The following is a 144,179-nucleotide window of genomic DNA, read 5'->3' as shown; positions in this document are numbered from 1 at the left end:
TTTTTTTTTTTTTTTTTTTTTTTGAGAGAGAGAGAGTATGTGCAAGCAGGACAGAGGGGCAGAGAGAGAGAGAGAGAGAGAGAAAGCACCTAAAGCAGGCTCCATGCTCAGTGTAGAGCCCAACTCAGGGCTTGATCCCACAACTCTGGGATCGTGACCTGAGCCAAAATCAAAAGTCAACTGAAATTTTAAATAGGCATATACTATTTTAGTTATTAAAAAAAATCATAATGGGTGTCTGGCTGGCTTAGTCAGAACAGCATGTGACTCTTGATCTCGAGACTGTGAGTTTCAGCCCCATGCAGGGTACAGAGATTACTTAAAAAAATTTTAAAAAGTTAAAATAATTCCCTTGATTTTCTAACATAAACGAGCAAAACATGTCTGCAAAGCCACCTATCTTTACATTACCTTCTTCCTGTCTCATCTAGAATAGGTGGTCCTCCCACCCAAGGCAAATCATTTATAAACTGTATAATGTTTATACACTGTATCATCTCTCTCACTTATAACTTTATCTTCTTCCTCTCTCCTGATTTCCTACAAATGAGCACCAAACAAAGGTTTCAAAGGTTCAAAGGTTCAAAACCTTCCCATTAAAAATACAAGACACAACACTCATCCCATGGTCATTACCTCCTATCCAGCTACCATTCCCTCTCCCATAGGCCCTACACAACCAAACTGAAGAGCTGTCCTCACTCACTGTTTCCATCTCATTACAGAAAACTGCACAATAGGATTTTTAATCTCATTCCCCCAAACGATCATTACCTTTCTCTTCTCCAGGTAAACCACAACCTGAAGGTTAAATCTGAAGAACACTTTTCAGTCCTTATCTTTTTGATCTCCTAACACTGGTGGCCTTTTGCTCTTTCTTAATAAATTCTTGGGGCACCTGGGTGGGTCATTCAGTTGAGCATCTGACTTTGGTTCAGGTCAAGATCTCACAGTTCCTGAGTTTGAGCCCCACATTGGGCTTGCTGCTGTCAGTGCAGAGCCCCTTTTAGATCCTTTGTACCCCCTCTCTCTGCCCCTTCCCCACTCATGTGCGCACATGCATGCTCTGTCTCTCTCTCTCAAAATAAATAAACATTTAAATAGTCTAAGAAAAAAAATTATTTCCCCTTTGAGTTCATGCAATCATTCTCTTCTGACTTTCCTCCTATCTCTGTGTCTGCTCCTTCTTACTCAACCTGTCCCTAAATTGTTTCATTTCTTCTGAATACTGGCCCAAGTCTCTCTTCTCATTCAAGACCACTTCATGGCTCCTAGACATGCATTCACGCATCACAAATTTGTTAAGCATTTATTGTGTAAAAGACATCATTCCCAGGCACTGCTACATTATTCTAAGCACCAATATCATACATTCATTTACACACTGATGCATCCTAATTTACACTTCCAGCTATATCACCCTTCTCCTGAGGTTGAGATTTATATAGTCAGGGGCATACACAAGTTTTCTATCTAAATGAAAAAAATTTAGACACTTCAAACTGAACACCACCAAGTGAATTCATCTCTTGGCTTCCATTTCTCCCAACACCTCCCTCCTCCCTAAGAAAATTTCAAACCTACTTTATTTTCTTGGGATCTTATCTCAAAGCACAATACTAATAACCATTTACCCTGTGACTTAAACAAGAGACAAAAGAACTGTCAATTTTAGCTCTTAAATAACATTCACATCCATAAGCTTTCTCCATCTTGATTAATATAGCCTGGCAAAGAAACCAGCCTCCCAGAGGGATGGAACAGAATCTCTTAACTGATCTCCTTGCTCCAGGTTTCTCCTCTCAAATCTTACCTCTCTATAGTAATTTGTTCACCACTGTAGCGTGAGGAAACTTTCTAAAATGCAAGTCTGGTCACGTTATCCTCCAACTCAAAGGCTTTCAATGGCTTTCCAATGACCTCAGAAAAAAGGTACGATCTTTTAAGTGGCTTAAAGTCCTTCCTGATCTGGCACTTGCTTACCTCCCCAGCTTCAATTCTTTCCTTACATTAACACCAAACTTACTTCATCCCTTCCCAAAGACGCTCAGCCTGGATCCCTCAAATTAACTTAGGCTCCTCTTTAGCCTTTACCTTAAATGTCCCTTTCTCTGGAAAACTTTTCCTGACTCCTCAATTCCATGTAACGTGTACCTCGTATGTACTCTTCTAGCAGGGGATTTGTTAAGGCAGTGAAACTATTCTGTATGATACTATAATGGTGGATATGTCATTATACATTTGTCCAAACCACAGAACGTATAACACCAAGAGTGAACCCTAATGTAAACTACAGGCTTTGAGTAATTATAATTTGTCAAGGTACGTTCATCAATTATAACAAATTTATCACTGTGGTGGGGGATGTTGACAATGGCAGTGCTATGTATGTGTGTTGGGGGGAGAGGTGTATGAGGGGTAAATCTCTTTACCTTCCTATTTTACTGTGAACCTAAAATTTCTCTAAAAAATGAAGTCTTAAAAGAAGATATACACTCTTTAAAATATTGTATCCACATAAAAGAGCTTTAAGGAATTAACAGCAATTAACTAAAGGAGTCTGCATAATTTTCAGCTGTTGACAAGGAAAAGTACAAGCACTTATATCTATTCAAAGTGGAGTTCTTAATTCAATCAACAAACATTTAATGAGTGTCTCCTATGTGCCTGAAACTAGGATAGTCACCAGGGATAAAATGGTGAAGTCAACATATATGTAGTTCTTGTTCTCATAAAGCTTACAGTTTAGAGGTGGCATCACAACAACAGGAATAAAAGAAATACAAATTTGGGCCATGCTACAAAGAAAAAAAGACCTGCTGAAATAAAGTTTATGAGGAAATCAAAAGGGAGAGTTTTAGACAGAAGGGGATTAAGACCTTTAGTAGAAGCCACAATTCAACACTGTCCTTAAGGATGAGAAGGAGCCAGTCTTATCAAGAGCTACAAACAGAGTCTCCAGACAGAGAAACAGCCTATAAAAACAGACTTGGTGGAAGAAGACCAACAAGGCTGGGGATTACAGTTCTCAAGGTGAAGATACAGCAGGAGTCCATCATTCAGGATTTTTATAGATCATTGATACTGCAAGAAACCATTTAAGCATTTAAAGCCATGGAGTGACATTTATACATAAAGGGATTTAGATTTATAAAGGACATTTACATTTTCAAAATGATTAACTCTGAGTGCTATGTGACCTATTCAGTGAAATGAACCTGGACTTACTGCTGTGGTAAAAGCCAATTATTCCTTGCCATAGACGAGGAACTTGAAGCTCAGAGAGGTTATAGTCATTGACTACGTCACACAGTCAAACCCAGCCAGGAGTCCAAAACCTGAGCTCTCTCCCATCTGCCACACTTACCAAAGGACCCTGCCTGCACTCACTCACCCATTGAGCCCCAATGAATCAAAAGTTTACTGGTTCACAACTATCCTCCTGAAACTATTAAAAAAAAACCCAAAAACGTGTAGTGATTTTTAAATATGTCCACAATTTTTTTTTTAACTAGGAAGCCAGCCTAAGTCTCCGTCTCCCTTGAATGAATTAAAATTTCTTCTATTTCCCACACTATGTTCTTCAACACTTGAACATGATATTTATGCCCCCTTTTTGTAGCAGAATTTCTCCATGGGATCTCATTTGTGTGTGTGTGTGTGTGTGTGTGTGTGTGTGTGTGTGTGTGTGTGTGTGTGTTTTAGTGTTTCTTTATTCTTGAGATAGAGAGGGCATGAGCGGAGGTAGAGGCAGAACAGGGGAGGGGCAGAGCGAGAGAGGGACGCAGGTCCAGGCTCTGAGCTGTCAGCATAGAGCCCCGCGTGGGGCTCAAACTCAGGAGCCATGAGATCATGACCTGAGCCGAAGTTGCACGCTTAACCAACTGAGACACCCAGGCACCCCTGAAATAAAATTTAAAAAATTAAAAAACAAAACAAAACTCACTGATGCAGAAATTATAATGCTGAGAAGGACCAGATATCAATATGATTAGTCATGATCACTTCAAAGGTATGTGGTGGTAAAGTGAATAGTGGATATCCCATCTAAAGCACAGATACCTCTCGGCTCCTGCTGACCTCTACCATGTAAGAATACAGAGCCAATGTTACCAGCACTGATTTTACAGGAGTTGTTAGTCACTGAAATTTCAATAAAATCTCATTTTTATATGCTGGCAATTAATTATTTTAGATTTTAAATAATGTCCAAGACATCTGTTTACAACCTCTGATCTAAAGTTGTTCAAGTGAAATACAGCTTTTAAAGTCTTTAGCATAAATAATCTCCATTGACAAAAACAAGGATGGGAACCCACAAAAATAGTACCATGTTTAAACTAAAAAGTATCTGTTCACTCCAGCCCCCCCCCCCCAAAGTCTCCTCATGAAAAGCAGAAGTCTGAAATAATGATGTTTTCTACCAAGAAGTTCAGAATATCATGACTAGTACTATTAACTATATAAATTTATTTCTTATTCAAGGAATATTCCCATTTCTAAATTTCAAATCCGAATGATAACAATTTAAGGTAGACTTCAAAGGAAATGAGCAGCATTCAAAACAAAAGTTTATTCCACATCAGATAACGCAAGCATTTATATGACAGAGGGTTTATAAAGGAAAAAGGCTATGTTATATCATACAAAATTATAAGCCCACAAGCTGCTTCTGATACTGAGCTAGCTTATGGCCACAGACATCACAAATTTCAGTTAAAAGCATCTGGTCTGGGGCCCCTGTGTGGCTCAGTCTGTTAAGTGTTCGACTCTCGTATCGGCTCAGGTCATGATCCCAGGTTGTGAGATCCAGCCTCGCACCCTGCTTGATTTTCTCTCTCCCTCTGTCCCTCTCCCCTGCTCATGCTCTCTCTCTAAAAATTAAAAAAAAAAAAAAAAAAAAAAAAATTTTAAAGCATCTAGTCAAAGACTTAACAATTACCCTAAATAGTAACTGTCTTTCGCTTTCTGAAATCCTTATTCTATAACATGTTTTTCTCACCTCATGGAGCATAAAGGCTTATAACAGGAATGTTCCCACATTCAGCTTTCTCTTTCTCAGTTTTATGCATAAGCTAGCTACAAAAAAATCTGGTTCTTTCTCCCAAAGGTGCCAACAGCTAAGCTGTTTTCATCTCAGGTACATACTATGCTCTCACTTGGTACCTGCAAACTAAGCTTTTTTTTTTTTTTTTTTTTTTTTAATTAAAAAAACTGTTTTAATGTTTATTTATTTTTGAGAGAGAGAGAGAGAGAGAGAGAGAGAGAGAGAGAGAGAGAGAGAAACAGAGCCCGAGCAGGGGAAGGACAGATAGAGAGGGAGACACAAAATCTGAAGCAGGCTCCAGGCTCTGAGCTGTCAGCATAGAGCCCAAAATGGGGCTAGAACTCGCAAACCGTGAGATTATGACCTGAGCTGAAGTTGGACGATTAACCAACTAAGCCACCTAGGCGCCCCACAAACTAAGTTTTAAAACTCAGTTACCCTGAAGTTTAAGACAGGGCTGCACTTTAATCATAGCAGTATGAAAGGCACTACACTATTATCTTCCACTTGCTTTTGTCATGAATGAGTCTCCATTTTCCACTGTTTTTATTGGTAACTTGAAGAGCTGCTGTTGAAAATCTGCTGTAATATTAATACAAATATTAATCAATTTTTATTTAACTTTTGTCCAGTGTCAAATAATTATTTGTTAATCATTGGCTAAACATAAAAGCAATTTCACCCATCTGATTAGAATGTTTAAAGTTATATTTATCCCCCTCTTTCCTTCAAAAGGCCATCACCTGCTTATTCTCTCATTTTATAGCTTACACGGTAGTACAAAAGGAGTAGTTTCCTTCTAGTACTCTTGATATAAAACCACTCTTTCTCAGATTTTATTAATCTCTGCATATACTTTATAGGACATAATGAAAACCTGAGATAGTTCACATCTGTCAGACTGTAGAACAGTGACAACAATAACATCTAAAATTTATTGGGCCCTTTTGTGCCAGGCGCTTTTTAAGTGCCTTAAATATATTAATTCATTAAATTCTTCTACAACCCTAGAAGATAGTAAAAGTTTTACTATCATCCTCATTTCATGCAGGAGGAAACCAAGTAAGGTGTGCCTAAGATTCACAAAACTGGGAAGCAATGGAGCCAGTATACTTGGGAGCCTGACTCAAGAGTCCTTTATGAACACTATACTGATAACTAAAACCTACATGAAGAGAAGCATATGGGTGCCCTATGATAGCATACTCCTGTAGCTAGAGGTTTAAATGAACCCCATCCAACTTCTTAATGGTTAAGATGCATCTCTGACTAGCACAACAAACTCAGAGATTATCACAAGAAAATGTATTCTTTTAGGAAATATGAGTACATCTTCATGTATAAGTATATTCAAGTTTTGTCAAGAAGATGATGTTGAACATGTAAGGTAAAATTTATTACTATGGAGTCCAATGCTTCATAACATGTTAGGTAGAGTAAATTCTGAACACATAAAAGTATCTTAACCATTAGAAGTTGATTAATACAAAATTTAATACAGAATTCTTTTGGTCATTTCAATTTCTGTGATATCTGGAACCATGGCCACTTTTCCCTGTAATCATTCTTTTAAAAAAAAATTTTTTTCTTAATGTTTATTTATTTTTGAGAGAGACAGAGACAGAATGTGAGTGGGTTAGGGGCAGAGAGAGAGGGAGACACAGAATCCGAAGCAGGCTCCAGGCTCTGAGCTGTCAGCACAGAGCCTGATGCGGGGCTCGAATCCACAAACTTTGAGATCATGACCTGAGCCGAAGTTGGACACTCAACCGACTGAGCCACCAAGGCACCCCTCCCTGTAATCATTCTTTTTTTTTTTTTTTTTTAATTTTTTAAAGTTTATTTATTTATTTTGAGAGAGACATAGATAGCATGAGTGGGGGAGGAGCAGAGAGAGAGGGAGAAAGAAATCCCAAGCAGGCTCTGCACTGTCAGCACAGAGCCCGATGCAGGGCTTGAACCCACAAAACTATGAGATCATGATCTGAGCTGAAACCGAGAGTTGGATGCTTAACCACCTGAACCACCCAAGTGCCCCTCCCTGTAATCTTTCTTTACTACTAAATCATAATAAAATAAAGTATTTATTTTAAGGAAAATGGAATATGAATGTTGAACAACATTCAAGTGGTCTTCAATGATATTTTACCTCCACTGGGATATGGCAATAGTGACATTACCCCACTCAGAAGCAGCACTGCGAGCTTCTATTTGAATCCTACAAATATACGTATATGATCAGCTTTAAACTTCACGTATCATTATTTTCAGTAAAGGAAATTGAATCCCAGAAATTAGCAGCAGTTGAAGTGAGGAATTTAAGACTAAGAGACAATTCACATATCTTGGGGTGCCTGAATGGCTCAGTAGGTTGGGCAACTGACTTCAGCTCATGATCTCGCAGCCCATGGGCTCAAGCCCAGCATCAGGCTCTGTGCTGACTGCTCAGAGCCTGAAGCCTGCTATGGATTCTGTGTCTCCCTCTCTCTGTGCCTCCCCCAACTTGCACTGTCTCTCTCAAAAATAAACAAGCATTAAGAAACAATTCACATATCCTGACAGCTGTTAGTACTACAATTAATACTCATATTACAATGGATTACTTCATACCCAGAAAAACTCTATAGTACTAGAATCATAAAAGACTAACCATTTCTATGAAATATTAATAAAAATTAGAAAGAATTAGATTCGGGGTGGCTGGGTGGCTCAGTCGGTTCAGTGCCTGACTTCAGCTCAGGTCATGATCTCACAGTCCGTGGGTTTGAGCCCTGTGTTGGGCTCTATGCTGCTGACAGTGCGGAGCCTGGAGCCTGCTTCAGATGCTGTCTCTGTCTCTCTGCCCCTCCCCACCCCCACCAACTCATACTCTGCCTCTCTCAAAAATAAACATTAAAAAAAAAAAAAGACAGAAAGAAGGAATTAGATGTGTGACTACTTTAAAAGTTTTATTTTTTATTATTTTTTTAAGATTTTATTTTTAAGGGGCACTTGGGTGGCTCAGCCAGTTAAGCATCCAACTCTTGATTTTGGTTTAGGTCATGATCTCACGGTTTTGAGACAAAGCCCTACACTGGGGTCTGTGTTGACAGTGTGGAGCCTGCTTCAGATTCTCTCTCTCCTCTCTCTCTGCCCCTCCCCTGTTCATTCTCTCTCTTTCTCTCTCAAAATAAGTAAAAACTAAAAAAAAAAAACAAAAAACAAAAAACAAAAACAATCATTACAGGACTAGGGAATTCATCTTTATTTTCAGAGATTATACACTCAGGTAAACGTAAGCTAAAACTACCTGGGAAGAAGGAAATAGAGAGATCTTAGCATGTACATCTCAGGAGTAAAATACAAAAGTATGTACCATTTTCTAAGAGTATCTCATTCAAGGAGCTAGAAAGAGGCACTTTCAATTTAAAACTAAGGCAGTGATACTAACAAAGCTACCTGAATTTAATATTTAAAAAAATTTTTTTAACGTTTTATTTATTTTTGAGACAGAGAGAGACAGAGCATGAATGGGGAAGGGTCAGAGAGAGAGGGAGGCAAAGAATCTAAAACAGGCTCCAGACTCTGAGCGGTCAGCACAGAGCCCAAAGCGGGGCTTGAACTCTCGGACTGTGAGATCATGACCTGAGCCAAAGTTGGATGCCCAACCAACTGAGCCACCCAGGTGCCCCATATTTTTTAATAGAAATATTTATGTGGGGTTGCTTGGGTAGCTCAGCCAGTTAAGCCTCTGACTCTTGATTTTGGCTCGGGTCATGATCTCACAGTTCGTGAGATCAAGCCCTGCGTCGGGCTCTGTGCTGACAGCGTGGAGCCTGCTGGCATTCTCTCTCTCTCTTTCTCCTGGTCATTCTCTCTCTCTTAAAAAAAAAAAAAAAAAAAAAAAAAAAAAAATATATATATATATATATATATAAAACATTAAAAAACTGCCTGTAGATACCTGGATAGCTCAGGTGGTTGAGTGTCCCACTCTTGATTTTGGCTCAGGTCATGATCACAGTGTCATGGCACCAAGGCACTCATCAGGCTCCATGCTGACAGTGGAGCCTGCTTAAGATTCTCTCTCTCCCCTCTGCCCCTGCCCCCCAACTCATGCTCTCTCCGTCTCAAACAAACAAACAAACAAACAAACAAACAAAAACCTGCCTGTAAGCTTCTTCAATGTAGGAGCAAATCTTGTTCTCAGTGTAATTCCAGTGCCAATATTGGGCTAAGACAAAAGAGTTTATCAATAAATTTATGATTCATGAATGGGTAACACTACCCTTAATCATATGTCCATTTATCACTATATTAATTGACTGTAGCTATTTTTAAATTTTTTTTTTTCAACGTTTATTTATTTTTGGGACAGAGAGAGACAGAGCATGAACGGGGGAGGGGCAGAGAGAGAGGGAGACACAGAATCGGAAACAGGCTCCAGGCTCTGAGCCATCAGCCCAGAGCCCGACGCGGGGCTCGAACTCACGGACCGCGAGATCGTGACCTGGCTGAAGTCGGACGCTTAACCGACTGCGCCACCCAGGTGCCCCTGACTGTAGCTATTTTTAACCTTTCTGCTTACTAAACTGGTCTGTGGAACTCTAGGGAACTAAGGACTGCTGTCTTAAGTACCTACAGTGTCAAGCACTATGCCCAAACCACAGCAGAGTAAATATTTAACTGAATGATTGTTTTTAATTAACTGAAATTTACCTAACAGGTACTCTCAATTAATTAAATCCTAACCCTCTATTTCACTCATTCTGATTACAAAAACATTATAAAAAACAAAACCACAGTATACACAAAACCCAGAACCCACACTCTACAGACTCTGTCTTTTCTCTTATTTGAGGCCAGGAAGTCTACTGTTATTAGTATAAATTCACCATGCACTCAATCATACATCATTGAATATGCTCAGAAGTGTTACAGAGAGTAAAAGATTTATAACATTCACAGGTTCTATCATCAGAGAAAGAGCCCATTTTATTCCCTATAAAAACAGGGATATCAGTAGTATATTTTTAAATCATAAAAAAAAAATCATCACATACAAATCTAGTATTCCCAAAATACTATAAGCCTCTTACAGGCAAAACCCCTTTTCTTCCTAATCATGCCCCTCAGTACCTTATGCATGATAAATGTTCAAAATAAAACAAGTTTTAGTAAGTTTAAAAATTCTCTGTAATCTTCAATTAAACAGGAGTTAATCCTGTTGCCTAAATCCAGGCATTCTAAACATTTTTTTTATTCTAATGAATTGAATTTTTAAAAATCTGTGTTATAAGAGCTTTGAAAGAAATATATTAAAAGATACTATAAGAGCACTAAAAGCTTTGTAATGTATACACCCCAGGTATCGAAACAGCTAAAACAATAAATGAATCAATGAGCTAATTCTCTTCTTTTACTCCTTTCTCCCATCACAAAACAGGTCATCCCCATAATATAGAAAAACAAAATGAAAATTAGTTTGATAATTAATTTCCCAACAGAAAATGGCTAGTGAAAAAGCAAAGTTCCAGGGCTAGTTTGAATTTGTGATCTATGCTGCATTCAGAAGACTTTTGAAAGTCTTTTTGTTGTTGTTTATTTACTTATTTTGAGAAAGAGAGCATGCACGTGCCAGCAGGGGAAGGGCAGACCAAGAGGGAAAGAGAGACAATTCCCAGCAGGCTCCATGCTGTTAGTGCACAGCCCAATGTGGGTCTCGAACTTATGAACTGTGAGATCATGACCTGAATTGAAATCAAGAATTGGACACTTGGGGCGCCTGGGTGGCTCAGTTGGTTGGGCGTCTGACTCTTGGTTTCAGCTCAGGTCATGATCTCACAGCTTTGTGTGTTCGACCCCCTACACCGGGCTCTGTGTTGGCAGCAAAATAAATAAACTTAAAAAGGAAATTAAAAAAAAAAAAGAGTTGGATGCTTAACTAACAGAGCCCCCCAGGTGCCCTTTGAAAGTCTTCTAAAAATCCTTTTCTGATTGTTGCATGCTTAGTTAAAAAAATTATGTCCCTCACTCATACAGCCACTTTGGAAAACGGCATAGAGGTTCCTCAAAAAACTAAAAATAGAACTACCCTACGACCCAACAATTGCACCACTAGGTATTTATCCAAAGGATACAAAAAAGCTGATTTGAAGGGGCACATGCACCCCAATGTTTATAGCAGCACTATCGACAATACTCAAAGTATGAAAAGAGCCCAAATGTCCATCAACTGACGAATGGATAAAGATGTATCCATTACAATGGAATGTTACTCAGTGATGAAAAAGAATGAAATCTTGTCCTATGCAACAACATGGATGGAACTAGCGTGTATTACGTTAAGCAAAATAAGTCAGAGAAAGATAAGTATCATATGATTTCACTCGTGGAATTTAGGAAAAAAAACCAGATGAACACAGGAAGGGAAGCAAAAATAAGATGAAAACAGAGGAAGGCAAACCATAAGAGACTGTTGAATATATAGAACAAAACTGAGGGTTGCTGGAAGGATACAGGGTGAGGGGGATGGACTAAATGGGTGATGGGCATTAAGGAGGGCACTTGTTGGGATGAGCACTAGGTGTTATATGTAAGTGATGAATCACTAAATTCTACTTCTGTAATCATTATTACACTATATATGTTAACTAATTTGGATTAAAAAAAAATTTTTTTTAATTATATCCCTCAATTACCTCCATATTAAATCAAGAATAGTGCTCATAATGTACTGTATAGGGAATATAGTCAATAATATTACAGTAACTTTGTATGATATAAGTGGTAACTATAATTTCATAATGTATAAAATGTGTAAGGTATAAAATATCAAATCACTATAATGTATATCTAAAATTAGTAAGATATTGTATGTCAATCACATTTCAATTAAAAAAACATGCTTATATGTCACCATAATTGTAACTTAAAACTTCTTGTTATTTACATAGTTTAAAGTAGGCAAAATTATTAATAAGTATTATTCATATAAATGCTACTTTATCTTCTATGTTTTTTAGGGTAAGAGCTAATCTTCAGTTCTTCCTTTACAAAAGCTCTTTCAAAACAAATTATATTTTGAGTAGTTTTTATTCAGGTTTTAAGAAAGACTGCTCCAGTCCTCCTTATGGCCAGTGTCAAAGAGCATGGAGAAGCTGGGTGAGATATGTGTTATAGTCTGTACTTAGAACAAAAAGAACAAGATAGTCTGTACTTGAACAAAAAGATTTGTTCAACTGTGATGCAAGTCATGATATTTTCCTTATTAGTACTGTATCTTAAACTAGGCAGCCATAAACATCTTTAATAGTACACAAGATAACAAACAAAAGAAGACATTAAAATTTTCTTTTCAGGTTTAGTTGATGAAAGACAACTAAAGAATGGCTAATAAATAGGACAAATACTGCAGAAACTGAAAGACCACGACTATGCTCTTCATTCTGAGGGTGTGAAAAAAGTGTTTAAAGAAGTTTAAAGCTTCAAAATCTTGGGCTTAAAAAGCTATTTCTATACAAAATTCTACTGAATAGCTGATCATAACGTATTGCATGCAGTACATATGCCTTAATTCAGACAATGAAAATTTTTTTCAGTATGAAAATAAAAGATTGGCTCAGTTGGTTGAGCGTCCGACTCAGTTTCAGCTCAGGTCATGATCAGAGGATCATGGGATTAAGCCCAACGTTGGGCTCCGTGCTGAGCATGAAGACTGCTTAAGATTGTTTTTCTCTCTCTCCCTCTGCTCCTCTCCCCCACTCACTCTCTCCCTCTTTATTTATTTAAAAAAAAAATTTTTTTTTAACATTTATTCATTTTTGAGAGACAGAGACAGCATGAGCGGGGAAGGGGCAGAGAGAGAGGGAGACACAGAATCCGAAGCAGCTCCAGGCTCTGAGTTGTCAGCACAGAGCCTGACACGGGGCTCGAACTCACAGACCGAGAGATCATGACCTGAGCTGACGTCAGACGCTCAACCGACTGAGCCACCCAGGCGCCCCTCTCCCTCCTTAAAAAAAACTAAAAAGTTTTATTCACACATCATTGAAAGTGTTTAACTGACTCCAGTCCTAAGGAAAGATCATCTAATCAGGGCACCTGGGTGACTCAGTCAGTTAAGCATCTGCCTTCGGCTCAGGTCATGATCTCACAGTTGGTCGGTTTGAGCCCTCTGTCAGCACAGAGCCCACTTTGGATCCTCTGTCTCCCTTTCTCTCTGCCCCTCCCCTGCTTGCGCTCTCCCACTCCCTCAAAAACTAAATAAACATTAAAAAATTAAAAAAGAAAATCATCTAATCAAGTAAGTCAAAAGCTATAATTGGGAGATCATCAACAATTCCTACTATCTGGACTTTCTGGACAAAATTTTCACATATATACTGTACCTGTTATGTATTTGCTTTGTTCTAATTATAGACACACACCGCTATTAGAAAAAAATAATCAGGGGCGCCTGGGTGGCGCAGTCGGTTAAGCGTCCGACTTCAGCCAGGTCACGATCTCACGGTCCGTGAGTTCGAGCCCCGCGTCGGGCTCTGGGCTGATGGCTCAGAGCCTGGAGCCTGTTTCGGATTCTGTGTCTCCCTCTCTCTCTGCCCCTGCCCCGTTCATGTTCTGTCTCTCTCTGTCTCAAAAATAAATAAACGTTGAAAAAAAAAAAAAAAAGAAAAAGAAAAAAATAATCAGAGGCGCCTAGGTGGCTTGGTTGAGCGTCTGACATTGGCTCAGGTCATGATCTCATGGTTCATAGGTCGAGCCCCATGTCAGGCTTTGCGCCGACAGCATGAAGTCTGCTTCGGATTCTCTGTTTCCCTTTCTCTCTGCCCCTCCTCTGCTTGCACACACACACACTCTCTCTCTGTCTCTCTTAAAAATAAACAAACATTAAAAAATTAAGAAAAAATAATCAGAAATCACAGAAAATTACGATACAAAAAGTGAAAAGTGAAACCTCACCACCAAAGAAGACTTCTGGTAAGTTTTTTTTTCCAATCATATACTAACATTTTTGTTTGTCTGGTTTTTACTGTGGTAAAATATACATAAAATGGTATTCAACATCTTGTAAATATACAATTCATTGGCATCAAGTACATTTACAATGTTGTGTTGCCATCATTACTATCTATATCCCAAACTTTTTCATTATCCTTAAAACAAACTTTGATCACACTGAACGGTAACTTCCTCTTTCTCCCTCCCCTCAGCCCCTAGTAACCTCTATTTTACCTTCTGTCTCTATGGATTTGCCTGTTTTAGATACCTCATGTAAGTGGAATCATACAGTATTTGTCCTTTTGCGTCTGACTTATTTCACTAACCACAATGTTTTCAAGGTTCATCTATGCTGAAGCAGGTGTCCGAATTTTCTTCCTCCCAAAGGCTGAATTTTAATATTTCATTTTATGTATATACCACATTTTGTATATTCATTTATCCATCAACAGATGCTTGGTGTCCTTCCACATTTGGGCTACAATGAATAACAGTGTTATGAACATTAATGTACAAATACGTGTTTGCTGATTTCAGTTGTTTTAGATACGTACCTAGGAGTGCAACTGCTAGGTCATAAATATGATAGTCCTGGATTTAACTTTCAAGAAATCACCAAACTATTTTCCACAGCAGCTGTATGATTCTATATTCCCACCAGCAATATAGGTTTCCAATTCTCCATATCCTCAACACCTGTTATTTTTTTTTTAATATAACAGTCATACTAATGGATAAAAATTGTATCTCATTATAGTTTTGATTTGCGTTTCCCTAAAGACTAACAATGTTGAGTATCTTTTCATGTGTTTATTTGTATATCTTCTTTGGAGAAATGCCTATTCAAGTTCTATGCGCATTTTTGAAATGGACTGTTTTTTGTTTTTGTTGAGTTTTAGGTATAATATTCTACATTATTAATCCCTTAGCAGACTTGCAAGACTTAGGACTTGCAAGTTTTTTTTTCCCCACTTTGTAGTTCATCTTTCTACATTCTTAATAGTATCCATTGATGCACAAAGCTCTGAATTTTGATGAAGCCCAATTTATCTAGTTTTTCTTCTATTGCTTGTCCTATTGGTTATTTTATCTATAAAACTATTGCCAAACTATATGTCATGAAGACTTTCCCAAAAGTTTTTTTCTAAGAGTTTTAATAGTTTCAGCTGTCAAGTTTAGGTCTTTGATCCATTTTCAGTTAATTTTTGTGTACAGTGTAAAGGCTCCAACTTCATTCTTTTACATGTGGATCTCTGGTTTTCCCACCATCATTTGTTAAACAGATGGTCCTTTCCCCATTGAATGGTCTCAGTATCCTTCTCAAAAACCAATTAACCACTGAGTCTCTCTCAAATAAACTTAAAAAAAAAATAAAAGCAGGATCACTAGGATCTATGTACATATTGTTAATGGATTTGACTATACAATTGTGGGAGCTGATTAAACATTCAGTAAGGCTCTGAGTCTGTTGCTAGAGCTTGCAGTTCACAGGCATGTACTTGGTAAGACAAGATGGAAAATTTGAAGCCATGAGCACAGGCTAGAACCAACAAAGACAGACTGGGATGCTATCAGTTGCCACCATTTTCAAGCTTGCTGACGTAGGAAAAGCTGCGGGAGAAGCTGGACATGTTTTTTTGTTTTTTTGTTTTTTGTTTTTTAATATTTATTTACTTGGAGAGAGAGAGAGAGAGAGAGGGAGAGGGAGAGAGAGAGAGAACCCAAAGTTGGTTCTGATATTTGCTGATAGAGCAGAACCTGACATGGGGCCCAATCCCACAAACCATGAGATCATGACCTGAGCCAAAACCAGGAATCGGACACTCAACCACCTGAGCCACTCAAGCGCTCCAAAGCTGGCATTCTTTTTTTTTTTTTTTTTTTTTTTTTTCAACTTTTATTTATTTTTTTGGGACAGAGAGAGACAGAGCATGAACGGGGGGAGGGGCAGAGAGAGAGGGAGACACAGAATCAGAAACAGGCTCCAGGCTCTGAGCCATCAGCCCAGAGCCTGACGCGGGGCTCGAACTCACGGACCGCGAGATCGTGACCTGGCTGAAGTCGGACGCCCAACCGACTGCGCCACCCAGGCGCCCCATCCAAAGCTGGCATTCTTAACTCAAGGAGCTAAACATGCATTTGGCCCAGGAGTAGAAGAAGGTGAGGGTAGACTTAAGGGAAGGTGGAGTCATTGAAAGAATGAGCCACTTACACAAACCAACAAAGTGAGCTAGTAGGTAAGTGACAACATATATGAGCTATAATAAAAGCATTTATTATAAGTATAAAACCCAAAATGTTTGCTGCTTCACTTACACCCTCTAGATCTTGCATGAAAATGTCTTTTGTAGCCCACCCTAACACGAAACATATAGGGAAGAGAATTCTGGGAAATGTAGTTTATTCTAGCTAAGCTGATACATTACAAAAGCCATCACACAGGTTTAAAGATATGTATATACACTAAGTAAAATTTTCAGTATTTTACCATTACATTGATTTTCCAGTGCAAAAGAATCATGTGGGGAGCCAGCTAAAACACAGATTTATGAGCACTGCACAAGATTCTAATTAAATGGACCAAGAATTGGGGGCTAGAAATATTTTGTTTTATTTTTGTATTTTTAAAATATTTTTTATCTTTAAGTAATCTTGACACCCAATGTGAGGCCTGAACTCACAACCCTGAGATCAAGAGTCACATGTTCCACTGACTGAGCCAGCCAGGAGCCCCCTGAAATATGTGTTTTTATGCAGAATAGCAGGGGTGCCCAGGGGGCTTAGTCGGTTAAGCATCCAACTTCAGTTCAGGTTATGGTCTCATGATTTCTGGGTTTGAGCCCCACATCGGATCCCGTGTTGATAGTGTGGAGCCTGCTTGGGATTCTCTATCTTTGCCTCTCTTTCTGCCCCTCCTCCACTCACACTATCTCTCTCTTAAAAATAAGTAAACTTATGGGGCGCCTGGGTGGCGCAGTCGGTTGAGTGTCCGACTTCAGCTCAGGTCACGATCTTACAGTACATGAGTTCGAGCCCCGCGTCAGGCTCTGGGCTGATGGCTCAGAGCCTGGAGCCTGTTTCCGATTCTGTGTCTCCCTCTCTCTCTGCCTCTCCCCCGTTCATGCTCTGTCTCTCTCTGTCTCAAAAATAAATAAACGTCAAAAAAAAAAAAAATTAAAAAAAAAAAAGTAAACTTAAAAAATATTTAAAAAATAGAAAGAATAGCAAATGCATGGAATTATTTTACTATGCTTAGAGAACATTGATAACAAATATTAGAATAATGGTTCTCAATCTTAGTTGCATATTTTAAAAAATGTAAGTGCCCTAGCTATCTTCATCTTATCAAATCAGGATATTAAGAGAGGTGTGGATCCTGGTTTTGTGTAGTTTTGTGTTTTACTAGTGCCTGCTGTGCAGCCACAAGTGAAAACTACTGTTTTATAGCAACGAGTGGTTCAAAAAAAAAATACTCAAAGTAAAAAGGATAGGGTCCTAGTAAGTGTATTTAAGATTGGTCCATATTTATTTACCATAGTGCTGTTTCATGAATTAGTGAAGATTGTACTTAATCAAAGTATCCTTCTGCATAGTCACATTTGACTCTAAATGTAAACTAGATTATATTAACTGTAGCAGTTCATGGAGAATGGTGTCTGTAGGCTCACCATACTCTGTCATTTAATCTCCTTCATTAATACCTCTGTGAATTAGTAAAAATAGGTGGTTAGAGCCAGCAGTCTCACTAAATGAAACTTTGTCCTCTTCCAGCCTATTCTTTTATTTATTTTTTTATTTTTTTTTAATGTTTATTTATTTTTGAGACAGAGAGAGACAGAGCATGAACGGGGGAGGGTCAGAGAGAGGGAGACACAGAATCTGAAACAGGCTCCAGGCTCTGAGCTGTCAGCACAGAGCCCGACGCGGGGCTCAAACTCACGGACCGCGAGATCATGACCTGAGCTGAAGTCGGCCGCTTAACCGACTGAGCCACCCAGGCGCCCCAAGTCTATTCTTTTAAAACTAAGAAAATATGTCAAAATTTTTCTGACACAAAATGATCATCTGCTACTGATATTTCAGCTTTTCAGTATTCAGTCAAGTTTTATTTTTTAAAAAAAATATTTACTTATTTACTTTGAGGAAGAGAGAGAGAGGGAGAGAGGATCCCAAGGAGGCCCTGTGCTGTCCACACAGAGCCCGACACAGGGCTTGATCCCACAAACCACAAGATTATAACGCTAGCTGAAATCAAGAGTCAGACACTTAACAGACTGCACCACCCAGGCGCCCCTAAAATTTTATTTATTTATTTTACCTTGTTTGAAACTAGCCCACAACCTATATACCAGACTATAAGCACTGGGAGGCCAGCTTCAGTGTTCTTTTTCCTCCCTCTATGATAACGAAGACCAGCATTCAGATCTAATGAGAAGTTCCAGCTTCAAGTTTGTAGGCTTAACCTTAATTAACAGGTCTGATTTTAATAGCAGTACAAGTGAAAAGGGGAAAATAAGGTTAGTTAGCCTGCCCAGAAATTTATAGATTCACACCTAAAATTTCAGATAATAACTTTCAGAATTGTATTCAACATTATAGGAAATTTCTTAGGCATATCCATATAAATTCTACAACTATTTTAAAAAATGAAATGAAGTATATTGACAGGAAACAAGTCCAAGATGTATTAATTTCTCCTCCCCCCCACAAGTAAACTCTAAAACTTTAGATCTCTGTATTATCCCGTTTCTTTTTTTTTTTTTTTACTTTGAAAACTGTACATTTTAAACAATGTTATATGGTTAATTGGTGTTTTCTTAAATATTTATTTTGAGAGAGAGAAAGAGAGAGAGAGGGCACATATGCCAGAATGGGGAAGGGGCAGAGAGAGAGAGGGAGAGAGAGAATCCCAGAGCACGACATGGGGCTCAATCTCATGAATTGTGAGATCATGACCTTAACTGAAATTGAGTCAGACACTTAACTGACTGAACCACCCAGGTGCCCCTGATCTTGCTTTTAGATTCAACTCTAATACAATGAATCAAGGAAGAACCACAGGCCTAGTTATTTTATCCTCATTCAATCCATTGCAAGCAGTTCATTTCTCATTTCACCATCTTTATTCCTGTATCTTTTTGTTCCAGCCGGACATGAAATAGCAGGAAGACAAAAGGAAGCTTTCCAAACTCAGGTGACCTTCCTAAAGTGTATTTTAACCATGTATTTCTGAATATACAACACAGAATTTTAACACTGTGCTATATACATAGTGCTGGATACATTTCCACAATTGTTTCTTCCTACAAAACAATCAAAATATGAATGGCAAAAGCCCATTTATTCATTAACAAGTATTAATTGACTGCTTTCTATGTACCAGGTATTAAGATACACACTGGCTAAAAACACAAAATACATAGCTTTCAACAGCTTTAAGAGGGGAGCCTGGGTGACTCAGTCAGCTGAGTGTCTGACTTTGGCTCAGGTCACGATCTCACAGTTCATGAGTTCCAGCCCTGTGTGGGGCTCTGTGCTGACAGATCAGAGCCTGGAGCCTACTCTGGATTCTTTATCTCCCTCTCTCTCTCTCTGCCCTTCCCCAACTCCTGCTCTATGTCTCTGTCTCTCTCTCTTAAAAATAAATAAACACTAAAAAAATTTTAATGGCTTTAAGAAATATGAAAGGGGTTCTTACAGATGTGCAAGAGATATTGGCAGTATAAGGAAGTATAGACAAGGAACACCTAACAATTTAGTGGGTAAAAATAGTTCTAAGAAGAATGAGATTTAAATTGTGTGTGTGTGTGGCGGGAGGAGTGGTGTAAGGGTTCCTGAAAAAAAGTTTAAGAGAAAAGGCAGCAGAGGAAAAAAAATACGTACAAAGGAATGGAGTCAACAGAATGTAGTCTCTAATACAGCTGTTCTCACAGCAGGGTCCCTAGGTGAGAAGCATCAACATCACTCAGGAATATGTTAAAAATGGAAATTTTGGGGTTGGGATGAGCACTGGGTGTTATACATAAGTGGACATATCACTAAATTCTACTCCTGAAACCAATACTACACTAGATGTTAACTAACTTGAATCTAAATTTAAAAAAAAGAAAAGGAAGGGAAGGAAGGGAAGGAAGGGAAGGAAGGAAGGAAGGAAGGAAGGAAGGAAGGAAGGAAGGAAGGAAGGAAGGAAGGAAGAAAGAAAGAAAGAAAGAAAGAAAGAAAGAAAGAAAGAAAGAAAGAAAGAAAGAAAGAAAGAAAGAAAGAAAGAAAGAAAGGGAAATTTTGGGGCCCACCCCAGATCCATTACATCATAAACTCTGGAGGTGGGGCCCAGCAATCTGTGCTTTAACAAATCATCTGCGTGGGTCAGTTGGTTCCTCTAGGGGAACCTGGGTGGCTCAATCAGTTAAACATCTGATTTCAGCTGGGATCATGACCCCACTCACGGTTTGTGAGTTTGAGCCTTGCAATGGGCTTTGCGCTGACAGTGTGGAGCCTGCTTGGGATTCTCCCTCTCTCCCTCTATGCCCCTTCCTCACTCGTGCACATGCTTTCTCTCTCTCAAAATAAATAAATAAACTTAACCCCCCCACCACCACAAATCCCCCAAATGACTCTGATATACACTAAACTCTCAGAACTACTGATCTAATCTGATCAAGGAACTGTAATTAATATTAAAACAAAGAAAGCAGACAACTGTCAGAGGTCAAACTGCACAATGCAGTGTATGTTAACATTAAGCCCTGAGAAGTTTGGGTCTCTCTTAATTAACACTGCCAGAAACAACTAGAAAACAGACATTCTTTTCAAACTTTCATGGGATATTTATGAAAGTTAGCTTTGTGCTATGGCCAAGAACGACTAAGATTTATCCAAATTTTGATGCTGCATTTTCATTATTATTGAATTTTAAGTGTTCTTTTAAAAATATTTTTTTAATGTTTTTTATTTTTGAGAGAGAGTGAGACACAGCACGATTGGGGAAGGGGCAAAGAGAGAGGGAGACACAGAATATGAAGCAGGTTCCAGGCTCTGTGACCACACAACCTGACCTGGGGCTCAAACTCACGAACTGTGAGATCATGACCTGAGCTGAAGCTGGATGCTCAACTGACTGAGCCACCCAGGCACCCCAAGTTTTAAATATTCTTAAAACTCCATCATAAATTCTTCTGTAACCCCAGTTATTTACAAGTATATATATATATTTTTTTTCAGACATTTTTTTAAGGTTACTTTTTAAAAAACAGAGGCCCAATTTAGTTTGCACTGTCATCAGAGAAAGTGATCTGAATGTCATATATTCTTTGAAATTTGTTGAGATTTTCAGGGGCACTTTTTAAGGTTAAGTAATTATCTATTACACTATGTGAAATTCTGGATTCCACACAGTAGCAATTCTATGGTACTGATTATTTAAAATTTGAATTCAGCGTGGGGCACCTGGCTGGCTCAGTCGGGTACCCTGCTCTTGATTTTGGCTTAGGTCATGATTTCATGGTTTGTGAGATCAAGTTCTGTGTCAAGCTCCACGTTGGATTTTACGCTCAGTGCTGAGCCTACTTGGGATTCTCTCTCCCTCTCTGCTCCTCCCCCGCTTGCACACACTCTTTCAGAATAAACAAACATTTCAAAAAATTTTTTGAATATTCTATATTCACCCAGTAGTTCAAGCTTGTTTATTGTGTTGTTCAAGTCTTTTATTTCCTTAGTAACTTTTTTGGTTTTATTAAAATCTATTATGATGGGGGGGGGGGGCACGCCTGGGTGGCTTCATCAGTTAAGTGTCTGACTTTGGCTCAGGTCATGATCTCATGGCTCGTGAGTTTGAGTCTGTGTTAGGCTGTGTGCAACAAGCTCAGAGCCTGGAGCCTGCTCTGGATTTTGTGTCTCCATCTCTCTCTCTCTCCCTCAAAAGTAAACATTAAAAAAAATTTTTTTATCTGTATTGGTGGTACATTTGTACATTTATCCTTGTAATTGTTATTTTTAGTTTATGTATGTTGAACGTGTGTTATAGGGTACAAATAAAGTTGTAATCCTAGTATCTTCTGGTAAACAAAGCCTTTATTATATAAAGTGGCAGAGACTGCTGGTGATCTGTACCAATAGTCAATCTCTCTTCTTTCCTCAGTAAATAAAATCCCATTTTGCTCTAGGCAGCAATATGCTTGCCTAAAATACATTTCATAATGGTCTTGCTAAGTGGAACTTCAATGAACCACATTTAGAGATGGCCTAATAGCTTGCATAGGCTCCACACCCATCCCTCATCCTTCCTCCTACATGGGAGTCTGTGAGAATTGGTGCCCAAAGCCGCCATCTTACCATATGGTTAGCCACAAAAGATGGCAGCACTGAAAACACTCAGCGAAGTATCCTGAGACTTTGATGATAAAAATGAAACCTCCATAATCAGCCCTAGAATGTAAATCTCTAGACTCTTTCAAGGGCAGGAGGAAGGGGTAATATACACCTACCTTCTTTAAGTCGCTGTTAGTTTCTGCATCTAACTAACAGCAAAAACCAATTCACATCTGAAACACGGATTCGGTTTAATAGTGCTCCTTTCCCTGAAGTAATTTTATTATATTAATGTAACTACCAATTTCTTTTGGTTCCTATTTTGCCAGGTATAACATTTGCATCCTTTTTATCTTCAACTTTCCTCTGTTGTAATATTTTAATCTCTTAAAAACCTTATGTTGTTGGGGCACCTGGGTGACTCAGTCGGTTAAGCATCTGACTCTTGATTTCTGCTCAGGTCATGACCTCACAGTTGAGGGGTTTGAAGCCCAAGTCGGGCTCCATGTTGATGGTACGGAGGCTGCTGGGTATTCTCTCTCCCTCTCTCAAAACAAACAAACTTTAAAAAATATTGTATATTTTTAAAAAACACACAAGTTCGTTTTAGCTTATGTTTTACATAGAGTCTGACAATCTTTGTCTTTTACCTAGAGCATTTGATCCATTTACATTCATCATGATTAGTGATCTATTTGGCCTTATTTTTACCATATCTTTGTCCCACTCTTGTTTCTTTCTCCTTTTTTTCCATATTATTTGAAACTCCCCTCTCCTATTCCACTTGCCTTCTAGTCAACTTTTACTCTTTCAGGGACTACTCTAGAAATTTTTAAATGCACATATAAAGTTTCAAGCTATATGTCTCTTACCCTTTTCTCATTTGTCTACACGTAGAATTTTGTTTAGATGTTGAATTCATTTTTTATTCCTGCTGTAACAAATTATCACAAACTTTGTGGCCAAAAAACAAAACAAAACAAAACAAAACAAAAAAACCACAGATTTTTTTATCTCACAGTTTTGGAGGTCAGAAGTCCAAATTGGATCTCACCAGGCTAAACTCAAGTTGACAGGGCTGCATTCTTTGTGGAGGCTCCAAGGAAGAATCCATTGTCTTTTTCAACCTCTAGAAACCACCTGTATTCCTTGGCTCACAGCTCCTTCTTCCATTTTCAAAGCAAAGAATGTAGCATCTTCAAATTTCTCTGGCTCTCCCGCCTACTGTTTTTCCTTACAAGGACGCTTGTGATTACAATGGGCTCACCAGATAATCTAGGATCATCTCCCCATCTGAAAATCCTTAATTTAATCACATTTGCAGAGTTCCCCTGCCATTTAAGGTAATGTATTCACAGGTTCTAGGAGTTAGGATATCTCCCTGCATAACATTCCTAATTACTTCTTCAAATCTGTCTTCTACTTCACCAATTCTCTTTTCAATCCAATAGGCTACTAAACCTGCCCTTGAAGTTATCACTTTAATTATTATATTTTTGTTGCTGGATTCTAATTATTTTGGATAATCCTTTGTCATAATTTCACTTCTCCCATTTGCTTTATCAGATACATTAAGCACATTTATTTCTGTATTTAGTATCCAGTAATGACAATACTTGAACTCCCTGTGGGTCCGATTTAGATATTTTGTTTTGCTCATGGTAACCTGTTTCCTCATGTGCTTTGTGTAAGACAGCTCATATTCTCTGGAATATATCTTTGGTAATTCTTTGAAGACTCTGAGAGTTTATTCCTTCAGAAAGAATTTGGATTCATTTCTGTCTTTGCCAGGGCACAATACCAAGCCATAATCACTCAAAACAAGTCTCATCTTAGAGATTTTTTGAAGTCACAGAGGTAGTGGAGTCTCAAATGTCTATGAGGACATGTTTCTAATGATAAACATTCAGGGGAAACTTTTTTCACCCTCTGTTTATATTCAAGGCAAAGAAGGATAAGTTTCTGTCTCTCTTTGCTAGGGTGAGTTTTTTTCTGCTTCTCCCTTTCCTAGTGGGCATATAGCTTTTTGTGGATTCTCATTTTAGGAAGGTGGATCTCTGGCCTGACTTCCTGTAATGCATGGCTTCTATTGTCTCCTGAGTCCCATGTGTACCTCTTAAAAACTGAAAACACTAGTCATCTGGAACTAGTAGATGCCTTCAGCACAGCAGTCATCAAATGCTTCTAAACCTCTCTGAATTTGGGCTTTCTGTGTTTTCTTTTTTCATCTTACTTTTTGCTAGTTCAACCATGACTTTTTAAAGTTTTTAAGGGGGCGCCTGGATGGCTCAGTTGGTTAGGTGTCCGACTTCAGCTCAGGTCATGATCTCACCGTTCGTAGGTTTGAGCCCTGTGTCGGGCTCTGTGCTGTTATCTTGGAGGCTGGAGCTGGCTTCAGATTCTGTGTCTCCCTTTCTCTCTGCCCTCCCCCACTTGTGCTCTGTCTCTGTCTTTCAAAAATAAATAAAAACATCAAAAAAAAAAAAAAGCTTAAAAAATAAATCTATCATTTTTAGGTGTTTAATAGTAGGAAGATTTTATTTGCTTTTAAAGATAGTATCCCTTGGGGAAAAAATAGTCTCCTTTATCATTGGAAATAAAGTAAATGTATACCTCTATTCTAAACTGATAATGTAAGATTATGTTACACCAGTGGTTCTGAAATTATAGCTTTCTTGTGTTATTTCATTTCCTTATTCTTTTTCACTCCTTCGAAGTTCCTTTCTAAGGGGTGTCCTTTATCAAATAATTATAAGGAAGTATTACTTCATAGTCTTTACCATCCATTTCTAAGACCCCTAAAACTTCCCCCGTATCTCTAACTTTTAAAACAGGGCTTTATAGGGGCACTCAGCTGGTTCATTCAGAAAAGCATGCAAGTCTTGATCTTGGGGTTGTGAGCTTGAGCCCCATGCTGGGTGTAGATATTACTTAAATAAAACTTAAAAATTTTTTTAAACATGGCTCTACAGATTATACATATGTATTTATGATATTACAAAATAATAAAAATTAAGTATGGTATACTTACACACATAGTGCAAGTAAGAATGGAAAATAAAAATGATTTCTGTGCTAGAATTGTAAAATTCTCATTTTCTTTTCATTTTTAAGTATTTTCATTACATTACTTATGCAACAAAATGAATACTACCACCATTTTAAACTAACTAGCTCTCCTTTTCTATACTAGGTTAAAAAATTATTCATACAGATATGCTACTTAACTCAACCCTATCAGCCATTCTCTCATGTAACTGTTTTAGAATGTTAGTAAATTTCTATAGGCAGCCAAATGTAAGCAACAGTTACCATATAAAGTTTGTCAAGCTGCATTTTAATTTCAAAGCTATAGAAAGACAACTCACTCTCTGTAGCTGTCAGATCAGCCACAAGTGTATTTTATGGACAAAACCAATGTAGCTCCAACATCACAATCTGCCAATCAGGCTGAAATCACAAACTGGTAAATGACTATTTCAATGCACCTCCTCTGTAAAGAAGTTAGGATGGCTTCATAGCTCAAAGGTGGGGGAAAGCACCAGACTCACAAAAGGGTTCCATGGTAAACAATGGACAGAGAATCTAGGGAAACAGTAACCTTTGATAAGGCCTCAATTTCTTTATTGCTAAAACAACAATGATAACCACTGAAAAACAGCAAAACTGATCAGAAATCGGGGTGATTAGCTGGCTCAGTACAGCATACTACTTTGGGTGTTAGGGTCTTGACTTCAAGCCCCATGTTGGGCATAGAGCCTACTTTAAAAACACACACACACAAACTGATCAGAGAGGTGGGGCAATCCACCAAGAGGGCTCTTCCCCCTTCATTCTGTTCTTCCTGTCAACACGTTCAAAGCAGGTGGAGGTAAGTAGGTAAGGTAAGAAAAATAAGCAGACGAAAGACAACCATAACCTCTTCTCATATCCACACAGAGGGCCAAGAAGTTTCTCCTGTTCTTGTGTCTGCATACCAAACAACAAAATTCTGAAAAGGACTTGAATTTGTTATGGCTTGACAGTTTATATTTATTGCTACTGCAGAAAGACCCAGAAATTTCTCCTCTTTCCTGTGACTCCATACTGAATTCACAAGAATCCATTAAGAATTCTGAGACGACTATCTGCAGTAAGAGTCTCTGACTGGGAAATAAACCCTCAGTTGAAAACCCAGTGAAAATACTAAAAGATAACGTTTGAGAGAAGCAGATGAGGAAATGCCTCCCCAACACCTCAAAGGAGAAAAAAGTGCTGCTAACTCTGTATTCAGTATCATTACACTAAAGTAAGGGACATGCGTATCAGTTTCACTTTGAAACAGTAAAAGCAACGATCAAGAAGAATGTTTCTTTAAAGCCAAGAAAAGCAAAATGGGAAAAGAAACAACTGGCAGGCTCACTATGAAGAAGCAAACAAAAACACCTAAAAATCCTTATTTTAACATTTCTTTGGGAGCCATTAGTTCAACCCTTCTCTAGTAGCTTGTTCAGAACTCAAACATACACACGCCCACAGGATTCCCATGATTCTGGGCCAAATTCAATTATCAAGACAGTGTAGCGAAACAAAATTTTGTACATTTGGCTGCATCAAAGTCCATGTCTAAACCAATGTTTTATAATTCTAGAGCAGAATAAAATCCTGTTACTCCAAAGATAACTCAGTTTCACTTGTCCCCTTTTCCTTTTCTACCACCTGTTAATGATCATAAATCATTTTAATCAGTTACATAAAATCTTAGTCTCAAAAAACTAAAGGACAGTATCTGATTATTCACAAAATTCCTAGGGTAAATGTGAAATTTAAACAGAAAATGAAAAACTTCCTTTAATGAGTTATTACAAGATTAAAATATTAACATATTAATCTTGAGATTTTATCTTCCCCACCTATCACTCACACACCTATCTAACCTTTCTACTCTTTCCCATAATTGGCAGACCTTATCCCATCTTCTAATTTATTCATGTCTCTATCAATCACAATTCTATCTAATCAAGTACTTCATATATACATGTGTGTGTGTGTGTGTGTGTGTGTGTGTATGTCAAACTATGTGCACAGATATAATTATCTTTAAGTATAAGAATCCGTCATTAGTCTAATCATTAGGAAATTATGTCCTGAACACTGTTTATCCTTTTAAACCCAAAAAGTTTAGACTTACATACTTTATACTAAAATACGAGCTACTACAAAAGTAACTTAACCAAGAGTCCTAGACAATTCAAAAAGAAATATGATATAAATACTGGAAAGGAAGAAAAAAAAAAGAGAAGAGATAATAATTTTAGAGCACACGCTCACACATGGGCTCTTAGGCAGCCAAACCATGACATTATGTGAATTTAACCTTTTTGATGACTGAGAACAATCACTATATTCTTCTATGAAAAATTATGTCATCCAGCCCTAATGAAGTCTGTATGGCCAAATGGTGTTACTATACTAAATGGCCCCATGCTACTAAGTTTTGTGTTTTTTAAAAAAAATTTTTAATGTTTATTTTTGAGAGAGGGAGAGAAAGAGTGTGAGCGGGGGAGGGACAGAGAAAAAGAGGGAAACACAGAATCCAAAGTAGGCTCCGGCCATCAGCAAAGAGCCCGATGCAGGGCCTGAACTCATGAACCACAAAATCATGACCCGAGCCAAAGTCACTTAACTGACGACTGAGCCACCCAGAAGCCCCTACTAAGTTTTAAGACTAAATGTTTTTCTTCTTGAATCAAAAGTCACTTCTCCCAGCTGTTGGTGCATTCAGCTCTAGGAGCACCTTTAATTATGCTATGAGCAAACCTGTTAGTAAAGTTAGGTGACTTAGTGAAGTCAGAGGAGCATGCTCCTGTAAGCTTCAAAAGTATACTCTGAAGAAAAGAGCATGAGTTTTAGGATTCATGCTTTTAGAATACATTCTTCCTAGCCCTCACTCAAGTTCTCCACTATCAATGAGAATATATGATACTCCTAGGGAAATAAAACTACAAGAGTTCGTATGGGTATAAAACTGTGATTGGATAGGAGCACCTGGCTGATTCAGTTGGAGCATTTGACTCTTGATCTTGGGGTTGCGAGTTTGAGCCTGAGCAAAAATCAAGAGTCCAACACTCAACTAATTGAGCCACTCAGGTGCCCCCCAAGTTAATACTTCATAACTCAACCTCCCAACAATAAATTTATAAACAATAAATAAATAAATAAATAAATAAATAAATAAATAAATAAATAAATAAAGGCTTATTACAAAATAAGTCATAAAATGTTGGGGGAAAAAACAATAAACAATTAAAACTTAAATTTTTTAACCAAAGAAAAAGAATTCAGGGCACCTGGGTGGCTCAGTTGGTTGAGTGTCCAACTCTTGGTTTCAGCTCAGGTCATGATCCCACGATTCATGAATTTGAGCCCCGCGTTGGGCTCTGCACTGACAGCACACAGCCTGCCTGAGATTATCTCTCCCTCTCTCTCTGTCCCTCCTCCACTCTCTCTGCCTCTCAAAATAAACTTAAAAAAAAAAAAAAAAAAAAAGGAAAAAGAAAAAAAGAAAAGAGAAAGAAAAAGAATTCATTGTCCTAACTTGGCTCACATAAAAACAAATCTCAACGGCCCTGAAATCAGTACTGGTAAGTTTGGCAACTTAGAAAGATTTAAAGTATGTTTAGTAAATGGGCAGCAGTATTTTAATACCAAGGATGTAAACCTTAATCATAGCTGAGTGCATAAAGAGGTTTATGCTGTCAGTACTGTCCTAGCAAGAAGGACACAGCACACCCTTACATACCAAATGATTAAAAATGTTCAGTTTAAGAAAAAAATACTAATACATAACTATTTATACACTAAAAATATCAAATGTTTTTATTTACTATTTATCATACATTAAGTAAAATGTTAAGTCAAGATTTATTTAATTTATATTAAATATACAAATATAGTAATAATGTAGATATATTTCATGAAATACTTGTGTTTAATCATTCTCAATTTTTTTTAAGCTTATTTATTTATTCTGAGAGAGTATGCATATGGATGGAAAGACAGAGAGAGGAGAGAAGAGAATTCCAAGCAGGCTCTGCCCTGTCAGCGTAGAGCCCGATGTGGGGCTTGAACTCACAAACTGTGAGACCATGCATGAGCTGAGCTGAAATCAAGAATTGGACGCTTGGGGCACCTGGGTGGCTCAGTCGGTTAAGCATCCGACTTCGGGTGGGGTCATGATCTCCCAGTTTGTGAGTTCGAACCCTGTGTCAGGCCCTTTGCTGACAGCTCAAAGCCTGGAGCGTTTCAGATTCTGTGTCTCCCTCTCTCTCTGCCGCTCCCCGCTCACACCCTGTCTCTCTCAAAAAATTAATGAACATTAAAAAAAAAAAAAAAGAGCTGGACACTTAACTGACTGAGCCACCCAGGTACCCCCTCAGATATTTCTACAGTAAATACTAAGATCCTACTTTAACCATATTAGTCCTTACCTCCCTCATTCAACAATCATCTTGATCACATGCCCATTTTTTAGATCTTAACGTTTTTATCTTTTATGAGCTCAAAAAGGACTATTATGACATTCTTCATTCGGTAAGTTATACCGAAAATGCTGAATTTAAAAGCAACAATTTGGGTATGTTTTAGCTTGAAGAGTTTTATTTGGTTCTTTCTTGTATCTTGTATCCGTTTCTCTCCTCAGTATTTTCACATTTGCCTTTAAATCCTTCAACTTTTTGGGGCACCTGGATGGCTCAGTCGATAAATCTGACTTTGGCTAAGGTCACGATCTCACAGTTCATGAGTTCAAGCCCCATCTGGGGCTTGCTGCTGTCAGCCTCTTGATGCAGAGCCCGCTTTCGATTCTCTGTCCCCTCAAGCTGCCCCTCCCATGCTTGCTTTCTCTCAAAAATAAATATTTTCTAAAATCAAAAAAAGAATAAACATTTAAAAATCCTAAAAAAAATAAATCCTTCAACTTTTTAATAAATGTTTTTAAAGTCCTTGAGTACTAACTCTATCATCTCAGCATTTCTAGGTCTGTTTCTATTGCCTGACTTTTGTTCTAGTTATAGATTATACTTTCCTGCCTCTGTGCATATCTAATTAGCTATTAGGATATTTAATAATATTCAGGATATTGTTTCCTAGAAGGTCAGAAAAAGGAAGGGGTACCTAGAGTCTCCTAAGGTACTGTAATGCTCTGTTTCTTTACATGAGTGATGGGAATGCAGTGTTAACTTTTAGTCTTTAAACTATACATGACCCTTTATATGTATGTACGTTGTAGTTCTTGAAAACATAACGTAAAAATAAAGCTGGTTACTTTGAAGAGATTCAGTAGGAAATCTAAAAAAGGAGGGGAACAGGAGGGCACCTGGGTGGCTCAGTCGGTTGAGTGTCCGACTTTGGCTCAGGTTGTGATCTCACAGTTCGTGGGTTCGAGCCCCGCATCGGGCTCTGTGCTGACAGCTCAGGGCCTGGAGCCTGCTTCGGATTCTGTGTCTCCTCTCTCTGCTCCTCCCCTGTTCACACTCTGTCTCTCTCTCAAAAATAAATAAAGATTTAAAAAAAAAAAAAAAAAAAAGGAGGGGAACAGGGAAGAACATCACCAAAAATGGCAGAGTAAGGAACTCCAAGTCTTCACCCCTCCACAAAAAAAAAAAAAAAAAAAAAAAAAAGCAACAAATACGCCAGCAAAGGCTATCAGAATCAACTTTTGCAGAACTTCGGAATCTAATCAAAAACTTAAAACAATAAGGGAAGGCTTTATAAAGAAAGAAGCTGCTACATTGTAATAAAAGAGTGTCAGGGTTTTAAATCACCTGCCTCTCATCCTCTACTCCCCAGTTCAGCAGGGCAGTGTGGACGGCAGCTGCGTTCCTGGTGCAGGTTGATAGTCCCAAGGGAGAAATACAAACCTTAGTCTCCCAGAACTGTGATTGAATGTTATGACCTGACTGGCAGCCAGCTTCCTGGAGGACTGGCACAAGGACTTTGCCTTTGCTTTGCCTGACTTGGAGCATTCCCAGAGCAAGCAGCCTGGGTGGGGTAAAGGAAAATAGGGAAGGAAGAGACTGAGAAAGGAGGTATGTGGGGAGAAATGGTCTGTGTAAGCTCTGAGATGTAAAAAGGAATCTAGAAGGATATACCTATGCCCAAGGCTAGACACATGCACAGAAAAGGCCTAAGAAGACCCTAAGCTTTCACTTCTAGCTTACCTTCAGGCTCCACACAAACAGGGAGTAAAGGGTAAGGGAGGGTTGTAAACAGCTTGGTCTAGTGTTGAAGGAATACCCAAACACGGAACCATTTAGTCAAAATTGAGAGTATTATTTTCTTTTTTGGGTTATAGGTATTTAAGGAAATTTGGTCAAAACATTAGTTGACTATTAAGCTAATGAAACATAGACTTCAAGAGCCACACATGACCAAGAATACATACTTTACAAAAATAGAAAATACACGAAACAACAACAAAACAGTTAACACACAACAAGCTGCAACAAAAACCCCCGGAGAGGAGAGGAAATCTGATGTCTAGAGTTGATCCATAATAATAATGAAAATGTCTAGTTTTCAAAAAAAAAATTATGAGGCATACAAACAAAAAATAAAATCGGGCTCATTTGCAGGAAAAAAAGAAATATAGAAAATGTCGCCAAGGAAGCCTGGGCAAAGGAAACCACAAAGAACTAAAGGAAGCCAAGAAAACGGGATCTTACCAAGTAGAAAATATCAATAAAGAAACAGAAATTATAAAAAAGAATCAAATTGAAGGGGAGGGTCAAAAAGAAAACAATCAGGGGCGCCTGGGTGGCGCAGTCGGTTAAGCGTCCGACTTCAGCCAGGTCACGATCTCGCGGTCCGTGAGTTCGAGCCCCGTGTCGGGCTCTGGGCTGATGGCTCAGAGCCTGGAGCCTGTTTCCGATTCTGTGTCTCCCTCTCTCTCTGCCCCTCCCCCGTTCATGCTCTGTCTCTCTCTGTCCCCCAAAAAATAAATAAACGTTGAAAAAAAAAAATTAAAAAAAAAAAAAAAGAAAACAATCAGATTGAAATTCTGGAGCTCAACAGTATAGTTAAGTGAAATAAAAATTAACTGAATGGGGGGGCGCCTGGGTGGCGCAGTCGGTTAAGCGTCCGACTTCAGCCAGGTCACGATCTCACGGTCCGTGAGTTCAAGCCCCGCGTTGGGCTCTGGGCTGATGGCTCAGAGCCTGGAGCCTGTTTCCGATTCTGTGTCTCCCTCTCTCTCTGCCCCTCCCCTGTTCATGCTCTGTCTCTCTCTGTCCCAAAAATAAATAAACGTTGAAAAAAAAAAAATTAACTGAATGGTTCACAGCAGATCTGTGCAGGAAAGAGAAAAAAAAAAAAAAATCAACAAACTTGCAGACAGGTCAATTAAGATTACCCAGTCAAAGGAAGAGGAAATAATGAAGAAAATGAATAGAACCTAACAAACCTGTTGGACCCCGTCCAGTGTACCACCATAACACATGCTAGGAACCCCAGAGCAGGAGGAAATGGGTAGAAAGAATATTTGAAGAACTAATGGCTGTATATTTCCAGAATTTCATAAAAAACCTGAATCTATACATCTAATCAACCAATTCCAAGCAGCATGAACTCAAAAGGATCAACACCAAGACACATTATACTCAAATTGTGAAAATACAAAGGACCTTGAAAACAGGAGGAGAGAAGAAACTCATTACATACAAGGGACTCTCCATAAGATTAATAGCCAATTTCTCATCAGAAATTATAGCAGCCAGAAATCAGTGAGATAACTCATTTCAAGTGTTCAAAGAAACAGCCAAAAATTCTATATCCAGCAAAACTTCTTCAAAAATGAAAGAAAAATTAATAACATTCCCAGAAAAATAGAAGCTAAGAGTAATCATCACTAGCAGATCTGCTCTACATGAAAACAAATTCTGAGAGAGAGGGCACAAGTGAGCAAGGAGCAGAGAGAGAGGGAGAGAGAGAAAGAATCCCACAAGGGGAAGGAGAGGGAGGGAGGGAGAAAGCAGAGCTCATGCTCACCCAAAATGGGGCTCAAGGTCGTCTGAAGTGGGGCTTGAATTCACGAACTATGAGATCATGACCTGAACCAATCAGATGCTTAACTAATTGAGCCACCCAGGCACCCTCCCCCCTTCCTTTTTGAGAGAGAGAGGGCACAAGTGAGTGAGGGGCAGAGAGGGTGAGAGCGCTCTATAAGAAATTTAAAAGGGAGGAGGGAAGATGGCGGCGTAGGAGGACGCTGGGCTCACCGCGCGTCCAGCTGATCACTTAGATTCCACCTACACCTGCCTAAATAACCCAGAAAACCGCCAGAGGATTAGCAGAACTGAGTCGCCGGAGCCAAGCGCAGATGAGAGGCCCAAGGAAGAGGGTAGGAAGGGCGGCAAGGTGGTGCGCGCTCCACGGACTGGCGGGAGGGAGCCGGGGCGGAGGGGCGGCTCGCCGGCCAAGCAGAGCCCCCGAGTCTGGCTGGCAAAAGCGGAGGGGCCTGACGGACTGTGTTCCGACAGCAAGCGCGACTTAGCGTCTGGGAGGTCATAAGTTAACAGCTCTGCTCAGAAAGCGGGAAGGCTGGAGGACAAAGGGAGGGAGAGCTGCTGAGCCCCGGACGACAGAGCTCAGTTTGGTAGGGAACAAAGGCGCTCGCCAGCGCCATCTCCCCCGCCCATCCCCCAGCCAAAATCCCAAAGAGAACCAGTTCCTGCCAGGGAACTTCCTCGCTCCGCGCAAACACCCAACTCTGTGCTTCTGCGGAGGAGCCAAACCTCCGGCAGCAGATCTGACTCCTTCCTGCTGCCACAGGGCCCCTCCTGAAGTGGATCACCTAAGGAGAAGCGAGCTAAGCCTGCCCCTCCTGCCCCTGTGCACCTTGCCTACCCACCCCAGCTAATACGCCAGATCCCCAGCACCACAAGCCTGGCAGTGTGCAAGTAGCCCAGACGGGCCACGCCACCCCACAGTGAATCCCGCCCCTAGGAGAGGGGAAGAGAAGGCACACACCAGTCTGACTGTGGCCCCAGCAGCGGGCCGGGGGCAGACATCAGGTCTGACTGCGACTCCGCCCACCAACTCCAGTTATACACCACAGCACAAGGGAAGTGCCCTGCAGGTCCTCACCATGCCAGGGACTATCCAAAATGACCAAGCGGAAGAATTCCCCTCAGAAGAATCTCCAGGAAATAACAACAGCTAATGAGCTGATCAAAAAGGATTTAAATAATATAACAGAAAGTGAATTTAGAATAATAGTCATAAAATTAATCGCTGGGCTTGAAAACAGTATAGAGGACAGCAGAGAATCTCTTGCTACAGAGATCAAGGGACTAAGGAACAGTCACGAGGAGCTGAAAAACGCTTTAAATGAAATGCAAAACAAAATGGAAACCACCACAGCTCGGATTGAAGAGGCAGAGGAGAGAATAGGTGAACTAGAAGATAAAGTTATGGAAAAAGAGGAAGCTGAGAAAAAGAGAGATAAAAAAATCCAGGAGTATGAGGGGAAAATTAGAGAACTAAGTGATACACTAAAAAGAAATAATATACGCATAATTGGTATCCCAGAGGAGGAAGAGAGAGGGAAAGGTGCTGAAGGGGTACTTGAAGAAATTATAGCTGAGAACTTCCCTGAACTGGGGAAGGAAAAAGGCACTGAAATCCAAGAGGCACAGAGAACTCCCTTCAGACCTAACTTGAATCGATCTTCTGCACGACATATCATAATGAAACTGGCAAAATACAAGGATAAAGAGAAAATTCTGAAAGCAGCAAGGGGTAAACGTGCCCTCACATATAAAGGGAGACCTATAAGACTCGTGACTGATCTCTCTTTTGAAACTTGGCAGGCCAGAAAGAATTGGCACGAGATCTTCAGTGTGCTAGACAGAAAAAATATGCAGCCGAGAATCCTTTATCCAGCAAGTCTGTCATTTAGAATAGAAGGAGAGATAAAGGTCTTCCCAAACAAACAAAAACTGAAGGAATCTGTCACCATTAAACCAGCCCTACAAGAGATCCTAAGGGGGACCCTGTGAGACAAAGTACCAGAGACAACACTACAAGCATAAAACATACAGACATCACAATGACTCTAAACCCGTATCTTTCTATAATAACACTGAATGTAAATGGATTAAATGCGCCAACCAAAAGACACAGGGTATCAGAATGGATAAAAAAACAAGACCCATCTATTTGCTGTCTACAAGAGACTCATTTTAGACCTGAGGACACCTTTAGATTGAGAGTGAGGGGATGGAGAACTATTTATCATGCTACTGGAAGCCAAAAGAAAGCTGGAGTAGCCATACTTATATCAGACAAACTAGACTTTAAATTAAAGGCTGTAACAAGAGATGAAGAAGGACATTATATAATAGTTACAGGGTCTATTCATCAGGAAGAGCTAACAATTATAAATGTCTATGCGCCGAATACCGGAGCCCCCAAATATATAAAACAACTACTCATAAACATAAGCAACCTTATTGATAAGAATGTGGTAATTGCAGGGGACTTTAACACCCCACTTACAGAAATGGATAGATCATCTAGACACACGGTCAGTAAAGAAACAAGGGCCCTGAATGAGACATTGGATCAGATGGACTTGATAGATATATTTAGAACTCTGCATCCCAAAGCAACAGAATATACTTTCTTCTCGAGTGCACATGGAACATTCTCCAAGATAGATCATATACTGGGTCACAAAACAGCCCTTCATAAGTTTACCAGAATCGAAATTATACCATGCATACTTTCAGACCACAATGCTATGAAGCTTGAAATCAACCACAGAAAAAAGTCTGGAAAACCTCCAAAAGCATAGAGGTTAAAGAACACCCTACTAACGAATGAGTGGGTCAACCAGGCAATTAGAGAAGAAATTAAAAAATATATGGAAACAAACGAAAATGAAAATACAACAATCCAAACGCTTTGGGACGCGGCGAAGGCAGTCCTGAGAGGAAAATACATTGCAATCCAGGCCTATCTCAAGAAACAAGAAAAATCCCAAATACAAAATCTAACAGCACACCTAAAGGAAATAGAAGCAGAACAGCAAAGACACCCCAAACCCAGCAGAAGAAGAGAAATAATAAAGATCAGAGCAGAAATAAACAATATAGAGTCTAAAAAAACTGTAGAGCAGATCAACGAAACCAAGAGTTGGTTTTTTGAAAAAATACACAAAATTGACAAACCTCTAGCCAGGCTTCTCAAAAAGAAAAGGGAGATGACCCAAATAGATAAAATCATGAATGAAAATGGAATTCTTACAACCAATCCCTCAGAGATACAAACAATTATCAGGGAATACTATGAAAAATTATATGCCAACAAATTGGACAACCTGGAAGAAATGGACAAATTCCTGAACACCCACACTCTTCCAAAACTCAATCAGGAGGAAATAGAAAGCTTGAACAGACCCATAACCAGCGAAGAAATTGAATCGGTTATCAAAAATCTCCCAACAAATAAGAGTCCAGGCCCAGATGGCTTCCCAGGGGAGTTCTACCAGACGTTTAAAGCAGAGATAATACCTATCCTTCTCAAGCTATTCCAAGAAATAGAAAGGGAAGGAAAACTTCCAGACTCATTCTATGAAGCCAGTATTACTTTGATTCCTAAACCAGACAGAGACCCAGTAAAAAAAGAGAACTACTGGCCAATATCCCTGATGAATATGGATGCAAAAATTCTCAATAAGATACTAGCAAATCTAATTCAACGGCATATAAAAAGAATTATTCACCATGATCAAGTGGGATTCATTCCTGGGATGCAGGGCTGGTTCAACATTCGCAAATCAATCAACGTGATACATCACATTAACAAAAAAAAAGAGAAGAACCATATGATCCTGTCAATCGATGCAGAAAAGGCCTTTGACAAAATCCAGCACCCTTTCTTAATAAAAACCCTTGAGAAAGTCGGGATAGAAGGAACATACTTAAAGATCATAAAAGCCATTTATGAAAAGCCCACAGCTAACATCATCCTCAATGGGGAAAAACTGAGAGCTTTTTCCCTGAGATCAGGAACACGACAGGGATGCCCACTCTCACCGCTGTTGTTTAACATAGTGCTGGACGTTCTAGCATCAGCAATCAGACAACAAAAGGAAATCAAAGGCATCAAAACTGGCAAAGATGAAATCAAGCTTTCGCTTTTTGCAGATGACATGATAAATCAATGTACAGAAATCAGTTGCATTCTTATACACTAACAATGAAGCAACAGAAAGACAAATAAAGAAACTGATCCCATTCACAATTGCACCAAGAAGCATAAAATACCTAGGAATAAATCTAACCAAAGATGTAAAGGATCTGTATGCTGAAAACTATAGAAAGCTTATGAAGGTAACTGAAGAAGATTTAAAGAAATGGAAAGACATTCCCTGCTCATGGATTGGAAAAATAAATATTGTCAAAATGTCAATACTACCCAAAGCTATCTACACATTCAATGCAATCCCAACCAAAATTGCACCAGCATTCTTCTCGAAACTAGAACAAGCAATCCTAAAATTCATATGGAACCACAAAAGGCCCCGAATAGCCAAAGGAATTTTGAAGAAGAAGACCAAAGCAGGAGGCATCACAATCCCAGACTTTAGCCTCTACTACAAAGCTGTCATCATCAAGACAGCATGGTATTGGCACAAAAACAGACACATAGACCAATGGAATAGAATAGAAACCCCAGAACTAGACCCACAAACGTATGGCCAACTCATCTTTGACAAAGCAGGAAAGAACATCCAATGGAAAAAAGACAGCCTCTTTAACAAATGGTGCTGGGAGAACTGGACAGCAACATGCAGAAGGTTGAAACTAGACCACTTTCTCACACCATTCACAAAAATAAACTCAAAATGGATAAAGAACCTGAATGTGAGACAGGAAACCATCAAAACCTTAGAGGAGAAAGCAGGAAAAGACCTCTCTGACCTCAGCCGTAGCAATCTCTTACTCGACACATCCCCAAAGGCAAGGGAATTAAAAGCAAAAGTGAATTACTGGGACCTTATGAAGATAAAAAGCTTCTGCACAGCAAAGGAAACAACCAACAAAACTAAAAGGCAACCAACGGAATGGGAAAAGATATTTGCAAATGACATAACGGACAAAGGGCTAGTATCCAAAATCTATAAAGAGCTCACCAAACTCCACACCCGAAAAACAAATAACCCAGTGAAGAAATGGGCAGAAAACATGAATAGACACTTCTCTAAAGAAGACATCCGGATGGCCAACAGGCACATGAAAAGATGTTCAGCGTCGCTCCTCATCAGGGAAATACAAATCAAAACCACACTCAGGTATCACCTCACACCAGTCAGAGTGGCCAAAATGAACAAATCAGGAGAGTATAGATGCTGGAGAGGATGTGGAGAAACGGGAACCCTCTTGCACTGTTGGTGGGAATGCAAATTGGTGCAGCCGCTCTGGAAAGCAGTGTGGAGGTTCCTCAGAAAATTAAAAATAGACCTACCCTATGACCCAGCAATAGCACTGCTAGGAATTTATCCAAGGGATACAGGAGTACTGATGCATAGGGGCACTTGTACCCCAATGTTCCTAGCAGCACTCTCAACAATAGCCAAATTATGGAAAGAGCCTAAATGTCCATCAATTGATGAATGAATAAAGAAATTGTGGTTTATATACACAATGGAATACTACGTGGCAATGAGAAAAAATGAAATATGGCCTTTTGTAGCAACGTGGATGGAACTGGAGAGTGTGATGCTAAGTGAAATAAGCCATACAGAGAAAGACAGATACCATATGGTTTCACTCTTATGTGGATCCTGAGAAACTTAACAGGAACCCATGGGGGAGGGGGAGGAAAAAAGAAAAAAAGAGGTTACAGTGGGAGAGAGCCAAAGCATAAGAGACTGTTAAAAACTGAGAACAAACTGAGGGTTGATGGGGGGTGGGAGGGAGGAGAGGGTGGGTGATGGGTATTGAGGAGGGCATCTTTTGGGATGAGCACTGGGTGTTGTATGGAAACCAATTTGACAATAAATTTCATATAAAAAAAAAAAAAGAACATGCAAAAAAAAAAAAAAAAGAAATTTAAAAGAGGGTTCTTTAAGGCTGAAGTGAAAAAGTACTAGATAGTAACAATCATACAAAGAAATAAAGAACAAAAATAAGGATAGCTACACAAGTTCATATACAAACTACTATTATTGCATCACTGGTTTTTAACTCTTTTTTGGTTTACATGATTTGAAAGAAAAATGCCTGAAGTAATATGTTTTTATAACTAAACATCTATTTAACGGAAACACAGTGTATAAAGATGTAATTCTAACACTAACAAAATGGGGGGGGGAGGTGGGCAGAGCTAAATAGGAGTTTTTGCGTACTGCTAAAACTAAGCTGAGATGTAAATTCAAACCTGACATCATAAGACTGAGATACTAGTTGCAATCCTTAGAGTAACATCAAGAAAACAACTTTTAAATATACAAAAAAAGAAGGAGGAGGAGGAGGAGGAGGAGGAGAGAATAAAGCAGTACGCTACACAAAACAGTAACTAATTGCAAATGAAAGCAGTGATAAAGGACCTAAGAAACAAAAAAATATATATAAAACAGAAAATAGCTAAATAGCAGAAATAAGTTCAATATAGCAAAAACTCCCTCCTTTAAGTTCCTTTAAAAGTAAATGGATTAAATTCTTCATTTAAAAGAAAGATTAGTCTAATGGATTAAGAACAATCCAACTAAATGCTGTTTACAAGTCACCGGTTTATATCAAAAGACAAAATAGTTTAAAAGTAAAAGGATGAAAACAGATAGACCTATCAATTATAAACATAAACACACCAAACAATAGTTACAAAATATATGAAGCAAAAACTGACAGAATTAAAGGGAGAAATTGACAATACTACCTTAACAATTAAGAGACTTCCACTCCATTATCAACAATAGATAGAACAATGAGACAGAAGATAAATAAGGACATAGAGTATTTGTACAATACTATAAACCAATTAGCCCTAACATATACAGAACATTCCATTTGATAAAGCAGAATACATATTTTTCTCAAATGTACATGGAACATTCTCCAGGAGAGATAATATGTTAGGATACAAAACAAGTTTCAATAAATTTTAAAAGACTGAAAGCATACAAAATATCATTTATGATAAAAGAATGAAACTAGGTATCAATTAACAAAAGAAAAACTGGAAAATTCACAAATAGTAAAAACTGAGTAACATCATCTTAAACAACAAATGGTTCAAAGAAGAAATCACAAGGAAAATTAGAAAATACACAAATTAAAACAAAACACAACACACCAAAACTTATGAAATATAGTGAAAGGAGTGTTAAGAGCCTAGGTTATAGATATAAATGCCTGCATTAGGGACGCCTGGGTGGCTCAGTTGGTTAGGCAACCGACTTCATATCAGGTCATGATCTCGCAGTTTGTGAGTTTGAGCCCCGCATCGGGCTTTGTGCTGACAGCTCAGAGCCTGGAGCCTGCTTCAGATTCTGTGTCTCCCCCTCTCTCTACCCCTTCCCTGCTCACGCTCTGTGTCTGTCTCTCAATAATGAATAAACATTAAAAAAATTTTTTTAAATGCCTGCATTAAACAAGATGATCCCAAATTGACATCCTAAGTTTATACCTCAAAGAACTAGAAAAAGAACAAGCTAACTCCAAAGCTAACAGTAGAAAAGACATCAAAAGGTTAGAGGGGAGATAAAACAGAAAATGAAACAATAAAATCAACATAATCAGAAGCTAATTCTTCGAAAAGATCAGCAACTTGACAAATTTTTAGTTAACGTGACCAAGAAAAAAAGACTTGAATTACTAACTTCAGAGATGAAAATGGGGACCATTCTACAGACCTTAAAAATGGAAAGGGTTATAAAAGAAAACTATGAAAAATTGTACACCAATAAGTCAGATAACCTAGATGAAATGGATATGGTCCTATAAACATGCAAAGTACCAAAACATTCCAGAAGAAATAGAATATTTGAACGACCTGCGACAAGTAAAGACTGAATCACCAGTCAAAACTTCCCACCCAGAAAAGTCCAGGACTACATGACCTCACTGGTAAATTCTACCAAACATTAAAAAAATAATTAACAATCCTTCTAAAGCTCTCTCAAAATCCAGAATAGAATTATTTCCTAACTCATTCTGTGAAGCCAGGATTACCTTGATACCAAAACCAGGTAAAAACATTCCAAGAAAATTACAGACAAATACAATGTAAAAATGCTCAACAAAATACTAGCAAACATAATCCAACAGCATATTAAGAGGATTACACATATGACAAACAGCTTTATTCCAGGTGGGTCAACTAGAAAAATCAATCAATATAATACACCCATTAAGGAGAAAAACCATATGATCATCTCTGTTGATAAAAAAAAAAAAAAATGCATTTCACAAAATCCTACCATGATAAAAACACTCAAACTAGGAATAGAAAAAAACTTCTTCAACATAAGAAAAAAATGTTATGAAAACCACAGAGTTAGCATACTCAATGGTGAAAGACTGAAAGCTTTGCCCCTGAGATAAGGAACAAGAGCAGAATGCTCTCATTTGCCACTCCTATTCAATGTTGGAATGGAAGTTCTAGCCAGAGCAGTTAGGCAAAAAAAATAATAATATCATTAAAAAAAATTTTTTAAAGGAAGGAAAAAGCCATTCAATTTGGAAAGAGTAAAACTATCTATTACAGATGACAAGTCCTATATAAGAAAACCTAAAGAATATATACACAAAAATTATTAGAGGTAATAAACAAATTCAGCACAAAAGTCAGTTCTACTTCTGTATACTAGCAATGAAATAAAAAATGAAAAACTTGAAAACGAAATAAAGAAAACAATTCTGGGACATGTGGGTGGCTCAGTCAGTTAAGCATCCAGCTCTTGATTTCGGCTTCAATCATGACCTCCTGGTTCAGGAGATTGAGTCCCGAGCTTGGGATTCTCTCCCTCTCTCTCTGCCCCTCCACTACTTGCACTCTCTCTCTAAAAATAAATAAATAAACATTTATTTAAAAAAAGAAAATAATTCCATTTATTATGGCATCAAAAAAATATATACCTAGCAATAAATGTCTAAGAAGGTATAAGCATTGTACACTGAAAACTGGAAAAAACTGAAGGAAATGAAAGAAGACCAACATAAATGGAAAGATACCTTGTCCAGACATTGGAAGACTTAATATTGTTAGGGCAATACAACTCAAACAATGGACAGAGTCAATGCAATCCCTGCCAAAATCTCAATGGCCTTTTTTTCAGAAATAGAAGAGCTGTTTCTAAAATTCATATAAAGCTTGCCCGTTTTTGCTGACATGTGAAGATCATGGAGCCGTGGTTCTCTTCCTTACAACAAGAAAACTGAAAGACAAGACCTCTTCTTAGATCCACCAGAGAAATGAGGTCACAGGATAAATCACTGTCCTGAAAACTGGAGAGAAAGGAGTACAGGGAGAAACAAAACCTAGGAGCAGAAACCCATGCTGGAGATATTATTTCTTTTCACAAACCATACATACAAAGACAAAATAGGATGAATATCTAAACTGGTCAAGGCAAAAAACCACTAACCTAGAATTCTCTATCAGTGAAATTATCCTTCAACAGTAGAGGAGAAATAAAGGCTTTCTCAAACAACAACAGAGGGAATGTGTCACCAGCAGACCTGCCTTGCAAGAAATAACAAAAAAAGTTCTTCAGAAAGAAAATGACATAGATAAAAAACTTGGATCTAGGAGCATCTGGGTGGTTCAGGTGATTAAATGTCTCTCTTTTTTTTATTTTTTAAAAAATGTTTATTTTATTTATTTTATTTATTTTTTTTGAGAGAGACAGAGTGAGAGCTGAGGAGGGGCAGAGAGAGAAGGAGACACAGAATCTGAAGCAGGTTCCAGGCACTGAGCTATCAGCACAGAGCCCGACAAGGGGCTTGAACTCCTGAACCATGAGATCATGACCTGAGCTGATGTTGAATGCTTAACCAACTGAGCCACCCAGGCACCCCTAAAAGTCTGACTCTTGATTTCAGCTCAGGTCATGATACCAGGGTTGTGGATCGAGCCCCGCAACAGGCTCTGGACTGCACATGGAGCAGGCTTAAGGTTCTCTCCCCTCCCCCACCCCTCTCCTCCACTAGCACTTTCCCTCTCAAAATCAAAAACAAGAAACAAAACTTAAATCTACGAAAAGACCATTAGAGAAGGAATAAATGAAAGTAATTTTTTTTTCTTTTAATAGATCTAACAGGTAAGTATTGGTTCAAAATACCAATAGCAACAATTTATTAGGTGACTACAGCTTGGATAAGTAATCACAAAAATGTTATGAGAGACAGGAAGGACGAATTGGGACAACTGTTATAAGACACCAACACAAACCATAAAGCAATATAGTGTTATTTGGAAGTAGACTTAGATTAGTTATAAACGTATAAGGCAAACTATACGGCAACCACTAAAAACATTTAAAAATTCATATGCAATTGCAAGGAACAACAAATAGCCAAAACACAATCTTGGAAAATCTTGAAAAACAAAATCAGACTTCTACTTTCTGAAATGATTTTAAAGTCACCACAAGACACATATATAGATCAACAAAATAAGAGTCCAGAAACAAGCCTATTCATCTATGACCAACAGATTTTCAAGAAGAATATGCCAAGGGCATTCACTGGGGAAAGACCAAACAGTACTAGGACAACTGGATACCCACATGCAAAAGAATAAAGCTGAACCTTAACCTCATACTGTAAAACTCGAAATAGATCAAAGATCTAATTATATGAGCTAAAAGTATCACACTCTTAGAAGATAGACAAATGGAGGCGCCTGAGTGGCTCAGTCAGTTAAGCATCTGACTTCAGTTCAGTTCATGATCTTATAGACTGAGCTCTGCATCAGGCTCTCTGCTGTCGGCACAGAACCCGCTTCGCATCCTCTGTCCCCTTTTCTCTCTGCCTTTCCCCCACTCGCTCCCCTCTCTCTAAAATAAAGAAAAAGAAAAAGAAAAAGAAAAAGAAAAAGAAAAAGAAAAAGAAAAAGAAAAAAAAAAAAAGAAAATTCATTAAAAAAAAAAGTGGGGCACCTGGATGGCTGAGTCAGTTGAGCAAGTAATTCTTGATTTCTGCTCAGGTCATGACCCAGAGTTATGGGGATAAAGCCCAATACAGGCTTCGCGCTGAGTGTGGAGCCTGCTTAAAATTCTTCTCTCCCTCTGCCCCTCTCCCCCACTCATACTCTCTCTCTTCTCTAAAATTAAAAAAAAAAAAAAAAACGGGAATGAAAACTGGTGCAGCCACTCTGGAAAACAGTATGGAGGTTCCTCAAAAAACTAAAAATAGAACTACCTTACAACCCAGCAATTGCACTACTAGGCATTTATCCATGGGATACAGGTGTGCTGTTTCGAAGGGACACATGCACCCCCATGTTTATAGCAGCACTACCAACAATAGTCAAAGTATGCAAAGAGCCCAAATGTCCATCAACGGATGAATGGATAAAGAAGATGCGGTATATATATACAATGGAGTATTACTCGGCAATCAAAAAGAATGAAATCTTGCCATTTGCATCTACGTGGATGGAACTAGAGGGTATTATGCTAAGTGAAATTAGAGAAAAACAGAAATCATATAAATTCACACATATGAGGACTTTAAGAGACAACACAGATGAACATAAGGGAAGGAAAACAAAAATAATATAAAAACAGGGAGGGGGACAAAACAGAAGAGACTCATAAATATGGAGAACAAACTGAGGGTTACTGGAGGGGTTGTGGGAGGGGGGATGGGCTAAATGGGTAAGGGGCATTAAGGAATCTACTCCTGAAGTCAATGTTGCACTATATGCTAACTAAATTGGATGTAAATTAAAAAAATAAATAAATAAAGTTAAAAATAAATAAATAAAAACAATAAAATAAAAAAATAATAAATAAAAATTTTTTTAAAAAGGTACCAAGTAACAGATTTGATGATAACATAGAAAAATGAAAACCCTAGGGGCACCCGGGTGTCTCAGTCAGTTAAGCTGATTTCGGCTCAGGTCAGGTCATGATGTCATGGTCATGAGATTGAATCCCCAGTCAGGTTCCATGTGGAGCTCTGCACTGGGCTACACGCTGGGCATGCTAGGCTCCATGGTTAAGATTCTGTCCCTCTCCATTCCTCCCTCCCCCTCTCCAAATTAAAAACCCTTGAACATTGCTGGTGAGAATCTAAAATGCTGCAGCCACTGTGAACAACAGTTGGCAGTTCCTCAAAAGCAAAATGTAGGGGCCCGTGGCTGGCTCAGTCAGTAAAGCATCTTGAACTCAAGGTAGTGAGTTCAAGCCTCATGATGGGTGCAGAGATTACAAAAATAAGTAAGTAAATAAGCTTAAAAAAAAAAAAAAGGTTTAAAAAAAAAGTTAAATGTAAAATTACCACATGACCCAGCAATTCCATTCCTAGTTACATAACCAAAAGAATTGAAAACCAATACTCAAACAAAAACTTCTACATGAATGTTCATAGGAACACTATTGACAATAATTAAAAGATGGAAACAACTAAAAACATCTATGAACTGACGAACGGACAAATGGGGTAAATCCATACAGAATATTTTTCAGCCATAAAAAAAAAATGAAGTACTGATACATACTACAACATGGATGGACTTAGAAATCGTTACGCTAAGTCAAAGAAGCAGAAACATTTTATATGATTTCATGTTACAAAATAACCACAATAGGTAAATCCAAAGAGAAAGAAAGCAGATTAGTGTTTTCCAGCGGGTATGGAGAAAGAGGAACAGGGAGGAACTGCTTAATAGGTTTGGGGTTTTCCTTTGGGGATGATGAAAATGTGTTGGAACTAGATAAAGGTTATGGTTGCAAAACACCATGAATGTACCAAATGCCACCAAACTATACACTTTAAAATGGTTACTTTTACAAAAATGAACTACTGGGACCTCATCAAAATAAAAAGCTTCTGCACAGCAAAGGAAACAATCAGCAAAACTAAAAGGCAACCGAGGGAATGGAAGAAGATTTTTGCAAACATCGTATCAGATAAAGGGTTAGTATCCAAAATCTATAAAGAACTTATCAAACTCAACACCCAAAAAACAAATAATTCAGTGAAGAAATGGGCAAAAGACATGAATAGGCACTTCTCCAAAGAAGATATCCAGATGTCAACCAACACATGAAAAAATGCTCAATATCACTCATCATCAGGGAAATACAAATCAAAACCAAAAGGAGATACCACCTCACACCTGTCAGAATGGCTAACATTAACAACTCAGGCAACAACAGATGTTGACGAGGATGCAGAGAAAGAGGATCTCTTTGCAGTGTTGGTGGGAATGCAAGCTGGTGCAGCCACTCTGGAAGACAGGATGGAGGTTCCTCAAAAAACTAAAAACAGAACTACCCTAAGACCCAGCAATTGCACTACTAGGCATTTATCCATGGGATACAGGTGTGCTGTTTCAAAGGGACACATGCACCCCCATGTTAGCAGCACTATCAACAACAGCCAAAGTATGGAAAGAGTCCAAATGTCCATCGATGGTTGAATAGATAAATAAGATGTGGTGTATATATACAATGGAGTATTACTCGGCAATCAAAAAGAATGAAATCTTGCCATTTGCAACCACATGGATGGAACTAGAGGGTATTATGCTAAGCAAAATTAGAGAAAGACAAATATATGACTTCACTCATATGAGGACTTTAAGAGACAAAACAGATAAACATAAGGGAAGGGAAGCAAATATCAAAGCAGGGAGGGGAACAAAACATAAGAGACTTAACTATGGAGAACAAACAGAGGGTTACTGGAAGGGTTGTGGGAGGGGGGATGGGCTAAATGGGCAAGGAGCATTAAGTAATCTAATCCTGAAATCATTATTGCACTATATGCTAACTAACTTGGATGTAAATTAAAAAAATAAATTAAATTAAAAATAAATAAATAAAATGACTACTTTTACGTCACATGAATTTTACCTCAATAAGTAAAGTAAGAGGGTACTGAAACTAATAACATCTTATGAAAACAATTACCCAAACATGTCAAGTTTTTGTACTATTTCTTACTTATCAACTAAAAATAAAACTGAAATATTTCTTTTAAAAAAAATTTTTTTTTAATGTTTATTTATTTTTGAGAGAGACAGAGACAAAATGTGAGTGGGTTAGGGGCAGAGAGACAGGGAGACACAGAATCCGAAGCAGGCTCCAGGCACTGAGCTGTCAGCACAGAGCCCGACGTGGGCTCAAACTCGTGAGCTGTAAGATCATGACCTGAGCCTAAGTCAGACGCTCAACCGACTGAGCCACCCAGGTGCCCCTATGTCTTTTTTTTTAAGTTGTTTTTTTTTTTCCATAATCTCTACCATGGGGCTCAAACTCACGAGCCCAAGATCAAGAGCTGCACACTCTTCCAAATGAACCAGCCAGGCACCCCAACACTAAGATATTTCTTTTTTTTTTTTTTTTTTTTAAAGTATACTTCACACCCAGCATGGGGCCCAAAAAGGGCTTCAACTCACGACCCTGAGATTAAAACCTGAGTGAGGGGCGCGTGGGTGGCTCAGTTGGTTAAACATCCAATTTCAGGTCAGGTCATGAATTCGAGGTTCATGCCTGCTTGTGGTTCTCTCTCTCTCTCTCTCTCTCTCTCTCTCTCTCTCTGTCCCTCCCCCACTCAGTCTGTTCTCTTAAAATAAATAAATAAACTTAAAAAAAAAAAAAAAGATGCTCCTGACTTTTTTCTAAATCACAATATTTCTCTGGAGACAAGAGTAGTATTATATATAGGGGGCGCCTGGGTGGCTCAGTCAGTTGAGCATCCGACTTCGGCTCAGGTCATGATCTCACAGTTCCGTGAGTTCGAGCCCCGCGTCGGGCTCTGTGCTGACAGCTTGAGGCCTGGAGCCTGCTTTGGATTCTGTGTCCCCCTCTCTGCTCCTCCCCTGCTCACACTCGGTCTCTCTCTCTCAAAAATAAATAAGGATTAAAAAAAAATTTTTTTTAAAGAGTATTATAGAAAGCCTCTCAAACCTAATTTATTCACAGACTTATTTACTATAAAATCTAAAAGATTAAAAAAATTTTTTTTTAATGTTTATTTATTTTCGAGAGAGAAAGAACAAGCAGGGGAGGGGTAGGGAAAGAGGGAGACACAGAATACGAAGCAGGCTCCAGGCTCCAAGCTGTCAGCACACAGAGCCCTCTCTAGGCAGGGCTTGGACCCACGAACCATGAGATCATGACCTGAGCCAAAGTCAGAAGCTTAACCGACTGAGCCACCCAGGTGCCCGTAAAAGCTATTTTTTAAAAGCTGGATGAGGTGGCTAATTTAGACACCATGAGCAAAAAGTTCAAACAAAACCTGAAAACTCAGCTATCCCAAATTACTTCAAATTTTATACCTATAAAGCACAATACAAAAATTTCCTTTAGTTATTTTTCACAATCACTTTTACAAAATAGTTTCAAGTTTTCTGACTTGCCGTGTTACCCAGTGTAAGCACTATTTCCCTTCTGACAGGGACTTCCCCTTTGCTATCTGACATTTAGGATTAAAAGTTTTCTGAGTCAATCTTCTCCTTTATTTCTTGGTCTCCAGATATTACTAGTTGTTTCTTCAAAAGAGGCTTTAGAGGTTAGAGATACTTGAACTTGGCATCCTGTGTCTACCACTTACCAACAATGTGAATTTCGGAGCTAGCTACTTTCTTGGCCTCATTGCCCAATCTGTAAAATTGTAGTAATAGCCACACAGCAGTGGTTTGTTGTGAGAAAAAGGAGACAATGTGTCCAAAGCAGTTAGCATACTGCCCATTACATAAACAGTCAAACTGTCATCACTGTTATGACTATTCTGTGTTCTCACCAAAAATTCGCTAGAACAGGCCCTGCCTGATTGTATCATTAGATTATGTCTGTACCTCCTCAGCTGGCTTTCTTCATTCATATCTTTTAGTATCCCAAAGGATTCTGCACATCACCATCAGATTTGCCTTCAGACATACAAACGCATGCTGTTACTCCCCCAGCCTAAAAAACCTTCACTGGGTGCCTACTTATTGCCAACATCAAATCTAACTTCCTCTGCCTGCCTTTAATTACCCTCTATTAACAACTGTTCTCAAACTTTTGTGTACATCTGGAATGTTTGTTAAAATAGATTGGTAGACCCCACCCCTACAGTTTCCAATTCAGTAAGTCTAGAGCAGGTCACAAAATTTGCATTCATAATAAATGTTCAGGTGATGCTAATGGTGCTGGTTGAGGAACCACACTTTGAGAAGTCCTGCTCTTACATATGACCCCATTCTGCCTCCTTAAGCTTATTTTCTCCTACTCCCTAACTGGCCCACACAGCTTTGGATTAGTCTTTTCACAGGCTGCACCCAATTCCCCCTCCCTGCTTAGCTCTACTGCCTGAAAACACTTTCCTGCTTACCCAAATCGTATCTATCTTTTAAACCTGTGGTTCCCAGCACTGCCTGCACGTTACAATCACCTGGGAAAGCTTTTTCACAAACTATGGACTCACCACCCCTGAGATTCTGATTCAACTGATTCTGGGAAAATTTTCCCCAAGTGATTCTAAACAGCTGCCAGAGCCAAGATCCACTACTTTACCTTCAATCTGATTTCCATTAGAATTATGAACTGAATGTTCTTCCCTCCTAATTCCTACAGTATTCCCAGATTATACCAGGTTTGCACCTAATTACTTATCACATTGTATTACTCTCAACCTTCCATTTTAAGTCTTGTTTTTCCAAATAAATATTATCTTCAATTTCTATAGTCCTAAAGCACAAGTATGGTGAATACACAGTAGGAACTCTGTGGTTACTTCTTCATTGATTATGGATTCAAATTAGAAGTCAGAGCTTTAAACTATTTCTAATTTATCCCAATTAGGAAACTATGCTCTCTCTCTTTCTCTCTTTAAGGGGAGGGAGAAAGAAGAGTAACACTTTAATTTTTTTAACTTTATTTATTTTGAGAGAGACAGAGACAGCGTGAGTGGGGGAGGGGCAGAGAGAGGGAGAGAGAAATGATCGCAAGCAGGCTCTGTGCTGCCAGCACTAAGCCCAACATGGGGCCCGAACTCACAAAACTCTGAGATCATGACCTGAGTCGGACCAAGAGTCGGACTCTGAACCAACTAAGCCACCCAGGCACCCACCTCTTTTCTTTTTTTTTAAACACCGTTTTGCAATAAGCTTATTTTGTTATGGTGATCATTTAACTCTTTCTTTCCCCAATAACTAAATTGGAAAGAAAAATACTAATGTATCAAATGCTGTGGAGAATAAAATGATTAATAGCATCATAAATGGCTTCACAATTGCTTCCTTACAGCAAATAGCCTTTTTTGAATTCATTAAAGACTGTTTCAAAACAGTTAAAGAGAATCAAAGCACACATATTTAAAGATGCTGAAGCTCTGAATAGTTCTATGATTTGTTTTCTCAACAGATGTGCATCCTTCAAGCCCTGAATTTACCAGATGCATATTAAATTAATCCATACTTTTAGTTTTACATAACACTCCACTCTAGCTTTATACAGTACCACATACGGCAGAATTCCACTGTTGCTTTATGACATTAAATATTAACAAATTATCTCCACTGTGCAAAAAAAAAATACAGTAAGATTCATTTTAATGCAGCCGAACGTGTGCTTACTAAATACAAGCTATAATATCTTTGTTATTTTTTAATTGGTCGATTTCTATCTAAAATGTGAAAAACGACAAATTTGCTCTTAACTAAAGATCCAGTGACACCCGGTACTTTAAGAAATACACACTCAACATTTCAGAAATTAACTAGGAATTCAACCAAAATCTTGAATTCACTACTGTAGTATAGAATTTCTAGAAAATGTACTTCTTATAAAATCATAATTTCTTCATTCACTAAAATGAATGAACTTGTATATTATAAAAAAAGATGACTGGACTGGGAGTCTGGAGATACGTGTTCCAGTCTGACTCTTTGTAGCTAGATCATCTTGAGTGAGTCACTTAGTCTCCCTGCACTTCAGTAATCTTCACTAAAAAGTGAAAGGGTCTAACTAGACCATCTCTATGTTTTCTTTTAGCTTTATGATCCCATAATCTATGAAAGTCAAGAAACACAAGCATTAACCAGATGGATCCTATTAAAAACAAAGTGAGCTTACACCCTGATTGATTTGGAGAGCATCTATCTCTACAAAGTGTAAGTGCTTTCACACAGATTGTCCCTTGGGTCTATTATTAATTAACTAGGTGAAAAAGCAAATTAAAACCTACCAAATATGGAGTTTTTAAACAGTTTTTACATCATACCTCAGGTAACCAGAATATCTGAAGGTCAAAATACCAATTAAGATTAAGATGCTTTGGATAATGTAAGGTGTCCTCTAAGTCCAGGAAAGGATAGTTAATAAAGCGAACTGAAAGCAAATTCTAGTTAACAAATACAACTTAGAGGGCACTTGGGTGGCTCAGCCAGTTAAGCATCTGACTCTTGATTTTGGCTCAGGTCATGATCTCAGGATTTGTGAGATTGAGTCCCATGTCAAGTTCTGGGTTGACAGCAAGGAGCCTGCTTGGGATTCTCTCTGCCAGTCTCCCGTTCACACACATGGTCACTTGCTAGCTAGCTCTCTCTCGCTCTCACTCTCTCTCAAAATAAATAAACATTAAAAAAACAAAAAGCAAAAAACAGGTGCCCGGGTGGGTCAGTCAGTTAAGCGTCAGACTTCAACTCAGGTCATGATCTCACAGTTCATGAGATTGAACCCTGCATTGGACTCTGCACTGACAGAGTAGGGTCTGCTTGGGATTCTCTCTTAGTTCTCTGTCCTTGCCCCCCACCCCATACGTGTGTGTATGTGCTCTCTCAAAATAAAAAAAAAAAAAAAAAAAAAAAAAAAAACAGATTTTTAGGGTGGTAAAAACTCTTCTATATAAAACTGTGGATACATATTATTATGAGGTTGTTAAAACCCACAGAACTATATGACACAAAGAGTAAACCTTAACGAAACTACAGTTAATAATATGTTATCAATATTGGTACATTAATTGTAACTAATGTACCACACTAACAAGAGATGTTAATAATAGAGGAAATGGAGGGAGTGCAGTTTTGTGGATAAGGAGAGATATGGAACTCTATCTGCTCAATTATTCCGTAAATCTAAAACTGTGAAAAAAATATTTGAATAAAAAAAACTGGGCATCCACATCTCAAACAGTAGACATCACTACTTTAGGCTACAGAAATTTGAGAAAAATTAAAGAAATTAATGTGAAATAAAATCTAATTTAAATCAATTTATATAAATTAAAAAAATTAATTTTAATCTCCTTGCCTTTTTCCTGGCATTGTTATATCCCTGCTCACTATCACTTACATGAGAGAGTGACCTCTAGGAAATGGAGAAAAAAATCCAGCTAGGAAGCTGTTTCACCACAGGTATGGTTAGCAATTTGGGATGAAGAATTAAAATGAGATCCAGTGATTATCATGGGTGCACGTGTGCACACGCACACACATTTTCACGTGACTCATTAATACCAGAAGACAAAACGTATTTATAAGCTTATTAAGAGGAACATAAATGCATGGTATTTATTCAGAGGCCCGTAGTCCTCAACACCCCTTTTTCTAGGTTAGAAAATGTAAGCCAAAGGGGCACCTGGGTGGCAGTCAGTTAAGCGTCTGATTGTTGATAATGGCTCAGGTCATGATCTTGTGGGTCACGGGATTAAGCCCCACATCTGGCTCCATGCTCAGTACAGAACTTGGGATTTTCTCTCTCCCTCTCTCTCTGTCCCTCCTTTGCTCCTGTTCTCTCTCACTCTCAATATAAGTAAACTTAAAAAAAAAAAAAAGAAGTGTAATCTATAGAAATCAATGTGGGTCCAATGCTATTGTTCCTTGGAAAATTTACCTGTTATTTTGATGAAGCCATCAAACCACGTTGTTTTGACAGGCTTACCCGGCACCTAGAGGTGTTGGTAGTACCAAGTCCTCTTGGATGGCAAAGGCAATGGCTACCTGTTCACTCAGTTTCTCTGGCCAAGGCAAAATCCAAGAGAATATCCCTTTCCCCAATATGTCTATGCCTCCATTGTGATGGGTTAGCAATTATTGAAGAACAATTCCCATCCCTGACACCCCAGCCCTTGCCATAACTACACTGCACACTTGGAGCTTCTGGTGAGGAACAGACTAAAAGATACAGGGGCAGTCCATCAGTGCTCCTACAATACCACAATATTCCTGCTGCAGATAAAACATGGCTCTCTTCTATCCAGATTGGTCTCTCTTCAGGCCATTTCTAAGATACTACACTGGTACTACTTTATAGTTTCTCAAAGATGCTTGGGTATTTCTGGTCCATGCCAGGTGCCAAGTACTATAACCTAAACAAGTTATGGTCTTTTCCAGCTCAGTAAACCCAAAAGCCTATCCTCAGGATTTATTAAGATCCAAACTGAAAAATGGCAAGTATGCGCCCTATGAAGTGTATGGTGCCATTCAGATGAAAACAATAGCAGCTGGTGTATGGTAAGGCCAAACTCCCTGCTGAAAGCCTAAGTTTAAACAGACTTATCACTAAAATGAAAAAATCCTCAGCAGAAACTTCTCTTCTGTAAGTGGCAACATCAAGGACTAAAAAATATTTATTCTGTATCTCCATTACCCAATTTTTTTAAAGCAACTTCCACCAACAAGTATTTCTGACAAAAATGGTTTATTAAGTCAATGATGACCAAGATACAAGAAGCTACTTAATAGTCAGGTAGTTTAAATTACTTTTAACCATTGTCTGTGATCTTTTTGTGTAACTCAATATAAACATGCAAGTTCTATTAGTTATATGTTCATTGATATAGCTGAAATTATATAACCTAAATCTACTGAGGATTTTTAGTTTTGAAAAATAATCTGTTGAATTCAAAGCCATAAAACATGAAGGGGTGAGGGAATAAGGAATCTGAAACAGATGGCATCTGATTTTTTTTTTCCTGAGTCCATCTTGAACACAATCCCAATAATGTCAAAATCCAATTTAGCTCTCCAAATAAGTAATCCACATACTTAAAATGGTAATTCTGAAGTAAATTCACTTTTTCCCCCTCCCAGCGTCTCAAAGCTTCTATCTTAGGCAGAAATGAGTAGAGATAAGAAAGATGTTAAAAAGAGAAAAACTATCATTCCACAAATTCTACAGTTCTTTCATGAAAATCTACTTCCACTTATCTAAAGCCATTGAAGCAGTTTCTACCAAGACTGGCGATATTAAAGTTTGTCTACGATATCAGCTGTTTTTTTCTTTATACAGTGATTATTTATCCTTATTAGAGAACAAATCATATCTGCAGAAAGTAATATACTTTAAAATAGGAACAAGCTCTGGAAGAATATTCATTTGGTTTGAGTAAAGCACTGCTTGGCATTTTTAAAACATTTCCACGGTAACTCTTTCACTACTAATTTGGCAGCACTGATAAAATTAACTGTACTTTGTTCCTTACATGATTCTCGTATGTGGTATATAAACCTTCCCAATCTTTCCTCAAACTTTTTGAGGTCATCCAAGAGATGTATACTGAAAAGGGTTTAGTCATTTTTAGATTTCCTGACAAGCAAATTTCCTAAAGGACAACTGCAAAGATCCTTGGAATGGCCACATACTTTGAGTAGAAAAGCTCACTGAGAAGTGTCCTAATGGTCGGTATATATCCAGCCATTTTTCAATTTGACCAACATTTATTTGGTGCCTGTTATGTAACTGCAATGGCAGATAAAATTTAAGATAGTATTTCTACTTCAAAGAGCATGCAATATAGTTAGAGAGTTGGGTTTTTTTTAATGTTTATTTATTTTTGAGATCATGACCTGAGCCGACATCAAGAGATGGGTGCTTAACCAACTAAGCCACCCAATGCTCCACAGAGTTCAGAGTTTTATTTAAAAAAAAAAAAAAAAAAAAAAGTTGAACTCTGTGAACAGAGACACGGGAAAGAAATTTATTTGAAAATTTCTCTTAAAATATGTAAAACCTATAAACCACTCTAAAAAGTGATCATGAATTACAAACTTTATACCCACTTTCCACACATAAAAAATCTTATTAAAGCAAATGATTTGACTTATACTGAGTATAAAGTACATTTAAAAATTATTAACTACAGCTTACATTACAAAGCAAAATATATTATTTGGTAATCTGATATAATGGGTTACGTGTAACTGTATCATTTTAAATCTATAAAATGATCAACATAAAGACAGTTTCTGAGATTTAGTTCTATATTCTCATCATGAAGGCTTTAAAGGCAGAAATTCATTCCATTTCCACTTGTTTTACAGAATTACACATAAGAATTCTATAAGTACTGCTAATAGTTTAAGTCTAATTAAGATGAGTCATGCTACTGATGTTGATGTTAATCTTAAAATCACAACTATTTTCTAGTTTATGCCCCAATTTTAATTCTCTGCAGAGACATATGAACTTAATCAAAATATCTATGTGTTGTACGTATGGAAGTGATGAATTACTATATTGTTCACCTGAAACTAATATAATACTGTATGTTAACTAACTGGAATAAAAAACTTTAAAAACATTTATATACATTATTTTTTCTTAACGTTTATTTGTTTCAGAGAGAGAGTGAGCGAGCAGTGGGAGGGCAGAGAAAGAGGGAGACACAGAATCTGAAGCAGGCTCCAGGCTCTGAAGTATCAGCACAGAGTCCGACACAAGGCTCTAACTCATGAACCAAGAGATCATGACCTGAGCCGAAGAGGGCAGCTTAACCGACTGAGGCACCCAGCCTCCCCTGTACATTACTCTTTAAATATCTTTCTATCAATCTACACTAGACACATTACAAATCTGAGAAAAATCTGAGAGAAACAATATTGCTCACTTCAGTAAGTGCATATACTGTCCTTTATTTAGAGTTTAAAGAAACATCTGATCATTGAATTTCCTGCTACTTATGATCGATTTCTAGAAGCCATTGAAAGCCCTGTTGTATACATATGCTTTTGCAATATTATTCATTCACTTCCTGTCTCAAACCTCATTCCACAAAATTGGGCTACCTTGATGTGTGAGATTAATGATAATAACTGATCTTTCAGTTAGAAGGTGCTTCCATTTGAAGTGAACTGTTCTTTAAATACAACACACACACACACACACACACACACACACACACACACTCTTAAAATACTGGTAAATTTTTTTACTCATTCTGCTTACGAAGAAACTAAATCTCTGGTAGGTCCCATGACTTGCCCAAGGTCAACAACTAGCCAGTGGCATAGTCTGGGTTCAATCCCAGATTTACCTATCTCAAAGCCAATACTTCCACTTGACCACAATTATCTCCTTAAAAGATTAAGAGACAGGCTCAAAAGCAGAGGATCTAGTCTCTGAACGTTTACCTATCTATTCTGGGACATCTATTACCATAGTACCTACAATTCAGTCGCTAATTGAAATATAAATGAAGAGCGTCTTTCTGCTTCATTTAAACTAGAACAGGCTTACAGGCAGATAAGAAACAGATTGGAAAAAGAGGCTTGCCTCAACATGTCTCGCCTAGACCTCTATATCTATATAGTTCCCCCAACCTATTTTTTACAAACATGCATATCTACCAAACAAGGCTATACCCAACTAGCCTGTAGTTTGGTGCTTTTCCGTACTGCACTTTTCTAAGACAATTTATACCAGATTCAATATCGAGCTGGGATACCTGGTTAAATATGCCATTCTGGCACTTTCCAAACATTTGAAGTATCATTTAGGGGCAACGAACCCAGTTCCACCCTCTCATATAGGCTGTGATGTTTGCCCACTTGGGGGTACCGCTCCGATAAGGACTCTGGGGCGAGAGAGCAGTAAAGGAAGAAGTGGAGGAAGCACACGGAAGTTGGGTGGAGAGAGGTCTCCTTACCCACTCTTCTGCCCTAGCTCAGCCAAGGGCGGCTCCCCGCGGTGCCCAGCCGACTAACAACCCCCCACAACCCTGAAAGCCGTGCTCCGTTTCAGGAGGGTAGGCAAGGGAAGCAAGGAATTGCCCTAACCACTCTGACGAGGTCCATGCTCCCCTTTTAGCCCGAGGATGCTCCCCCTTTCAGAGCGAATCCTCCAGGGGGCAAACTCCCGGTCCACTCCGGCCGAACTCTGCATCCGAGGGGGCGCCTCCTCCACAACCTCGAGCTGGCCACCCGACACTCTCTGCCAGCGGGGTCCCCCAAACCCTCCATTCCACCCCCGCTAGCCGCCACACACACGCCGGCCTGCGCCCCACCCAGGATCTCCGCCGGCCCCCTCCCCAACCCGGAGAAGGGCCCCCCCACCAGCCCCTACAGACACGCACACCCTCAGGCTCCTGCCTCCCGGACCCCATCAAACCCGGAGTGAGTACCTGGTCCGGCGGTACTCAGAGGCGCAGAAGGGGCGGGCGCGGTCCCCTCCCGGAGGCTCCGAGTGCTTCTCTACCCACCCGCAGCGGTGGCTCCTCTCTTTCCCAGGAGCGGGAGGGAGGAGAGGTGCGGGAGGGGAGGGGGAAAGCGAGGAGCCGAGGGGCTATAGAAGCCGAGCCGGAACCACTAGTGCTGGCCCCACCCTCGGCCGGGCGCAGAGTACCCTGGCGCTCCCGATAGGACGAACTTAAAGCAGGCAGTGAGAAATGGACACCATCACTTCCGGGTTATCCAGGCTACGGCCCCTCCCTAGCAACCGCGTGGGGTTGCTAAGCGGAAGTACCTTCAAAGACAACCACCCCCATTTCTTTTGGGACTACCAGAAGGTAGCTAGGAGCGGGTGCTCATCTTTGGCGACACCCTTTTACCTTTTGCTCCTGGTCTTAGACGAGACACACTCTTAGCTACCAGAGACACGCAGCCCAACTTGCTTTTCCCTTCAGCTGCGGCACCCCCCGCCAATCTCCAGCCACTGTATACACCTGCTCCCTCCCGCCCTGAGTCCCAGGCCGACCTATTGGCTCTTCCTAAGGCTCTGGTCTGGTCCCTTGTAGGAGTTATTTTCTGGCGATTTAGCAAGTATCTCCCTCTTGTGGATTTTCAGTTATGTTTCAACTGGGTTTTAAAAAATCTACAATGCTACGAAAGCTTTTTCAGGCACTTGGTTCTCCTGTGACAGCCTCTGAAACCGAATGGTGAGAAAAGTTTTGTCTTCACCTCTCTTCTGTGAGGATTGCACACGTTTGTGTACGATCTGGAAATAACCTCGCTTAAATGGAGAAAAAACAACGATTGGCTATCAATCGAGTAGAATAATTCTGATCCTTAAAAATGAGAAAAGGTCAGGGGCGCCTGGGTGGCGCAGTCGGTTAAGCGTCCGACTTCAGCCAGGTCACGATCTCGCGGTCCGTGAGTTCGAGCCCCGCGTCGGGCTCTGGGCTGATGGCTCAGAGCCTGGAGCCTGTTTCCGATTCTGTGTCTCCCTCTCTCTCTGCCCCTCCCCCGTTCACGCTCTGTCTCTCTCTGTCCCAAAAATAAATAAACGTTGAAAAAAAAAAATTTAAAGAAAAAAATGAGAAAAGGTCAAAAGAAGCCAGTAATCAAACTGGGGAAGGAGGAAGACGTTTAATCCTCCACTCAAAATAAACTTTCATACCTACACTGTGGAGAAGGAAAATGTTAGGAGACCTCATTTATTCTTCTGTCAGGGTGATCTGGGTTTTGAAAGTATTTGAGGAAACTATGGGCTATCATGAAACCCAATATGATTAATCATATCTTTAGAAAATTGACCCGTAACAGGGGTGTGTTGAGGTGGTTTAGTGGGTTAAGCATCTGACTTCCGCTCAGGTCGTGACCTCACAGTTTGAGTTCCAGACCCATGTAGAGCTCTGTGCTGACAGCTCAGATCCTGGAGCCTGCTTCAGATTCTGTGTCTCCCTCTCCCTCTGCATCTCCACCGCCTGCACTCTGTCTCTTTCTCTCTCTCCAAAGTAAAATAAACATTTAAAAAAATAAAAAGAAAATAAAAAAGAAAAATGACCCATATCAGTGGTAGTTAAATATTCAGAGAAATGTAGTTGAGCATTCAGAAAAAAATTAGTACAAATCTTGGATGGACTTTCTTATCTTGAATATGTCTGCTTAAAACAGTAAAGCTTGGGGGCACCTGGGTGGCTCAGTTGGTTAGGCATCCGACTCTTGATATCGGTTCAGGTCATGATCTCAAGGTTGGTGAGTTCAAGTCTTGCACGGCGCAGAGCCTACTTGGGATTCTGTCTCTCCCTCTCTCTGCCCCTCCCCTGCTCTCTCTCTCTCTGAAAATAAATAAATAAACTTAAAAAAACAAAAAAAAGGCAGTAAAGCTTGAGTAGCTCCTGAATCTGTTCTCTATTCCATGGCCGTGAATGTGCTTGCAACTGCTGGCCTCATTTTATTGGTCATGATAGCCTCTTAGTCACCAATATTAAACTGTTGTTCACCTCATCTGAGGCAGAGGAAATGAACTTTGGTAACTTAAAAGAGAGCAGGTCTGTTGGTTTCCTGTACACATGAGATGGCATTAAATTGATTTACCCTAGACAGTTCAGCAAAAGCTTTAGGAAATCACTTGAGAATCGAAAGTCAGTAGTAGGTGGTTTACCCTTGCCATGGACATGCAAATATGTGAGAGTATACACACACAAAATTTTCAAGTGGAATCTGAATACACCCAGTAACTAACAGTTGCTTTTAAAGGAGTGCCTGGTTGGCTCAGTCAGTAGAACATGCAAGTTCAAGTCCCACGTTGGGTATGGAGATTACTTAAAAAAATAAAAATTAAAAAATCAAAAAACATAAACAAACCTGGCTGTAGGTGGGTGACAAGTTTTAAACCTGTTACCATGACAAAATAGATGATAGTATTTCAATTGCCAACAGAATAAAAAATTTAATTAGAAAAACAAATAAAACTATTGAGCCCAATGAGCAATGATTTATCTAAAACTATGGTGGACTTAGATGTCTCTAAACCTTAAAACATGATTATGGTAAATGTGCTCTATAGAAAGAAATACTTTATTGGGTAGTTAAGATTAAACGTGGTAGTATAGAAATGCAGGTTCTTGTGCATCATTCATTTTTCCCACTGCCTGAGGAAATGAGTTATTAAAGCATTCATTTAAATCCTCTCTTCCTACAGTTCTATTTTACAATTCAGCTGCTTTTGTATAGGTGTATGAATAACTCGTTTAACTACTAACTGGTCATATGACTTCTATAATTCTATCATTTTCAGCATAGTCATTGCTTGGAGACCTCTAAAGTTGTGCAGCAAAATCCACACCTAAAACTAGCTATGTGGGTTTAACTACATTTTTAGGATTTTGTGAGCAGTACTGGAAGAGTTTTCTTAATATGAACCATAACTAAGACAGTTCTCTCAGATCTGGACTAGATGTCAAATAGCCTTCAAAGTCAGAACAGTTCTTTCATCCTGTAGATCAATATGGGACCTCTGGTCTTTTCCCCCAATCTCTTGAAGGCTTTTTTCATTTTTTTTTTGTCCCTTGTAATCGTTTAAGAAAATTAGGGTATCATGGGCTCCTTGGTGGTGCAGTTGATTAAGCGTTGGGCTCTTGGTTTTGGCTCAGGTCATGATTTCACTGTTTTGAGTTTGAGCCCCACATCGGGCTCCATGATGGCAGTGTGGACCCTGCTTGGGATTCTCTCTCTTTCTCTCTCTCAAAAATAAATTAACTTAAAAAAATTAGGATCTCTAACATTTATTTTTTAAAAACCTGGGGAGACTAGCTGGCTGTCAGAAGAGCATGCAACTCTTAATCTCCGGGTCATGAGTTTGAACTCCACAGTAGTATAGAGATTATTTTAAAAATAAGTAAAGAATTTTTTTAAATGATTAAAAAAAAAAAACTAACACTCAGGGGTGCCTGGATGGTTCAGTTGGTTAAGCGGCCAACTTCGGCTCAGGCCATGATCTCACAGCTGGTGAGTTCAAGCCCCACATTGGGCTCTGTGCTGATAGCTCAGAGCCTGGAGCCTGCTTCAGATTCTGTGTCTCCCCCTCTCTCTGACCATTCCTGGCTCATACTCTCTCTCTCTCAAAAACAAATAAACATTAAAAAAAAACCCACTAACACTGTTACTCAATAATTAATATTTAAGTATTCCTAAGGTAAATTAATATTTAAATATCCTAGAGTTCACTGGCATCTCCAAATATAAACGATACCAAAACTAGAGTGTAACAGTTAGTGAATACTTGGGATCAGCCAGAAGAAATGTAGCCCAATTTACTACTTAAATGTCTAAGCAATATATAACACAAAAGACATAGCTCCTAACACAAGGACTCACTTAAGATACATGTGATATAAACAATAGAATGTTTAGCCTTAGGAAGAGAAGGCTAAAGGCTAAAGATGTAATAGCTATCTTGAAATACCTAAAGGTTGTAATGTGGAAGGAGTAAGTTGTTATGAGTTATTTCAAGGACAGAACCAAGTATAAGAGGAGGGGAATTAGAGAAATGCTAATTTTTAACTCGTAACATTTTTCATAATTAGAGTTTCCAACTAATAAAACAGTTCACCTAATGAACAGCTGTAACTGGCTTTAGTTGAACAAGATGAGTTCTTGTTCAGTGAAGTTTTGATTCAGTAAGGATCTCTTCCACCTCCATATGCTATCCTCAAAGGTAAAAAGAACCATTATAACAATTTTGGTTGGACCAAGGCCCAGCTGAACATTCGATTTTTCCGAAAGTGAATTAGCATGACATATTCTAAGTACAGTGAAATCTGTAAGCAGTGTATATATATATATATGGAAACGTTAATTTAGGCTTTGTTTTCTGCTTTTTAAAAAAATAAGCATTTGTCCATAAATAACTCTTTGAGCACACTGTACAACTCTCACTACAGTATTGCTCTTCCTTTGTGAAATTAGATAAATACAAAATACATATGATCCTCACAATGTTCAAAAATCCCAGAAAAGTAGTTTTAATCACTGTTTGGCAAAGATATTTACACTAGTATTAATAATTTTAACAAACCATGGGGCGCCTGGGTGGCTCAGTCAGTTGGGCAGCTGACTACAGCTCAGGTCATGATCTCACGGTCTGTGAGTTCGAGCCCTGCATCTGGCTCTGTCCTGAGTGCTCAGAGCCTGGAGCCTGCTTCAGATTCTGTGTCTCCCTCTTTCTCTGCCTCTTCCCTGCTTGTTCTCTGTCTGTCTCTCTGTCTCTCTGTCTCTCTCTCAAGAATAATAAACAATAAAAAAAAAATTAACAATAAATAAATAAATAAATAAATAAATAATATAACATAATTTTAACAAACCAGAGGAAAACCAGATTAACTTTGTGAAGGGTATGAAATTACAAACTTAAGTTTAATTATCTTTTTAATGTATAAATTTTATTTTTTGATTCAATTTTCAATGGAAACAGGGAGTCTGTACTTCCCTTATGTTTAGAAGAGGCTAAGTTGCCAATATTTCACAAAAGTTTTGACAATGAAACAGATTACATGGAATCTTTGCCTAATTAAAGTGAGACATCATCATATGTTGTATATTTGGAAAGACTAGGTACTTTAGGTCAAATTTTTTTAGAAACAATTACATATCAGTATTAGACTTCATTGCATACAGCACCATAAAGTTTCTCTCTCCATCAGTGAAAACTAGCAAATCAGATTTCAGATCCATCAAAACTTGACTTTGATAGAGTTGGTTTGAGCTACTCCTTAATAAGAAAACTAATTATCAAGGAAGTACTAAGGATAAAAACTTGGCTCTCAATTTGGTAACATTCTGTTTAATATCCATCTCTAAAAGACAAAGCAAAAAAATATAATCTACAATCATCAAAACTTAGTTTGGAAGTTGATAAAAATCAGATCAATGCACTGATTTGTATTTGGAAGGAAAAACAAAGAACTATCTAGTAGGAGGTAATCTTAGGAAGCACACAAATGGATAATCTATTGTGAAAATAAGTATTCATTTATTAAAAACAAACTTCAGAAGAACATACTTGTTAAAACATGGTAAACTTAGACAACAGAATATCAGGAAGCAAAAAGTGTGATAAGGAAGCAAGAATATCAGTTACTAAGTTATATTATACCCACCTCTTTAATTATACCCCTGGTTATCTTAAAATATATAATGGTAGCTCTAAGGACTCTAGACATATCTCTGGATTTATGGCATGATTTGCCTTTTATGTTTTATTGATTTCCAACTTGAAAAGTACAGGCCCAAAAGGTTGTATTTTATGATACTGAATCAAATGCATTTCTAGGAAAATTTCTCTCTTTTAATGTAGTCTATGAAATCTTCCTGTCTAATTCTAAAATTCTTATTTTATCTGCTTTGTTGTTGTTAGAAACTTTATCAACTGTTTAAATTCTCAGGCCATATTGCTCTTAAGGAGAAGATACATAGCCATCCAAATTTCTTCAACATTGCATCTTTGGCCCTCTTTCTTAAAAAGGGTTAGGTTCAGTTTAATTAATACTGAATTTTTTTAATGTGCAAAAATCTAACTCTGCTTCTTAAAGCAAATAAAAGGAACAAAAATACGGCACCATTCTAATAATCAAACGCCAATAAAAATGGCAGCAGTACAAAGATCTAAGAAAATCTCAAATACAGCAGATTTGTAATTAGAACACCATTCAATGATTAATTTTTAGCAAGAACAAGAAGCTTAATAACAGGTAAAAGAAACCAAATACTGCGTTATATTGAATACCAAGGTAAGTAACCAATAACAAATCTTACAAATTCTCCAATATCATAATTACTTGCTTTTGAGTAACTCTATATAAGCCTCATTTTTTAAATTAAATGCCTATTCAACAAAGCTAATTGGAACAAATACATTTATCCAAATTTACATCCTAGAATAATAAACAGGAGACATTAGTCAAGGATGAATTAAGAGAGTTCTATTCTTTTTCATCATCTGTGTGATCAGGTGGCAAAGGACGTGCTCTGTGAAAAGAATAGAGAACTCAGTCACCTGAATATCAACTGCTAAAAAAAAAAAGTTATCAACCTATATAAATCATGAAGCTTAATAGTGCAATGGGTCTCATCAAGTGAATAGAAATGAGAGAAAATTAAACTCCATTAGTTGACCAACACCTAAAAATTCCAAGTACCAGAGCAACAAAATCTTTATTTTACTTGTTAATTTGTCAGATGAGTGTTTCTCCTTTAGGATATATTGCTATTTTTATTAAAAATGGAATCTCTAATTCTATAGCATCTTCTTTCAACAGGTTAAGTGGATTAATAAACAGTATAATCAATCCTTCATACAGTAAGGACTGTGTGATAATAAAAAAGCAAAAAAATTAACCAATCCATTTGAGCAGAGAAAACATACCAAGTTGTCATATTTAACTGTATGTCCTTTTGAACCATATAAACATATTACCTAATTGGAAAAAATCTCAAAATTGGTTAAGTTTGCATATGGTAGTTGCAGCTTTTGAAAAATAATTTACATTACCCCAAAGCCATTTTGTACTCATTACACTTTTTATAGAGGAAAGTCAATTAAAAACTTAACCATAATTCAGAATTTTTTTTGAGCTGATGAAGACCTGTGAGATCTATTCTGAAATAAGCAGTTTTCACATTAGATCCCATAAGCCTAAATGGTCATAGAGCTAGGTAGTAAAAGAAGGAAGCTAAAACAAAGGTATTCTAACTTGGTATGAGACTATCTTTGACTTACCTACTATTAGATTACCAAGAGGTCTTCATTGTGTTTTCCTGGAAGTAAATCATGTTAACAAATGAACACGATCATAAGCCAAGCACACTTTTGGCAAGGACCTGCTGTACTTTATGTATCATAGTTCTTTCTATGCAAGGTGTTAAGTAGATAGTTTTTCTTGATTCTGAATTCCCCCCCATGCAACTGAAAGGAGTTTTACCCTGCCTCTGTGAGAAAAATAAAGCCGTAGGAGTAGCCATGTTTCAGATTATAAATTAGGGAGTTTATAGCAGAATTCCTTCTGATAAACTGATAATTTATTATCTACTATCAAAAGTAAATCTATTGATTTACTATCAATAAAGAGATACAACTTTCTTCAACAAACAAATCTAAGCAAGGGGCCTAAAGGAATAATATAAACCTCTATTACTTAGTTTTATGTCACAAATTTTATTACACCACGGATCAAAATTCTTTATGAGAATATATGTGTAATTTTTCTCCATATAATTGAAAGCCTATAATATAGGTTTTATTGTTATGATGATCAATGTAGTCATATTTGGCTACATTGCCAAATATTTTGTTTCCTTAGTAGAAGTCACAAATAATTCAAGAGGGTTGTAATATATTCTGGACCTAATATTGACTATTAGCCTGTCATATCAGAATGAGAAAGAACAAGATACCAAACAGTGACAGGGAACTGGAATAAACTTACAGGATCATGAAAGTAAGTCTATTAAAATCCAAAATTTAGTTACTGATCTAGAGTTTGACATTCCTTTTAAATATCTCATAACAGGGGAGCCTGGCTGGCTCAGTCAGAAGAGCATACAACTCATGACTTCAGGGTTGTTAAGTTTGAACCCCATTTTGGGTGTAAAGATTGCCAAAAAGGTGTGCCTGGTTGGTTCAGTCCATGGAGCATTGATGAGTCAGCCCGTGACTCTCGATCTCAGGATTATAGGTTTGAGCCCCACATTGAGTGTAGAGATTACTTAAAAAAAAAAAAAAATCTAGGGTGCCTGGAGGATTAGTCAGTTAAGCATCCAACTCTTGATCTCAACTCAGGTAAGGATATCATGGTTCATGATAAGCCCTGCATTGAGCCCCATGGAGCCTACTTGGGATTTTTCTCTTTTCCTCTCTCTCTCTCTGCCCCTTTCCCACTTGTACTAAATAAATAAATAAATAAATAAATAAATAAATAAATAGAGATGGTTTAACTTGATTTAACACTACTTTTTTTTTTTTTTAAATGTTTATTTATTTCTGAGACAGAGAGAGACAGACAGAGCATGAGTGGGGGAGGGACAGAGAGAGGGAGACAGAATCAGAAGCAGGCTCCAGGCTCTGAGCTGTCAGCACAGAGCCCAATGCAGGGCTCGAACTGACAAACTGTGAGATCATGACCTGAGCCAAAGTCGGTCGCTCAACCGACTGAGCCACCCAGGCGCCCCGATTTAACACTTCTTAAGCCTATTATGGCCATATTGGATACTGTAACATTTAAGCATCAGTGTGTGAAAACGTGAACCAAAAATTTCATGGAGTGTCTATTTCTTTAAAAAAAATTTTTTTTAATGTTTATTCATTTTTGAGAGACAAAGACAGAGCTTGAGCAAGGGAGGAGCAGAGAGAGGAAGACACAGAATCCAAAGCAGGCTAAAGCCTCTGAGCTGTCAGCACAGAGCCAGACATGGGGCTCAAACTCACGAACCGTGAGATCATGACCTGAGTTGAAGTCAGAGCCAGCCAGGTGCCCCTGGTCACATCATTAATTTTCAATGTTTGTCTCTCTTCAGTCTTGTATGTGAAACTCCCAGCAGATTTAATATTAGCATTTGTTATCTGGTGAAATCCTTCAGATGCTCTGTAAGTCAGTCCAATTGGGGACTCACGTAATAAAGAGTGGAATTAGTAGATCTGATGAAGACCTGTGTTTTCCTTGTCACATTGGACTTCTAGTCGCCATATGGATTGGGCTTTAGAATATGCAATGGTGAACAATAGAGTTCTTTGGCCTGGGTCTAAGAGTAGAAATATAGAAAAGCAAGCAAGACCACAAGGAAAATGGCTGCTAACTGCAGGGCACAGGTGGACATTGTGGGCTCAGAGGACCTAGTATACTAGTTAAAGGAATGCATGAATAAATCTGTGTCAGTAGAACAGTGCCAGAAGCAGCAGTCCCAGACTGAGCATGGCCACCATTCTCTTGCCCACGTTGGTCACTGTGCCCTGGGTCAGACTTGCTGCTTGGTGTGCTGGAGAATCACAGGCTCCTGGCTGGTACAGGAGAGAGAGCTAGCAGGGTCGTAAATTGAGGGCCATAATGACAGTGATATGGCACCATGTGGCCACCCATGCTCACCATTCCCCATACCTCCAGTCAAATAATTTGTGTTTGAACCACAACTTTTCCAAATTGCTTAAAGAGCCTGGATCCTATTATTTATAAGTCTATTTTTTACAAAGCAGCTTTCCTTGGCCTTTTTTTTTTTCAAGTAGCATTATTTTTGTCCCAATTCTTAGAAGTATGTTTGTTGTTGAAAGTTGGTAGCAATGAATGAGTAGGAGGAGAGGTTTTTACCCAGAAATAATCGCTATTGATACTTGGTATGTTTTTACAGCATAAAAATTGTACTTTTGAGTGCTGAATTTTTGCTTAACCTCTGTCATGAGCATATTCCTGACATTAAAGGCTTCAAAAGCATGATTTAAAAATCTTCTTTAAAAAGCGTGTACACTCAACTTTGTATGCATGCAGTTTTATTCCCACCTTGTTTTATTTTTAAAGTATTTTTATGTATTTTTAGAGAAGTTGGAAAGAAAATACACCATGGTGTTAGTTGTGATTTTCTAAGTGATGAAAATTTCTGGATTTTCTAACCTTTCTACATTGGTTATTTATTTCTTGTAGAGGCTGAACTAGTAGTTTTCTGAGGTGTGGACATAATAGAATTGATGCTAGATAAGCCAACATAGAAATTTCTTTTTTGAAAAAAGATTATAAAAAATAGACAGTAAAAATTAAAGAATAAAGACAGGAAGTTCACGGTTAATAATATAGCACTTATCATCTGATTGGGAACTGATCCTCTTTGGGTGACTGAAAGGAGTAAAAATAATACCTTTCACTGATGTTTGAAATTCGGGAGTGACTTAGAATAAGAGAGTAGTACAAGTTTGAAAAAACCTCTGGTTTGTGTTTTCTTATCTGTTCAGGGAGAAACTTCAAAGTTACTCAATTTCCACTTGTCTTTTATTTTCAAGAATATAAGTATTTTCAGGCACCTGGGTGACTCAGTTGGTTAAGCATCCAACTTCCGCTCAGGTCATGATCTCACAGTTTATGGGTTTGAGCCCTGAGTTCGGCTCTGTGCTAACAGCTCAGAGCCTGGAGCCTGTTTCAGTTTCCGTTGTCTCCCTCGCTCCCTGCCCCTCCCCCACTCGCACTCTGTCTCTCTCTCTCTCTCTCTCTCAAAAATAAATAAAACATTAAAAAAATTTTTTAAAGAATATAAGTATTTTCTTTATATTCCAGAATGTGAAACTTACTTTCTTTTTGCTTTTCCTAAGCCACTGCTTCCTGCCTCTTCAGGAATTCGATTCTCTTTGTCAGAATCTTTAGGGGACAGCCCAAAGAATTCTCCGATTCCTTTTTGCCACTTGGGAGTTGGGCGCACACAAACTGGATTCCCTCCGGCATACTTATTTTCAACTATAAAATATAAACAGATGGAAGTAAGTAAGAACTAAGGATACAACTGCCATTCCTTAAAGGGAAACAATTCTTTAACATCAAATCTAAAGAGTATATGGTATTACATTCATCTTAAAATAATTAGAAAATGTGAGATGACGAATAACTATTCAAATAGTCTTATCCATTGTCATATTAAAACATGACACATTTTTCCTAATATGAGGTAGCACAGTGTAGTGTAAACCACCAAAATTTTACTTAACAAAGTCATTTAGTTAAAGCACCTGTGAAAGGCAAAACAAATATACAGCAGTGTGAAAGTTTCCACAAAATTAGGTTTCACTTTTCAAAGCTCTTGGTTCCTTTTCAGTTCATAAGGTAAATCCAAGTCCTGATTTTTTTTTTTTTAATTTTTTTTTCAACGTTTATTTATTTTTGGGACAGAGAGAGACAGAGCATGAACGGGGGAGGGGCAGAGAGAGAGGGAGACACAGAATCGGAAACAGGCTCCAGGCTCTGAGCCATCAGCCCAGAGCCTGATGCGGGGCTCGAACTCACGGACCGCGAGATCGTGACCTGGTTGAAGTCGGACGCTTAACCAACTGCGCCACCCAGGTGCCCCAGTCCTGATTTTTTTAAAGTAAGTTCTACGTCCAATCTAGGGCTTGAACTTATGACTGTGATATAGTCACATGCTCTACCAACTGAGCCAACCAGATGCCCCGATTCCTGATTATTTTAAAACAGTAATATAGAGGAAAAATTTCTGCCTCCTAATGAAGTAATGGTTAGAATAGCAAGATGAGCAAATTACTGAGTCACTACATAGATCTTTTGCTTTAAACACATTTGTCACAAACTCTACCTGTTGAAGAAAACAAAAAGGGAACCTGGGTGGCTCAGTTGATTAAGAGTCTGACTCTTGATTTCAGCTCAGGTCATGATCTCCAGGTTTGAGTCTGATCCCTGGGTCTGGCTCTGTGCTGACGGTTTGGAGCCTGCTTGGGATTCTCCCTCTCCCTCTCTCTCTGCCCCTCCTCTGCTTTCTCTCCCTCAAAAATAAATAAATAAACTTAAAAAAAAAAATAGAGATCTTTAAAATGCCTTAAGGGGTGCATTTGGCTAACATAAGTTCATTAAGGGCCTATTCAGTTGACTCTGGCGATACACCAGTGGACCAGACAATGGGATGTAGCCCTAACTGGAATTTAATGGTACAGGGTATGGAATATTCTCAATAAATTCATCACCTTTATACTTTTGACCTACAGCTCCTTTATATCTAAAGAGAGCAAATTAGTACACACATGCATATATTTTTTGGTAAGTTGTTTCTAATTTGGAACATGGGGAAGTTTAAGTTAACTTAAGAACCCATGAAGTTCTTCACAGTGCTTTCTTGTATGTTCTTAACTAGGCCTTGTGGAATTAATCTTCCTAACTGCTCAACTTCCTAGGAAAGGAATGAGGCACCAGATGGCACAGTATTTTCTCAACCTCTCCTTGCACAGAAGGAGTAGTGTGAAGCTATTTCATCGGGCCAAGTTTTCCCTCCTAATGTCCCAAAGGCGGTATCAGGAGCTGCACAGTTGGAAAACACACACACACAGACATCATGCCAAAAAACAAACAAAAAAACATGCAGAAATGAAAACAAAAACGTTTACGCTAAGCAGACAACTTGATTAGCACGGTCAACTACTAGATTAATTCTTAATCTAGTAAAAGAGAGCTTAAATAGCCTCCTACAAGAAAAGGACATCTGTCAGTATTAAAAATAAAAACGCTAAACTAGAAAAGAAAAACAGGTTTGAAGATAAATCGTGTCCATCCCTAACCCTGATGCCTGAGATTCTTTTCCTTGTGACCCCCACCTTTACCCCAACCTGTCAGGCAGCCAAAGCCCCCTCACTGTATCAGAGGGCAAGAAAGAAACTCGAGTGTGAGAATCTCAGGAAAATAAATTCCAAGGTGGGTCAAGGGGCTTGCAGGTCAGAACTGCGGTGCCCGGCCTGATCCTCTTTGGAGAAGCTTCCTCCAGGGGTTGCAGGGGAGCTTTTTACCTTTCCTCGACGAAAGTGATGCGGAATTACTGGCAGAAGTGGAGGAACCAAGCACCTTCCTGGGGGCTCGAGAAGCCACCACTGTGGAGAGGAAAGGAGGCATTCAAAACAGGGCTGTAAGGTTCCGACACCGAGTCTCAGTGCCACGTTCTCACCACGGTCCCCGACCCCGCCACCTGGTGAGGAGAGCCCCGCGATGCAGTACAGCAGGCCAACCATCCCCTGGCCGTGCTGCTCCTCCCTCTTGGTAAAGGGGCCAGGCCGCTGCTTCCTGAACGGCTGGACCATTTGGCTCAAAGGGCGGTGGGGAGCCCTGGCCTCTCCCGCTCGCAGAGGGGCTGCCGGGAGAACCCCCTGCCCCCCACTGCCTTGCTCAACCTCCTCACCTTTTCTGTAGGTGCCTGGGACACTGTCCGCTTTAGTCCGCACCATATTCAAACGCGAGGAGAGGGGAGCAATCAATGACTTCCCAACCGAGGGTGTTTAACTGGACAAGGACCCGAAAACGAATCTCCCGCCACAGTTTATATTGGTCTCTTTCCCGCGCGCTCCACGGACTCTCCCGGGAAGCCGCTCCCATTGGTTCCGCGCCGTACCCCCGCAACCAATCGCCAGTGTCCAGCGATGACAGCAACGAGGCTTGGCTCAGTACCGTCCCGTCCATCAACTTTGCAGAAGCTTGTGATTCGTTCCCGCCCCAAGTGGGAGGTGCCAAGGTGCTTTTTCGGGGCGCCCCAAGAGTGAGTACTAAGATTCTGAGTAAGGGAAATGGACCTGCTTAGAAAAGAAGACCCAGGAAAGGCAGAGAATTACATTTCTTCAAAAGATACCACAGGGTGAAATCCATGTAATTGACTCCAGGAAGAGAAACTTGAAATGAAGCGGATTTTTTAATGAAAATCAAAATAAAGAACTTAAAAAAAAAAACCAAAAAAACCCGCAGACGAACTCTTTCTGCCGGGTCCATAACAAAACAATTCTATGGAATTTTAGAAAAGGAAGGTATTTATGAGGCTTTTCTACGTTTTTAGTCCGTATGGTAACTTGTAACTAAAGAAAAAAAAAAACTGAGTAAATTGTATATATATACACACATAAAAAAGAACAAATTAATGAAACGTCTTCCCAAGATCCACATGGTCTCAGAGTTCCTTAAAAATATGCCAAATGTGCTAAGGGTACATCCCTGGCATACAGTGATTATAAATCTAGAATAGGAACTCAACACTATTTTCTATCCCTATGCCTATCTTCTAATTACAATACCCCTGGGGAGTGATTTTCACTCTCTGAAAACCATGCATAAAACATGATCAGATGAGCTTGCCTTGGGATGTATTTTGTTAAATGCTCACTTGAAAGGCAATCCTAAGTGTATGCACGGCATTAATTCTCTCCAATAAATTATGCTTGAACTTTCAGAAAATAGGCTAGTCAGTACTTCAACAGAATCAACAACCACTTTGTGTTTTAGAATTAAAGAATCTTAAAAGATCTAGACAACAGGTGAAATTATATATTACAATTACATTAATCACATTATAATTCAATTAATTAACTAATTATAATAGCAGGAAATGTATTGGAAATAACCTGTAGCTTTGTCTAAAAACCTTGGAGTCTAAGACTACATTAGAATTCCTACCAGAAAAATCAACAAGCCTCAGGGTATTCCTTTCTTCTTTGTCATCACACACCTCTCAATACATAATCGTTCTTGAATGCACATTATTTCTTTTTCAGTTAAAGTGGCTTCTACAAAGGCCTGAATTACTTAATTCAAACTCATTTCCTAGGTCCCTGCAGAGATTAGAACAGCATAGAGAATCTGCTGGTCTTTCTCATAGTTCAGATGCCAAGTAAGTGGCCAGAAATAATTGCAAATATACCTTTGCACACATGAGCAGTTTATTACCATAGCTATGTTTATATGTTTGTCTTTTAATAATAGGGAAGAAAACGTATTAAGGTAAAAAATTAGGAAACAAGCAGTGATCTCTAGCAGATATTCTTTTAAAAAATATTTAAAAAAAAATTTTTTTTTTTCAACGTTTTATTTATTTTTGGGACAGAGAGAGACAGAGCATGAACGGGGGAGGGGCAGAGAGAGAGGGAGACACAGAATCGGAAACAGGCTCCAGGCTCTGAGCCATCAGCCCAGAGCCCGACGCGGGGCTCGAACTCACGGACCACGAGATCGTGACCTGGCTGAAGTCGGACGCTTAACCGACTGCGCCACCCAGGCGCCCCTTAAAAAATATTTTTAACATTTATTTTTGAAAGAGACACACACAGAGTGTGATCAGGGGAGGGGCAGAGAGAGGGAGACACAGACAGAATCCACAGCAGGCCCCAGGCTCTGAGCTGTCAGCACAGAGCCCAAGGCAGGGTTCAAACTCACCAACTGTGAGATCATGACCTGAGCTGAAGTTGGAAGCCACACAGGCCCCCCGCAAAAGTTTTTAATTTAAATGTTTACTTTGAGGAAAGCTTCTCCTTTGATGTTTGCTTTTCCTTTATTTAAATAAAATACAGAGAACTACGTGGTGTGAACTTGAAAATGTCAAAGGCCTAGGGCATTAAGAAAAGTTGTAGTACATTTGTATGAAATATCTGCCTAAACTTATACAAAAAAAATATCTTTTAAGTCATGTAAAATAGGTGTGCTTGCTTTGCTCAGGCAGAATGGAGGCACCTGGGTGGCTCAGTTGGTTAAGTATCTAACTTCAATTCAGGTCATGATCTCAGTATTTGTGAGTTCAAGCCCCTCTTTGGGCTCTGTGCTTACAGCTCTAAGCCTGGAGCCTACTTTGGATTCTCTCTTTCTCTCTCTCTCTCTCTCTCTCTCTCTCTCTCTCTCTACCCCTTCCCCACTTGTGCTCTCTCTCAAAAACAAATAAACATTAAAAATTTTTTTTACATAAATGATAATCACTGTAAATAGCATTGCATTATATGACACATATTACAAACCAGAGATTGCAATAATTAACATATGCTTTAAATAAAAAGAATACCTTTATTCTTAAAAAAAATTTTTTTTAATGTTTATTTATTTTTGAGAGAGAGGGATAGAGCATGAGTGGGATGGAAGAGAGAGAGGGAGGGACAGAATCCAAAGCAGGCTCCAGGCTCTGGGTTGTCAGCACAGAGTGGGACGCAGGGCTGGAACTCATGACCTGAGCCAAAGTCAGATGCTTCACCAACTGAGTGACCCACTTAGCTGCCCCATATTCTTTAAAAAATTTTCAAAGTTTTATTTATTTTTTGAAAGACAGGGGCGCCTGGGTGGCGCAGTCGGGTAAGCGTCCGACTTCAGCCAGGTCACGATCTCGTGGTCCGTGAGTTCGAGCCCCGCGTCGGGCTCTGGGCTGATGGCTCAGAGCCTGGAGCCTGTTTCCGATTCTGTGTCTCCCTCTCTCTCTGCCCCTCCCCCGTTCATGCTCTGTCTCTCTCTGTCTCAAAAAAAAAAAAAAAAAAAAAATGTGGAAAGAGAGAGCATGAGCAGGGGAGGGGCACAGAGGGAGAGGAGGACAGAGGATCCAAAGAGGGCTCTGTGCTGACATGCTGACATCAGCAACCCCAAGGCAGGGCTTGAACTCACAAAGTGGGAGATCACGACCTGAGCTGAAGTTGGACACTCAACCAATTGAGTCACCCAGGTGCCTCCAGAATACCTTTATTCTTTTTTTTTTTTTTTCAACGTTTATTTATTTTTGGGACAGAGAGAGACAGAGCATGAATGGGGGAGGGGCAGAGAGAGAGGGAAACACAGAATCGGAAACAGGCTCCAGGCTCTGAGCCATCAGCCCAGAGCCCGACGCGGGGCTCGAACTCACGGACCGCGAGATGGTGACCTGGCTGAAGTCGGACGCTTAACCGACTGCGCCACCCAGGCGCCCCCAGAATACCTTTATTCTTGAGGACCTAATAATTTCATCATAATTTATATGATGTGCTAAGCCCTATTGTAAAAAAAAAATCCTATCATAGTCTCTGTCTTCAAGAAATTAACATTTAAAATGTTTGTTAGGGGTGCCTGGGTGGCTCAGTCGGTTAAGCGTCCCGACTTCGGCTCAGGTCATGATCTCACGGTCTGTGAGTTCAAGCCCTGCGTCGGGCTCTGTGCTGACAGCTCAGAGCCTGGAGCCTGTTTCGGATTCTGTGTCTCCCTCTCTCTCTGCCCCTCCCCTGTTCATGCTCTGTCTCTCTCTGTCTCAAAAATAAATAAACGTTAAAAAATAAAATAAAATGTTTGTTAATTAACTAATTTAGAGAGCATGTGTGCAAGTGCAAGCAGGGAAGGGGCAGACAGAGAGGGAAAAAGAATTCTAAGCAGGCTTCTTGCTGTCAGTGCAGAGTCGGATGTGGTGCTTGACCTCAGGAACCCTGAGATCATGACCTGAGCAGAAATCAAGAGTCGGACCTGACTGAGCCACTAGGCACCCCAAGAGGTTAACATTTAAATTATGGGAACTGAACAGATATAGAAAATGTAGAAGATTTTTATGAAGAAACAAAATTTGTATCCACTGTTAATAAATATTCAGAGAATTTGGTTTTTTTTAAGCTAGAAAATCATATATTTTCCATTAATAACAAAGACAATCTATACCCAATGTACATCAATACACTTATATGATTTCGATCATTTATATCAGTGGAAACATTAGCACAAAAAGGTGAAGCAGGAACCAATTAATGTAATTGTTCAGTCTAGATGGCCTAATGGGAATGAAGAACCTATGAATGTAAAACAAAGTCAGCCAATTAAATTTATTAATGGGGGCGCCTGATGGGCTCAGTCAGTGGAGCACAACTCTTGATATCAGGGTTTTGAGTTACAGCCCCACATTGGGTGTACAGATTACTTACAAAATAAAATATTTTAAAAAATATATTGATGAAATATATCAGAGGACGTTAAAGCTCTCCAGTATAGTCTGGCTAAATTTTCATCAGTCCATCGTCTCAGTGGAGTAGAGAGTACTGACACACATGCAAGTTTGGTCTTCTTGGGTTGAAATACCTTTGACTCTTTAAAAATCACTGCAGCGTGGGCAAATAGGTTAAATAGGTGATGGGGATTAAGGAATGCATTTGTCCTGAAAAATTTAACAGAAGACCATGGGGGAGGGGAAGGGGGAAAAAAAAGTTAGGGAGGGAGCCAGACCATAAAAGACTCTTAAAAACTGGGAATAAACTGAGGGCTGATAAGGGGTGGAGGGAGGGGAAAGTGGGTGCTGGGCACTGAGGAGGGCACCTGTTGGGATGAGCACTGGGTGTTGTATAGAAACCAATTTGACAACAAATTTCATATTAAATAAATTTAAAAAAAGGAATGCACTTGTGATGAGCACCAGGTGTTAGACGGAAGTGTTAAATCACTATATTGTACATCAGAAACTAGTATAACTGTATGTTAACTGTAATTAAACACAAAACTTAAAAAGAGAAGTCATTGTTGGCCAAAAAAAGTATTACATAAATTAAAAAAAAAAAATCACTCAGAATTTATGTCAAAGTTCTTTAAAGACAAATCATAACACCTGTTATATTACAAGTTTTTCCTTCTGGAGCTTCCTGACTTGTTTTGGCCCTCCTGGAAAAGACCTGGCTCAAAAAAATTAAATAGAAAAAGGTTCTTGCAGCGTGAACCTAGTATTAGACCATACAGAGTATTAATAAAACCACGACCACCAAAGCAAATCCCTGAAGCAGTTATTCTAGCTTGCAAGTGCTATTTTAAATGTTTTACATAAACTAGAGCAATTTTTTTTTTTTAAGTTAGTTTATTTTGAGAGAGAGAGAGGGCGTGAGCGCGCAAGAGTGCATGCAAGCAGGGGAGAGTCAGAGAGAGAATCCCAAGCAGGTCCCGACCTGCCAGAGAAGAGCCCTAGAGCCGGCTGAATCGCAGGAACTCGGAGATCGAGAAGGAATCAAGAGTCCCATGCTTAACCCACTAAACCTTACCCAGGGGCCTCAAAACCAAAACAAGTTAAAAGCTGGCCTCTCAGATTACAGTTTTGATTTATCTTTTCCTCGACTATAGTTTTTATAGGTAATTACACTGTCTTCTCAACCGAATTCCTGATTCTCAAATCCTACATCTTACCATGCAGAAAAATCAGGCGCAGATTAGCTCTGGTTCCAGCATAAACACAGCAGGAAGTGGGAAGGAGGAGGCGGCACAGGTGGGAGGGATCTGTGCTGGGGCGGTACAACCGCGAGGGGCGGTGCAGGCTGGCGGAACCCGCGCGAACGAGGTTGGTGTTGCGAAGGGGACTAGTTCAGTGCAGGACTTAGGGCTGTTGGAGCCCAGCTGGTTCCGGCTGGGAAAAATGGCGGTGGCTGGGGCGGCGTCCCGGGAGCAGCTGGTGGGCTGGTGTACCCAGCAGTTAAGGAAAACTTTCGGCCTGGATGTCAGCGAGGAGATCATGCAGTGAGACTGGTTGGGGGTCTGAGGCGGGAAGGACCTCTGGGATGTGCACTGGCTGAACGGGGAAGAGGGGAAGACTAAAAAGTTGATGAGAGTGAAGAAATATAGAAGGGCTGCTGTGGGACTCTAGGCGCCGAATTTGACCTCCGGCTTTACACTGCAGCTTCTGGGACAGGGTGTCAGGCTCCACAATCGGTCGGTGGGGCCTTTTTTCTTAGGAAAACTCCAGATCTCTGATAACTAAACCTGTAAGACTGTCCCTGGAGCCAATTTCCTGATAGATTCTGCAGAGAAGGGCCAAGCCAAATTATCTTTGCAAAAATTCCTTACTCTGAGCATTTGAGTTTGCCCGATCTGCGTGGTGTTTAATATTAAATAGGACCTGGACTTTAAATGGAGGCGGCTGAAGTAAGGTGCAAATAGCTCCTGACTGAGGAGTCCCAGGTTCTATTTTCTGTTGTCATTTACCACTTTTGGAATCTTGGGCAACTTTTTTTTTTTTTTTTTAAATATTGGGCTACCTAATTTTCCTCTCTGTACCTTAATTTCCTCATGTGTAAACTGAATACTGAGCAAAGTTTATCTTTAATACTTTGATTCCTATAAAATGGAGATCGTGACATAATTTAGTATTTTTTCTTTCAATTGATTTAACATATTTGTTGCTCTGCTGCATAACATGCTGTGGCCATAAAGGCTCTTGAGACCATTGGGTTCCGCGTGGTTGAGGAGTGCTGACTGGGGGAAATGTAGGGTGTTGTGGGAGCACGGAGTAAAGGATTCCCACTAAGATTTGAGAAACTTGAAAGGTTTACTTCAAGGAATCACTTTCACCTGAAAACTAAAGGGTGGGTAGGTGGAAGTGCAGTGTTCAGGCAGAGGGGGAAACTTCTTTAATAGTTGGGCTTGATCAAGGAACCTGAAAGTTTTTTGTTTTTTTGTTTTTTTTAAGTTTATTTATTTATTTTGAGAGAGAGGGAAGGAGGAGCAAAAAGAGAGGGAGAGAGACAATTTGTGCTGGCTCGGTGCTGTCAGCACAGCCACTTCTTGGCTACCAATAATATAATACTATTTGAACTCATTTCACTTACTAGGTTTTTATAGTTATTGCACAACAGGCTATGATGCCATGTTGAAAGCATTTTTGTGTACATTTGCTGTGTCTTGCCTGGCATTTTACTGAGAATTACTCAGGTATACTATACTAGTGTGTTAACTTGAACAATTTGGCATGAATGGCCTGAATTTTTACAGACAGCACAGAACTGTTAACTTCCTAATCAGTGATTCACTTATGGAACATTAAGATTTGTACACAGGTTTAGCAAAATAAACTGTTCTACAATCTGCATTAGCTCATGTTTTGGATGATTCTGTTTTGAAAGATGTGTTATATAACACATTTAGATGTATGTTGTTCCTTATTTTACTTTGTTAAATAGTTAAAATGACGTTTATTCAAATGTTACTGGAACTCCATAAATCCTTCCCTGGTAATTTGAATACCAGAGTTAAATGATCCCCTGAGGTTTCTTGCCGTCCTTTTGTAAGAACTCAATAGCAATTAATCTTTTGATGGGATGCTAACTTTGGGGATTAAACTGTAAAAGTCCTGAAAAACAGTGGTCTTTTCTTTTTTAATCTATGATGGATTAGAAGATGCTCTTAATGATGCCCAATGGCACAGGTTTATTCACCTATAGATCATAGCACTGCAAATGCACCCACCACATTAAGAAAATAACCTAGTACATATGCTACTGGTGATGGCAAAATCTCATGATTTTTTTTTAATGATACAGCATTATTATAATTTTTCTTATATCCCATACCAGTATATCTGAATTACAATTTATTCAGATCTTATAATGCTTTCATGGTCTGATATCTTAATTTACAAGTTATTTTTTAAAATTCTTTTCTAATGGTGTAACATATTCACTGTAGAAATCTTAAAAAATCAGAAAAAAGATAAAGAAGGAAACCAAAATTAACCATAATACCACAATCCAGAGATTATCATTGTTTCACTCTTCGTGTTTTTTTTTCTTATGCATATTGTAATACATTTTCAAAACATAGGGGAAAAAAGAAAAGAAAAATAAACTCTTGTTAATTGACCATAGTGGTAATTATTTGGGGGTATAAGCTCTGGCCTTTTTTCTACACATGTGTATGTGTATACACATTGCTTTTATAGCAAATGGAATCATATGCTCTGCACTCTATCCTATTATTTCATTTACCATTATAAGAGGGCATTTTCTCAGAATACTAATTATTCAAAACTTTCACATTTAGTGGTAGCATATTACATTTTTGAAAGTCCAAAAACTTGAATTCATTAGTCCCTTTTCCATCAATAGATGTTTTTTTTTTTTTAATTTTTTTTTTTAACGTTTTTTTATTTTTGAGACAGAGAGAGACAGAGCATGAACGGGGGAGGGTCTGAGAGAAGGAGACACAGAATCGGAAACAGGCTCCAGGCTCTGAGCTGTCAGCACAGAGCCCGACGTAGGGCTCGAACACACGGACCGCGAGATCATGACCTGAGCTGAAGTCGGAGGCTTAACCGACTGCGCCACCCAGGTGCCCCATCAATAGATGTTTTAAATAGCTTCTAGTTTTTCATTAATTCAAACAGTGAGGCATTTAACTTTTGCATAAAATTTCCTGTCTGTTATGTCTTATAAAGTCTTATAAATGGAATTACCGGATTATTTTTAAGGCACTTCAAATATATTGGCCTGTCAATTTTTAAACAAGTTGTACTGACTTGAACTGTTACCCCATTTCACTTTTAGGAACCTTTATAACATTTCCTTAAAATAGATCTGCTCATTACGATGTGATACCAATCTTGATATATAATTTTTGAGAATATTAAATCAACAACTGTTTAGATTGTTCAATGTACTCATATTTTTAGCAAAAGAAATTTTAGGTTTTATAATATAGAGATTAAGTGATTTGTATTCCTTGGAAAATATGACTGCAGATATGTAGTTATAGGAAGTATTCCTATGTTAAGGACAGCTCCACAAGCCTATCTTCAAAACAGTAATTTAATTCTTCCAATAAGAGGGTTACATAAAGGTTTTATTATGAACAAGGTGTGGTCAGGATCTTTGTCTAATCAAACTTATATCCCTAGCACCTAGCATAGAATTTGGCTTAAAGTAAACGCTTCAGTAGCTCAGTCGGTTGAGCATCTGACTTCGGCTCAGGTCGTGATCTCACAGTTCATGGGTTTGAGCCCTGTGTCGGGCTCTGTGATGACAGCCTAGAGCCTGCTTTGGGGATTCTGTGTCTCCCTCTCTCTCTGCCCCTCCCCAACTTACTGTGTGTGTGTGTGTGTGTGTGTGTCCCCCGCAAAATAAATAAAACATTAAAAAAAATCGTAAACACTTTAATGGATTAATGAATAGTTTGTACTACATCTGTTTATGTTGTGATTATTGAAAGACATAGTATAAGCAGTCTTGTTTCAACAACTTCTATTTTTGCTTCCTGAGGTATGTTTTGTCAATTGAGAGTGCTGAAGAGATACGAGAATATGTCACTGACCTCCTTCAGGGAAATGAGGACAAAAAAGGTCAATTCATAGAGGAGCTTATAACCAAATGGCAAAAGAATGATCAGGAGTTGAGTTCTGATGCTCTGCAGCAGTCCTTCAAAAAAGATGGTAAGTGGGGCGCCTGGGTGGCTCAGTTGGTTGAACGTCTGACTTCAGCTCGGGCATGATCTCATGGTTCCTGAGGTCAAGCCCTGCATTGGGTTCTGTGGTGACAGCTCAGAGCCTGGAGCTGCTTCAGATTCTGTGTCTCCCTCTCTCTCTGCCCCTCCCCTGCTTTCAGTCTGTCTGTCTCTCTCTCAAAAATAAATAAACATTAAAAAAAAAATTTAGAGAAAAAGATGGTAAGTTAATATAATTAAGTAATGGGCTGGTTTATAGAACCTCATATTTTCTGTAACTGCTATTTCCTCACAGCTAACTTAAGTAGAATCATATGTATCCGTATTTTTCAGTTCTACTCAAACTGGAATCAATACTGTTTTGTTGAGACTTTTTCAACTTAGAAAATATCCCAAGAATACCTGCTTGCAGATAAAAATGTGGTTTCAGAATAGTTTGAAAAATTTATCCATGTTTTAAAAAAACAATTTTCAGGAGTACCTGGGTGTCTCAGTCAGTTAAGCATCCGACTTCCATTTAGGTCATGATCTCACAGTTCCTGAGTTCGAACCCTGCATCAGGCTCTGTGCTGACAGCTCAGAGTCTGGAGCCTGCTTTGGATTCTGTCTCCTCTCTGTCTGCCCCTCCCCCACTCACTCTCTGTGTCTCTCTCAAAACAAATAAACATTGGGAAAAAATTTTTTAAAGATTTTAGTTATCTGTATACTTGGATGAAAGTAAATGTTGACCAACTTTAGTATGAATAGCATTTAGAAGTAACTATTTAGTTAAAAGATATGAAAGATAAACACCAAACTAAATAATCTAAGTCATTATTATTATATAATCTAAAATATATCAGATTTTAGGGTCACCTGGGTGGCTCAGCCAGTTAAATATCTGACTCTTGGCTTTGGCTCAGGTCACGATCTCATGGTTTGTGAGATTGAGCCCCATGTTAGGCTCTGCACTGACAGCATGGAGCCTGCTTGGAATTTTATCTCTTCTTCCCTCTCTCCCCTTCCCCCCCCTCCCTTTCTCTCTCTCTGCCCGTCCCTCCCTCCCTCTCTTCTCTCTCAAATAAGTAAATAAACTTTAAAAATAAAATAAAGTAGCAGATTTTAATTTACTTTCTTAATCCCAGCCAGTAGTCTTTACCACTGACTATCTTGAAAATTATGGTTTATATTTAATTCTGGTTTGAGAAGAAAAGCTAATGTAAAAACCTTCCTGACTGCATATTTTCACTCTAAATATTCAGCATCACCTTCTGTTTATTACCTATCAGTTCACCAATGAATCCCATTATTATCAATCTATATACGTATATGTATAATTTTTTTTTTCTTTTAAAGAAATGTTGGATGGGCAGAGATCAGGAGACCAGCTAAAGAGGAGTAGGAGGAAAGGCAGAAATAGACAGGAAGTTCCTGCATTTGCTGAACCTGACACAACCACAGAGGTCAAAACACCTTTTGATTTGGCCAAGGTGAGTGCTTATAGAATGAATCATTTCCTAGCTGTATGAAAAAGAGGAAGTGACTGATACATTTCAGAGAGCAAAGTGTGCAAATTGTTCTAGAGTGGCAATTATTCAACAAATGCATGAATTTTATGGAGAAAAAGTGATAATGATGATACATTACTTTCTATATGGTAGATTTTTTTGGCAGCCTGATTTTTTAAAAAAAATTTTTTTAAATATTTATTTATTTTTGGGAGACAGAGAGACAGAGTGCATGCGGGGAAGGGGCAGAGAGAGAGGGAGACAGAGAATCTGAAGCAGGTTCCAGGCTCCAAGCTGTCAGCACAGAGCCTGATGTGGGGCTTGAACCCATGAAGTGTGGGATCATGACCTGGGCCGCAGCTGGATGCCTACCCGACTGAGCCACCCAGGTGCCCCTGGCATCCTGATTAAATAATTATTATAAGGACATCTTGGTTATAAATGAGATTGAGAAAGATACATATATACATATGTATATTTATCTTACACATATATACTTATATATATATATATCTTACACATATATATATAATATATATAATGGAAAATATTTGATGAAGTGCACCAGGGCTTCATTTTCAGCATTTTGTGTGTGTGGGTTTTTAATAAAAAAATGCACAATTATAGCTGTTATTAGAAGAGTGTTCCTACTTTGAGCCATCTGCCCTTGCGCCATTGTCATCATCATTTAGTGTTTAGAGTTTTTTTCGTATTCTCTCATGGCTCTCAAAATAGCCCTGTGAGGTAAGCAGAAATATTTATAATCAGGGAAATTTGAGAAACTAAATTTCCCAACATAAGGGAATAGTTAATTATGCTGAGATGGCAGATAGGTGATCAAAAAATTCTGAGTGTGATGACCATGCAATAAAACATGGAAAAGTGTTTGCAAAATAATGTTAAGTTCAAGGGGAAAAAAAAAAGAGAGACTTAATCCTTTTCCCAAGTGGAATAAAATGAGCAAAGAAGCCTTGTAAGCAAAAGAAAACCACAAATGACCAATAAACATTAAAAGATGTTTAACTTTACCAGTTTGTCACCCTAATTGCCTGGGACTTTATCAGTTTTAGCACTGTAAGTCCAGTATTCTGGGATTTTCCTAAGTCCTAAGCAAACCGTGGTAGTTTGTGTATTAATGTGTATTGATTGTATTGATCACTAGTAATCAATAAACACATATTAAATCCCTGAGGTATTGCCTATAATTAAAAAAATTTTTTTTAGTGTTTATTTTTGTGAAAGAGAGCACAAGTGGGGGAGGGGCAGAGAGAAAGGGAGACACAGAATCCAATCCAGGCTCTGAGCTGGGCACAGAGCCCATTGTGAGGATCAGACTTAGGAACCATGAGATCATGACCCGAGCCCAAGTCATATACTCAACCCAATGAGCTACCCAGGCGCCCCGCCTATAATTTTAAATTGCTAAAGATTTTAAAAATAGAATACTCAGTGATGGTGAAGTTGTATTAAAACAAGAGCCCCTGTACACTACTGGTGGCAATGTTAATTGGTTTAAACTCTTTGGGGAACAGTTTGGTAGCATACATCAAGAACCAGAAATGTTCCTATCTTAATGACTTAATATGACCCAGAAATTTAACATAAGAAAGTAATCAGAATTGCACACAAAAGAACTATTGAAAATGTGAACTGATCTGTTTAGCAGTAAGAGAAAGACTAAAATTATACTTCCCTCATTTGATGGAATATCATTCAACTAATAAAATTGTTTACCAGAATGTATCATTTGGGAAAACATTTGTCATAAAATATTGAGTGACAAATGTGTGAACGAAATATGTAGGTTTGATTTTTTTGTGTTTAAAAAAATTTTTTTTAATGTTTACTTATTTTAGAGAGAGAGACAGAGAGAGCCAGCATGAGTGGCAGAAGGGCAGAGAGAGAGGGAGAATCTGAACCAGGCTCCAGGCTTCATTCGGCTCAGGTCGTGATCTCATGGTTAGTGGGTTTGAGCCCCACATTGGGTTCTGTGCTGACAGCTTGGAGCCTGAAGTCTGCTTCAAATTCTGTGTCTCCCTCTCTCTCTGCCCCTCTCCTTCTCCTGCTCTCTCTCTCAAAAATAAATAAAACATTAAAAAAAGGTCTTTTTAAGTTTTTTTTTAATTGATTTTTTGCCTTTAAAAAATACTTGGAGTGCCTGGGTGGCTTAGTTGAGTAATCAACTCTTGATTTCAGCTTAGGTCGTGATCTCACAGTTGGTGGGATCAAGCTCTGAGTCCAGCTGCAAGCTGAGGGTGGAGCCTGCTTGGGATTCTCTCTTTCTGTCTCCCTCTTCACCTTTCCTGCTCATGCATGTGCTCTCTCTCACAAAAAAACAAAAAAAACTTACTCTATACACACACAAACATTTTCACATGCACACACATAGAAAGACTGAAGGAAAATGTTAAAAATGGTGTTTCTTCAGGTGTTATGACAATAAATGTTTTAATTTTTCCTCTTTATACTCTATTTTCCTCTTTATACTATATTTTCTATTTTTTTTTACTTTTTTACAATGAACAAGAATAGCCTTCCTAAAAACCAGCTTAATTGAGGTGTAATTAAATACATATGTAATTGTACATATTTAAGATATACAATTTGATAAGTTTTTTAACCATCTTAGTTTTTTAAATGTATACTTTAGTAGTGCTAAAAGTATTTTCATATTGTGCAATAGATCTCCAGAACTTTTTCATCTTGTAAAGCTGAAACTCTGTACCAGTTAAATAGCTCTCCATTTCTCTTGCTGCCAGTCCCTGTCAACTACCATTCTACTTCCTGTTTCTGTGAATTTGCTTTACGTCTAAATGGAATCAAGCAGTATTTGTCTTTTTGTGCCTGGCTTATTTCATTTAACATAATGTTCTCAAGGCTCGTTTATGTTGTAGCATATGACAGAATTTCCTTTTTTTTTTTTTTTTAATTTTTTTAATGTTTATTTAGTTTTGAGAGAGAGAATGTATGAGCAGGGGAGGAGCAGAGAGAGGGATACAGAGAATACAAAACAGGCTCCATGCTGTCAGCAGAGAGCCTGACATGGGGCTCGAACTTGTGAACTGTGAGATCATGATCTGAGCCAAAGTCGGGTGCTTAACCGACTGTGCCACCCAAGTACCCCAGTTCATAACATTTTTTATATTTGCTTCAGGTCTTTTCTTTTTCCTTTTTTTTTTTAAAGTTTATTTATTTATTTATTTTGAGAGAGAGAGAGAGAGAGCAAGCGAGCATCTGTGCAGGGGAGGGGCAGATAGAGAAGGAAAGAGAATCCCAAGCAGGCTCCGTGCTGTCAGTGCAGAGCCCAACTAGGAGCTTGAACTCAAAATCCATGAGATATGACTGGGCTGAAATCAAGGATCGAATGCTTAACCAACTGGGCCACCCAGGGGCCCCAGGTCTTTTCTTTAAGAATGAATGAATGAATGAATGAATGAATGAATGAATGAATGAGGGGTGCCTGGCTTGCTCAGTCAGTAGAGCATGCAGCTCTTGATCTCAGGGTTGTGAGTTCGAGCCCCATTTTGGGCATAGAGATTACATAAAATAAATAAAATAAATGGACGCTTACTAAGAATGTTGAAATTCTCTTTGTTCTTTCTACCCAGTGGTTCTTGATTTTGCCCCCCAGGAAATGTGTCTGGCAGCATTTTGGCTGGCACAGCATGGGGCAAAGGGGTACTACTGCCATCTAGTGAGTAGAAGCCAACGATACTGTTAAACATCCTACTTACCATAGGGCATCCTCCACAAAAAAGAAACAGTAGTGCTTAGGTTGAGAAACTAATACACAGTTCTGTTTCCTCCTGCCCTACAGATGATTACTATCTTGAATTTGGTGCGAATCTTAAAATCAGTAGTCTATTTTTTCGTATATAGGAATATATTAACAGCATATAGTATAATATACTATAGTATAGTATAGTATAGTACATTTTTAAAATGTAAGTAAATAGACGGGGCACCTACATGGCTCAGTTGGCTAAGCCTCCGACCTGATTTTGGCTCAGGTCATGATCTTGGGTTCGTGAGATCAAGCCCCGCTTTGGGCTCTGTGCTGAAAGCCCAGAGCCTGCTTGGGATTTTCTCTCTCCCTCTCTCTCTGCCCCTCCCTTGCTTATGCTCTCTTTGTCTCTCTCAAAATAAATAAATAAACATTAAAAAAAGATAACCATAGTCCATACCTGGATGGCTGCACTATGGAATATTTAAAAAAAAAAAAAAAAAAAAAGTAGGCTAATAACATAATGTCATTTTGCAGATGCTTTTTAAAAACTTTTTGAGAGCAATCTGTGGTATACATAGATTTGGTTTGTTTCTCTTAACTCAAGATTCCACTGATTCAGTTTCTCCATTAAGTCATAAGTGCACTTTTATCTTGTTTATAATAGTTTGCTGTTGTGAAAACTGCAGTGAATATTCTTGTATGTATTTCCTTCAGGTACATTTGAGAATTGTTACTATTTACCTGTTACTAGAATTACTGGGTTATGGGCTTTGTTAATTTTTCTTTTATTGAAACTACCAATTTTTAAAATTATTTTTAAAAGTTTTTTAAAAATACTTATTTATTTATTTTTGAATTTTTTTAATGTTTGTTTATTCTTGAGAGAGAGAGCAGGGGAGGGACAGAGAGAAAGGGAGACACAGAATCTGAAGCAGGCTCCAGGCTCTGAGCTGTCAACACAGAGCCCGATGCGGGGATCAAACTCACGAACCATGAGATCATGACCTGAGCTGAAGTCAGACGCTTAACCAACTCAGCCACCCAAGCGCCCCTAGTGTTTATTTTTGAGAGAGAGAGAGAGAGAGAGAGAGAGAGAGAGAGAGAGGGAGAAAAAGGTACCATGAGTGGGGGAGAGCAGAGAGAGAGAGAGAGAGTGAGACACAGAATCTGAAATAGGCTCCAGGCTCTGAGCTGTCAGCACAGAGCCCAATGTGGGGCTTGAACTCTGAATGACGAGATCATGACCTGAGCTGAAGTCTGATGCTTAACTGACTGAGCCACCCAGGTGCTCCCAGTTAATTTCTAAAGTAGTTGTAACAATTTCATCCTCCTATCAAGGTAAGCAATTTCTCTTTTCTCCTTCTTTGCCAGTGTTTAATATTGTGAGGCCTTTAAAGTTTTGCCCTTTTTTAAATTTTTGTTTTTATTTATTTATTTTTTAAGTAATTGGTATACCCAAAGTGAGGCTTGATCTTGAAACTCCGAGATCATGAGTCACATACTCTATTGACTGAGGTGTTGACTAGCCAGGTGCCCCAAGTTTTGCCCATTTTAAGTATAATAAATAGTATTTAATTTTGCTTTGCACACACGTGAATTCTAAATAGAGACTCTGTCATTTGAATAGTTTGTTGATTTGTTTTTGATTTCCATTTTTTTTGGCCTTTTGGATTGTCATGAACTACTTATTCATATTCTTGATCTGCTTTTCTGCTGAGTTGATGGTCTTTTTCAAATTGTTTTATGGGAGTTCTTTATTCTATATATTACTTTAATACATAGATTTTTTTTTTAATTTGTTTATTTATTTTGAGAGAGAGAGAACGAACGAATCTCAAGCAGGCTCCTCACTGTCAGCACAGAGCCCGACTCGGGGCTTGATCTCACCAACTGTGAGATCATGACCTGAGCTGAGATCAAGAATCAGGCACTTAACCAACTGAGTCACCAAGATGCCCCTTATGTACTATTTTTTTATTATATGTGTTGTAGATATCTGCTGGTCTGTGTTTTTTGTTTGTGGTATCTTTTGACTCACAGGAATTTTTAAATTTATTGTAGTCAAATATATTGATCTTTTTCTTTGTTTTATGCTTTTTATAGCTTATTTAAGCTTTAAGGCATTTTCCCACCCTGAAGTGAAAAATATATTCTCCTAAATTTTCCTCTAATAGTTTAAAAGTTACAATTTTCACATTTAGGTTTGTAATCCATCTGAACATTATTTTGAGTAATTTTTTGTATTACTCTTATCAGCAAAATACTTGTTTTTAAAGTAGAAGTATTGGGTTGCCTGGGTGGCTCAGTTGGTTAAGCGTCCGACTTCGGCTCAGGTCATGATCTCACGGTCCGTGAGTTCGAGCCCCGTGTCGGGCTCTGTGCTGACAGCTTAGAACCTGGAGCCTGTTTTGGATTCTGTGTCTCCCTCTTTCTCTGACCCTCCCTGTTCATGCTCTCTATCTCTCTGTCTCAAAAATAAATAAATGTTAAAAAAAAATTAAAAAAAAATAAAGTAGAAGTATTACATAGACGTGTGTAAATATATATTTTATAAGTGGTGACTGCAAGTGTATAGAATCTTAATGTAAAAGTAAAATTCAGACCATAAAGAGAATATTTTCTGGTCAGAGTTATCAAATAATGGATAATAATTTTTTTTTCTTTTAAGTAAGCTCTGTGCCTAATGTGCTGCTTGAACTTACAACCCCAAGACCAAAAGTCACATGTTGAGCCAAACAGGTGCCCCACGTAATGGATAAAAATTTTAAAGTCTTATTTTGTTCTTTTAAAAATAGTCATGAAATAATAGCATACAATACATTAATGAACTTTTAATAAATTAATTTTTAACATCCAGGAGAGAAAGTTGTTGAAAACAACATGAAAACCATTATCTATGTTTTCTCCTTTGAGTCAGTTTCCTCAGGATGCTTTTTCACAAATTCCAGTTCAGTTTTTAAAAATTTTGAAGTTGTTGATAAATATTTTTTAAAACATTTTTTAACGTTTATTTTTGAAAGAGAGAGACAGAGCGTGAACAGGGGTGGGGCAGAGGGAGAGGGAGACACAGAATCTGAAGCAGGCTCCAGGTTCCAAGCTGTCAGTACAGAGCCCATCGGGGGCTTGAACTCAGGAATCATCACCCGCAAGATCATGACCCGAACCAAAGTCAGACGCTCAACCAACTGAGGCACCCCATTAAATATTTTAACATTTTATATTGCAATCTTTTTAAGTGTTTCTTTTTTATAATCATTTAATCGTTTAATCCATTTAGCCCTATGTTGCTTTAGTCTGTTTGGTCAACTTACTCATTTACCAATCCACATTAAAGAAGCTTGCTTTGACTATGCAATGTTTCTACAGCTACAACCTAGCTTTTTAGTTAAGTAAATGCCAATCTTAGTTTAACAAAGTATTTCAGTGTTTTTACTAATGGATCATAATGAATAAGGTACCTTGATGCTTGTTGTTATATAGGTTTCAAAAGGTAAAATAAAAACCATGGTTCACTCATAACTTCCCAGGCTTGGGTAGGGAAAGATCTTCAATTTAATAATGACTTAACTTTTGATTTCATATCTCTTAATGCTTTAAGAGCAGTTTATCCCTCAACAACCTGTTTCTGAGTCTGTATTTAATTCTTAAGTATTTTCTACTCATTAAGCAAACTTGGAAAATGATTTTGAAAAAATGGTTTATCTCTTACACAGGAATTTCTTGTTAGAGCTCCAGTGTATACTGAATTAGTGAGTACTGAACCATTACACATAGGAGAAATACAGGATTAGGTTTCTGTGAGCATCTGGTCACAATTTTATCAAACATTCAATACATAACCTTATTTTATGTGTGTTTCTGTTTAAAGACACTTTAATATATCTTGTTGATTTATTAACATTGAACTCAGAGCCAACAGCACTATAACTTACGCCTGAAGAAAGCTTATCTAACACATCTATTATATAAGGTACAGCCTTCTTGTGCTTAGGAATACTAGACAACATGTAAGCAGTATGCATGGGACCATTTTAAATGTTAGGATCACCAAGAAAAAGCACAAAAATGCAAAAAAAGTGATAGTAAATAGACTGAAAATAAGACACTTGTTTACAGCGTGACAGCTGAAACAAGAAGGCAGATCATTCCTTCGCTCAGCCTTAGCGGGAAATCTATACATTTAGAGGCTCAGATTTTTTGCCACCCTGCTCATGTCCACAAATGGTTGTAAAAGCACCTGGAGTATTGATTTGGGGGTTACAAATAGATTTTAGTTAGTAGGCAAATTCATAGACCTGGAATCATGAGTAATGATCAAGCTGTGTACTGACAGTTCCACTTTTGGTCCTGTAGGTAAATCTATCTCTATGTTCTATATGCAGTTCATTTGGTTATTTAGAAAATTCAGAAAATTGTTATGCATGTCTACTGTATGTCAAGAACTGATTTAGGCATTATACATTATAGCAGTAAATAAAACACTCTAGGTTTCTATGCTCTCCTAGAGGTTACATCTTAGTGGTTCAAAGGAAACATAGAAAAGACAGTTGGAAAAAAAAATTAATTATAGATTATAAAAACTGCCATGAAAGAAATAAAAAGGGCAATGTGATAGGCAGTAGTTGGTAGGAAGGGAGCTAGTTTAGGTAGAGTATTCAGGGAAAGCCTTTCAGAGGGAGTGAAATTATAGCTCAGAACTGAACAATGAAAAGGAGCCCTGGGGCGCCTGGGTGGCTCCATCGGTTAAGCGGCCGACTTCAGCTCAGATCATGATCTTGCGGTCCGTGAGTTCGAGCCCCGTGTCAGGCTCTGTGCTGACAGCTCAGAGCCTGGAGCCTGTTTCAGATTCTGTGTCTCCCTCTCTCTGACCCTCCTCTGTTCATGCTCTGTCTCTCCCAGTCTCAAAAATAAATAAAACGTTAAAAAAAAAAATTAGATAAAAGAAAAGGAGGCAGCATATAAAGAGATGGGCTAGGAACCATGCAGATTGAGTGAATGACAAGTGTAAAGGAGAGATGGAGACAGGTGTTTAGCAATTATCAGAAGCCTGTGTGGCTGGAGCATAGTGAACAGGGGAAGAGTGATATGTAGAAGAGATTGGAGAGCACCTGGAGGCCATATGTAAAGTTTTATAGGGCATTATAAGTAGCTTGGATTTTATTCTAAGCACAGTGGGAAGGCAGTGCATAGTTTTAAGCAGTGCAGTGATAGGCTATGAATTTTCTTACTTGTCCTGTTCTTCCTTTTTCTCCTGTATTTCTCAATATGTATTCATTGCCCATTATGTATATGGGAACTCATCAAAGCACAGCCCTCAAATACCTTATGTTAATGTTACTGGATAATTTAATGGGAGTCAAATACAAGTTTCTGCTTAGAGATTTTAATCTTCTCACCATGATCACTGACAGCCAAAAATATAATTGACTAGTTTGAAAAATGGCAGCCTGCTAGATTAGATAAAATCTTTAGCACTCTCTTAGATTTTAATTTTTACCTAAGTTGACTTCTATGGTATTATCTCTATATCTCAACTTCTGGCTTTGGGTATCTCAACTTCTAGCATGTCATAGCAAAGAATTGTTCTTTTCCTTGTAGTAATTTTCCCATCCACTAAAACTCTTGAAGATGTTTCTTCCCTGAAAAGGGAAAGCAAGAGGCATCTATATAAATAAGTGTTTGAATGTTTATGTCCCCCCCACCCAAATTTATATGTTGAAATGCTAGTGCGATTATATTAGGAAGTAGGGCCTTTGGGAGGTTCTTATGTCATGAAGGTAGAATCCTCATGAATAGAATTAGTGTTCTTGTAAAAGAGATCCCACAGAGCTTCCTTGCCCCTTTTGCTGTGTTAGGATACAGTGATCTAGAAGAAATCATTTCTGTGACCTGGATGAGGGCCCTCACCCAACCATGCTGGCACTCTGATCTTGGACTTCCAGCCTCTAGAACTGTGAGAAATAAATTTCTGTTGTTTATAAACTACCCAGTCTGTTATGTTTTGTTATAGCAGCTTGAATGGACTAAGATGCTGATAAATAAAGTTTTCTATTTAAACTTTTAATTTTACAACATATAGACAGAAGTGAACAGATGTATTTTCACAAACTGACCGAATCTTTATAGCCAGAAACAAAACATCACCCTTCCTCTAAAAGACCCCCATTTTGTCCCAAAAAATGATGTCCCTCCCCGGGGAAAACACCTTCCTGACTTCTAACACCATAGATTAGTTTTGCCTGCTTATGAATTTTGCATAAATGGGGCTATATAGTGTGTATTCTTTTGTTTGTGGCTTCTTTCAATCAACATGGTTTATGGGAATTAGCAATATTGTTTTGTATAGCTATACTTTTTCATTCTCATAGCTACCGACAATTCTATTAAGTGAATACATCAATCTGTTGAACATTTGGATAGTTTCCAGTTCCATTGCTGCAATGACATTCTTGTACATGTCTTCTGGTGAACATATTTACACATTTCTGTTGAGTATATATCCAAGAACTGAATTGCTGAGTCACAAGATATGCATATGTTCAGCTTTGGTAGATACCAGTTTACACTCCCACTGACAGTGTATGAAAGCTTTAATTGTTCTTGTATCCTTACCAGCACTCTTCTGTATTTTCTTTTTCAGTTTAGCCATTCTGGTTGGTATTGAATTTTGGTTTTCTTTTGCATTACCTTGATGAGTAATGAAGGGTAGCTTAAGTACCTTTTCCTGTGTCTGGTGGCCAGTTGGATATCTTCTTGAATGAAGTTCCTGTTTAGATAGTTTGCCCATTTTTCTATTGTGTCATGTGTCTTTTTCTTATTGAGTCTTTTTTTTTTTATTTTTCTTATTTTAAACCTGTATCATCTGCTTTTAGAGACATTTTTGTTTTTATGATCTCCACTTTAAGCATGCTTATATATGTCCCGTAAACAGCTTTTACTGCTAGATTTACCTTCTACCAGCTATAATAGGGGACTGAAAGCTACTAGCAAAAAAGGCAAGGTATATCAGGTAGCTTTTCTAGAATATAACCTTTCTTCAGACCCTTGATTATAACCCTTAGTTTGTGTTTCTCTCACTACCTTCTGTCATGGTTCCTAGGTAGTATATAAGTTGTCATTGAACAGAACTGAGGTTTTTCTTTTCTTGACTATTTTCATTGTCATTAATTTTTTTTATGTTATTTCTGATATCTTTGTACAATTAGGCACAGGAGAACAGCAGCTCCTTAAAGAAGAAGACAAAGTTTGTCAGTTTATACACAAAAGAGGGACAGGACAGGCTTGCAGTCCTGATTCCTGGTCGCCATCCTTGTGATTGCCTGGGCCAGAAGCACAAGCTGATCAATAACTGTCTGATCTGTGGGCGCATTGTCTGTGAACAAGAAGGTTCTGGCCCCTGCTTTTTCTGTGGCACTCTGGTAAATTGTTTCTTTTATATTTTATTTTACTATCTTTTGGTTGAGTACATAGGGACATTCACATCCTTAGTGATTTCTTTTTTCTTAGGAAATTTCTTCCCTCAAATGTCCAGTAAACTCTAGTAGCAGGAATTCGATTAATCAAGAAACCAAGGTTATATCTTAGTACTGAGGACTGTTAGTGAGAAGAGTTTTGAGTATATATATTGTTGAAGGCCCCAAGTCTTGTACTATAACATAATCCTCAGGTTATTATAGCTTCTATTTCCAGGACAACTCATCTCCATCTTCGTTGTCTGAGAGAATGATCTCAAGAGTGTGGTAGTAATGACTGTCTTACAAACACCCTAATGAGTTGTCTGCAAAGCTTATTCTGCCAGTTGAGCTGGTTGGCAGAAGCAATGGCATTTGATGTTGGTAAAGGCATCCATTTTATATATTGCCTTCTTTTCCCTTCTCTGGTGCCTTTATACAGTACACTCAAAAACTAAGCTGAAAAAAAAATAAGCTAGTAGTGGATGACCTGAAAAATGTAGTATCTACAACAAAAAATATAAAATGAAAAAATACATTCTTAAGTCAGCAGTAAATATCCTCTGATATGGGGCTTTCTGTAGAAAAACACCCTATAGCTGCTAGTGGGAACTTTGTGCCACTGCAGCAACCTGTAGGCAATTTCCATGTTTTCTGATAAATCTTTTGAATCCTTAAATTCAAGAAAGAGTAACGTAAAGCAGATTGGCCTTTGAAGTCTTGTAGTTTTATAAACTCAGTATGAAATTGGTTTGAAAGTAACTCCTTTTTTGCCTCCCTTATAATTGCAGTCATTTCGTAATAAATAGAACTTTTTCTTTGCTTAATATATTTATTATTTTATAAGTAGGTAGTATTCAAAGACAAATGAAATATGTATAGTATAAAAGACTAGTTTTCACTGGTGGCACTGTAATTTGCTTTTTCTGGTTCTTTCTAATAAGACATCTGTTTATAATTTCTTTTGTAAGACTTGGATTAAATGATTAGAACTGGAAGTCTTTTTTCTTTTTTTTTTTCTTTTTTTTCTTTTTTTTTTTTTTTTTCCAACATTTATTTTATTTTTGGGACAGAGAGAGACAGAGCATGAACGGGGGAGGGGCAGAGAGAGAGGGAGACACGGAATCAGAAACAGGCTCCAGGCTCTGAGCCATCAGCCCAGAGCCTGACGCGGGGCTCGAACTCCCGGACCGCGAGATCGTGACCTGGCTGAAGTCCGACGCTTAACCGACTGCGCCACCCAGGCGCCCCTGGAAGTCTTTTTTAAAAAAAAAGTATTATATTTTTTCCCCAATATTCAATGATGGCAAATCTTTGTCCTTTGAAAGTAGGTTAGATTTTTTTTCTTTTTTTTTTTCTTTTTTTTTTAGCTATCAAATCATTTAGGGACACTTCCAATGAGATCAGTTTTTTCTATGGTTCACGTAAGAAGGGAAAAATCGAAAGAGACCAAGGCAAACTCATTTGGATATGTATATTTTTGTTAGGTTTAGATAACAAAAAGCAGCAATGGTCTCATTTTATTGCCATATCTCGTGTAATTTGAGGTTACTTTTTAGATATATTAAGACAAAATTAATGTAACTATTGGATCACGTGTCTTGTTCTTGTTACTTTATAGGTATGTACTCGTGAAGAACAGGATATTTTACAGCGTGACTCAAACAAAAGCCAGAAATTGCTGAAGAAGCTAATGTCAGGTAGGCAACAATGTTCTGATTGGATCACCATGGTGATGAATACATTTTGTTGTGTCTGTGATTGTTTTTCTTGTATACTGGTATGCAAGATGCAGTTTATTTACTCATTTACCCTACAGGTGTTTAAAAAAATTTTTTTTTATATTATTTTTTTTTGAGAGAGAGAGAGAGAGAAGTGGATAAGGGGCAAAGAAAGAGGGAAAGAAAGAATCACAAGCAGTTTCCATGCTGTCAGAGTAGAGCCTGATGTGGGGCTCGATCCTAGGATCTACGAGATCATGACCTGAGCCAAAATCAAGAGAAGGATGGTTAATTGACTGAAGCACCCAGGTGCTTCTCTCAGCATTTATTTTATATTTTTTAAAAATGTTTATTTATTTATTTTGTGCAAGAGAGAAAGCGTGCACATGAACAAGGGAGGGGCAGAGAAAGGGAGAAAAAGAACCCAAGCAGGCTCCATGCTGTCAGCACAGAGCTCAATGCAGGGCTCAGTCTCTTGAAACGTGTGATTACGACCTGAGCTGAAAGCAAGAGTCAGAGGCTTAACCAGCTAAGCCACCCAGGCACCCCTACAAGCTTTTATTTATTTAAAAAGTGTTGGGGCGCCTGGGTGGCTCACTTGGTTAAGCGACCGACTTTGGCTCAGGTCATGATCTCGCAGTTTGTGAGTTCGAGCCCCACGTCGGGCCCTGTGCTGACAGCTCAGAGCCTGAAGCCTGCTTTGGATTCTGTGTCTCCCTCTCTCTCTGCCCCTCCCCCACTCATGCTCTGTCTCTCTCACTCTCAAAAATGAATAAATGTTAAAAAATTTTTTTTAAGTGTTAAAGCCACATAACATTGAGTAAAAAACTAATAATAATATTGGATTATAACTGAGATAATAAAATTAATGTCCTGAATTAAATGAATAAGTTAATAAATAGGGGAGAAGTGTTAGCTTTTTCTTATAGAAAAATTCCAATTAATAATGTGAAGGAATGAGGGTTGTAGAAAATCGCCATTTAGAATACCACAGCAGTAGTAATTGCTACAGGCAAGATCCACCAATGGATGCTAAAACTGGGATGAAAAGTTAAAGAATAGCAGATTTGCAAAGTCATGAAAAACCAGGAAAGACTGAAGATTGTCACAGATTAGACGATAACTGAGGAGTCATGACAAGTAACTGTAATGTAGGATCCTGAATTGGATCCCAGAACAGGAAAATAACATTAATGGAAAAAATGTTGGAATCCAAATGAAGACTGTAATTTAATTGATAGTATTATAGTAAGCTATATTACAAAGCTGTAGTCATCAAGACAGTATGATACTGGCACAAAAACAGACACATAGATAGAAAACCCAGAAATGGACCCACAACTATATGGTCAACTAATCTTTGACAAAGCAGGAAAGAATATCCTGTGGAACAAAGACAATCTCTTTAACAAATGGTGTTGTGAAAACTGGATGGCGACCTGCAAATGAATGAAATTGGACCACTTTCTTACACTATACACAAAAATAAATTCAAAATGGATGAAATTCCTAAATGTGAGACAGGAAACCATCAAAATCCTACAGAAGAACACAGGCAACAACCTCTTTGACCTCTGCCAGAGTGACTTCTTACTACACACCTCGCCAAAGGCAAGGGAAATAAAAGCAAACATGAACTACGGGGACTTCATCAAGATAAAAAGCTTCTGCACAGTGAAGGAAACAACAAAACTAAAAGGCAACCCACGGAATGGGAGAAGATACTTGGAAATGACTTCTGATAAAAGGTTAGTATCCAAAATCTATAAAGAACTTCTAAAGCCCAGCACTCAAAAAACATCACCCAGTTAAGAAATGGGCAGAAGACACGAATAGACACTTTTTCAAAGAAGACATCCAGATGGCTAATAGACACATGAAAAGATGCTCAACATCATTCATCATCAGGGAAATACAAATCAAAACCACAGTGAGATACCACCTCACACCTGTCAGAATGGCTAAAATTACCAACACAAGAAACAATAGCTGTTGACAAGGATGCAGAAAAAGGGGAACCCTCTTGCACTGTTGGTGGGAATGCAACTGGTGCAGCCACCCAGATGTTCATCGACTGATGAATGGATAAAGATGTGGTATACATATACAATGGAATATTACTCAGCCATCAGAAAAGAATGAAATCTTGCCATTTGCAACAACGCAGATGCTAAGGGAGGTAAGTCAATGAGAGAAAGACAAATACTCTATGATTTCACTCATGTGGAATTTAAGAAACAAACCAGATGAATATATGGGAAACAGGGGGAAAGAGGTGATAGGGAAACAAACCACAAGAGATTCTTAACTGTTGGGGAACAAACTCTGGGTTGATGGGGAGAGGTGGGTGGGAGATGGGCTAGATGGGTGATGGGTACTAAGGAGGGCACTTATTGTGATGAGCACTGGGTTTGTAGGTAAGTGATGAATCACTGAATTCACCTGAAACCAATATTGCATGGTATGTTAACTAAAATTTAAATTAAAAAAAAGGATATGATTGTTAATTTCTTTTGATAATTGTACTATGGTTATGTGAGATAAGGTATTAGCATTAAGGGAAACTGACAGAAAGTTATACAGAACTTTTTTTTTTTTTGCCACTCTTTTCTAAGTCTTTTTTTAATAATTTTTTTTTTTTTTTTTTTTTTTTTTTTTAGTTTATGTTTTGAGAGAGTGCAGGGAAGAGGCAGAGAGAGAATCCTGAGCAGGCACCCTACTGTCAGTGCAGAGCCTGATGCAGGGCTCAAACTCAAAACCTGTGAGATCATGACCTGAGCTGAAACCAAGAGTCAGACACTCAACCAACTGAGCTACCCAGATGCCCTTTTCTATGTCTTTTATAGTTGAAAAACACTTAATAAAAATTGTTAAGGACACGGGTGCCTGGCTGGCTCAGGCAGTGGAGCATGCAACTCTTGATCTTAGGGTTGTGAGTTCGAGCCCCACTCTGGGCACCTGAGTGGGTCAGTCAGTTAAAAGTCGAGCTTTCGATTTTGGCTCAGGTCATGATCTCATAGCTCTAGCCCTGCCCTGAGCTCTTTGCTCTTAGCACAGAGCCTGACTCAGATCCTCTGTCCCCTTCTCTCTCTGCCTCCCCCCTGTTCACATTCTCTCTCTCAAAAATAAATGAACATTTTAAAACAATAAAATTTTGGGGGGGCACCTGGGTGGCTCAGTTGGTTAAGCGTCCAACTTTAGCTTAGGGTAGCACAGTTGGTTAAGCATCCAACTTCAGCTCAGGTCATGATCTCACAGTTTGTGACTTGGAACCCCAAATTGGGCTCTCTCTTGTCAGTGCAGAGCCTGCTTGGGATCATCTGTCTCCCTCTGTCTCTGCCCCTCCCCCGCTCTTGCACACACTCTATTTCTCTCTCAAGAATACATAAACATTTGGGGCTCCTAGGTGGCTCAGTTAGTTAAGCATCCAACTTTGGCTCAGGTTGTGACCTGCCCGTGGGTTCAAGCCCCACATCAGGCTCTGTGCTGACAGCTTGGAGCCTGGATCCTTCTTGGGATTCTGTGTCTCCCTCTCTTTCTGCCCCTCCCCTGCTTACGTTCTGTCTCTCAAAAATAAATAAAACATTAAACAAACATTAAAAAGGTCTTAAAAATATTTAAGGGCATTAAGAATCAAAAAAAATTTTTTTTTAATATTTATTTTTGAGAGAGAAAGACAGAGCATGAGTGGGGGAGGGGCAGATAGAGAGGGAGACGCAGAACCCCAAGCAGGCTCCAGGCTCCCAGCTGTCAGCACAGACCGATGTGGGGCTCGAACCCACGAGCCATGAGATCATGACCTGAGCCAAAGTCAGATACTCAACCAACTCAGCCACCCAGACGCCCCTGAAAAAAATTTTTTTGGATGTTTATTTATTTATTTTGAGAGAAATAACAAGCAGGGGAGGGGCAGAGAAAGAGGGAGACAGAGAATCCCAAGCAGGCTTTGCACCAACAACGTGAGCACAATTCAGAGTTTGATCTCATGAACCATGAGATGGTGACCCAAGCTGAAATCAAGAGTTGGTTGCTTAGCTGCCTGAGCCACCCAGGCGCCCCAGGACATTTTTAAAAGGAAAAACAATGTATCCATTACTTTCCACTAATGCAAATTTTTGTTTTTGCTTTAGTTCATAGTTTGTTTGTTTGTTTGTTTTCATTAAAAATTGGTTGGGGGGGCCCCTGGGTGGCTCAGTCGGTTAAGCCTCTGACTTCGGCTCAGGTCATGATCTCACGGTCTGTGGGTTCGTGCCCCGCATCGGGCTCTGTGCTGACAGCTCAGAGCCTGGAGTCTGTTTCAGATTCTGTGTCTCCCTCTTTCTCTGACCCTCCCCTGTTCATGCTCTCTCTGTCTCAAAAATAAATCAATGTTTAAAAAAAATAATAAAAAATAAAAATTGGTTGGTATTAGTGATCATAGTGTGTATAGGATTTTGTTTTCCTGTTTTTCTTTTGTTTTCATTTTTCTCTATTAGTATTTTATAATTTCTATATTGCTATATATTCTTCACATTTATTGATTTTAGTGGCCCAAAATAGTCTATTAACTTGATTTATTGTAATTTGATCACCTACTTCCAGTTACTGAAAATTTTGACTCTTCAAAAATTATAAATATTACAGTCACCTTTGTTAATGTATCTTTCAATTTATTGCTTTGGGAAAAATTCCCAAGAATGGGATTATTGAGTCAAAGATTATTTTTGGTTTTTTTTTTGGTTTTTTTTTGTTTTAAATTAATCTCTACACCCAGCATGGGGCTTGAATTCACAACCCTGAGATCAAGGGTTGCATGTTCCACCAACTGAGCCAACTAGGCGCCCAAAGAAGATGAGTTTTATTTATTTACTTTTTATTTTTTTAAGAATATTATTTTTTTTTAAACTGAAGTATAGTTGATACACAATGTTATATTAGTTTCAGGTATACATAGCTTAGTGATCGGCGATTGTACATGTTATACTATGCTCACCACCACAAATGTAGCTACCATCTGTCACCATATGATGCTATGAAAATACCATTGAGTAGATTCTGTATGTTGTACTTTTCTTCCTTAATCAGTCTGTGACCAGAAGCCTGTACCTCCCACTCCCATTCATACCTTTTTGCCTGTCTCTCAATCCATCTCCCCTCTGGCAGCCACCAGTTTGTTCTCTGCATTTAGGGGTCTGTTTCTGCTTTTTGTTTTTTTTTTTAGATTCCACATATAAGTGAAATCATATGGTATTTGTCTTTAATATGATCATTTTTGACACTTAAAATGTATTTGCCACATTACTTTACCAAAATATTGTATCAGTCTACAACAGCATAATGACTAAAATCTGTCACTATTGAATTTTGACATTTCAAATATTTTTATTTTTGTAGTTAATTATTTTATTGAAGAGGTTGAACATTATCTTCATATTTATTCAGTTAGAATTTCTTTAAGGTCATTATTATGAGAAAAGGTAGTTATAAATGCCTTTTTTAAAAAAATATTTTAAAATGTTTATTTTTAAGAGAGAGAGAGACAGAGTGTGAGTGGGGTGGGGCAGAGAGAGAAGGAGACAGAATCCAAAGCAGGTTCCAGGCTTCAAGCTGTCAGCAGAGAGCCTGATGCAGGGCTTGAACTCATGAATCACAAGATCGTGACCAGAGCCAGAGTCAGAAGCCTAACCAACTGAGCCACCCAGGTGCCCCCTAAGTGTTTTTCTTATGTTCAGAACACAAGAATCTCTGTTTCTCTCTCTCTTTAGTCTTTTTTTAAAATGTTTATTTGTTTGTTAGAAAGCATGTACGTGTGCGAACAGGGAAGGGGTAGAGAGAGGGATACAGAGGATCCGAAGTAGGCTCTGAGCTGTCAGCACAGAGCCGAATGGGGCTCGAACCCACAAACTGTGAGATCATGACCCGAGCCAAAGTTTGATGCTTAACCACCTGTCCCTCATGCGCCCCTTTCGTTTTAATCTTTTTTTTTTTTTTTTAATTTTTTTTTTTTCAACGTTTATTTTTTATTTTTGGGACAGAGAGAGACAGAGCGTGAACGGGGGAGGGGCAGAGAGAGAGGGAGACACAGAATCAGAAACAGGCTCCAGGCTCTGAGCCATCAGCCCAGAGCCCGACGCGGGGCTCGAACTCCCGGACCGCGAGATCGTGACCTGGCTGAAGTCGGACGCTTAACCGACTGCGCCACCCAGGCGCCCCTCGTTTTAATCTTAAGAGAGAGTTTTGATAGGAATTTGAACAGGCCTGGAGTTTGAAATAAGCATAAGGTCAGCCTTAATTATAGCCTCGTTGTTTTCCTAATGCATCTTAGATCTTGGCTTTATCATAATTCATGGCTCTCTTTTCTGTGATATATAGGTTTATGGTTTGCTGTCATGTAGGAGATTACACATGGGCTGAGGAATGAATGTTGGCTTTAGAGTTAGACCTAAGTTTAAATGTTGTTTCCACCTTTTAATTTCTGAGTGACTCAGTAAGTATATTATTGTCTCTAAACTTTAGTTTCTTTTTTTATAAAACAAAGATAATATAAACTGTCTTACACAGTTATTGGGAGAATTAAATAATATATGTTAAGTACCTTAGCATCTAATAAGTTTTCAGTATTAAAAAAAAATTTTTTTTAATGCTTATTTTTGAGAAAGAGAGAGATCAAGCACAACCGGGGGAGGGGCAGAGAAAGGGAGACACAGAGTCTGAAGCATTCTCCAGGTTTTGAGCTGTCAGCACAGAGCCTGATGCAGGGCTCAAACCCACGAAATGTGAGGTCATGATCTGAGCCAAAGTTGAACGCTTAACTGACTGAGCCACCCAGGCGCTCTTCAGTATTCATTTCTGTCCCTTTCCTGTAATTTCTACTCTTTTTCCTTCCATTGTCTATTTTTTAATTTTGCTATGTCTAAGTATGTTTATTTTTTTAAAGTTTATTTATTTTGAGATCGCGAATGGGGAAAAGGCAGAGAGAGGGAGAGAGAGAGAATCCCAAGCACGCTCTGCACTGTCAGCACAGATCCCCACATGTGTCTCAAACTCATAAACCATGAAATCATGACCTGAGCCCAAATCGAGGGTCAGATGGTTAACCGACTGAGATGCCCAGGCACCCCTGAAAGTATGTTTAAAGGTTGTAGTCACCCCTACTTAATGAATCTTTTCCTTTACATGGCATTTTTATATTGTTTAACAGTTTGGTACCCTTAGTGATCCAAATTTCCACATGGGAAGGAGTGGATCTTAGTGTTTCCTGAAAACCAATCTTGTGTGAAGCCCTGCTTGGTGCTTAATAAGTAAAGCCTAGCCTGTGTTATTTGTTTTTCATTGAAATGAAGGCTGTCAGCCATTTAGAACAGAGCCAGATCTTCTGATATTTTGTTCTTTGCTGCACAGTGATACAACTAATTTATATTACAGTCTGATACCATTTGGTTTCCTTATTGAATTTCAGGGACGGAGAATTCTGGAAAGGTGGACATCTCTACCAAGGACCTTCTTCCTCATCAAGAATTGCGAATTAAGTCTGGTCTGGAGAAGGCTATTAAGCATAAGGACAAACTGTTAGAATTTGACAGAACTAGGTATGTGGTTAGAATAACAAATGCTAAGAAATAGAGTGGTCTACATATCCTGGCCATTAAAACATTATTCTGGAACTTGATACCTTTTTACAGTGAAGTATGAAAGATTCACAGCAAAAGAAGAGCTCTGCTACATAGGAGGCCTACATCTTGCTTTTGAATTCATGTTTGAGTAAGATAGGTTCCCATAAAGAGCATCTTACCCTGCAACATTTTTAAATTTTTGCCAGATGCTAGTACTAGTATACCGCCAGAAAGTTGATTTGGGTTGACAGAATTCCCCAGTTGTTTTCCTTGCAGCCATTCATTCCATCAGTCACCATATGTTAGAGTACCTACCATGTGCAAACGACTGTGCTGGGCTCTGGAAGATCTATAAGAAATTGCTTCTGAAAGAGCATAGGTAGTGGCATATCCTGGGAAGGCCTGGTTTACCCTTCCCTTTCCCGTTAACACTAAATTTGTTTTCTGATTTAATGATCAGTGTATTAAAATGTCCCTAAATTTAGGGCGGATAAGGTGGCTCAGTCAGTTGAGTGTCCAACTCTTGATATCGGCTCAGGTCTTGATCTCAGGGTCATGAGTTCGAGCCCTGTGTTGGGCTCTGCCAGACGTGGAGCCTACGTTAAAAAAAAAAAAAAGTTCCTAAATAGGCTTTTACACTCCTACACTTTTGTCATTTAGCCCATTGACTTCTCTGTAGGAGACAGTTTTATCAATTTATTAGTTCATTTTTTCTTTCTCTTTCACCTTTTTCTTCTTTTAGACAAAATATGTATTGAAAGCCAGTTAGTGGTAAAAAATGTTTAAATAGGACTTATACATTCATTTCTCAAATGGCCATGTGGGAATCTGTGAGGGTCCTTGGACCCTGAATCTCCTGTGTATTGTAACTGACCTAGGAGTCTATTCCTGGCATTATAAGTTTTTGGTTAGACATACTTCCTCCTTCCAAACCCTTTGCTGTAAATCTGAGATACAACTTTGAAAGCTTTTTTTTTTTTTTTAACGTTTATTTATTTTGAGACAGAGAGAGACAGAGCATGAACGGGGGAGGGTCAGAGAGAGAGGGAGACACAGAATCTGAAACAGGCTCCGGGCTCTGAGCAGTCAGCACAGAGCCCGACGCGGGACTCAAACTCACAGACAGTGAGATCGTGACCTGAGCCGAAGTCGGACGCCTAACCAACTGAGCCACCCAGGTGCCCCATAAAGCTTTTTTTTTTTAAGTTTATTTATTTTTGAGATAGAGCAGGGGAGGGGCAGAGAGAGAAGGAGGGAGAGAATCCCAAGAAGGCTCCATGTTGTCAGCGCAGAGCGTGACACTGGGCTCAAACTCAAGAACCGTGAGCTCATGACATGAGCCAAAATCCAGTCAGATACTGAATTGACTGAGCCACCCTGGTGCCTTGAAAGCTATTTTTCTTTTTAATTTTTTTTTTTTTAATTTACACCCAAATTAGTTACCATATAGTACGACAATGATTTCAGGAGTAGATTCCTTAATGCCCCTTACCCATTTAGCCCATCCCCCCCCCCCAAAACCCCTCCAGTAACCCTCTGTTTGTTCTCCATAGTTAAGAGTCTCTTATGTTTTGTTCCCCTCTCTGTTTTTATATTATTTTTGTTTCCCTTCCCTTATGTTCATCTGTTTTGTCTCTTAAAGTCCTCATATGAATGAAGTCATATGATACTTGTCTTTCTCTGACTAATGAAAGCTATTTCTGAAGTAAGCCCATCACAAGGTTTGTAACTCCTATTCACTCAATATTTATTATTATTATTATTTTAATGTTTATTTTTGAGAGAGAGAGGGAGAGAGACCATGTGTGTGTGAGTTGAGGAGGAGCAGAAAGGGGAGCCAGAGGACCTGAAATGGGCTCCACGTTGACAGCAGAGAGCCCAGTGTGGGGCTCGAACTCACAAACTGAGATCATGACCTGAGCCAAAGTTGGATGCTCAATCGACTGAGCCACCCAAGCACCCCTACTCTTAATCTTTTAAGTATCACTTCTAGCCCTACTCAATAAAACTGTCATTAGAAATAGAATTAGCAATGGAGTACATTTCTTGGTAAATAGAAACTAGAAAAGGGTCTGTCTCCACAGATATTGCTCCTTTTCTTGTGTGTTCCAGGATACTAGTTTCATTATTTAGGTTCACATATAGGACAGGTTTCTCCTGAGCTCTCTGAAACTTCCCACTCTCAGTCTACTTTAAAACTTGTATAATTCCAGCCATGTCCTGAAAAACTGAAATCAGTATATGAATCTGATTTCAGTATTTCCCTATGCCTTTGTATATCACTAATTTGTAATAATTAGGCACGGAGTCAATTGTGACTGGATTTGTGCATTTGGAGTAGTCAGTTAACTTCTGTGAGCCCCACCCCAAGTTCATTATCTGTAGAATGAGAGAATTGGGTCATTAAAATTCCTTCTAGTTCTCAGTTTCTTTGTTGATATGATCTTAGAAATAGGTCTGATTGACATATCTTAGAATTTGATCCAGTGTTTTAGTGAGGGACAAGTGATAAGATGGGGGAGGGGGGGCAAGGGGTACTGACATATAGTAGTGGTAGGGTTGTAGGATGTCCTAAGAGTAAGCCATGGGCCTTAAACTGTCCAGAATAGAACTCTTTAAGTTTCTAAGGGAAAGGCAGCAGTTGGGACTAGCAGGAATCGACTGGACCCCAGTTGTTGAGGGACTAGGATAGTGAGTAAGCTGCCAAGACATGAACTCAGATGCAGCAAAACCAGGTGATAACCCAGTTATGGCTGGACTAGTGAGAAAGAGTTAGAAGAACAATGGGTTGTGAGGCTGTGTCTTTTTCTGCCTGAAGGTGAGATTAGTTTTATGAGCTGAGCTAGGCCTGCTGTGGGGATAAGGTACATGCTGAAGCTGGGGACCAAGCAGAGCTTGACCTTATTATGGAACTTTTTCGGGCATCTGTGTTTGAGATACTTTTCAGGATAGCAGAGAGTAAACTGCCTTAAACAGTTTTCCAGTAATCAAGTCCCTGTTTTGTCAACAGGTAACCCAATTGACATGTGTTCTCTTTATCTCCTTAGCATTCGAAGGACGCAAGTCATTGATGATGAGTCAGATTACTTTGCCAGTGATTCTAACCAGTGGTTGTCTAAAATTGAGCGGGAGACCCTGCAAAAACGAGAGGAGGAGCTGAGAGAATTTCGACATATGTCTCGGCTCTCTAAGAAAATCACCATTGACTTTGCAGGCAGGAAGATCGTGGAAGATGAAAATCCTCTAGCAGAGTATCACAGCAAGTAAGTGGGCAGCACCAGAAAGGGTCTGGGAGGGGGCATTTTGTCTAAAAAGGATTTGCCCCCTCTCATGGATCTGTTATTTTTGTTGATTTTAAAAATAATACATTCATTTGGAATAGAAAAATGTAAGAGTGGCTAAGAAAATTTTGAAAATGAACAGTGAGGGTAACTTTCCCAGATAATTACTATAGTTTGATAAAAAACTTTTTAAACAATGAGGTGCCATTTGGTCATGGGAATGTAAAGGAATCCAGAACAAAACCTGCATTGTATGTGTTTGTGTGTATACATGTGTAAATTAGTAATTAAAGCAGGTAGCATTTCTAAATAATAAGGAAAGGGTTAAATACATGCTGGGATGATTGGCCACCAGCTTGGAAAAAATTGACATTCGATCTCTGTTTCATACCATACTGTGATAATAAGTTTGGCTAAATGGTTAAATGTAAAAGAGGTAAAAGGATCAGAAATAAATAAAGAAATGCAGGAGAATATAGATACAGTCTTGGTGTAATAAAGTTGTTTTTTTTTTTTTTAAGTTTGTTTATTTTTAGAGAGAGCATGAGTGCGTGTGTGGGCACAGGGAAATGGCAAAGAAAGGGAGAGACAGAGAATCCCAAGCAGGCCCTGTGCTGTCAGCACAGAACCCGACTCAGGGAGTCAGGGCTCCATCCCATGAACCATGAGACCATAACCTGACCTGAGATCAAGAGTCCAACACTTAGCTGTGTGAGCCACCCAGGCGTCCCATAGCTGTTTCTAAGCAAAATACACAACCCAGAAGACAAAAAGACGAGATGTCAAAAAAATGTTTTAATGTTACTTATTTTTTTGAGAGATAAAGAGTGTGCGTGGGGGAGGGGCAGAGAGAGAGGGAGGACACAGAATCCGAAGCAGGCTCCAGGCTCCGAGCTGTCACCACAGAGCCCTATGTGAGGCTCTACTGCACAACTGTGAGATCATGACCTAAGCTGAAGTCGGAAGCTCAACCAATTTAGCCACCCAGGTACCCCTAAGACGAGATATTTTAAATAAAGTAAAAAAATGCTACCAAGCTGAGAGAATATTTTAAACATTTTTAAGTCAAAAGAGGAAGATCTATAGTATGTAAAGACCTGCAAATTAAAAGAAACATACCAAACAATCCAGTAGAAAGACGAGCGAAGCCTAAGGACCATTTATAGGTGAAGAAATACAAATGACCAATAGAAATTAAAAAAAAAATTTTTTTTAAATGTTTCTTTATTTTTGAGAGAGAGAGAGACATAGTATAAGCAGGGGAGGGACAGAGAGAGAGGAAGACACAGAATCCAAAGGAGGCTCCAAGCTGTCAGCACAGAGCCTGATGCGGGGCTTGAGCTCACAGACCATGAGATCACGACCTGAGCTGAAGTCAGACACTTAACCGACTGAGCCACCCAGGCCTCCCGGCCAATAGAAATTTTTAAAAAAATGTTCAACTACTGGGGCGCCTGGGTGGCTCAGTCGGTTGAGTGTCCGACTTCAGCTCAGGTCACGATCTCACAGCTTGTGAGTTCGAGCCATGTGTCAGGCTCTGTGCTGACACCTCGGAGCCTGGAGCCTGCTTCAGATTCTGTGTCTCCCTCTCTCTCTGCCCCTCCCCACTCGCATTCTGTCTCTCTCTCAAAAATAAATAAACATTAAAAAAAAATTTTTTTTTTAAAGTTCAACTAGGGGCATATGGCTGGCTCAGTCAGAAGAGCATGTGACTCTTGATCTTGGGGTTCTGGGCTCAAGTCCCATCTTGGGTGTACAGATTACTTAAATAAAACTTTAAGCAATAAATAAATAAAATGTTCAACTAGTTATAAGGGAAATGGAGATTTTAAAACAATGTATCATTAAATTGGCTGAAATAAAAAATACATATATACAAAATACTACATGCATAGTCTGTGAGTATAGGAAAATGAATATGCTCTCTTACTGTGGATGGGACTATTAAAATGGTACAGCCTCAATGCCAAGAGTAAATCCTAATGTAAATTATGGATTTGGGGTGACAATGTGTCAGTGTAGGTTGATTAATTTTAACAAATGTACTACTGAAGTGAGGAATGACTGATAATGGGAAGGTATGGATGTGTGGAGTCAGGGAGCATATGAGAAATGTGTGAACCTTCTGTTCAGTTTTGCTGTGAACCTAAAACTGCTCTAAGAAATAAAGTCTCATGAAAAATTCCCATCATGGCCAATTTCAAGTTACCAACATGAAGTCACTGAACATAGAGTTCAGAGACATGTGTATTGGCTCCAGCATAGCACTGAAAAGAAAGCACAGGATCTTCCTGTTTTTTGTTTTGGAAATGGTGTCTGTCTGCCTGTATGTCTGTCTCTCTCTTTCTCTTTCTCTTCCTCCCTCCCTCTCCACCCCCCTTTCTATTTCTTTCTCTCTCTTCCTCTCTCCCTTTCCCTCTCCACCCCCTTTCTCTCTCTCTCTCTCCCTCACTGTCTCCCCCTCCATCCCCATCCCCTTCCCCTTCTCTTTCATTCTCTCCCTTCCCCTCATTCTCTCTCCCTCTCTCTTCCTCCTTCCCTCTTTGTCTCCCTCCCTCCCCATCCCTCCTTTCTCTTCTCATCCTCTCCCCACCCCTCTTTCTCTCTCGTTCTCTCCCCCCTCCCCCCCACCCCCCCACAATTGGATATTGGTAAACATAGTAATGCTTTCCACAAGGTTCACTTTTGGCCTTCTCTTTCGGATCTGCCAAATCCATTGTAGAATTTTCCTAAACAAAGGTTGTTCTCTCCATAAAAGAAATTCTACCACTAGCTTCAAAATAATTATTTGTTCTTACCTATTATGTATGTGATATGTAAACATAAAGAAAAAAAAGTAAAATTATTTTTTGGTGATGGGTTTAGGAATTTTTCTTTTTTTTCCCATTAATTTGTATTTTCCAGTTATAAATTGCCTTTATAATAATAAGTTATTTTTATGTTCAATAGAAAGTACATACAGCCCTTTAGAAGTTAAATTGGACAGTATCTCAAATTGTATCTTAAATTATGCATACTTTTTGACTTACCAGCTATAACCAGGTAGTAAGATACTAGTTTCTTCATCCCCTTCTCAACACTTAAAAAAAATATTTGCTCTTCTCACATATGAAAAATTGTATTTATTTTGTGAAAATTTTTATTTATATTTCTCTGTTTTGGTTGTATGCTGGTAAGTCTGAACATTCTAAAAATGTACTGATTAGCTACTTGTATTGCTTCTTGTATAGGTTCTAGAGTTGTAGGTACATTTACCATTTATTATATTTCAAAATTATTTCCTTCTTCAGATCCCACTGTCCCCACCCTATTTTATTTAGACTCCCCTCTTCCCTCAAAATTCTTGGTTTTTTTCTTCTTTCTTTCTTTCTCTCTCTCTTTTTTAGCTTTATACCTGTTGTGTTTCTGCTTTTTCCTTGGTTTGGAAATCTCTCCCACAATCTTTGCCTTTGAAATATCTACCTACTTGGTACAACACATGGGATTATAATAATAATCATTGTAATAACTCTCTCATAGTAGCACTACATCCTTCCATGTTTTGTTCATCATCTTCATAGCTATCTTAAACCTGCCATTTAGATTCAAAGCTTCTTGAAGGCAAGAACCATGTTTTCCATACCTTATTTAAGTCGCCTTGTGTATAAAAGATTCCTAACAAATATCTTTGGTCTTTTCTACTGGTAAAATCCTTTCATTATGTTGTGCCTCAGAATTATCATTATCCATAAACATTTGTCAAGCATCTGGCAGGGACATGGAGTATAGCAGTAGGTAATGTAGAGGTACTGGATAGGATAAGATACAGTTCCTCTAAGATCTGTGGTCTCCTACTGCCCTAGGATTAGTTCTACAGTCTTTAAATGGAAATCATCACATTCTTTTGTAAATTTAGAGCCAAAATAAATAGCAAACCATGGGCACAGGATAACATGGGATGTATGTGCTGTTTGTTTTTTAAAATATTTTTCAATATGTATTCATTTTTGAGAGAGAGAGAGACAGAGCATGAGTGGGGAGGGACAGAGAGGGAGACAAAGAATCCAAAACAGGCTCCAGGCTCTGAGCTGTCAGCACAGAGCCCAATGTGGGTATCGAACCCACAAACCGTGAGATCATGACCTGATCTCAACCTGAAGTTGGACCCTTAACCGACTGAGCCACCCAGGCACCCTGATGACTATTTAAATAGTAGGTGCTATAGGACTTCAGAGAAAGGAGTAAGCACTTTTGTGCTGGGCCAGTAGAGGACCTTACTACAACTTCTGGACCTTGAAACAAGGATAGAATCTAGGTCAGCCTGGAGGAGTGGAGAGGGCCTCCGGAGTGTGCAGAGGAGTAATGGAATGTGTTGAGTAAATAGGCTGCTATAGGATAAATACTCTGCTGTAGGTCAGACTATTTCTAGGCAGCTGTTCTAATCTTGGCATTTTTAGTAATCCTGTTAAACAGATGAATGATTGTAGTGTGCCCTACCTATTTTCTTAGTGTTCTGGAACTTTTACTAATTCATATTCCTTAGGGTTCTTGGAGTGAAGAGAAGGAAGTTGGTGATGGGGAGTAGGAAAGTTCATCCATGGACCCCTCTTTGAATTTCAAATTTTCTCATTGTTGAAGGATTTTATGTTGTGGTAAGTAAGGATATTCTGAGCATAGAACTTTACCAATTATTTCATCCTTTGGTTTGTCATCACAGACTAGATGAGACAATACAGGCAATTGCCAATGGAACCTTGAACCAACCACTCACCAAATTGGATAGATCTTCTGACGAGCCTTTGGGAGTTCTGGTGAATCCGAACCTGTACCAGTCCCCTCCCCAGGTTAGTGGACCTTTGCTGTAACTGGTAATGAGAGAAGTTTGGGCCCCGATATTTCTCCTTTCAAGTGTACCTCTTTCATAGGCTTTAGATATCAGTGTGCTTTTTCAACACACCCACTGACCTTATTTTCTGTCCCCAGTTTTTTCCATTTTTTTGCAATACTTCTTACAAGTTGGCCTGTATTATCTTCTGAGTATTTCCCAAGAGAGGGTTTTGTTAAGTAAGAGATTGAGACAATAATCCCATGGTTCTTTTGTTGATATTCTTTCTCTACCTTTTATAGAATATGGGTAGTCCCATAGAGTGGTGTTTTAAATTAATATGTTCATTGTTGTCATTCATTTTTCCATCATATCATTGAGCATCTATTATGTGCAATCATAATAGTAAGTGACAAACTGTATGTTGCTTCTGTCCTCAAAGAACTCATAGACTACTAGGGAGAAAAAAATCACATAAGCAGTTCTAATACAAATAGAGATATAAATAAAGTATGGTGGAAACCCAGAGAAGGGAAGTACCACTTCCAGTTGAGAATAAAAGAAGGTTTAATAGGGAAGCTACATTCATTAAAAGGAAATATCCAAGAAAATGGGTGTTTGGGGATGGTGGGGAAAAAAACATTCCAAGCAGACTGAACTGTAGGAATAAAGCATGGGTACACGAAAGCATGGCCTGTATATTTTAAAAAAAATGAATGTAGGCTGCATAGATAGTGGTTATCAAAGGGATTATCCTGAGAAACAGACTAAGGTTAGGTAGGTAGAACCAAATCACTAAAATGTTTAAATGTTTAGAAATTTTTCATATTTTTATTTTGTATATAAATGTGTGCCATAGAAGGTTCTTCCGCAAAGAGATATAATCAGAGCAGTGCTTTAAACAGCCTAACTGTAGGTACTTGTTCAGCACTTTACATATGCCAGCTTCTTTGCCAGGTGCTAGAAAATTAAAAGGTAAAGGCCCAGCTCCTATCCTTAAAGACTTAGTGGGGAAACATGTTTGAATACAAATAATTTGAATTCCTTAAGATAGTTGCATATAATACTATTTGTTAATTCTACTTCAATTAAAAAAAAGTGCAATGATAGACACCTGTTGTGCATAGAGTAGGACTTTAGGAAAGTGTTCATAAACACTCCAGGAGTCACAAAAGAAATAGTGTTTGAGAGAAGACTTACAGGATGAATAACAATTTTCAATGAGACAAATCTAGGGAGGAAATTCCAGGAAATTCATGTACAAAGGTTCAGCAGTTTAGGAGTATTGTAGGTTTGGTAGAACCAGAGGTAATTAAGTATTGTTAGAAGCTAAGATGAAAAAAAAAGTTGAGATGGACTAGTGGGTGTATTAGTTTCCTAGGGCAACCATAACAAAGTATCACAACTAGTTAGCTTAAGACAACAGCAATTTATTCTTTCACAGTTCCTTAACACCAAAATCAAGACGTTGGCAGGCCCACACATTCCCCGCAAAGGCTCTATAGGAGAATGCTTCCTTGCCTATTTGAGCTTCTCCTGGCCCCAAGCATCCCTTGGTTTATAGCGGGATCATTGAAATGTCTGCCTTCATCTTCACATGGTCTTCTTCCCTGTTTTTGTCTCTCTATGTGTTCTTTTTTTTTTCATAAGGACAGCAGTCATTGGATTTGGGGTCCACCCTAACCCAGTATGACCTAATCTTAATTTGATTACATCTGCAAAACTATTTCCACATAAGGTCACTTTCACGGGTTCTGGGTAGATGTAAATTTTAGGGGGGGATACTACTCAACCCAGAACAGTAGGCAACATCTTACCATGAAAGGCCTTATGTCTCATGCTAAGAAGTTTGGTTTTACTTCAAAGTAGGCAAAGAGAAGTCCTTAAAGGATTTTAGTTGAAGATTGGCATGACTTCCATGCCTGTATAGAGATTCGAGGGAGGAGTAAGACTAAAGCAGGGAATTTGCTAAGAAGGTTATTGCAGTAGTATATTGGGGAGCTGCTGAGGGCCCAGGTTAGTGTAGTAACACTAGTAGGACAGTAGAAAGTTACTTAAAGGCTAAAAATGTAGATGAGACCAGTTAGCAGGCTCTGTAATAATATTAGTGAAAGATAAGAGGTTAATTTGAGAAAGTGGATGTGGGAATAGAGAAACAGGTAATATAAACTATAACTGTAGTAGAGATAAAACAGTGAATGTGGACCTCAGAATTGTTCAAGTACCAACATGTTTATGAAATCACTTATTTCCCCTGTAATGGATGAGTCCTTCCTCTATATTCCCAGTTAAGGGCTTCTATCCCCAGGTATTTACTTAATTCTGCTTTATATTTTGGTTAGCTATTTATGTGTTTTTCTTCTACTAGGATCATAAGTGCCTTGAAAGAAAGAACTGTACCCTTTTTATACTTGATGTGCTTTTTACATGGTCAAGTACTGAATAAATGTTTGTGTTTTTTTTAAGATATGAAGCAGTTGATTAGAGTCATAAAATTATATTACATTAAGATTCTTAAAGATCAATTTAGTCCAACCCCATCATTTTATAATTGAGAAAACTGAAACCTTTAGAGGTTAAATGATTTCTTAGAGTGTCTAAACTACCACTCTAGTTTTTTCCCCCTATAAATTATCAAACAAGTCAAAAAATTAAGACAACTAACCAAAAACTTCATCTTAATAAAGACCTTTTTTTTTTTTTTTTTTTTTTTAAATTTTGAAGACTTTCAGTCTTCTTGTTCTGGAACAAACATGAATCTTTGTCATTCTGTGACAGAACTGCCAGGACACATCAGTTTTCTATATTACCACTGTCCTATAATTTTCTCTTCTCTTCATGTAATGGGGGGCTTGTTTCAGTAATTCTCCATCCTTTCTGTAAGAGACAGGTTGTTCCTTTCAGGGTAAGAGAGTATGTCTTGCATCCAACAATCATAACTACTGCCCCTGATAGCATCTGATTGGCTTTATCACGGTCCCAGCATGTGACTCTGCCTTTAAGCACATGAAAGGTGTGTGGACCAAAATTTGGAACCTTCATTTAATGCAATTATGTTGGGAAATTGTCCAGAATCCATTATGGATCATTAATAAGTTTATAGTAGAAGTAATTATAGACCTTATACCTGGTATGCTTGTTGTAATTTTGCTGGAATTAGGAATCTATGTATGGAGATTTCAGCATTCTAATTATCTTTTAAGATAGGACCTTGTTATCATATCTACAACTCCTTCTGAATTTATACCTACACCTTTTATGTCCTTGTTTCAAACAAAGGTGGGATAAACTTTAAGAAAATGTGCCCAGTATGATTTCCTCATTGTTAGCATTCATCTCATTTTGTATACCTACCCCAGGTTCTTCCCTTGTCAGACAGAACTGTATGTTTGGTTTCTTTTTTGTGTAGTGGATAGACCAGACAGGTGCAGCCTCACAGAAGAAGGCTTTCCATTCAGGAGGATCGGAACTAGAATTGAACTCCTATCGGCACCAGTTGCGAATCCAGGACCAAGAATTTCAGGAAGGCTTTGATGGTGGCTGGTGCCTCTCTATGCATCAACCCTGGGCTTCTCTGCTTGTCAGAGGGATCAAAAGGTAAGGACGGAAATGAATCTTGCCAGTGGAAGATTTTACAGTGACATAAACTTGATTTAGAATTGTGGATTAGAATTCATATTCTCCAATATAGTGACAATTTATAATACTCTTCAGCACATAGAACTTTAAGCAGTATATTCATGTTACTGATTTGGTAGTAGTGATTTTACTGAATAGCTTAAAAAAAACCTGAGGTTAGAAAGGCTAAGGATCCTAGTCATAAAAAAAGAATAAAATACCAGTTTTTCCATCTTCAGAAGGAAGTCTCTTGACAAAACTTCTCTTGGCTTTGCCTTTGGAATATAGTATTCAGTAACATTAATGGTTTGATCTTATTTGAAATGCAGTTTTTATGGCTATTTATTAATTTTTTTAAGACAACAGCCCAACTGTGTTTTTATTTCATATATCTATGTACTAATCTGACTAATCATATGAAAAACTACTTGTCTAGAAAAATGGGGGATTTAAGAGTTAAGTCACTTTATTACAAGGTTGAGTGGTTGTACCTATTCATGGTGGTTAGAACTTAATGTTCTATGGTTTCATGTTTCTTCTCAATTCAATTTTATTTTATTTTTTAATTTTTTTATTAAAAAAATTTTTTTTTAAGGTTTGTTAATTTTTGAGAAAGACAGAGTGTGAACCAGGGAGGGACAGAGAGAGAGAGGGAGACACAGAATCTGAAGCAGGCTCCAGCCTCTGAGCTTCAGTGCAGGACCCTATCCCACAAACTGTGAGATCATAACCTGAGCTGAAGTCAGACACTTAACTGACTGAGACACCCAGGTGCCCCTATTTTATTTTAAGTTTTTTATTTATTTTTGAGAGAGCTCAAGCGGGGGAGGGGCAGAGAGAAGGACAGAGGATCTGAAGCAGGCTCCGCACTGACAGCAGCAAGCCGGATGTGGGGCTTGAACTCATGAACCATGAGATCATGACCTGAGCTAAAGTTGGACGTTCAACCAACTAAGCCACCCAGGTGCCCCGCTTTTCAATTCAATTTTAAAAAATATTTTTTTTCAGTGCATCTGGCTGGCTCAGTTGGTAGAGCATGTGACTCTTGATCTTGGGGTTGTAAGTTAGAGCCCCACGTTGGGTATAAAGTTACTTAAAAATAAAATCTTTAAAAAAAAAAATAGTTTGCTTTTATAAATATAAATAGAAAATTGGAAAATACGGTGAAGTAGCTAGAAAGAGAAAGATCGCCTATAATCCCACCACTTAGAAACACCTACTTTTAGAATTTTAGAGGGCTTATTTATATTTATTTTCCTGTGCTGTTATATAGTGAGGTAATAAAATATATTTAGTATTTTACTTCTTTCACTTATCATTACAACATACTCGCTTTCCCTTTTTTTCCAGTTTTATTACAATGTAATTAACAAATAACATTGTATTAGTTTAAGTTATACAACATAATGATTTGATATATGTATATATTTTTAAATGGCTGCCTCAGTAAGTTTAGTTAATATCCTTTACCTCACATAGTCACAAATTTTTTGTTTCTTGTTGTGAGAACTTTTAATATCTATTCTCTTAGCAGCTTTTAAATATACAGCACAGTATTGTTAACTATAGTCACCGTGCTGTACATTACTTCCCCAGGACTTACTTATCTAATACCTCAAAGTTTTGACTATTTTTACCCATTTACCTCTGGCAACCACCACTTTTTTCTCTCTATGAGTTTGTTTTTTTTCAGAGTCTGCATATAAGTGAGATCATACAGTATTTGTCTTTTTTGTCTGATTTGGCACAATGCCATCAAGATCTGTTGTAAATAAAATGGCAGGATTTCCTTTATTTTTATGGCTGAATAATATTCCATTATGTATATATACCACATTTTCTTAATCCATTCATCCATCAGTGGGCATTTGGTTGTTTCCACATCTTGGCTATTATAAATAATATTGCAGTGAATTTGAGGATGCAGATATCTTTTGTTCCTTTTTATTTTATCTATTAGAATTTACTATGCCTGACAGTGTCCTAACTCATAACAGTAGTAATATACTTAAATAAATTTTTGCAGTTCTAAAAGCAGCAGTAGCTCTATAAAATAGATAAGGCCAGTATTATTACAGTCTTGCACAAATGAGGACACTTACGTAAGGGCACTTTATAGATAAAGTAGCTTTCTCTGAATTAAAAGCTAGTTAGTGGCAGAGATGGAACTTGAGCTCAAGTTTTTAGTGTTTTTTTCCAGTCTTACTGTGTAAGTTTCAGTCATTTGTCTTCTGAAAGAAAATTTTTTATTGGCATTTAGTATCAATCATTTCTACTTTGGTGTATTCATTATTAGCTGTGATTTCCTTCTTTCATTACGGTGCATTGTCATTTTTCTCCCTTCTTGAAGGTTAGGTCTTCTTGCTTTGGTTTGTAATTGCTTTTTAGTTCATGTGTGTAATGCCATTAGAACAAATGCATGTGAATCTGCTTCTGCTCCAGGGCAACTAGACCCTCAGGTATCTGTTCTTACTCAGTTTTCTACAATTTGGGTGTCTTTTCCCTCTTCCAAAGCAGAAAACTAAACAGCTCGCTTTCTGCTGAGAGAATCAGAATGTTTACATTTCTCTCCTGTTTTGGATCTATATTCTTCAGATTTTGTTACTGAAAAGAACAGATGAGCAACATCCAGCTCACAATCGCTAATCCCACAGAAATAAAATGAATGATTCTGCCACATTTGTGAGACCATTTTCCCAATAACCCTTCAGATTATTTGGTGTGGAGGGAAGAACGATACTGATTAGTTCTTCATTTTTTGATCACCTGCTATGTATGTGCCTGGCACTATTTCAGTTCATCTATATTGGAAAATGAAGGATATGAGAAATTCCCTATTTCCCATTGTAAGAATAGTGTAATAGGAGTATATTATCAAGGTATTTTATTTGATTGGAACTAAAAGAGAAACTTCCTTTTTTTTTCTTTTTACTTATTTATTTTTTGAGTATAGTTGACACACAATGTTACATTAGTTGCAGGTAGACAGCTTAGTGATTTGACAAGTTTATATACATTATGCTGTGTTCACCATAAGTATAGCTACCATCTGTCCCGTTACATTGCTATTATAATATTTTATTCATTATGCTGTGCTTTTTATTACCGTGACTTAACTCATTCTATAACTGGAGTCCTGTATCTCCCTTTCTCCTTCACTCATTTTGCCCAACCTCCCATCCCCCAGGAATATCTTTTTATAACCCTTGGAGAGTAATTAAGTTCTCTTGGATGCATTGTTATTCCATCTAAAGATTCTTTCAAACTAGTCAAATTGTTTAATTGTTTACAAAGAACATAATCCTTTATAAAATACTTAGAAAATATAAATGAATATGGTTGCAATTTAAAGAGTGAAGATGATAAACATTTTTATTTACTTAAATTCTATAAAGTGACAACTATAAAAGTACTATTCTTAGAGATTTGTGTGTTGGTGAAGATTTTTCTGTTAGGTTAGAAAACGATTAACAAATCTTCCAAGAAAAAGTTAGCCCGTGACTCAAAGAACATCAAGGATTTCCTTTGTGTGGAACAGTTTGGATGCCTTAAAAGTGTAAGATTTAAATGGTGGAAGTCACAAGGCTAGTGAAAGATACAAGTCTGACTTACAGAGATGGAGTTAAAAATAGGACCTGAAAGAGATCATTGTCTTTATTCTGATGATAGGAAAAGCTAGAGAACAGGGTTCATACTCCATATAAGGGTATTGTGTTATAATTATGTTTTTCACACAAAATACCCCTCTGTGTGAGATATCTTCTATAGATCTCTTGGTTTAGCTGGGTGATTTGCTATATTAGATGAGATCCTGTGGGACACTAGAATTTAGATCCTTTCTACTAAATTTGTAATTTTTTTAAGGGTGGAGGGCAGAAGTTGGTACACTCCTCACAGAGGACGTCTTTGGATAGCAGCCACAGCCAAAAGACCCTCCCCTCAAGAAGTCTCAGAACTCCAGACTACATATCGTCTTCTTCGTGGGAAAGGTGACAGACATATATTCTCCATTCAGTATTACTTGATGGAAAGGAAAGAAGTTCATCTTCTTTTACCCCCTTCCTCCTCTTTTTTTTTTGGGGGGGGGGGGGTGGAGAGGGAAGTAGATGAGAGGGACTTTAATCTTTGTGTACGTTTGTTTGTTTAGCGGCAAACCTGGGCGAATGTTCAAAGCATTCATTCATCAAACAGTGCAAATAAAAATATCAGTTCCCAGGGCGTATGGCTGGCTCAGTCAGTTAAGCATCTGACTCTTGATTTCAGCTCAGGTCATGATCTCACCGTTCGTGGGTTCAGCCCCCACGTCGGACTCTGCTCTGGCAGCGACTAGCCTGCTTGGCATTCTTTCTGTCTCTCCCTTTCTCTCTGCCCTCCATTGCTCACACCTGCTGTCTCCTCTCTTTCAAAATAAATAAATAAACATTAAAAAATATGCCTATCAGTTCCCAAGACCAGAAATCAACCAACTAGTTTTAATTTAATATAAGAAAATTTTCTTTTTTAAAAAATTTTTAACTGTGAGAGTGTAATGACTTTTATAAACTCTGGGATCTTTAGATTGGGAAGAACAACCACAATAAGAATTTTTTGAGGGGACTGACCCAAATAAACATCTGCTATGGGATTTGGACAGGTCAGAGTTGGTTGACTTAACCATTATATTTTGGGAATTACCCCCAGGCACACCATATTTGGATCCAAAAAAACTGTTTCTCTTAGATGTCTTGTTTTTCTTCCTCTTATCTAACTCATACACTTGTTTTGAAGGTAGAATGAGAGGATGATTATAGAACTACCTTTAAAAGTTTTAAGGAAACCAAAACTTGAGGAATCAAAGGTGCTTGTTTCCTTAAAAGCACAATGTTTTGACTGATATGACTAGCTTGTTTTAAATTTATGTTCTGTCATTCTTTTTTTCTCTCTCTCTCTCTCTCTCCCCCCGTGTTCTGTCATTCTTAAATGTTTTACTACACTTTTTGGTTTTTCTCTTCACAGCTGTAGCTTGTTTCCAAAACCCATCACCACCAAACTCCAGGTTAATCCAATTGAGTATAGGTGGAATGATTTTTTTGGAGTGAAGTTGTAGGGTCCTTGAACTTTTTTTGGAGTGAAGTTGTAGGGTTCTTGAACTTTGATGGTGTAAGGGTAATTTTTTTTATAGCTTAGAATGTAGATAGTGGACTATGCCAGACACTCACTAAATTTGTTGCTAAAATGCAAACACTTGTGCTAAATAAAAACCTCATTGTTTTTCTGTGTCTATAGTAGGTAATAGAGATAGTGATTTGTTCAGAATTGGAAACAGATTTGTGAGTTTCAGGGGAACAAAAAGGAGATATAGCTGATGCTTCTCTTATTCTTGATTCAGATGTGGAATTTCCCAACGACTATCCATCAGGTTGTCTTCTGGGCTGTGTGGACCTCATTGACTGCTTGTCCCAGAAGCAGTTTAAGGAACAGGTAGGTAAAGTATACTTCTCTTGGACACAGGCTTAGTTTGCCACCATAGTTGACTTGTAAATCCTTCAATACAGAATATCGTGCTGATAGTAAGGTGATAGCAACTGAATTTAGACATGTGAGGATAATCTTTTCATAGGGAAATACTGGACAGATACAAGACCAGTGCAGAAACAGAAAAACTAGTGATTGTTCTGGTTTCTAATACATGTACATTTCTGCATAAAAAGCTATTTCCCCAGTCAAGCTAACAAATAAAGGGTCCTCACCTTTCATAAAACTTTGCTGCTTTTGGTAAAGATACCCTCCATTGTCCTTTGAATTATTTCAATTAGGTGGTAAGGATGATAGGATTTGTTATTATTGTGGAAGATTTGGTTCAAGCCAGAGAATTCATGATAGGCAAGTAAGTTTGAATTCTGATTTCTGATTGCCTGGACTGTGCCATATTTGGGGAGTGTATATGCGAGGGAGTATGTGCACACATGTGTATGTATGTATTTTTATTTCTTTTGATCGTTGAAGGTTGAACTGACATAACTAGATTTCATTTTTGAGCAGCAGAGGGAGCCGAAAGACTTTAGCTTCATTGGAGAACGCCTGAAATTTTAGAGCTGTATGTTTAGACTCAGACTAGCAGAATCCAAAATGGCAAAGTGTATCCTTGAAGCCTGTAGAGTCTTACCTAACAGTATGGTTTTCCTGTACTTTCAACAATTGCTTTAGGCAACCACTGTACTTAGGAAAATGTTTTTCAGCTTAATTTTTCTCAGTAAACTCTTTGTTTTCCAGATCTATTTGCCTTTTGATAACATTATTACTGTTGTAAAAACTCCTTTTAGGGAGCCTGGGTGGGTCAATCAGTTGAGCGTCTGACTCTTGATTTTGGCTTAGGTCATGATCTCACAGTTTGTGGGCTTGAGCCCCACATCAGGCTCTGCTTTGACGGGGTTCTGCGCTGGCAGTGTGGATCCTGCTTGGGATTTCTTTCCTGTCTCTGCCCCTCTCCTGCTTGTGAGCTCATGCAAGCGCACACGCTCTCTCTCTCTCTCTCTCTCTCTCTCTCTCTCTCTCTTTCTAAATAAGTAAATAAATAAATAACTTAAAAAACCAACCTGATCCTATCTATCTTACCCTCTCTACCCTTTCCTCACAGATTTTAGCCAGTAATTATCCCTCTAGTTTTCTTTCATTTTCTTGTGGATTGCCTCCTTAGCTCTTCTCTGATTACTTTATGTATAGGAGTACAATGCATGCATTTTGGCATGGATTTGACCCCTAGCCTTTTGTTCTGAACCTTACTACCTAATTCAGACCTAGGCAAAATCATGGACATGTGGAGACCCTTTTTTCCACACCGTTGTACCTGTGCTTCCATGGGCCTTTTGCCCATTTCCCCAGTATCTTCTTTCCTCTCTTTTTCTCCCTTTTTTTTTTCAGTCTAGAAGTAACAGTTATAAAAATTGCTTACATTGGTGTAGGCCTTATAGTTTTAAAGACTGTCACAGGCATTAATAGCTTAGGATGAGTTAATATGTTATCAGTATATTTTCTTCATAGGATGTCTGCATTCTTAAAGGGAAATCAGGGTACCTGGTGGCTCAGTTGGTTGAGCGTCCAGCTCTTGGTTTGAGCTCAGGTCATGATTTCATGGTTCATGGGTTCAGGCCCCATGTTGGGATTCTCTCTCTGCTGCTCCCTTGCTTGCACGTGTGCACACATGCTTGCTCTCTCTCTCTCTTTCTCTTAAAATAAATAAACCTATTTTTAAAAGTTAAAAAAAATTTCAAAAGGGGAATCTGGAGCATCTGGTATGTGGGTGGTGGGGTTTGGCAAAGGGCCTTCCTTTATTTTTTTATTTGTCCATCAAGCAAACCACCATCTGATACAAGGTCAAATGATTTCAATCACTAGACAGCCAGTCTTCTTCCTTCCACAAAATGTGTAGAGAAGGGTAGGAAACAGTAATCCTAGTCTGTGGAGTACAGCAAGCTTATGGGAGTTAGAAATCTAATTGACAAATCTTTTTTGGTTTCTCATGGATACTTCTCTTTCAGGTCAGCATGATACTCCTCCTTGAGCTTAGATTCTGTCTTTTATCCTGAGGATGCTGAGGGCAGCACATAGAAGTGTAGGAATCCTTCCATATGTTCCCAGCTGGAGGTCCTGGCAACTCTCCTTATGAATTTCTCTGGTATATGTCATTAGAATATCTCCAAATGCCAGAAGCCAGTAGGCTTCATCAAATAGGAATCCCTTACTCATTTTCCCTATGGTCAGCTTTTTTGGTGCTTTTCCCCACTGTTTCTTTTCTTTGGGGGTAGCTCATGAATGTATGCAGAATTGATATTAGTCTTATTTGGGGATTATTTATTAGATAAAGATCTTTTAAAAGTTGTAGCTTTGGTATTTGGCTGCCTTTCGGAAAATGTCTCAAGCGTCTTTGGTAATCTACCTGTCTTTGTGTGAGCTGTGGTTCTGTGATGTTAGTAATGTGATTGCCTAGTCTGTTTTACAAACCTTACTCTCATTACTGTAAGAATGAGTTGAAAGTTTAGGAATAATAGCCCTAGACTAGCATTTCCCAAACTCTTCCATGTATAGGTGTTCTCTGGGGAAATAAAAACAGGGGGAGGTGGTTCTGAATGGACACATACATTTGGAAAATGTATTTGTATCAGACAAATGTGTTTGTTTACTGTAGACCTTCTCAGAGACCTTAATATGCTAGTGTGCATTATGACTCTCTGATACAACTGTCTGTTACGTCTAATGGACACAACATACAGTGTCAAACTTTTCGACCATAAATCCCCTCCCCCTACCTCATACACACTACCTACTTTCATACTGCAGAACTGGTATCTTGTATATACAGCTAAGAAAGTGCTAGCCTAAGTATGTTTGGTTTTCTTTTATTGTCATAGGTCATCTCACTGAGGGAGAATCATACAGGAAACAATTTCTTGACCTATGTCTTCTTTCTGCACCTTTACACTCATTTTTCATTACCCAGCTGAATGACATTTTCTTTGAAAACCAATGTAGATCTAGTAGTTTTTATTTCAACTGAAACTAATCTCATGTGTGACTTGGACCACATTTTACTTCTCCATCTTGTTCCTTTTTCCTTCCCCAAAGAAACTCAGTAACTTACTTCCTGACCTCACATTCTTGGCCTTTCTTTGATAAGTTAAAATATACTAAGCCCTCACTATTTTTGGCATAATGTGATCATTTAGTCTCTTTAAAAAAAAGTTTTATTAGAGGTTGTTTAAAATCAAGTACACTATACTCTAAGTGATTTTTTAAAATATGTGCTTAAAATGCTTTGCCCTGAGCTAAGAACTCGTCTTCCTTTTATCTTCTAAGAGTAGTATGGCTGGCATGGCCAATTTGTGCCAGAAGAAAATCCCACTAGACCCTCAGCCCTCTGAGTAATGGCAGGGAATCAACCTAGACAAGACAAGAATGATGCAGCAAAGGCTGTGGGCTCAACTCAGGAGAGAAAGGTAGATGAGAGCCATCTAGTTACAACTTCTCCTGTATTCCCCTGGAAGGAGCCCATGCAGTTTGCCAGCACTTTATCTGCCAGCAGCAGATGTAAGCTCTCAAAAACAGCAGGGAGGATGTTGACTGCAACAATGCATCAAGGCTGTGGTTTGTAACCTCAATAGTAAGGCAGTTAAAACTCTTTTTTTTTTTTTAACAAAGACATTTTGATTGCCAAATCCATAACCATTAGCAGCTGTGGTTTGAACAGTTCTCTAGACCTAACAAGTTTTCAAACAGAAAGTTGAGTTGGTGGCTTTTGTTTCTACTTGTCTATGTTGTATTTGGGCTATTTATATCTCTGCCTTCAATAGAAAATCTGATTTGTCTGAAATCTCCAAGGTCATTGATTATTCCATTTCTTCTGACTAAATCCATTCCTCTCCTGCCAGTTTACTGACCCTTCAGTCCGTTTGATCGTATGGCTTTTATAATAGCCAAGACCCTATCTTTAAAGAGTTATGCTGAAGCAGTTCTGCTGGGTGCCTATATAACTGACATTAGCAATAGAATTGAAGTCTTCATTGGGGTAGAGAGTATTATTTGGTCCTTCTCCTATAAGGGTATCCAAGCAATACAGATCATCAGGAAGGTTTGCAAAAATCATGTGTGGAAATCATCAGCTTCTATCATCAATCAATGGATTGTCTGTAGGTCTGAGAGGTGAGAAATTAGAGAATGAAGGAAGTGATAGTTAGTATTCAACCCAGATAACAGCCTTGAAAAATGCAGTATCCCCAAATTTTCTTTTTCTTTTTCTTTTTCTTTTTTTTTGAAAGTTCTGTGCCCAGCATGGGGCTTGAACTCACAACCCCAAGATCAAAAGTCACATTCTTTACTGGCTGAGCCAGCCAGGCACCCCCACAAACTCTTTCTTTTTTTCTTTCTTTCTTTGTATGTATGTATGTATGTATGTATGTATGTATGTATATTTATTCATTATTGAGAGACAGACACAGAGCTCGAGCATGGGAGGGGCACAGAGAAGGGGAGACAAAGAATCCAAAGCAGGCTCCAGGCTCCGAGCTGCCAGCACAGAGCTCGATGCGGGGCTTGAACTCACAAACGGCAAGATCATGACCTGAGCCGAAGTTGGACGTCCAACCAAGTGAGCCACCCATGTGCCCCTACTTTCTTTTAAAATATGTGAAAATGTCCTCTGTCATACTGAGAAAACCTGCATATTTATAGACCTAAAATGTGGATTTCTAAGGGATCATGAGGGCTGTGTCAGAGACCCAACAAAGAGGGGAACTGTGTGTCTGCCACAACTAGCCTAACCCTAGGCTGTTCTTTAAAAGTACAGCTTACTTGAGTGAAACAGGGAACATATTTTCAGAATTCTCATGAAGACTAGAATATTTACTGGAATTTCTAGGTCAGAGCAGACTATCTTTAAAGTTGTTTTGTAATCTGGGTGTCAAATGCCTACTTGCTGAGTTGAACACAACCATGTATATTTTTTTATATTCCAGAAAGCATTTTGCTTTCCTTTGTACTTATCCCGAAAAGAGGAGGGGAACGTTAACCCTTGTTTATACATTTATGTAAATTCTTTAATGTTTTTACCTTTTCATCTGAAAACAAACCTATAACTCTTAAGGTTTTCTTAAGTATTTATCAGTAAATATTTGAGTGCCTACCATAAATCAGACATTGTTTTAGACACTACAAGAAACAAAAAGATGAATTAGCCATGGGGTCTGTCCTCAGGGTGTTTAAAAGACTACTAGATAGGTAAAATATGTATGTAAACAAAGAAAAACAAAATAAAAAGCAAGGATAACTGTCTTGAAAAGTAGAGTGTCTCTGAGGAATTTAAAGGACAGAAAAGTTGCTTCTAGCTAGAAGGGACCCCAAAAGACTTTATTAAGAATATGGCTTTTTGGGCTGCCTGGGTGGCTCAATCAGTTAAGTATCTGACTCTAGATTTTGGGTAAGGTCATGATCTCTGTTAATGATGATTAACTCCGTCATGATCTGAGTTTAAGCCTTCTTTGTCAGCTCAGAGCCTGCTTGGAATTCTCTCTCCCTCTCTTTCTGCCCCTTTCTCATACTCTATCACACTTTCTCAACATAAATAAATAAATTAAAAAAAAAAAAGAATATGGTTTTTGAATTAGCCTTGAAAGGTAATAATAATAAAATCTATCACTTTGTGATCAGCTGTTATATACAAGGCCTATTATGTATGTTATTTTCTTATCCTCACAACCACTTCAAGCAAAGTATCGTTGTCCCTCTTTTAAAGAGAAGAGAATTCAAGACAGAGAGTTAAAGTAATTTGCATAGTGTCAGTCAGTAAATGGTAGAATTGGGATTGCTGTTCAGGTCTTCCTACTTAGTTGATAAGAAAAGCATATTCCAAGGAGGAGGAGGAGTGTGAGGTGGGAAGTTAGGGGCCTGTCCAGAGAATAATAGCAAACCAGTTTGTTGAGAGACGAGTATGGGAGAAGAAGAGGAAGAAGCAGCAAACAAGAATGGAAAGGTATGTTGCGGTCAGATGGTAGATAGCTTTGAATGATAGGCTTCAGAGGTAAGACTTTGATCTGTAGTCAGTTGTGGAATGGAGCCGGGGTGTTTGGAACGTGATCAGGGCCTCCATTTAGGAAAATGGATCTGACTGCAAGGTGGAAGATTAATTGCAGAGAAGAGCCTGAAGGTGGGGAGACTAATGAGATGGCAGTTGTCATTCCAGGGTCAAGATATTTTCAAAGGTCTGTTCTAGGATAATGCCAGTGAAATTAGACAAGAGGGGAATAGATGTAAGAGGTTTTATGTAAATAGAATCAATCACTTAATGTGACACCTTCATGTTACCTGTAAGTAAACCGAGGCTTAGAGAGAAAGTGGTCTGCTTGATCTAGAAGGAATCTGCTGTAGCCTTGGTATCTTCTTGCAATCTGTTCAAGGCTTCTTAATTTTTCACCTAGTCTACTGTATGAACCAGGTAGCAAATTATCTAAGATTTTATTGCTTGGAATGTTATACAATCATACATTCAGTAAGTATTGACTGACCATCTGTCATGTGCCAGGAACTGCGCTAAAGACTAAGGATCCAGGGGCACCTGGGTGGCTCAGTTGGTTGAGCGTCCGACTTCGGCTCAGGTCATGTTCTCATGTTCATGATTCAAGCCCCGCGTTGGGCTCTGTGCTGACAGCTCAGAGCCCGGAGCCTGCTTCCCATTCTGTGTCTTCCTCTCTCTGGCCCTCCCCCACTCACGCTCTGTCTCACTCTCTCTGTCAAGGGTAAGTAAACATTAAAAAAAAAAAAAAAAAAAAAGACTAAGGATCCAGAGTTTTAACAGATAACTTCATCTTTCTGGATCTTTCAGTCTACTAGAAGAGACTGAGACAAGAAAACCCAACCATACTAATTATCATATGAAAAAGGAATGTGTGAGAGGCCCTAACTCCTAATGCAGCTTGACTGGGGGCGGGGTGGAGAGGGTTAAGGAAGCTTCTAAAAAAGGTGAGTCCTGAAGAAAGAATTTGTCTTCCTCAGTATGCCATCCTTTATCAGATCACCATGCTCTTCTCCACCAGGATAGTTCATATTCATCCTTTTAAACAACTCAGATGTCACTGTCTGTAGTGTCTTCCTAGACCTCAGTCCATTTCCTCCCTGACAAGACTAATCACTTCCTTCCCTGGGCTACTGTGTTCATATTTCTATTATTGCTCTGGCAGATGAGTTGGGCAGAAAGGAACAGATGATTGAAATGTTTAGGAGGTAAAGTCTATAGGACTTGGTGATTTGATTGGATATGAAAGATAAGAGAAAGAAATCTGAGATAAACTTGGGTTTTGGGCTCTGGCAATTGGGTGAATGGTAGTATCATTAGTCCACATGGAGTGTACAAAAAAAGAATTTTCTTGAGGCACCTGGATAGCTCAGTCAGTTAAACGTCCAGCTTTTGATTTCAGCTCAAACCATGATCTCATGGTTTCTGGGTTCGAACCCCACATTGGGCTTTGCACTGATGGCTCAGAGCCTGCTTGGGATTCTCTCCCTCTCTTTCTGCCTCTCTCTCTCTCTCAAAATAAATAACTAAACTTTAAGGAAAAGAGAGAAAATATTCTTTTAAGATAAATAACTTTGAAATAAATGACCTGTGGTAAAGAAAACCTATATTATAGCAGTAAAGGAAAGAAGTACTATAATATGTAATCACCATACAAAAATCAATTTTTTTTATGATAAAAAAGAAGAATTTTAATTCCAGGGGTGCCTGGCTGGCTCAGTTGGGAGAGCATGTGACTCTCATTTTTGGGATTGTGAGTTTCAGTTCCATGTTGGATGTAGAGATCGCTTAAAAATAAAATTAAAAAAAAAAACATTTAATTCCGGTATAGTTAACATACAGCGTTATGATTTTTTATTTGGACAGTTTAAAATGTTTTAATCTGTTTTGTTCTCAAAGACAAATATCATTCAATAAAGGCATATTGTTACTGTTAATAGCACCAGTTTGCCTGACAGTTATCTTACCTTGGTATGTTAACTGATGTCAAAGGATGTTCTGAACTGTGCCTCAAAACAGTTGTTCTCAGTTAAGTTATCTCCCGTTGGGAGATAAATTCTAAAATAGTCCTATCCCTTAAGAGGAGTTTTAGCATTCTGAGTTATTAGTCCCAAATGTAGACTTCAATGGTTAAAGGACCTTACAACATAGTATCTTTAATTAAGAGTAATTTTCTTTTGGTTCTCACTAGTTTAAGTTGGAGTGAAAACCTGCTATAGGAAATTTAAGACCAAAAATAACTGTTGTAAGTGGGTGATTCCCATTTAGGTCTTAAAGAAGGCAGAAAAGCTATGCAGTTAATTTTAGAGAAAATACACTTGCTTAGGTTCTCTTGCATATGGAGGTTCTAGCATAGAATTCCAAAGGGCACAGAAAGCCACAGTGGAAACTTAACTGTGAGTAGGATGGGACCAGGAAACCAATGCTGTGTGGCTTCAACTAGGTCATCTTCCACAAATGGCTGTAAGACCCTTAAGCTGCATATTATTCTTTTCACCTGGAGCAAATATGAACTCTGTAGCATTGAGCTGCAATCCCTCCATCTTTGATACTGAGCACATGATTATTAAAGAAAAAATGTTTAGTTTTGAGAGAGAGAGAGAGAGAGAGAGAGAGAGAAAGCAGGGGAGGGGCAGAGAGAAAGGGAAAGAGAGAATCCCAATCAGACTCTGCCCTATCAGCTCAGAGCCCATTGCAGGGCTCAAACTCAAAAAGCTTGAGATCACGACCTGAAATGAAAGCAAGAGTCTGATGCTTAACTGATTAAGCCACTCAAGCGCCCCTATACTGAGCACATGATTTGATTTGGGTACTTGTACGTGGGAATTCAGTGATCCCATATTGGGCCAGCTGGCTTGGTCTCTATCCAACTCCAGTCAAATATACAGTTGTCATCTTGTCAGAGCATCACTACTCCTATGTTATTCTGATGTGAGAAAAGTTTTATCCTCCAGTATAGTGGGGCCTAAGGTACTAGTTGTGTGTCCTGTAGACTTGTTGAATTGCTTTAACAGAAAAGGTAAACAAGAACTATTAGAGAACTATTAGAGAATTGCTTTCAGGATATGCTTCTTTGGATCTGTTTTACTTGTAGCCTTTTTATCAGACTTATTTCCTTCTCTCTTTCTGAGTATTATCACCTCAATCTTCGTGGAGTTGGTTTTCAGCTAACTAGATTTCAGAGCCTGATTTCATGTCCTGTCTAGTTCCCCAAAGTTTAAACCAAGAAAACCTACAGCAAATATATGTTCTTTGTCAGTGAGTTCTTTCTTAACTGTTTGTGGTAGCTGTTAGTCCTCTGGAGACAGGTATAAGATTTATAGGTCATCTGGGGATTTGTTGTCAAGAGTGACATCATTTAGGAGTTACTGATCATTTCAGTACAAGGACTAAATGGAGGCTTGCAGAGTTGGTAAAAATGGCCACTTGACTCTAAATTAGTAGTGATTGCCAAAAACTACTAACCTTTTTTTTTCTCTTATGAAAATGGCAAAAGAAATGTTTTCTAAACGACTGGTGAACAATTTCCCTCTGGAGAAGAGAAGAAAATGGCTGTTTAGTAGTTAATTACCTGTTATGTTAGACAGCTATGAAATTTATGAGGCATGAAAGAAGAGTAGGCCCACCTCCCCCACTCATCAGGCTGGAAACCAGGTGATAGGAGTCATGTTTTCATAGGCAAGAACAGCAGCAACGTCCTGAGGAATCTGTTACTGAATTTGGATGGTTGCTTTGAGTTGCCTGATCTTAAAATCCACATTCCCTAACCTGTCTGATGTGCTCTCATTGACCCTTACTGTAGCGTCCGGAGTTTATTCACACTGTTTCTAAATATGAACCTTCTCTTAATTTACTTTTCCCTTTTTTAAAACAAGCTCTGCACTCAATGTGGGGCTTGAATTCACTACCCCAAGGATCAAGAGTCATGTGCTCTACTGACTGAGCCAGCCAGGTGCCCCTAATTTACTTTTCTCTCCATCAGGTGCATTTTTGTCTTTTTACTCTCAGACCAAAATCCCTTTCTTGTAAGTCACTGACTTGTCAGTGTTTAATGTGGTCCATAGTGTCCAGACCCCAGTTGCAGTGATTATGCTTTTCTGGAGGTACTGAGGCTGTGCCAAACTGACTTTGCTTTAATGTATTCTACCCCTTTTCCCAACACATAGGCCTTTGCTTTATTTTTTTGCAGGCTTCTTTGCTCGTCAGCTCTGTTTCTTGTAAGCCTCCTGAAGTTCAGTAGTAGTTTGGGAAAAGAGATATTCACATAAAACTTGGATTTAGATTAAGTTTGGAAAGTTGATTTTGATGTTTATCTTTATTGTGAAGCAAGAATGGGTCCTATAAACCTCTTGTTCTATAATTTCATTTGTCCATCATTTCCCCCGTTATTTGACATTTGCTTACTGTATTAATATATGTCAGGGTAGTTTATATTAAACATAAGGCCTTATTGGCCCACTTGCCAAGAGTTCTAATTTATCTTGGCGGGGGGGGGGGTGTGTGTGTGGGGGGGTAACAGATTATAGGATAGCACCTGCTTTTACCCAGGGCTATCATCCTAAGAGTGTCTAGTTCCCAGCCTGTGTGTATTTAGCATGATTAAGATAACCTTAGGGGCGCCTGGGTGGCTCAGTCAGTTGAGCATCCGACTTCGGTCCAGGTCATGATCTCACGGCTTGTGAGTTCAAGCCCCATGTGGGACTCTGTGCTGACAGCTCAGAGCCTGGAACCTGCTTTGGATTCTGTGTCTCCCTCTGTCTCTGCCCCTAACCCACTCGCATCTTGTCTCTGTCTCTCTCAAAAATAAACATTAAAAAAAAAAAAAAAAAAAAAGATAACCTTAGGGGCGCCTGGGTGGCTCAGTCGGTTAAGCATCCGACTTCGGCTCAGGTCATGATCCGGTGGTCCGTGGGTTCGAGCCCAGTGTCAGGCTCTGTGCTGACAGCTCAGAGCCTGGAGCCTGTTTCAGATTCTGTGTCTCCCTCTCTCTCTGACCCTCCCCCTGCTCATGCTCTCTCTCTGTCTCAAAAATAAATAAACGTTAAAAAAAAAAAATTAAAAAAAAGATAACCTTAATGCACAAGTTGATAAATTCATTGTTCTTTAATTCAATAACAACAACAAATTTAATTTTTTTTTAACATTTATTCATTTTTGAGAGACAGTGTGAGTGGGGGAGAGGCAGAGAGAGAGGGAGACACAGAATCTGAAGCAGGCTCCAGGCTCTGAGCTGTCAGCACAGAACCCAACATGGGGCTTGAACCCATGACCCTGAGATCACGACCTGAGCTGAGATCAAGAGTTGGACACTTAACCAACTGAGCCACCCAAATGCCCCAAATTCAACAAATAATTATTGGTTGCCTACTGTGTGTCAGGCATGATACAAAGTGCTTAGGAATAAACAAAACAGACAAAAATCCTTGCCTACATGGAGCTGTCATCCTAGTAAAGGGAAGCCATATTTAAATTTTTAGGGGTACCTGACTGGCTCAGTTGGTAGAACACGCAACTCTTGATCTCTAGGTTGTGAATTAAAAAAAAAAAATTTTTTTTAATGTTTATTTTTGAGAGCGAGAGAGTGCAAGTGGGTGAGGGGCAGAGAGAGAGGAAAGCAGAATCCAAAGCAAGCTCCAAGCTTTGACCTGGCAGCACAGAGCTTGGCGCAGGGCTTGAACACGCAAGTTGTGAGATCATGACCTGAGCCGAAGTTGGAAGCTTATAGGTTATGAATTTAAGGCCCATGTTGGGTGTAGAGATGACTTAAAAATAAAATCTTTTAAAAATTTAAATAAGTAAAGTTATGTAGTATCAGATGATGGTAAGTGCTGTAAGAGAAAAAAAAGGAGAGAGGGGTTGAGAGTGTCAAGTTTGTGAGGAGTTTGGTGCTCCGATTTTAAATAGAATGATGAGGGAAAACTTACTGCAAAGTTGACATTTAAATAAAGTTCTGAAGAAAGAGAGAAGAAGCCAGGTGGATATCTGGGCTAGGGGGTAGAGCATTCCAGGAAGAGGGACTAGGCAAGTGGAAAGACCCAGAGACAGGAACAACAAGCCATTGTGGCCACAGTGGAGTGAAAGTGGGGGTGAAAGTAGTAGAAAAAGGTGTCAGAAAATGGGCCACGGGCACCTAGGTGGCTTAGTCGGTTAAGCGTCCAGTTCAGCTCAGGTCAGGTCAGCATCTTGCGGTCTGTGAGTTCAAGCCTCACGTCTGGCTCTGTGCTGACAGCTCGGAGCCTGGAGTGTGCTTTGGATTCTGTCTCCCTCTCTCTCTGCCCCTCCCCTGCTCACACTCTGTCTCTCTCAGAAATAAATAAACATTAAAAATTAAAAAAAAAAAAAAAGAAAGAAAGAAAGAAAATGGGGGGCCAGATTGTCTAGGGACCTGAAGGTCACGGTGAGGATTTAGGCTTTTATTCTGAATGAGATGAAAAGCCACTGGAGAGTTTTAAGCAGAGGAGTGACATGATCTGATATATTTTTTTAAATAGTTCTGACTGCTGTGTTAAAAATAGAAAAGAAAGAGGTTAAGGGCAGAAACAGACCAATTAGATTATTGTGGTAATCCAAGGAAACATGATGGCTTGGATCAGGGAGTAGCTATAGAGGTCTTAGGAAATGATGAGGTATTGGACATCCTTTGAAGGTAGAGTTAATAGGATTTCTCAGTGGGTTGATTGTGGGGGTTTGGCATGAACCACTGGAAAGATGGGATCATTCACTCATTTTAAAGGGGGTATGGATAAGACAGGAGCAGGTTTAGAGAAGAATTCAGGATCTTGATTTTTTTTAAATTTTGTTTGTATTGTGATAAAATATATAACCTGTAACTTACCATTTTAACCATTTTTAGGTATACAATTCAGTGGCATTAAGTACTTTTACAGTGTTGTACAACCCATCACCATTATCCGCCAGAATTTTTTCATCATCTCAAACAGAAACTCTGTACTCATTAAATAATAACTCCTTGTTCCTCCTCCCCCCACCCCCTGGTAACCTCTATTTTTTCTCTATGAATTTGCTTATCCTAAGTACCTAATATAGGTAGAATCATGCAATATTTGTCCTTTTGCATGATTTATTTCACTTAGCATAATATTTCAAGATTCATCCATGTTGTAGCATATATCAGAATTCGATTCTTTTTTAAGACTGAATAATATTCCACTGTACATATGTACGATATTTTGTTCATCTGCTGATGAACATTTGGATTGTGGATACTATTGGGTATTGTGAATCATGGTGCTATGAACGTTGGTACACAAGTATGTGAGTCCCTACTTTGAATTCTTTTGGGTATATACATGTAAGTGGAATTGCTTTAATTCTTTGAAGAACCACCACACTGTTTTCCACTCCAGCTGCACCATTTTACATTCACACCAGCAATGCATGAGGGTTCTAATTCCTTCACATCCTTAGTAGCACTTGTTATTTTCCATGTTTTTTGTTTTTGTTTTATTTTGTTTTATTGTAGTCATTTTTTGAGCATGAACTAGTATCTCATTGTGGTTTAGGTTTTTACTTTCAGGACCTCATTTTTTCCCCAGTTTTATTGAGATATAATTGACACATAACATTGTATTAGTGTAGGGTGTACAGCAGAAGGATTTGATACATATATAAGTTGCAAAATGATTACCACAATAAATTTAGTTAACATCCATCACCTCTCATAGTTAGAAATTCAGGACCTTATTTTTTAACTCTTGAGATTGAAGGAAATCCCCAAGGTTGTGAATGTAGAGAGAGAAGCGGTCTGAGGCCTGACCCCTGAAGCACTCCCAACATTTAAAGGATGGGGAAATGAGCAATCAGTAAAATAGCAAAACCAGGAAGAGAATGATATCCTGGAAGCCAAGTGAGAAATGTGTTCAAGAAGGGGGGAGACAAGAATTCTGTCAGATTCTACAAGTAGATCATTTAAGATGAGAACTGAAAAAGTGACCATTTGATTTAGTAACATGGAAGTGAACAATGACCTTTAGTTGATGAAGAATAATTTTGGTGGAGTGATGGGAGTGAAAGTCTGTTTATAGTGAATTCAAGAAAAAAAACAGACGAATTTGAAGCAGAGAGCACAGACAATCTCTTAATGAATTTTGTTGTAAAGAGAATCAGAAATGGGGCAGTAGCTTGAGAATGCGAGATCTGGAGAGTTTTTGCTTTATGGCAGACATTACAGAAGTTATGTTTGTTAATGGGATTGGTTCAGTAGAGAGGGAACATTTATTGATGCAGGAAAAAGAGGAGAGGATGACTGAAATAGCTTGTAGTTCCAGAAAAGCAGAGCCATGAGGTCCTGGCAGCCTGTCCTCTGCCTCAATACTCTTAAGACACAGAGGGGAGAGGAAGAAAATTGGAGATGGAAATTGTGACTGCTGCTGTTTTGCCCTCTGTAGAATTAGGTTGAAAGATCTTGATGGCAGCCTCTGGTTTTATTCGTGCCAAAGCACCTCAGCAGTAACAGCTGGAACCTGCTTTTCTTTGAGTTCTAAAGATCCAGGGGATAAGGAAAGAAGAGGATTTTCCTTCTCATCTTCAGTCTTTCTTTTCTGCCATGAACATTTTGATCCTGCCTCAGAATATAATTGTGTCTGATGCTTGATATTAAGCTATGTTTTATCAAAGTACATGCCACACCTGTCCCACACTGAAAGCCATGGTATGTGGGCAGGACCAAAAGCTGCTAAAATTCCTCTGTTTTCTCCATAGCGTTACCTACCACCTAAGACAGAGGGGTCAAGTGGTCAGTAAAGAAGTTTTAACTGTTTATGCTTCCACTAGTTACAGAGAAATTAGAATTTTCTTATTTTACTGAAACCTCCATTTCTACTTTAGAGCCTTAGGTCTTTAGAGGATATATCTTAGCAGGTGACTAAGAGAGGAAAATAAGTGCGTACCTAGGATGGTAGCTACTAGGAGAAAGGCTCCTCTGGGAATGAAGTCTGACCCATAGTTGTAGTCAACCTATGAGTCATATTTGTCAAACATGCTAAATACAAGACATCCCAAGGTAGGAAATAATGAAACAACAAATCAGTTGGGCATTGCTAGAGAGCACTTTCTGCCAACCCTCAGTTGTTCCTTAAATTGTAATTATGTGGCCAGCATAGTCTTACTCCAGGTTCTGTGTCTGTCTTTGCAGAAGGAATACAAGTCCTAAGTATTCACACAGATTTGTGATGAGAGATCCAAAGGAGGCTTCTAAATAATTTTCAGAATTGCTCTACCAGTTACCTTTTCACCCTAAGTAAGTCTGGAATGCATCCAGCAAAACAGCTTTTGCATGTTCATACCTTTCAGAATGAATCATCTTCCTTCCTTTTAGTGAAAGAAGGGCTCTGTTGATTATTTCTTGCAGAATTTCCACAAATGTTCTATTTTTCTTAAATCTTCCAGTGTTTTACTTGAGTTAACCTAGGGGGTGCCCGATGTTCCAGAAGGAGACCTGTGACTCTCCCAACTCTCAGTCACTTATGTTAAAAGAACAGTCAGTTTTTTCTTGATCTCAGGTTTGTGGGTTCGAGCCCCACATTGTATGTAGAGATTACTTAAATAAACTTAAAAAAAGAAAAAGAACAGTCAGTTTTGTTTCTTCTGGGAAGATATCAGGTATTCTTTTTTAAAGAAGTTCCCATTAGAGGAAGTCAGAAATGGCAGGCAATACATTGCATAAGACCACTGTGCTAAGGCCTGGGGAAAGGTGAAGGTTTGTTCTTGCTTGCTAAGCATAATCCTCTTTACCTGACTAAAATGGAGAGTGCTATCATCAGAATGTTGAGGTGAAATCTGGGACATCCTTTAATCTCCTTGAAATTCAAAATTTGTCCCAACTAGTCTGAACTTGTTATTTTTATATTTCACAGTATCCAGACATGAGTCAAGAATCTGATTCTCCATTTGTTTTCATCTGCACAAATCCCCAGGAAATGATTGTGAAGTTTCCTATTAAAGGAAATCCAAAAATCTGTAAGTCACAAACTTTGATGGTCTAATTTTCTTTTCTTTGTGTCTTGTGTCTCCCTTGCTCAACTTTTTAAAAATCTCTTCTTCCTCTGTTTTATGGCATGTCAAGTATTGGAGGGTTAATATGATTATATTTAGTGATAACTTTAATGTTAAGTTAACTACAATATAGCCTTTCCAAAGTGTACGTTGATCCACAGTTAATGGTATGCTAGTGAATCACTCTAAACTTGCATTTAAGATCCCATTACATTTAAAATCCTCATTTGTCAGCCAAAAGAGTATGCTCTGCTCTGCTGCACTGCTCATTAAAGGAAGTAGTAAGCCAATGCCAATGGCAATAATGACCTTTATTCATTGTTCTTCAGTCTTCAATCCAAGAATAAGACTGAAGTTTGTGTGTCTATTTTTTGTGTTTTGGAGGCTCCACTTCCCAATTTGCCCTTGATTACTGGTTCCTAAAGCTCTAACCTAGCCCTCTTTTTGAAACCTCTCGATGATTTATTTTTTCTGTAACTTTTGCTTTATGTATTTATGATTATAGTACCCTCTTTGAATTCCTGCATATTCACTTCTTTTTATTTTCTTTTTAGAAGTTTATTTATCCTGAGAGAGACAGAGACAGCGAGAGTGGGGGAGGGGCATAGAGAGAGGGAGACAGAGAATCCCGAGCAGGCTCCACACTGCCAGCATAGAGCCCGATGTGGGGCTTAAACTCACAAAACTTGAGATAGTGACCTGAGCTGAAACCAAGAGTTGGATGCTCAACCAACTGAGCCACCCAGGCACCCTTGCATATTCACTTCTTAATCACTTTTTTTGACTTTACTTTTTCAATCTCCAACTCTTCTACTACTACCAACTTCTCTTCCTCTGTCTAGTCCTACCTCAGCCTCTTCTGTTTCAAAGCTATCTCAGGAAATACATAGTGGTGGTCTTTCTGCCTAACTTATTTTTAAAAACAACCTTGGGGCGCCTGGGTGGCTCAGTTGGTTAAGTGTCTTGACTCTTAATTTCAGCTCAGGTCATTATCTCACAATGCAAATGGAGTTCATGGCATGTAGCCCCAAGTAAGGCTCTGTGCTGACAGTGATGAGCCTGCTTCAGATTCTCTCCCTCCCCACTCTGTTTGCCCCTCCCCCACTTTCATGCATGCTCTCTCAAACATTAAAAAATAAAATAAAATAAAATAAATAAAAACAACCTCAGAAACTGTCCCATTTGCTCACATCAGTTACTATTTTGTGCCTCTGTGACACTGCTTTCCCGTTCTGTGAACTGGATAATTTGGGGGCATGCATTGTCTTAGGTTGTGCACAATTCTACCTCACACTGTACCTGGGGGACCAACTAGCCATTTGATAAATCTGTTCTATAGAGAAGTACTTTTCAAACTGTACTGCAAATAAAAATCACCTAGAGAGCTGTTAAAACATAGGTTCCTGGGCCTTCTTCCAAGTGATACTGATGCTGTTGCTCAGCTGACTACACTTTGAGTAATACTGCTTACGATCACAAAATAAGATGCTTGGACTGTGAATTTAGATTAATGTATATTCATCACAAAATTCAGGCAACTCTTATGATTTATGAGACATATGTTCCTTAGATTCCTATATATCAGAAAATCTGAACATAAGTTGCCCTTGACTTCTACATATTATTCAACTCAGACTATCCCAGCTGGTTGCCAAGTGGCCCTGGAAACTTTTTTCTTCCTCTCCACTATTTAGGATTGATTGATTGATCGATCTCATCATTATTTTCTAAAGATTTTATTTATTTTTTTAAAGTTTATTTTTAATTTTTTTAATGTTTATTTTTGATAGAGAGTGAGCAGGGAAGTGGCAGAGAGAGGGAGAAACAGAATCTGAAGCAGGCTCCAATCTCTGAGCTGTCAGCACAGAGCCCGACGTGGGGCTTGAACTCACGAGCCGTGAGATAATGACCTGAGCTGAAGTCAAATGCTCAACCGACTGAGCCACCCAGGCGCCCCATAAAGTTTATTTTGAGAGAGAGAGAGAGAGAGAGAGAGAAAGAGAATGAGCATGAGCCAGTGCAAGCTGGGGAGGGACAGAGAGAGAGGGAAAGAGAGACTCCCAAGCAGGCTCAGCACTGTCAGCACAGAGGCCAACTTGGAGCTTGATCCCACAAACTGTGAGATCATGACATCAGCTGAAATCAAGAGTCGGATGTTTAACATTCTGAGCCACCCAGGTGCCCCAAGATTTTATTTTTAAGTAATCTGTAGACTCAAAGTGGGGCTTGAACTCACAACCCCAAGATCAAGAGTCACATGCTCTACCTACTGAGCCAGCCAGGCACTCTTCTGCTATTTAGTATTTAAATCTCTCTCTTGTCCCTCTTTTTTGGTTGTGGCATTCTATCCCTCCCTGTTACATTCTCACCTTATTCTAGGCACTGATATCAGCACTGGTGGTAGCAGGAAAACATTTTAGGTCTTTTCTCCCATACCCAGTGCTACTTGATCTTTAGTCCCCATAACCTTTTCTTAGCTTCCTCCCCTATCTTGGTTTTTACCTGCTGCTTAATCTCCTGTGAGAAAATGTTCTCTGTAAACAGTTTAGATATTTCTGTGAAATGTTTTACTCCAGTACTTTCTCTACCCAGAGACCTACTTTCACTACATATATGGCCTCTGTTTTTCTCAATAAGGTTTAATGGGGGTGGGGGGTAGAGGGGTGGGGAGGAATGATGCTCTTAGAGGAAAGCTTTAGTAACTTTCTGTCCTTTCCCGATTGTAGTTAAAAGCTTTAAAAAGCCAAATGGGCTGTCTGCTTGTTTCAGGTAGAAATTGTGAGACCGCAGCTTCTTCTTTGTTAGGCCAAAGTGAAACATCAGTCAGAAATAAGCGAAATTTAAAGAGAAAAAATGAAAGAATGGGTGACCAATCCCTTTGTGCATCAGAAAAAAAAAAAAACTCTTTAGGTTCCACACCCAACGTGGGGCTTGAACTCGTGACCGTGACATTAAGGGTCATATGTACTACCGACTGAGCCAGCCAGGCACCCTGGAAAAAAAAATTCTATTGAAAGGGAACCATCCTACCTGAGGATATAGTTTGGTGTGAAGTTTCTATTCCCTATAACTCTTCATTCCTTCATCCTTCATTCCTCTTTACCATCTCTTAAAATCTTAGACTCTGCCAGAACTTTCTTCTTATAGTCCAAAGGAGCCACCTTCAGTAGCTTACAGCTGGAAAAAGTCTTTACTCTCACTGCCACAGGGGAAAATACATAGTTGGCTGTTAATCTGTAATGCTTCACATTTTCTTCTAGCTATATTGTTCCACTAAATGGTAAAGGTCCATAATATTAATAATACTCTCCTTCAATTATAGTACTTTGGCTTAAATGTTTTTGTTCTTGTTTTTGTTTTGTAGGATGGCTTAGGAATCTTTTATAGATTAGTTCTATGAGACATGTTCCAAGTTCCAAACTCTGACTTGCAAATAAGTTTTAGAATACAACCTATTTACCTGTTGTACCCTGTGTGTGTGTGTGTGTGTGTGTGTGTGTGTGTGTGTGTGTGTATGCCTTAAATTTAAAGGTATGTATACATTTTTTAGTTTTTTGACTATAGTTGACCAACAATGTTACATTAGTTTCAAGTTTACAACATAGTGATTCAACATCCCTATACATTATGCTCTGCTCATCACAAGTGTGGCTACCATCTGTCACCATATAATACTAATATGATATCATTGACTATGTTCTCTATGCTGTACCTTTTATTCCCATGACTTATTCACTCCATAACTGGAAGTAAAGGCATATATTTTGGTTTATGCTTTTGGACACATAAACTTGAGCTTGCTTGACCTGGGGATAATTCCGTTTCTTGAAATCATTCAGAAAAGTACAGTGTGTAATATGATATCATTTGGCTTTGTGTCTGCTCAAATTAGGAAATGCAAAACAGTATAATAGAGTAGGTTAAATGCTCAAAGAGACAAAGGAAATCTTTTTACATTAAATGAACTACTTGCTCTATAAATGCATTTAAGTACTGCCTTATATGTTATGCAAAGCATGTGGAAATCCCTAGGAGAGTTATATCAATTGATGACAAATACTCTTTCCCCTTTTAACTTCTTGTCCATTTGCTGCACATGCATTTGATTTTCCTTAGGCACCATGATTGAGGATGTGGTTAACACTGAGATGCTGTAGGTATTAAATGTAAAAATATTGGAGAAATACAGAAATTAAGCATTACCACTCTGCTTTTAAAAGAGTGTTCTGTATGTAACTGTAGTTAACTGTCCAGATCCCAAGTCTTGAAAGATGAGGCTGAACTAGAACTAGTTCAGAATTCCTGCCATCTTAGGGGAACTGTGATGACTGCTTCTTCGTGCAAGAGGCCCCAGTCCCTTGCCTTTATTGCCTGCAACTGGCCTAAGCTGGCCACTGTTGGCAGTCACTGTGGTAGATGTTAGGGATGTAAAGAAGTCCTTACTTATAAGGAGCTTACAGATTGCTGGCACATGTATAGTTTTCTTAGGCAGTCTAGGGGATGAAAGAATTTCTGAATCCCTGGGAATGCTCCAGAAGTCCTACTTCCTTTATATCTCCTTCCTCCTATTTTCCATTTTATGACATCATCCCTGAAGCCAGGGATTAGTTTGCCTATCCATTGAGGGCTTTGCTTCATAGGGTTGATCTTACCTGAGCTGGTCTCACTTGAGGGCTTTCACAATCAGATTGGAGTTTTCCAAAGATTATACTTGGAATGTTCTTAGACAGTAAAGCTTTGAGGGTGTCAAGAAGGTAATGGCTCTTTTTTTATAAGAGGAATCTGAAATACATATAGTTAATAGACTTGCTTAGAGTTGTAAGGTAAACTGAGACCATAAGTAAGAAACATACTCCCAAGCCTCAGCATAAATATGACTACCCTTACTTTTTCAGAGAATTTTGAGTTTATGAAGCATTTTAACATATAGTATTTCAATTAGTTATTGGATTAAATGACTTAATGTATATTAAAAAACAGCATAGTGCTTGGTATTTAGAAAGCACTTAATGTTAGCTGTAATTCTCTCAATAACTTTGTAAGTTAGGAATTTTTTACTCCTTTCACTTTTCAGTTGAGTAAATAGGTTTATAGAAGTTGTATTTTGCTCACATCTTTCTGTCTCTGATTTTCCTGCTCTTTGCACTTTATCAGATTGCCTCAGAAACAAATTATTCTAATCACATTTCATTTTTAGGGCACAATATCATAGAGCTGGAAGAATCCTCCTGTACAACGTAGTCCAATTTCCTCTTGGCATAGAAAAAGCTGAGAATAAGAGTGACTAGGTGACTTCCTCACATACAGCTAGGTAGTCTCAGGGACTAGAGAACTAGAAGTGTGAAGTCCTAAGTGGGATTCTGAATTCTGTCCTAGCTTGTCCTAAAAAGTTGAGTGAGATGCAGTACTTCCTTATGCTTCTGGTACCACCACCTTTTCAATGGATACTCTTAGCGTTTATCTGATATCTGCTAATTTTGGTTACTTAGTCCCTACAGTGCAAAGGTTTTCGAATTTGTAATGTCTGCCTTGCCATCTTTGTTTAATTCATTTGATGAACACATTTACCGAGCACCTACCATTTGATGCTCACTATGGTAGCGTTAGGAATATAAAGGCAAACTTGCCTTGTAGTAGGGCTTTTTGCCAGATTGCTGGCACATTTTCGGATTTCCAGCTGGGCAGCCTGGGGGATGAAAGACTCCTAAATCCCTGGGAATACTCTGTGCTGTAAAGCCCAAATTAAAATCAACAGCATTGTGACAATGCTAGTGGATAGCATTCAGGGTATTGCTTACTGATGGTTTCTGAGGAAGCCCAGAAAAAGAAGTAATGTTATTCCAGAGACAGGTATACCCGTAGAGAGATGAGGAGAAAAAGAAAACAAAACTTAAGAAAACTTAAAAAGGGAAACTAGGATGACATTATTTTTAATTTTTTTTTTAAATTTTATTTGAGAGAGAGAGAGCATGAGTGGGGGGAGATGGGCAGAGGGGGAGAGAGAGAGAGAGAGAGAGAGAGAGAGAGAATGAGAATGTTAAGCAGGTTCCATGCTCCGTGTAGGTGGTGCTCAATAAGAGGCTCAATTCCACGACCCTGGGATCATGACCTGAGCTGAAATTAAGTCACCCAGGCGCCCTGAGGTTATTTTCTCACAATCTTTTGCAGTAGTCAAGACATGTATTCTTAGTTGGACAAGTGAGAGTATTAAAGTCTAGAGAGACTAAATGACTTGCCCCAGGTTTTACAGCTAGTTAATAACACAGAGGGATGGACTAGCACCCGAGTCTCCTGACTTCTATTCCATTGCTCTTTCTTGTACACCTGATTGCTATAACAAATGAAAATGACAGCATGTGGGGGGGGGGGCAGTTATGGGTGTGGGCTGTAGTACACCTGGCTTGCCTTAAAGGGAAGCTCCTTGTTTGTTAATCTTTTTTTTTTTTTTTTTTTGTAATGCTGAGGCTAAACTGACCTGTTTCTGTTTCAGTTCAGTGCCAGTATCACTATTGACTTAAGTGAGACTCTTTGTGGGAGAAATCAATGTGTAAGACAGACAGGAACTTTGTTAAGATTGTTTTCATGCATGAGATGGATGGCTCCTAAGGCTGCTACCACTGAACCAAACCGTCCTGGTAGATCTGAGGAGTCAGAGGTCAGGGACCACATCAGTAAAGTACCTCTCATTAGGGTCACCTGGGACAGGAAGGTTGCTTGTTTTCTAACTTTAACACTTAGAAGAGTCATACAGCCTATGACCTTTGCCCTTCTTAGCTGGTGATAGGGGCCCTTTGTCAGTAAACCATTCATGTGGATTCTACTCCACTGTTTCAGGTCACTCCCCCTATTAAGTCTGAGGCAGCAAAGGGGTGAACTGAACTGCTTTTCTCACTGCGAGGGAGGTTCATGCATTATGCTCAGCCAGTTAACAGGTCAGAGGAATGAGTTTCCCACTGTGTGAAATGCCTTCCTTTATTATATATGTGTATTCTTTTCAAACTTGCCTTAGCATGAGACCTCCTGAAAAACGTGTTGTTTCTTTTCTTCTACCTACAAAATTAGAAATATTAACGATTTAGATTCTTTAGATTCTTTAGGCGAATGAATACTCATCGTGTGTGTGTGTGTGTGTGTGTGTGTGTCTCCACATTTGTGTGTCCTTAAACAGTGTTCCCACTGCTTCCTCATTCTTACAGAATGAAACTCTGAAGTTTGAAAGTGTCTAAGTCCTGAAGCAAGATAATTGAATGTGACAGGAAAACAGGAACCAGAAGACCTGGGAGGCCAGGAAAGATTTGCATTGCAAATATAAAAAATAAATAATGAGGCTTCTTTTTCTCCCTTACAGGGAAACTGGATTCCAAGATCCATCAAGGAGCAAAGAAGGGGTTAATGAAGCAGAATAAAGCTGTCTGACCCAGGAGAAAAGGAGCTATACAGCATAGTGGAGTTTTGTGTACTAAAATTGCTATCCACTGGTCCTTTGGAATTGAAGCATTAGAAATCTAAAGGCTTGGCATCAGGCTTGAATCTTTGAGAATTTAGACTCTTACCTAAATCTGTATATTTTTCTTAAAGAGTGGGATTCTTACTTTATGTAGTAGGTCAAAATCTTTGAATACATTATTTATAAAATGCTATTTTAAAAATTCTAGGTCTTTGACATTTTTCTCAAAATGGTATCAGAAAAGAAGAAGTTGGAAATTACTTTCCTTTCTGAAGCTTGGATTTGAGATTGGGAACTTTCTTAGCAAAGGTTAACAATTTATTTGAGAGACCACTTGAATTTTAAAGTTTCTTTTCAAAGTAATAGCCTGGTTAGAGTATTAAGGTGTTTGAGGAATCCTATGTTTAATGC

General features: G+C 38.6%; 3 protein-coding genes and 1 non-coding gene across 17 annotated transcripts in view; 1 reads left to right on the top strand and 3 right to left on the bottom strand.

The window, feature by feature from the left end:
- Nucleotides 1-58,113, bottom strand: part of CSNK1G1 (casein kinase 1 gamma 1) — a 183,341-nt gene extending 125,228 nt beyond the window's left edge. For 3 of the 11 annotated variants that reach the window (XR_006704063.1, XM_045447920.1, XM_045447926.1), the window contains exon 1: nt 57,880-58,110. The gene's annotated coding sequence lies outside the window, so the exon portion shown is untranslated. Of the gene's footprint in view, nt 1-53,372; nt 54,091-57,879 lie in introns of those variants that run through there. The other 8 variants (XM_045447918.1, XM_045447925.1, XM_045447923.1 and 5 more) reach the window with 7 other exon arrangements.
- Nucleotides 18,344-18,477, bottom strand: LOC123584707. The gene has a single exon (XR_006705652.1). It is a non-coding gene; the product is annotated as a small nucleolar RNA SNORA61 (small nucleolar RNA).
- Nucleotides 58,114-63,427: 5,314 nt separating the features above from the next.
- On the bottom strand, nt 63,428-77,173 carry PCLAF (PCNA clamp associated factor). Of its 2 annotated transcripts, none has more exons than XM_045447916.1 (5): nt 77,068-77,173; nt 71,339-71,707; nt 70,953-71,033; nt 68,742-68,904; nt 63,428-64,444 (listed from the first exon to the last, which is right to left on the bottom strand). In XM_045447916.1, the coding sequence occupies exons 2-5, from the start codon at nt 71,382-71,384 to the stop codon at nt 64,399-64,401; spliced, it is 336 nt and encodes a 111-aa protein (XP_045303872.1). In that variant the 5' UTR covers nt 71,385-71,707; nt 77,068-77,173; the 3' UTR covers nt 63,428-64,398. The 2 variants fall into 2 exon arrangements, with proteins under 2 accessions (XP_045303872.1, XP_045303873.1); XM_045447917.1 differs by lacking the exon at nt 77,068-77,173 and adding an exon at nt 65,196-65,233 and having other exon boundaries at nt 71,339-71,542.
- A 53-nt stretch (nt 77,174-77,226) lies between these two features.
- On the top strand, nt 77,227-143,973 carry TRIP4 (thyroid hormone receptor interactor 4). 3 transcript variants are annotated; one of them, XM_045447914.1, is made up of 13 exons: nt 77,227-77,394; nt 80,907-81,076; nt 82,423-82,556; nt 93,507-93,719; nt 95,374-95,452; nt 102,912-103,041; nt 106,113-106,328; nt 111,043-111,169; nt 114,560-114,747; nt 118,633-118,757; nt 120,137-120,228; nt 136,183-136,285; nt 143,670-143,973. In XM_045447914.1, the coding sequence occupies exons 1-13, from the start codon at nt 77,294-77,296 to the stop codon at nt 143,735-143,737; spliced, it is 1,746 nt and encodes a 581-aa protein (XP_045303870.1). In that variant the 5' UTR covers nt 77,227-77,293; the 3' UTR covers nt 143,738-143,973. The 3 variants fall into 3 exon arrangements, 2 of the variants coding, with proteins under 2 accessions (XP_045303870.1, XP_045303871.1); XR_006704055.1 differs by lacking the exon at nt 143,670-143,973 and adding an exon at nt 135,462-135,566 and having other exon boundaries at nt 77,250-77,394; nt 136,183-136,289; XM_045447915.1 differs by lacking the exon at nt 93,507-93,719 and having other exon boundaries at nt 77,252-77,394.
- The last annotated feature ends 206 nt before the right edge of the window (nt 143,974-144,179 follow it).

The sequence above is a fragment of the Leopardus geoffroyi genome, chromosome B3 (genome assembly GCF_018350155.1).
Source record: "Leopardus geoffroyi isolate Oge1 chromosome B3, O.geoffroyi_Oge1_pat1.0, whole genome shotgun sequence".
Taxonomy (NCBI): domain Eukaryota; kingdom Metazoa; phylum Chordata; class Mammalia; order Carnivora; family Felidae; genus Leopardus; species Leopardus geoffroyi.
The sequence above is the reverse complement of the archived record's forward strand: the minus strand, read 5'-3'. Positions and strand labels throughout refer to the sequence as shown.

Bases quoted from the DNA above. Each gene is read 5' to 3' on its own strand.
- TRIP4 (XM_045447914.1), top strand. From the start codon at position 77,294: ATGGCGGTGGCTGGGGCGGCGTCCCGGGAGCAGCTGGTGGGCTGGTGT. The intron at 118,758-120,136 runs GTGACAGACATA...TTCTTGATTCAG, and splicing joins TCGTCTTCTTCGTGGGAAAG to ATGTGGAATTTCCCAACGAC. The intron at 120,229-136,182 runs GTAGGTAAAGTA...TATATTTCACAG, and splicing joins AGAAGCAGTTTAAGGAACAG to TATCCAGACATGAGTCAAGA.
- PCLAF (XM_045447916.1), bottom strand. From the start codon at position 71,384: ATGGTGCGGACTAAAGCGGACAGTGTCCCAGGCACCTACAGAAAAG. The intron at 71,034-71,338 runs GTGAGGAGGTTG...TCCTCTCCACAG, and splicing joins CCCAGGCACCTACAGAAAAG to TGGTGGCTTCTCGAGCCCCC. The intron at 68,905-70,952 runs GTAAAAAGCTCC...TATATTTTATAG, and splicing joins ATCACTTTCGTCGAGGAAAG to TTGAAAATAAGTATGCCGGA.